Below are 144,179 nucleotides of genomic sequence, written 5' to 3' on the forward strand. Positions count from 1 at the left end.
GGCATTCTTGGCAGGGGAAGCTGTATAGGCAATATCAGGAAGGCATGAAAATAACCTAGCATGTTTGGAAAGGGGCAAGTGGTTTGATATGGTTGGGTGTATGGCGGTGAGAAGGTGAGAACGAAGCAGTGAATGAGAAGACTGGATAGGAAGGCAAGGGCCAGGTCATAGAGGATCTTATGTGCTGTGTTAGGGAGCTCAAACTGATCCGGAATGCAACAGGGAACCATCGAAGAGTTTTACATAGGGAAGGGGCTTCATCTTATTTGCTTCTGAAAGATCGCAGTCTGCTCGGTGGAGGATGGAAGGAAGGGCCCCCAGCTGGAGGCAGAAGCACCAGTAGATGACTGTCATCCGCCAGATAAGAAATGATGAGGGCCCGACATGAAGCAGAAGCTGTAGGGATGATGTGAAGACATACAAGGAAAATTTCAGAGGGAGGGCTTCCCAGTTACAGGACTTATGATGATCAGAGGCCGAAGAGGCCTCGTCTGAGGGCAGAAAGGAAAGCTAAGCTGAACATTCCTGAAATTTAATCTTGTGCTACTGTCAAATTACATGGAGATACAACATTTTTTATAGCAATCATCAATATGACTTACCGTGGTCAAGGACTTTGGGTGATTTTCTAATCTTCTGGGCCTGTAGGAGACAGAAGGAGAATGAGGTAAAAAACAAAAAACAAAAAACCAGGTGGTGGCAAGAAGGGCTTAAACAGTGAACCTAGTGAACAAGGACCGCATTATTTGATAAATCCGTGCCCTCACTTTCAAGGAGAAATTGCCACTTAGGCTAGAACTATCAGACCCTAAAAGATGAAGCTTTTCAGTGTATGTCATGTACGGATCAGTCTCATTGCAATTGAATAAACATACTGAGCCACGGTCTTGCTATGTTTTAACATTCTCATGGATTTCTTTAGCATAAGATTATGTATGGCTCCTTGAAAGTGATGAAGAACTAGAGGCAAAAAAAAAAAAAAATCTGAAATTATTAACATGCTGGGCTCGCTCTTATCTCCCTATTTCCCAGTCTTCCACTCCTAAACACAATCAGCACCAGGAGTACGGTAATTCTGAGACCGTGTGGAAGTAGTCTAAAGCGCGTTCCCATAGTTGAATTTCCTGAGACCCATGAGAAGCTTCAAGGATGGTGGCTGAAGGCTTCCGTAAGTCTCCAGTTTTCTAACAAACAGCTTTGATCAGCTGGAAAGGGCCTTGCGAGGTCTTTGGCTCAGCTTCCTCCCCACCCCCATGCTTGCGCTTCAAGGCCAGTCTAAATCTATACAAAAGGGCCTCAAATCCACTTTATAATTGGCTAAGTATCAGTGAACAACTATCTGAACTAGTGAAATGTGTGAATTTATATACTAATTTTCTTATTTTAAAATGATTCTGGGGGAAAAATATGCCACACTTTCTGTCAGCAACTCAGAGAAGACTCATTCTCAGTTTAAATCAGCAATTACTGAGCATCTGTAATATGCCAGGCATCAGATCATGTTCTTTCATCTTAGGGGAAAAAAACCCCTCATAGTTAACCTATCACTTTGCAAACACGAGTATAAATCTGCTAAGGAGTTTTAATTTTCAAAACGTAGTTGTATTGCAAAATAGTATGCTGAACATTCATGACTTGCAACGAAGTCCAAATGCGACTTTAATGTCTGCCTCCTGTTTCTACTTTAGTCTTTCTGCACTCAGGGAAGACTTTCCGCACTCAGGGGAGACTTTCCTTTGCCATCGGCTGAATGTGCAGCAGGCCTAGTGAGGTTTTGCTTACTCTGAGATAAGGTCAGTCTTCCCTGTGAGGCAGGCACACAGTCTCAATTTGGTAAGCAGAATGTCCAAGACTTAAACGTGAATCCTTTAATCATCATTCAAAAGTAGGATTTCTCATCCCCTCCTCTAAGCTAAGCCTTGTAGTTGGTGGACACCATCTGCTATGGGAGGTCAACTTCTGCTCTCTCTAGGTTTTTGACCTTGTCCATTTGCAGGAAGAGGGAGAAGCAGCAAGGTGATAGTTTTATTTGGCTTGGTGGCTTCAGAGTCCCTGGGCCTGGAAAGTAGCTAAGCTGAGTCTTTCTCTGTGCAGCTAGCCAGGGCGAAGGACCTCTGTCCTACAGTTGCCCTTGACTGAGGCTGATGCATCTCTCCTCTGGTGGTCACTTGATACTCCTTCATCAGCCCATAAGAATCTGGTATTCCCTTGCTGCCTCTTGCTGCTGGTGTTCTTCCAGTTGGCGTTGGGCAGAGCCCAAGATAACTCAACTCCCTCCTGCTTGGTTCTTAACAAACTATCACACACATCTTTTGTCCTGGGGACAAGCTCAGAGAGAACAGGTCACCCCACACAGCACCTCTGGGGGGCTTCCATGGCTTGCTTTGTTTTTCTCAGGCAGGGTGTATCACTAATTCCCTGTTCCCCAAATTTTAAGAAATGCAGATCAAAGCTCTCCAGGTGATCTTCTGGAAACCCCCTCACCAGGCTTTCAATAAGAGGTAGAATTACTTGGGGGCGATGGGAGTCCACAACATGACAGATTCAAAGAAATGTTTTTTCTAGTCTTCCCTACTCTCCACAATTTTTATATATAGGATCTGGCCAAGAGATACAAGTCATAAAACAGGTTCTTTGAAATTTCCTTTAGAAACCCTACATACGGGGAAAACTTACTCTCACTTTAAGAACTGGTGACTGGGAGCTCCTGGGTGGCTCAGTTGGTTAAGCGACTGCCTTTGGCTCAGGTCCTGATCCTGGAGTCCCAAGATGGAGTCCCGCATCAGGCTTCCTGCTCAAAAGGGAGTCTGCTTCTCCCTCTGACCCTCCACTTCTCCTGTGCACATGCTCTCTCTCTCAAATAAATAAAATATTAAAAAAAAAAAAACCCAACTTGTGACTATTTTATTAACACCTCAAGGACTAGGCCAGGAAGAATCCCATTTTAATATCCTACTGTGGTCTTAATCAACCCCATACAGTTTGTGCATATCCCTTGCAGCATCAAATCCACAGAAATAATGGGTGGTAAGTTTAACATTAGTATAAGAAAGTCTGGTCATAAAATACAAATGTAAGCTGTTTTGCTGTAGATGAAATCTTAGATCATAATCTTTATGGTATCTTCCTTAGAGGAGATTATAAATTCCATGAGGGTAGGTATTCTGACTTTCCAATTCAAGTCCTACCAAAAACATTTATCAAGCAACTATTTCATGCTAGGTAAAATACCAAGAACTTGCATATAGTTTATCTTAAGAGAAGGAAAAAGGTTTTTTTAATGTATTATCTATGTACTTATTTTTTTATTTTTATTTTTAAAGACTTTTTAAAAATTTATTTGACAGACCAAGATCACAAGTAGGCAGAGAGGCAGGCAGAGAGAGAGAGAGAGAGAGAGAGAGAGAGAGAGGAGGAAGCAGGATCTCCACGGAGCAGAGACCCCAATGTGGGGCTCGATCTCAGGACCCTGGGATCATGACCCAAGCCGAAGGGAGAGGCTTTAACCACTGAGCCACCCAGGGGCCCCTATACTTACGTTTTAAAGTTAAAGACATTGTTATTTAGAAAAAAAGAGAGAAAAAAACTTACCGTGGTTTTCTTGCTTTCTCTCTAGGCCTCCTAATTAAATCTTCCAAATGTTTATTTCTCTTTTCTAAACTGAAGGGAAGAACAATTGAATTTTATGACTAAAATTGACTTTTCCAAAGTAATATTTTGTTGGATGCACTGGAGGATTCGAGATGAATATAAATGGTGAAGGTAGCTTTTTGGCAAAGTCTCTCATCCATCTACTTCAGTATACGACAATCTGGGATTTGTTCCTAGCCACTCCAATGATTTAATCCGTCTCTCCCTTTAGGGGTTCCAGTAGTGAGGAGGGAAAGCAGACCGTGGGAAACCCACAAAGTGACAGTTCGATATCCTATTCATTTATACACACTGTGGGTAGAGAACTGATCCCTGCCAACATAATCCTGGGGGTAACATGTTAAAAGCACAGTCCCTGAATTGTGAACTGCTTGAATGTGGGGAAATACGTAACAGTGTCATAGGAAGGATCACAGCACTCGGGGGCCTGCTGGAGATTTACTTGTGTTCTACTTTAATGCCTTCCAATAAGAGCGATACTAGCAGGTTCCCTTCTTGCCTCTAGGAGGGCAAATTAATTAAAATAGTCTCTTCCCAAACTCGCTTTCCCAGCCAGGGACAGTTTATCACTTTCCTGAGGCTGCTGAACAGATTTCTACAACCCTGGTGACTTGGAACAAAGCACATTTATTCGGGAGGTCAGAAGTCTGAAATCAGATGCGCTGGGCTAAAATCAGGGTGTCAGCAAGGACCTGCTCCCTCCAGAGGCTCCGAAGCTGTATTCTTGGCCTTGCCTTTTCCATCATGTCTGGCTGCCGTCCTAATTCCGTGGTTCCTGGCTCGTCAGCACATTGCCTTTTCGGCCTGTCTGCTTGCTTGCTTGGTCATATGCCTTCCTCCCTCATCAAATTTCTCTCTGCCTCCCTCTTATAACAACAATTGTGACTGTCTTTAGGGCTCCCCTTATAATCCAGGATAATCTTATCATCTCAAGATCCATCATTTAATGATGTCTGCAAAGTCCCTTTTGCCAGATAAGGGCACATTCTCAAGTTCCAGGGAGTGTGGCTATCTTTGGGAAGCCATTACTCAGCCTACCACAGAGATAGGAAATTCTCTTGCTGAAGTCATAACCGCAAATGCAAATGCGTATGGAAGAGTCAGGCAAGTATGTGAAATGAGTGCAGCCAGCTAAGGGAGGATTGGGGAAACCCAGAGAGCATATCCCCCTATTGTAGAGGCCTCTTCTAGACAACAGGTTTGAGCAACAGAAAATTGGTCAAGGCAAAAGGGCCCGAGGCGACCCCAACCCCTGAAATGAATACACACAAGCCTAGGAGGCAATTCACCTCGAAATATCCATAAGCCTTCACTAACCAATGGGCTATTTACAACCAAACACAGTTTCCCAAAAAGGGAAAATTCCAAATGTCCCATACCTCATTCCTTTTTCCTTTAAATACGGCTCCCACCCATGGCAGGCAGGCTCTGCTTTGATGACCTGCCTATTGCTTCTCTGCAGTGTATTCAGTTGGATTTACTGAATAAACTCCTGTCTCCTTTGTTCTGCCACCAGTGAATTCCTTCACAGCCTGAGAGCCCCAGCTTCCGCCATATCAGGTCACCCCATGTTTGGGGGCTCCCATCTGATGGGGAGAGACACCACACCTATTATCTGCCTGAAGGACAGAGTTGCTCCTTGCCTCTTGTCTGATGTTGCCTAGTGGGAATGTTACAGCAACAATGGCAGATCTTACTTTTAAAGAGGGGATGGAAATCGAAATTTTTTATAGGAAATCTTCCTTTTTTTTTTTTTTTTAAGATTATTTATTTATTTATTTGACAGCGAGCAAGAGAGAGAGAGAGAGAGACAGAGAGAGACAGAGAGAGAGGAGGAAGCAGGCTCCCCACGGAGCAGAGAGCCCAATGCGGGGCTCGACCCCAGGACCCTGGGATCATGACCTGAGCCGAAGACAGAGGCTTAGCCCACTGAGCCACCCAGACATCCTGGAAACCTTCCTTTTTAAATATTGGCAATATTTCAAAAACAAGCATTATTTGGGCAAAACAAAGCATATGTCTCAGGATAAGACATGCATGGTGGCGTTTTGAAGCTTCTGTATTACTGTCCAGAGATATCAGGCTTTTGTTTTCCAAGGTTAGAGAGGAGACATTGTCCAATCCAGGGGGAGATGACAATCTTAAATAGGCCTTCTGTTTCCAAACAGCTTGAATCTATCATTTTGTCCTTCTTTCTCAGAGTTCTTTTGACCATTCTATGGTCCTTTGAATTTCCATATGAATTTCAGAATCAGCTCGTCAATTTCTATTTTGAAAGCCTGCTGAATTTTTATTGAAATTCCATTGAATCTGTAGATCAGCGTGAGGAGAAATGAAGGCTTCACAAGAACGATTCTGAAGAGCCATGAAAAGGCGTATCTCTTAATTTAGCCCAGTCTTCTTTATCCTCTCTCTACAGTGTTTTATACTTTGTATAGTCTTTCACATTTTTTGTCAGATTTATCCCTGTGTAATTCATATTTTCAGTGCTTTTAGAAATACTTTTATTTTTTTAATTTAGATTTCTGATTGCCCATTGCTAGTATATAGAAATACTATTGATCTCATGTTTTGCAACTTTGTTAATCTCTTAATAGTCTTTTTTGTAGGTAGGGGCGCCTGGGTGGCTCAGTGGGTTAAGCTTCTGCCTTGAGCTCAGGTCATGATCTCAGGGTTCTGGGATTGAGCCCTGCATCAGGCTATCTGCTCAGCAGTGAACCTGTTTCTCTCTCTCTCTACCTGCCTCTCTGCCTACTGGTGATCTCTCTGTCAAATAAATAATAAAAATAAATAAAAAATAAAAAAATAGTCTTTTTTGTAGATTTCATCAGATTTTCTACACAGATTATCAGGTCATTTTAAAAACAAATTCATGAGGGTTTTGGAGGGGCGGGAGGTGGGGGGTTGGGTGAGCTTGGCGGTGGGTATTATGGAGGGCACATATTTCATGCAGCACTGGGTGTGATGCATAAACAATGAATTCTGGAACACTGAAAAGAAATTAAAAATAATAAAAAATAAAAAAAAAAAACACCACAAATTCATGGGCGCCTGTGTGGCTCAGTCACTGTGTCTGCCTTCAGCTCAGGCCATGATCCTGCGATCAAGCCCTGCATCTGGCTCCCTGCTCTACAGGAAGCCTGCTTTTCCCTCTCCCACTCTCCCTGCTTGTGTTCCCTCTCTCTCTCTATCAAATAAATAAATAAACTATAAAAAAAAAAATTCAGGGGTGGCTGGGTGGCTCAGTGGGTTAAAGCCTCTGCCTTCGCTCAGGTCATGATCTCAGGGTCCTGGGATCGAGCCCCACATCGGGCTCCCTGCTCAGCAGGGAGCCTGCTTCCTCCTGTCTCTCTGCCTACTTGTAATCTCTGCTTGTCAAATAAATAAAAAAAATCTTAAAAAAATAATTATTATTAAAAAAATTCATTTACTTGTTCATTTTTAACTTGAATGCCTTTTATTTCCTTCCGGTTGCATTGGGCAGAACTTCTCAGTACAATATGAATAGAAATCATTTCTGAGCTTGAAAAAGTATTCAGTCTCTCATCCTCAAGTAGGACTTTAATGGTATTTTTTTCTATGGACTCTCTTCATCGTATTGAATGAGTTCCCTTCTGTTCTTAGTTCGTTTGGTGTTTGTATCAGGAGTGGCTCTTGTGAAATGATTTTTCTGTCCGATGATCACATGTTTTTTCCTTTTTAATTTTTCATGTGTTGTCCTATGTTAACTGGATTACTTCACATAGAGCTGACCCCCCCCCCATTTTTGCCCATATAAGGTAGCATTCACAGGTTTAGGGATCAGGATGTTTTTATCTTGTAGGGAGCCATTTCTTCTCTGCCATGATTACTGTTCTGACATTTACTTTTACCTCTTCTTTTTCTCATGCCAACATTTTCTCATTAAAAAAAGAAAAAAGAAGTCAAAGAAATACAATGGAATTGTGATTCTAGAGCAGTGTCAATGCTCTTTTAATATGTACATATATGAATGTGGCTATTTTGTTGGGGTTACAAGTCTTAAAGGTTAACAGTTGTTCACTTTATTCTCTGTGATCAAGATATATAAACCACGGATTTTTAAAAAGATTTTATTTATTTATTTACTTGGAGGGGAGGGGGAGTGGGAGAGGGAGAGAGAGAATCTCAACCAGACTCTATGCTGAGCACGGAACCTGACTCAGGGCTCGATAGCATCACCCTGAGATCATGACCTGAGCCGAAACCGAGAGCCGGATGCTTAACTGACTGAGCCACCCATGGATTTTTAACTGGGTGATGGGCATTTAAAAAAACCTATGGATTTTTAAACGCATGTTCAAGCCAAGAAAATATTATTGATCACACTGTGTTTAGACTATAATGGAATTAGGAAGAAAGGTTATGGATTTACACTCTGGAATTTTCTGTGACTTCTGATTTGGTTTTGCACAGGAAAACATTTCTAGGGACTTCACATGGCTAGAAACCACAGGTGCTGTGAAAGGGCAGGAACTTTTATCTGTGAATGCAGTGTTGTCTATAAGAGACATGCATGGCCTTGGAAGTATGCTTCAAGGATGCAGTAGGTACTCTGGATGATAAACAGTGAATACATTAATGTAAAGGACACTGACAAATGCCTTCAAAGCCTATAGACTACGATGGTCCACGATGGACCACGATGGGCAGATGATAAAAATGGAAGATCACCTAGAATAACAAGGTAGCATGGCTGGAGAATATGGGAGGCCAGGATAGGAAATGAACAGACTTTTTTTTAAATAACCCTCTACCTATTACTCCATGGGTATTATACTGTGTCCCACTAACTTATTCTTTAATCTTCCAATAAGGACGAAAGTTTCTTCCCAAAGTTCATGCATATTTTTTTGTAGGGAACTTTTGTTTGCTATTATAAAGAGAGTTTTAAAAATTGGACTCATTTACAACATGTTGCTCATGTACAGAAATTCAATTGACTTTGGAAGTTTTTCTTGTAATTGTCAATTTTGCTAAAGTCATTTATAAATGTCAGTAATTTATCTGTAGATTGTTTTGGGCTTTCTTTGCAGGCAATTATATATCGTTGGAAAATAATGAGTTTTGTTACTTTCATCCCAACCTTTAGGATTTTTTTTTCTCTCTTCTTATAGCACTGGTGAGGACTGCTAGCATATCGCTAAATAAAATTGGCAACAACTATGGGTTTATCTTGTTGCTGATTTTTAGATGAAATACTTGGGAGTGTATCAATTGATTATTATATTGGCTTTGGTTTTTTTTTTGGATGGAGGGATGGGAATGTAACTTTTTATCAAAAAGTAGAAGATTTCCTTTCTTGTATTTTTGTTATGAGTTCTAAAAAAAAAAAATTCTTATTGTATACTGCTGTAGAATTCCTGAATGTATTGAAATGATATTTTCTCCTTTAATCAGTTAATGCGGTGGACTTTACTAATAGACTTTCTAATACTGAAAGATTTGTTGCGATAAATTCAATTTGCTCAGGATGCACTGTCGGTTTTTCTTTTCATTGCCGGATTCAGTTTATTTATGATTTTTGTTTAGAATTTTTGCATCTATATTTATGATGAAATTAGCTTATCATTTATTTCTCAGGCTGTCCTTGTCTGTTTTAATGTTAAGATTACATTGTTTTTCTTTTTTCTTTAAGGATTTGAAAAAAATTTTTTTTTAACAGAGAGAGACACAGCAAGAGGGAACACAAGCAGGGGGAGTGGGAGACGGAGAACAGGCTTTCTGCAGAGAAGGGAGCCTGATGTGGGGCTTGATCCCAGGATGGTGGGATCATGATCTGAGCCAAAGACAGACCCAGGTGAGTAGAATTTAGTGATTCATCACTTACATATAACACCCAGTGCTCATCACAGAGCCCTCTTTTTTTTTTTTTTAAAAGATTTATTTATTTTAGGGGTGCCTGGGTGGCTCAGTGGGTTAAGCCACTGCCTTCGGCTCAGGTCATGATCTCAGAGTCCTGGGATAGAGTCCCGCATTGGGCTCTCTGCTCAGCAGGGAGCCTGCTTCCCCCACTCACTCTCTGCCTGCCTCTCTGCCTGCTTGTGATTTCTCTCTCTGTCAAATAAAATAAATAAAATTAAAAAAAATTTTTTTTAAAGATTTATTTATTTTATTTGACAGAGATCACAAGTAGGCAGAGGCAGGCAGAGAGAGGAAGGGAAGCGGGCTCCCTGCCATATCTTCAGGATATGGTTTCTGCCTGCTTTTCTCATTGCATCTTGCCTTGCTTTCAGCCACAGTGGAGATGTTATATCTTCTCAAATGTGAGTTAGCCATGTAGAAATTTCATATTTGGGGTATCTTCCTATCTAAGATTAGACCTGTTGCTTAAGCTCTAGTGATAGCTAGCGCAGTCTAAATGAAATTGTGGAAAGGATGAGGAAACAGCTTATGAGAAATGAGAATAAGAAATGAGTGAAAAAATATGCAGAATTTAAAAACACAAATTTTGGAGTACGTTCAAGCTGAATCCCATTCTAGTGAGAGTTTAATTGTTCTTGATCAACATACATGCATGTTTCATTCAGTGTGCATTCAGAAACTTTTTGTGGATAAAGTCTAAGCATTGCAAGGTTATTTTACTTGAATACCAGGGAATAGCTTCTGAAATTTTTGGATATCTCTCACTAAGTCCGTCACCTCCCACCTCCCTGAAATCAAAGGGAGCTCTGAGAAAGAAAGATGAAAATCCAGTGATTCAAGCAGTCAGATGTTACGCATACTATTTCATTGAAGAAATGGTCTTAATGTACAAAAACTGTACATTTTCCCTCCTCCTAGGAGTTTAAGAACAGAAACTTGGCAAGCCAGAGAGCAAACCCAATATGAGTACATGTTTACAAAATTAAAAATTATGCTTTGTCAACTTACTGTGCAATCTGGAAGTGGAATATCGTGAGCCTTTGGTCAGCACATTCGATGATTTCTTCGTAGGATGTAACCTTGAGAAAAGAAGCTAAAAATTATTCTCTGACATAGAGTGTTTACTTTGGGCTTTAAAAAAATCTCTACATACTGACATTCAATTATGTGACTCCCACCAGTAGTTTTACAGTAGGCAAAACAACTTTCCTATAGTTCTGAAATCAGGACTGTGAATAGAAATAGAATTATAAAGTGCCTACTCATCATGAAGGAGTGAAGTGTCAGAAAGCGGATAACTGTTGGGTCAACTATAATCCAGTTGTCTTCCTTACAAGCGGTGGATGTATCCACTAAGGGTCAGAGCTTGTTTGGTTAAATTTAATGCAGCTTTTAGGAGGTAAACTAGAATGTTAAGTTGGCAAGATTTATAATTACCCTCAAAATGAAATCGCAATACTAAGACTTGAAATTGCTGATGGCAGAGGTAAAGATACACAGAATGTTCTTTGCTAGGTTGTCAGCTAAAAGAGCTAATGAGAGGGTTTTATAATGTCATTAAGAAGTAAAAGGAATCAATATAAATATTTCCATCACTCCTCAGATGCTTTGCAGCACCAAAATTCTATTATTTTAGTATTTGGCATATTATTTTAGTATTTTAGCATTTAGTATTTAGTTTTTTAATTTTATTATTTTTAAAAGACTTCATTCATTCATTCATTCATTCATGAATGTCTCTCATTGAGAGACAGAGAGAGGGAGATGCAGAGGGAGAAGGAGGCTCCCTGCAGAATCCTGATGTAGGACTTGATCCCAGGACCCTGGGATCATGACCTGAGCTTAAAGGCAGACACTTAACCAACTGAGCCGGCATAGTTTTTAAAGACCAAGATTTCTATAAGAAAATTTGTACCTTATTTATTAAGTTGCCTAAATGTCTTTTATATTTGTCATTTTCTTCAATGAGTCTGCTGCAACGGTCTTCTTTTGATTCTAGAAGATTTCCCAATTTTGCAATCTAGGAGAAACATCAGTAAAAATACTAACCTAAAAACTGTCATGGAAACCATAGGCTGAGAATATATGAAAACAGTGACCTAATCTTTATTCCAGGACTCTCTTAAACCAAGTTGTGCCGTAAGTGAATCAATAGATGCTAATCCTAGTTAAATTGCATTTAGAACAGATAAGCAGAAATTATAATTTTGTAATTAGTTAAAATTCTCTCCAGTTTAACACTATGAAACAGCTTTGCAAATAATTTAACACTTGTTAGTGAATCCAAATGTCAACCCAAATCTTTACTACCCTACTACCCTCTTTCTTTTTTTTTTAACCTCTTTCCATTTATAACCAATACATAAACACATTTGATTCTGTCTGAAGTGCTGATGTGCTTGAGGATGCATTTTCAGGCTTGATAAATATTCTCAACTTGCATTAATGACAGCAAGTCTTAAAAAAAAACGTTTCAGTTCATATGTCACGTTCTGACCTAAGATCCAATGTTTAGTTGCAAAAATAAATAAATAAAAATAAAAAATTGTATTTCTAAAAGTGACATCTTAGATTGATTATCAAGAAAGGGTATTCACAAGTTCCCTTAGCAGTTATTTTAATTTTCAATTATAGAAGAAAAATGACAAAAATGTCCCCATTAAATACCGATGTTAAGGGGCACCAGGGTGGCTCAGTGGGTTAAGACTCTACCTTCAGCTCGGGTCATGATCTTGGGGTCCTGGGATCGAGCCCTGCATCGAGCTCTCTGCTCAGCGGGGAGCCTGCCCCCCCCACCTACTTATGATCTCTCTCTTTCAAATAATAAATGGAATCTTTTTAAAAAAGAATGGCCATCAATCCTCTAATATTTTAGATATACATATGTGTCTGTAGTGAAATCCCCTAGGAGAAGCAATGGCAAAATAAATTTCCAGCAGAAACAGTAACTTTCTTATTCTTACTTTTTAAAAAATATTTTATTTATTTATTTATTTGACAGAGAGAGCGAGCGCGTGCGTGCACATGTGCATGGGGAGGAACAAAGGGAGAGGGATGAGTAGACTCTGTGTTGAGCAAAGAGCCCAGAGGGTGGCTTGATCTCAGGATTAGCCATCACCACAATCAAGATAATAAACATATCCATCACTGCCTCTCCTCTTGCCTCTTGGTAATTCCTCCCTCCTGCTTGCCTATCTTCCCTAACTCCCACCCTCTATGCGAGCTCCAGGCAAATACCAATTTTGCTTTCTATCACTGTTGATTTGTCTTTTCTAGAATTTTAGGGAATAGAAGCAAACAGTATTTATTGTTGTCTGGCTCTTGTCATTCCACACAATTCTGAGATTCATCTATGTTGCATGTGTATCAGTAGTTCATCCCTTTTTCATGGCTCAGTAGTATTCCACTGTATGGACCTGCTATAGTTGGTTTATCTATTCATCTGTTGGTTAGCATTGGAGTTGCTTTCAGTTTTCGGTTATTATAACCAAAGCTGCTAAGAAACTTCATGTGTAAGTCTTCATATGAACATACGCTTTTTAAAAAAAATTTTTTTGTTGAGGGAAAGAGAGAGAAAATGCAAATGGTAGGGAGGGGGAGAATGAGAGGGAGAAGCAGACTTCCCACTGAGCAGGGAGCTCAACATGGAACTTGATCCCAGGACCCCAGGATCATGATCTGAGCCCAAGGCAGACAATTATTGGACAGTTCCTGAACATATGCTTTCATTTCTCTTGGGTAAATACCCAAGAGTAGACCAATGGTATATATTTCTCTTTTTAAGAAACTGCCAAAATGTTCTTCAAAGTGGCTGTACCATATTACATTCCCATCAACAGCATTCCCATCAGGTGCTCCACATCCTCATCAATCCTTGGCGTGGTCAGTGTTTTAACAGACACTGTAATAGGTATGTAGTGGTATTCATCGTGGTTTTAACGTGCATCTCAATGATGGCGAGTTTCTCTTTCTTTGCTATCCGTGTATCATTTTAGTGAGCTATCTGTTAAAATCTTTTGGCCCACTTTAAAAAAAAAAAAAGATTAGGGCACCTGGGTGGCTCAGTGGGTTAAGCCACTGCCTTCGGCTCAGGTCATGATCTCAGGGTCCTGGGATCGAGTACCACATCGGGCTCTCTGCTCAGCAGGGAGCCTGCTTCCTCCTCTCTCTCTCTCTGCCTGCCTCTATGCCTACTTGTGACCTCTCTCTCTTTCTGAGCAGAAAGCCCAATGCGGGGCTCCATCCCAGAACCTGAGATCATGACCTGAGCCGAAGGCAGAGGCTTAGCCCACTGAGCCACCCAGGTGATCCAGGATTTTATTTATTTATTTGAAAGAGGGAGAAAGAGTACGTACAAGCCAGGAAGCTACAGAGGGAGAGGGAGTAGAAGGCTCCCTGCTGAGTGCTGGAACTGCATCCCAGGATCCTGGGATCATGACCTAAGCTGAAGGCAGATGCTTAACTGACAAGCCACCCAGGTGCCCCTAAAAATTTTTATTTTTATAAAAAGATTACTATTTTACTGAAGATGGGCTTTAGGAGGACCTTGAGGAATCATTATTATTAGTCTAACCTGAACCCTAAACCACAGCACTATTAACTAGACTCTCGTCTGTTCACTCTGACCAAATCCCTGACTTTGGTGTACTTTATCCAAGGCTCCTAGGATCAGGAGACATTTTTGTCCCTGACGGTTAAATACCAGCGGTGTTATTAGAGCCCAGCAGTAGGTGAAGCTGGGCTCAAAGACTGTCTCAAGCTGGAGGAGGTCAGGAGGTGAAAGGAACAGGAAGTTCAGAATTGTGAAGAACCAAAAGCAAGGGGTCAGAAGGGCCACAAGATAAGCACATGACAATAGTAAAGGTACACATAAGCCATCAAATTTCGCTCCAGCAGACCACGTTTTGCTGGCCGGCCTAGAGCTCCTTAGAGAATGAGAAGTGAGCCTTCTGGAGCACGCTTCTGCATTTCAAAAACTCTTTACTTCAGAAAATTCCAAACACATACAAAAGTAGAGCAAATAATGAAGCACTGTGTGTCCATCACTTAACATCAACAATTATCAATATTTTTCCATCGTCTTTTCATCTGTCTCCAACCTCCTGCCTCCCCAATTCTGCCATCCTTTCATTTCCCTGGAGTATTTAAAAGCAAACCTACCCATTCTATAGGAGAAGATACTAGCAAATGACATCAGATAAATAGCTAGTATCTAAAATTTATAAAGAACTTACCAAACTCAACACCCAAAGAACAAATAGCCCAATCACGAAATGGGCAGAAGATATGACCAGACATTTCTTCAAAGAAGACCTACAAATGGCCAACAGACACATGAAAAAATGTTCCGCATCACTTGGCATCAGGGAAATACAAATCAAAATCACAAGGAGATACCATCTCATCCCTGTCAGAATGGCTGAAATGAACAAGTCAGGAAAAGACAGATGCTGGCGAGGATGTGGAGAAAGGGGAGACTTCCTCCCTGTTGGTGAGAATGCAAGCTGGTGCAGCCACTCTGGAAATCAGTAAGGAGGTTCTTCAAAAAGTTGAAAACAGAGCTACACTATGACCCAGCAACTGCACTAATGGGTATTTACCCTAAAGATATGTATGTAGTGAACTGAAGGAGGACATGCACCCCAGTATTTATAGCAGCAATGTCCACAATAGCCAAACTATGGAAAGAGCTCAGATGTCCACTGACAGATGAATGAATAAAGATGATGCGGTATACATTTACAATGGAATACTCATCCATCAAAAAAAATAAAATCTTGCCATTTTTGCAACACTGTGGGTGGAACGAGGGGGTATTATGCTAAGCAAAATAAGTCAATCATAGAAAGACAATTATCACATGGTTTCACTTATACGTGCAGAAGATCATAGGGGAAGGGAGGGAAAAATAAAACAAGACGAAATCAGAGACGTAGAAAAATCGTAAGAGACTCTCAATCATAGGTGATGTATATTAAGGAGGGCATGTGATATAATGAACATTGGGTATTATATGAGAATGATGAGGGATGCCTGGGTGGCTCAGTCAATTGGGTGTCTGCCTTCGGCTCAGGTCATGATCCCAGGGTCTTGGGATCAAATCTTCCATTGAGCTCCCTGCTTGGCTGGGAGCCTGCTTCTCTCTCTGCCTGCCATTCCCCCTGCTTGTGCTTGTGTGCTCTCTCCCTCTCTCTCTTGCTCTGACAAGTGAATCTTAAAAACAAAACAAAACAAAAAAACCAGAACTAAGAAGCTGTACTGGCTGTTACCCTCTTCACTTATACCCAAGCTTTAAAAAAAAAAAGAATCATGAATCACTGAACTCTACCTCTGAAACTTGTAATACATTATATGTTAATTAGTTGAATTTAAATTAAAAGAAAAAAATAAAGCAAAATTAAATATTCTATTAATTCACTCATAAATACTTTTCTGCATGTAACACATAAAGGGTTTTAAAAACACAATGATACTTGGGTGCCTGGCTGGCTCAGTCAGAGAAGTATATAGTTCTTGATTTCAGGGCTGTGAGTTTGAGCCCCGCATTGGGTATTATGATATTATATAAATAAAACTTAAAAAAATTAACTAAAAGCACAATGATATCAATATTAAATTTAATAATGATATTAAAATATTATCTAATACCAGAATGTGTTCCTTTTTCTGCTATCTGACAAATACCTTTTTAGAGTAGATTTGTTCAAATCAGGGCCTACACAGATCACACACTGCATTTGGTTGATGTGTTCGTTGTCTCCACTGTCTACCAACTATACCTTTCCTCTCCCTCTCTTTTCTCATGCCAAGTGTTTACTGATGCAGATCTTCCCCACTCATGGTGTCATCTATATTTATCCATGGTCAAGGTAGTTCGGTCTAGAAGGCTGCTTTTGGATCCAGCTGTTTGGGTGAGAAGACTTCATAGATCTGCTATGCCGGTCCTTTTGCGTCACATCAGGGGGGTGTGCGTGGCTCACCTTTAGCGCCTTGAGATTGATTAACAAGCTCAGGTGCTGGTCAGGTTGACCCATTCATTAAAAGCTCCCCTCAGGGGCGCCTGGCTGGCTCAGTCGGTTAAGCATCCGATTCTTGATTTTGGCTCGGGTCATGAACTCAGGGTGGTGAGACTGAACCTCGCATTGAGCTCTGCATCAGGCTTTGTGCAGGATCTGGAGTCTGCCTGGAATTCTCTCTCTCTCTCCCTCTCCTTCTGCTTCCCCAATACCACCAACACTCTCTCTCAAAAAAAAAAGCATAAAGCTCCCCCTCAGTCTTGAATGTAAGGTTTAGCAGCCATTATAATTGCCCCCAAAAGATCCCTTTTCTTTTCTGCTTTTAGTAGCTTACCTTTTCAGTGAGGAGCTCTCCCTCCCTCATCAATTATTTGGTTTCTCTGAGAGACAGTTTGTACAAGTAGCCTGAGGCACATTCTGGAAACGACATAGTGTGCCTGACCTGCTTCTAGCTGTGTCCTCTTTCTCATTCCAGCCTCCCACTGCTGGGAAGAGGAAGGTCCACTTGTATTAATTTTTATGCCCAAAGCACAGAAACTACTAATGAACAACAGAATAGATTGAGCGCGCTCCTCTCATCTCCCTGTGCTCAGATTTTATTAGTCTTCAAAGTCCAGTTGCCTTCATAAGGTGTTCCATGACTCCCCGACTTGGACAGTATCTGTTCCTCATCTGAGCTTCTCATTAGACAAACACTGCCCCTGTTAGACACTGGTCACTGTGTCACTTTTTAAGGAACTTCCCCTTTATCCCTCCTGAACAGTTATTTATGTATTTTATCTTCTTTTCCAGGTTTCTTAGAAGCAAAGATCATGTTGGATTTGGCTTTCTGCCCCCATAGTGACTAGCATTTTTAGCCTTTTGTGAGAAGTCAATAATTACTTGTTAAATTTAAAAGAATAGTGAATTATGAGAAGCTTTTGAGCGCTCACCACATTGGACTTTTTCTTTTCTCTCAAAGAGGAATGGTTATGCTATGAATTTATTGCGGAATGCCAATTTTTAACAATTTATTAATATGGTAGACTTCTCTAACTGCTATTAAAATAAGTTATATTAATTAATCACCTTTTCTTATGTGAGATCCAGTTGGATTGCAACTCTGTAACTACCTAGATACCAAGATCACATTTTTTAAAATATTTTATTTATTTATTTATTTGACAGAGAGAGAGAGAGAGAGAGATCACAAGTAGGCAAGAGACAGGCAGAGAGAGGGGAAACAGGCTCCCCACTGAGCAGAGAGCCCAAAGTGGGATCCCGAGACCCTGGGATCATGACCTGAGCCGAAGGCAGAGGCATTAACCCACTGAACCACCCCCAGGATCTCAGCCCCCAAGATCACATTTTTCCTTTCTTATAACATATTTTTCCTGTTCCATCTGCCTTTATTTTTTTCCAGCTTTATTGAGATATAACTGACACAGAGTACTGTGTAAGATTAAGGTGTCCAGCATGCTGATTTGATGCACTCTGTACTGCAAAATGATCACCACCACAGCAGTAGCTAACGTTTCCATTAAATCACATAATGACCATTTCTTTTCTGTACTGATGTCTTCAACTTTAGACGGCATCTAAAGTGAACTATTACCCTAAGTACTCCTTAATCATAGTTGTTATAAACAGCTACTGATATTAAGAATGGTGGTGGCTGGCTCACTCGGAAGAGTATGCAATTCTAGATCTGAGGACTGTGAGTTAGAGCCCCATGTTGGGTGTAGAGATTATAAATAAATAAATAAATAAATAAACTTAAATAAAAAGAATGGGGGTAGCATAAATGTGTTTCAATCTCTGTGAAAAACAGCACCCCTTTTTTTGATTTCTGCATTTGGTAAGAAATAAATCTGATTAGTCTAAACAAGAGTCAGGTAGAACAAGATATAAAATTTCAAAACCTGAAAATGCAAACTTTAATTCTATATTTTTATGGTCGAATGATACTGCCACAGTGCCAGTATGTGACTGTTTTAATGAACAGTCTGATATAGTAAGAATGGTGGTGGCTTAAATTTGTTAATAAAATGGTGCTGTGGATAATAATGCCAGCAAATCAACAAAAGGTCTTATCAAGAAATCACGTTCTTCATTCAGACTGTGGTACCTATTCAGTTTGGCTCCCAGTAAGACGGGTATATCTCCAGCACTTGTGGCTTCATCTGAATCAAAACCTGTAAACTGAGATTAAATACATTTGTGCTCACTTCCAATACTTGCACATTCCTTGAGAAATTTGATAATAAATACTTATAAGCTTAACAATCAAAGAGCTCTTCAGTGGCTAGAATAATAGAAATGTAGAACTTGGAGCTAGAAGGACTTTGACAAATATACCAAGAGAACATAAATATTTGAAATCGTATTTTTGCATGTTAAAGACAGTACGTGGGAAATGTTAAACTCACCTCAAAAACCTGATCTTGAAATGCTTTTTCTTTTGCAATTAGCTCTCTAAAAGCTGTGATTTTGTCTTTATGTTCCAATAACTATGGAAAAAAGCATTTTATATTTCACAAAAGGAGAAGAAATAAGACTACATTCGATAACATTGATAATAAAATCATTGAACCATGCCCTGTCCAGTTCCTGGTCTCCAAAGATCTACTGTTTTTATAGTTCTTGTGCAGAAGAAATTTCACACAGCAGATCAGAGACTGACCCCCTCAGGAAGGCCTGCTCGTCGCGCTGCCCCCTGACTGGTATCTGGGAATGTGCATTGCAGGAGGAGTGCCATCCTTCTGTAATCTTTTCTTTTTTTTTAAAGATTTTATTTATTTATTTTTAACAGACAGAGATCACAAGTAGGCAGAGAAGCAGGCAGAGAGAGAGGGAAGAAGCAGGCTTCCTGCTGAGCAGAGAGCCTGATGTGGAGCTCGATCCCAGGACCCTGGGATCATGACCTGAGCTGAAGGCAGAGGCTTAACCCACTGAGCCACCCAGGTGCCCCATCCTTCTGTAATCTGAATGGCTCGTTGTGCCTAACCTATCAGTGCAGAACGTGTCGTTTATACTGAATGCCTCTTTCCTTCTGGAAAGTCCAGTTTGGTACACGCTAGGGGGACATGCCTATGTGAGCAACCCCCAGTAAAAACCCTGGGTGCTGGGTCTCTAATGAGACCCTGGTAAAAATTTCACATGTATTATCACAGCTTATTGCTGGGAAAATGAAGTGCATCTTGTGTGACTCCACTGGGGAGGGGCTCTTGGCAGCTTAAATCTGGCTTCCTCTGGACTGTGCCCCAAGCCCCTTTTCCCTCTGCTGACTTTGCTCTGTAGCTTCTCATGGTGAAACATAGCTGTGACTATCACTGGGTCCTAGCAGATCACGGAACCTGAGGGTGGGCTTGGGATCTCTGGGAGCTTATCCCAATATTCAGGTGTTTTTACAGTTAGGCTATCAGAATTCTTTAAAGGGGGAGAAAAAAACTACCAACTTTTCCTAGATGTAATTTATAATCATTTCTTATTTGTTCATTTGCTCCTTTATGAAAATGACAATAAATTTTAATATTAAGTATTCATATTTCTCCCCAAATCAGTAAGGTAAAGTGTGATGCACAGAATTATTTTTATTATGAACTATTTCTAATATTTATTTTATTTTTTAATTTTTAAAAAGATTTATTTATTTATTTATTTGAGAGAGAGAGGGACAAGCAAACTCCATGCTGAGTGTGGAGCCCTACACAGGGCTTGGGGCTCGATCTCATGAACCTGAGATCACGACCTGAACTGAAATCAAGAGTTGGACATTTAACCGACTGAGCCACCCAGGCACCCCCAAAATTTCCAATATTTAAAAAAAACACAGAAAAGAAATGGAATGAACCTCCATGTAATTATCACCCAGCTTCAACTACTGATGGCTAGTGGACAATTTTGTATCATTTATACCCCCGACCATGCCCTCTTCCCTCCAATCCCCCTTCACGGAGTCAAATTACAGACACTACATCATTTCACCTGGCAATATTTCAGTGAATTTATCAAATCAACACAAATATCTGAAATTGTGTTTCTGTTAACATCATGCTCCAACCCTCAATGGGGCTTATTTTTGAAGGTTGGTTTAAGAAATGGAGGACAATAATTTCTCTGTACCTGTTGTTCCTTCCTCAGGTTAGCTAGGAGACAAAGAGACTCCCCAGGGTACCCATAACAAATTTTCTATCCACTTCAGTTCAGAGAAATAATTTCCTCATGACACTGGACTGAATTTGTTTCTACAATCAAAGATCCCATATTTCACAATGTTTTTATTCCATTAGCTGATAAACTTGCCACTTCTGTATTCCTCTCACATTAAAACTGGTGTAAGTTAACATCCTGCTATTGCCTTTTATTTTAGAGAGAGAGAGTGAGAGAGTGAGAGAAAGAGAGAGAATATGAGCGGGAGGGGCAGAGGGAGAGGGAGAATCTCAAGCAGACCCGGAAGCTGAGCAAGAAGCCTGACATGGGTCTCAATCTCACAACCCTGAGATCATGTCCCAAGTGGAAACCAAGAGTCAGATGCTTAACCAACTGTGCCACCCAAGTGCCCTGCCAAAAACAACTCTTTTTAAAAAAATCCCAAATTTGCAGAATTTCTTTATACTGTGATGTTATCTTTTTCTTTGATTTTTTTTTTCACAAAACATGATACAATTTTTAGAATAAACAAGAAATACAGTACCTCTTTATCTAAACTTTCCTTCTTAAGATGGAAGTGCTTCAATTTTTGTTCAACATCGGGAGTGGTGATGTCCTAAGAGGAACAGTTTGAGAAGCTGTATTAAAAAGTTTTCAGTAAAGCTAAAGGGAGGACAGAAAACACACGCACAAAATTTCCACAATAAGTGACCAAACCAAAAGAGATAAAATATTGAACCCAATTCTTCAGTTACTCGTAAGACATCCAGTAAAGGGTTAGTGTGGAAAGAATTCTTATAGATTCACACTTGTATATAAGCTGTTATTGGGCCAGACTAGTATAATCGCTGGGAAGTCAATACTCATCTGTAATAACAATACATGCTTTCACATTCACACATACATCCCGCTTAGCCTAGCTTGGTCAGTTTATAAAGCCAAACTTCAGCCAAATTGCTCTGACACCAGAGGAGCCAGATATCCTCAACAACACTGAAACTCTAGATATTTCAAGGGTACCCAGAAAGAAGATATTTGTATGTATAATCTCAGGGTCAAAAATGTGTGCATCAGTTGGACTGCCTGAATTTGTGTCTGAGTTCTGCTGTTTCACCCTATGTGAGAGTTTGGATAAGAAACCTGACTGTTCTAAGCCTCAGTTTGTTTTTTCCATGTTTTATTTGATTTTATTCTATGCTATTGTTTTATTTATTTTATTTTTTTTTTTTAAGATTTTTTCTTTATTTATCTGACAGAGATCACAAGTAGGCAGAGAGGCAGGCAGACAGAGAGGAGGAAGCAGGTTCCCTGCAGAGCAGAGAGCCCGATGTGGGGCTTGATCCCAGGACCCTGGGATCATGACCTGAGCCGAAGGCAGAGGCTTAACCCACTGAGCCACCCAGGTGCCCCTTATTTTATTTTGTTTTTATTTTTTCCCTTAAAAAAAAAAAAAGCCTGATGATATAAAGAACGGTATAAGGACTGGAGGAGATAACCCATGAAAAGCAGGGAGCAGTAAACTTGAAAGTCTTCAAGGACAGGTTGAGTGCTGATTAAGGGTTCAACCTGTATTAGGGACAGGGCATACAATGTACCAAGTCTCTGATGTTGAAGGCTTCCATTCTAGTGGGTGTGGGAGACCCAGAACAAGCAAACATAATGTTTGTTTGATGTGGGATGAGACTGACAGGAGGGCTGAGGACACGTTTTTCCTTAAGAGGTATGACTGAGAAGCAGCAGCGTGCAAGTGAGGCAGAAAGAATAGCAGCCTCCAATGATGTAGGTGGGGGGTGGGGAATGAAGGTTTATGGTGAGTAAGCAAATGTTCAAAGGAACAAAGTGGGATGGGAAGGTTTGTAGCTAAGAAGGGTCTGTGCCACATTCAGACTCACACGTGTAAAAACAAAATTTCAGGTGGATATAGTCGGTGGGCCACCACTTTGTAATCTTCTGCATAAAATGCTTGGCTCAGTTTTAGCACTAAATAAATGCACTGTTCAACAAACTTAAGCTGAAACTAAAGTTCCTGTTGGATCAGGAACATCACAGACCATGCCCCCCCCCCCAAATTTGGCTCAGATGACTGCACTTAAGATCAAAGAAATGGTGAACCTGCGTGGCTCAGTAGGTTAAGCATCTGCCTTGGGCTCAGGTCATGATCTCAGGTCCTGGGATGAGTTCCGTTTCAGGTTCCCTGCCATCGGTGAGTCTGCTTCTTCCTCTCCTTTGCCCCTCCCCTTTGCTCATGCTCTCTTTCTTCCTTGCTCTCTCTCAAATAAATGTTTAAAAAAATCAGAGGGGTGCTTGGGTGGCTCAGTGGGTTAAAGCTTCTGCCTTCGGCTCAGGTCATGATCCCAGGGTCCCGGGATCAAGCCCTGCATCGGGCTCTCTGCTCTGCAGTGAGCCTTCCTCTCTCTCTGACCACCTCTCTGCCTACCTGTGATCTCTGTCTGTCAAATAAATAATAAATAAAATCTTTTAAAAAAATCAGAAAGATGGACATTAATATAAGAGGAAGAAAAATAATAGTTCATTTGAGAAGCTAGCATATGCCATGCCCTGTAACATGTTCTCTCGTTAAATGCAGTGCTTGTCACCTCCCAGGGCAGTGGCAAGTATCATTTCTCCTACTTAGGAAAAGGAAGCTGAGGCTGGCCAAGTCACACAGCCAGGAAGTGGTGAAGCAGAATTTGAACTCACCTGACACCAACTTCGTTCTTTATTCCACCAATGTACACAACTCCCTACTGCCCTCCCTCTGCCCCAAAGCTAAATTTTGGATTGGGTGAGCAGCTTGCTGATAGGACCACTTACCAATCACTAGAAGCAGACTGAGCCAGACAAGACTATTGTTCTGATAGACTTTCTAGGACATATAAAAAGTATTAAATGAAGGTTCTTCCAGTTTTTGATCCCATAACTTAACTCTGTGGCTTTAGATTACCTCTTTGGTTTAGTCTGACCTTGATATTTCTCCCTCCCCCAATAAAAAATATGAATTTTTAAAAATTACTTGGGATGTGAGAAATCGTACCATCAGAGTTGGAACACTGTGAATTTTGGAGACCAGCTGAGAAGTCCTTTTCACATCTGGGGGACTCAAGTTTTTTTCACCAGGTGAGCAGTTCAGGAACAAATTAGAATCCTATGTGTACACAATTCAGACATGTCAGGATAAAGATAAAGAATCTGGGTTGCTCTTTAAGTAAAATGCTGAATTAAATACAACTCTTAAAGACTCTGAGCAAGGGTGGTAAACAAGAAAAAATATGCAGCCAAGAATACTTTATCTGGCTAGGATGTCACTGAAAATAGAGAGCTAAAAAGCTTCCAGAACAAACAGAAACTAAAAAAATTTGTGATCACCAAACCAGTCCTACAAGAAATATTAAAAGGGGTCATCTAAGCAAAGGGAGAGCCCAAAACTAACACAGACCAGAAATGAACAGGCAATACAATGGCACTAAATTCACATCTTTCAATAGTTACTCTGAATGTAAATGGGCTAAATGCCCTAATCAAAAGACACAGGGTATCAGATAAAAAAGCAAGACCCATTGATAGGCTAATTACAAGAGGCTCATTTTAGACCCAAAGACACCTTCAGGTTGGAAGGAAGGGGGTGGAAAACGATTTATCATGTTAATGGACATCAAAAGAAAGCTGGATGGAAATCCTTATATCAGAAAAACTAGATTTTAAGTCAAAGACTGTAATAAGAGATGAGGAAGGACACCATATCATAACTGAAGTGTCTTTTCAACATGAAGATCTAATAATTGTAAATATCTATGCCCCTAACATGGGAGCAGCCAATTATGTAGACCAATTAATAACAAAATCAAAGAAACTCATTGACAATAATACAATAATAGTAGGGGATGTTAACACCCCCCTCTCATTGAAATGGACAGATCATCTAAGCAAGAGATCAACAAGGAAATAAAGGTAATAAATGACACACTGGACCAGATGGCCATCACAGATATATTCAGAACATTACATCCCAAAGCAACAGAATACACATTTTTCTCAAGTGCACATGGAACATTCTCCAGAACAGATCGCATCCTGGGTCACAAATCAGGTCTCAACTGGTACCAAAAGACTGGGATCATTCCCTGCATATTTTCAGACCACAATGCTTTGAAACTGGAACTCAATTACAAGAGAAGAGTTGGAAAGAACTTAAATACATGGAGGCTAAAGAGCATCCTACTAAAGAATGAATGCTCAACCAGGAAATAAAAGAATTAAAAAAATTCAGATAAACAAATGAAAATGAAAACACAACTGTTCAAAATCTGTGGGATACAGCAAAGGCTGTCCTAAGAGGGGAGTATATAGCACTACAGGCCTTTCTCAAGAGAAAGGTCTCAAATTGCACAGCATTTGACATCTAAAGGAGCTGGAGAAAGAACAGCAAATGAAGTCTAAACCTAGCAGGAGAAGAGAAATAATAAAGATTAGAGCAGGAATCAATGAAGTAGAAACCCAAAACAAAAACAGTAGAACAGATCAATGAAACTAGGATCTGGTTCTTTGAAAGAATTAATAAGATTGATAAACCCCTGGCCAGACTTATCAAAAAGAAAATAGAAAGGCCCCAAATTAATAAAATCATGAATAAAAGAGGAGATCACAACCAACATTGAAGAAGTACAATTATAATACCATATTATAAGCAACTTTATGCCAACAAATTGGGTAATCTGGAAGAAAGGAATGCATTCCTAGAGACATATAAACTATCAAAACTAAACCAAGACGAAATAGAAAACCTGAACAGACCCATAACCAGCAAGGAAATTGAAGCAGTAATCAAAAATATCCCAACAAATAAGAGCCCAGGGCCAGATGGCTTCCCAGAGGAATTTTACCAAACATTTAAAGAAGAATTAATACCTATTCTTCTGAAGCTGCTTCAAAAAATCAAAATAGAAGGAAAACTTTCAAACTCATTCTATGAGGCCAGCATTACCTTGATCTTAAAGCCAGACAAAGACAACCAAAAAGGAGAATTACAGACCAATGTCCCTGATGAACATGGATGTAAAATTCTCACCAAAATAACTAGCCAAGAGGATCCAACACTACCTTAAGAAGATTATTCACCCTGACCAAGTGGGATTTATTCTTGGGCTGCAAGGTTGGTTCAACAATTGCAAATCAATTAATGTGATACAATACATAAATAAAAGAAAGGACAAGAACCATATGATTCTCTCAACAGATTCATAAAAAGCATTTGACAAAGACAGCATCCTTTCTTGATTAAAACTCTTCACAGTATAGGGATGGAGGGTACAAACTTCAATATCATAATACCCACCTATGAAAAACCCACAGTGAATATCATTCTCAACGGGGAAAAATGGACGGCTTTCCCCTAAGGTCAGTAACACAGCAGGGCTATCCACGGTAACCACTGCTGTTCAACACAGTACTAGAAATCCTAGCCTCAGAAATCAGCAAACAAGAAGAAATAAAAGGCATCTGGATTGGCAAAGAAGAAGTCATACTCTCCCTCTTTGCAGATGACATGATACTCTATGTGGAAAACCCAAAAGACACCACCCCCAAATTTCTAGAACTCATACAGGAATTCAGTAAAGTGACAGGATATAAAATCAATGCACAGAAATCAGTTGCATTTCTATACACCAACAATTAAGCAGAAGAAAGACAAATCAAGGAGTCAGTCCCATTTACAATTGCACCCAAAACCATAAGATACCCAGGAATAAATCCAATCGAAGAGGCAAAGGACCTATACTCAGAAAACAATAGAATACTCATGAAAGAAATTAAGGAAGATGCAAATAAATGGAAAAATGTTCCATGCTCATGAGTTAGAAGAACAAATATTGTGAAAATGTCTATGCAACCTAGAGCAACCTACACATTCAATGCAATTCCTATCAAAATACCATTATCTTTTTTTCACAGAGTTGGAACAAATAATCCTAAAATTTGTATGGAACCAGAAGAGACCCCAAATAGCCATAGGAAAGAGAAAATCAAAGCTAGTGGTGTGACAATTTCAGACTTCAAGCTCTATTACAAAGCTGTAATCATCAAGACAGCATGGTACTGGCACAAAAACAGACACATAGATGCATAGAACAGAACAGAGAACTCTGAAATAGACATTCAACTCTATGGTCAACTAATCATCAACAAAGCAGGAAAGAATATCCAGTGGGGAAAAAAAAAGTCTCTTCAACAAATGGTGTTGGGAAAATTGGATAGCCACATGCAAAAGAATGAAACTAAACCATTTCCTTACACCATATACAAAAATAGAGTCAAAATGAATGGAAGACCTAAATGTGAGAGAGGAATTCATCAAAATTCTTGAGAAGAACTCAGACAGCAACCTCTTTGACCCTGGGCACAGCAACTTCTTGCTAGACACATCTCCAAAGACCAGAGAAACATAGGCATTATTGGAACTTCATCAAGATAAAAAGCTTTTGTGCAGCAAAGGAAAGAGTAAAAAAGAAAAAGAAAAAACCCCAAAGGCAACCAATAGAATGGGTGAAGATATTTGCAAATGACATATCAGATAAAGGGCTAGTATCCAAAAATCTATAAAGAACTTACCAAACTCAACACCCAAAGAATAACCTAATCAAGAAATGGGCAGAAGACATGAACAGACATTTCTTCAAAGAAGACATACAAATGGCCAACAGACACATGAATAATTGTTCAACATCACTTGGCATCAGGGAAATACAATCAAAACCATAGTGAGATACCACTCACACCAGTCAGAATGGCTAAAATTAACAAATCAGGAAATGACAGGTGTTCCTGAGGTTGCAGAGAAAGGGAAGCCCTCCTACACTGTTGGTGGGAATGCAACATGGTACAGCCACTCTGGAAAACAGTATGGAGGTTCCTCAAAAAGTTGAAAATAGAGATACCCTGTCACCCAGCAACTGCACTACTGGATATTTATCCTAAAGATAGGAATGAAGTGATCCAAAGGGGTGTATGCACCCCAATGTTTATAGCAGCAAAGTCCATAATAGCCAAACTATAGAAGGAGCCCTGATGTCCACTGACAGATGGATAAATCAGATGTGGTGTGTACACACACACACACACACACACACACACTGGAATATTACGCAGCTATCAAAAAATGAAATCTTGCCATTTGCAATGACATGGATGGAACTAGAGAGTATTATGCTAAGAGAAATAAGTCAATCAGAGAAAGACAATTATCATATGATCTCACTGATATATGGAATTTAAGAAACAAGGCAGAGGATCATAGGAGAAGAGAGGAAAAAATGAAACAAGACAAAATCAGAGAAGGAGACAAACCATAAGAGACTCTCAATCATAGACGCAAAGGGTTGTTGGAAGGGAATGGGTTGGGGGGATGGGGTAACTGGGTGATGGACATTAAGGAGAACACATGGTGTAATGAGCACTGGGTGTTATATAAGACTGATGAAGCACTGTCCTGTATCCATGAAATAAATAATACATTACATGGTAATTATTGAATTTAAATTTTAAAAAAAACTTAAAAAAATGGGGGAAACCCCAAAACCTCTGAGCAGCCCTAAAAACGTGGCACTCAAATTTAAATTTGTATAGATAAATGTTAAAAAAACAAACAAACTCTGAGCTGTGGTTCTCAAACTTTGGATTCTCAGGACCCCTTTATAGATTCAAAAATTTTAAGAATCCTAAAAGGCTTTTGTTTATGTGGGTCATACCTACCAATATTTATTGTATTAGATATTTCAACTGAGAACATTTAAAAATTTGCTTACTAATCCCTTCAAATAACAATAAATCCCTTGTATAATATAAATAACAATTTTAATATCAAATTACCACATTTTCCAAAAGAAAAAATTCATGAAAAGAGTTTCACTTTTTATATTTTTGTAAATATCTATAATGCTGACTTCATAGAAACAGTAAAATCCTCACATCTGCTTCATACATTGGTCAGACATAAAAGCAATGAATGACATTCAGTTTCTAGAAAATTCCACTGGAAGCACTTTTGAAAATGAGAGTAGCAGGCTCACAAATTCTTCCTATTACTATGAAAATACTTTGACCTCATAGATATACCAGGCCACACTTTTGAGAAAACATACCTAGAGTTCATAAAAGTAAAACGAAAAGCAGAGTAAGGATGATTTGGGGCTATTAAAGAAATTGATTTTGTCAAGATAAAACAAAGAACTTTCTTTTTTTTTAAAGAAAGCGCCAAAAAAATAATGTACTGTGATAAACTTCTATACTGGTGTGCTATTTCATTCAGAGTTAACCAATACTAAATTTATCAGGATTTGGTTAGCAGCTATTTTGGAAGACAAAATACAGACTCTTAAGATGACTTAAGGTCATTTCTGCTTAGGTTGGTGGTTCTCAAAAGTGTGACCCTTGGCCCAGCACACTGGGGAGACTCAGGATCTGTTAGAAACATGCATTCTTGGGATGTCTGGGTGGCTCAGTTGGTTAAGCGGCTGCCTTCGGCTCAGGTTATGATATCAGAGTCTTGGGACTGAGTCCCACATCAGGCTCCTTGGTTGGTGGGGAGCCTGCTTTTCCCTCTGCCTCTGCTGCCACTCTGCCTGCCTGTGCTCTTTCTCTCTGATAAATAAATAAATAAAATCTTAAAAAAAAAAAACCCACAACGAAACATGCATTCTTGGGCCCCATGGCACACCTACTGAATCAGAAACCCTGAGGCAGGCCCCAGAAATCTGCATTTTCACAGGTAAGGCTGATGAATGCTAAAGTTTGAGGAGCATTGGCTTAGATAACCCTAATTTCTCTCTGGAGAAAAGATTACAGAGAATTCTTTAAACAGAAGAGAACAATATTTTCCTGAGAATCATTAAAAAATAACAGAACTATTTACTTGCAAATAGTACTTATACTAATTAAGGATTCCTGAAAAAAAGCCCTCCAAGGACATTCTCAAGGGAACACAATCAGCTGAACTTGTTATTAAGAGTTTTAAAATAAACATACATTTTTCTAGTTAAGATTAGCCCTCTTTCTAAGTAGTCAGAATTAATAAGGTTAAACTGTAAATAATTTAAAACAGGCCTACAAAACTATAATAGTATAAAAACAATAGATGTTCTCTGGCTTGTGAAAAAGATCTCATCTTCCAAAAAAGCCATCTGAACTGCGGAGAATACAATATTATATCCTCTCCAAACCTACTGATATGAGGCTTTCAGGCTGTTTTTTGTTTTTTTTTTTTTAAGATTTTATTTATTTATTTGACAGAGAGAGAAAGATCATGAGTAAGCAGAGAGGCAGGCAGAGAGAGAGAGGGGGAAGCAGGCTCCCAGATGAGCAGAGAGCCCAACATGGGGCTCAATCCCAGGACCCTGAGATCATAACCTGAGCTGAAGGCAGAGGCTTAACCCACTGAGCCACCCAGGCACCCCAACCAGGCTGTTTTTTTAAACATATGTTAACTTGACTTATTGTGGTCATCATTTTGCAACATATACAAATATCAAATCATGCTACACACCTGAAACTAACTTTATATGTCAATTACATCTCAATCACCAAGTTTATAATGTCACAAAATTAACACGTGATATAATATTGGTTTGTTTGACCTTGTAAGCCAACTATGTAATTGCATTATTTAGTTTCATTTTTAGGCAGATGTGGCATGAAAACACCGAGATCCCCACCTAGAAGATCCTTTCTCAAGGGATGCTTCAGATGATTGATCACAGGTACCCAGAAAATTCCCACATTAACTTTCACCTCTACCAAAATAATCACAATAGGCCAGAAATGGCTCTTCTTTATCTGGGTACCCAAGAACCGCAGAAGCTTCTGTACACCTGTGGTACATTTTCCATTCTCTCTTTTTCTCGTTAATAATTCTTTCTACCAACAAATGTGAGTGCAGTGTCTAAATGTGCATCAGCAGACTGCCAGCAACTCATGAAATTCTGCGCTCGAAATTCCGAATCTGTGCTGGTACCTTTTTGATATCGGCCTTGATCGCTTCTCCAGAGTGCTCCGTTAACCAGGCCGTGTCAAACCCAGGGGCATCGTTTGGCTCCTGGCTCCTCACCACCTGCTGCCGAAACCTTGCATTTTCCTGTTTTAGTTCGTTGACCTGCTGCTGGAGTTGGGCGTTCTTTGCCTTCTCGTTTTCAGATATGAACTGCAAATGATGAACTTGAGTGTGCAGTTTTTTGAGTGTTGCTTTCAGTTTCTGTCTTTCTTCCAGGTGTTCCTCCTCATGCTTCTGAAATTCCTCCTGTAAAGACTGGAACTCTTGTTCTTGGGCCTTCTTTTCCCTTCTCAGCAAGTCCAGAGTGGAGGTGGTGGCCTTTTCCAGCTCCCCCTTGAGTTGCTTCAGTTTCTCCACCTCCTCTTCTTTCTCCCTTAGGGTTCTGTCCATCTTTAGGCACTGACTGACGGTTTCATCTTCCTGTTGCATTTCAGTCATGTACCTTTCCTGTAGGTGAATGTAATTGCCCTTGATCTTCTTAAGCTCCAGCTTTAAGGTTTCCTTTTCATGCCCAGCTTCCTGAAGATGCTTTTGGGTTTGAGCTAAGACCTCGTGCAAATTCTTCAGTGTCTTGTCCGTGTCATTCTTCTCTAGCATCACTCTGTATTTGTCTTCAATTAATTCTTCCACCTTGGCCTTCAGCTCATTTATGATGTCCACGAACACCTGCTGTTTGGTAGTCTGCTTCTGTAGTTCTTTGACCTTCTTCTCTAAATACTTGTTGCTACTCTGCAGGTCTTGGATCCGAGTTTGTTGCTGTTTGTTAGTGTGCTGTAATTTCTGTAAGACTTCATTTAAAGCCATATCCTCTTCTGGAAGTTGTAAGCTTTCCAAGCTCTGCTTTGTGTCAGGCATCTTGCCTTCATCTGGAGATGATCCACGACCCCAAGTACTGCTTGCAGGAGACCAAGGTGAGCCCATCCATGGCCTGTCCATTCCCTCCACAGCGACCTCCTTATGGTGACAGACTGGCATCTCAGGAATATCCCCAAAGGTCTGTATTCCTCTCGAAGACACTGAGATCTATAAATTAGAGTAAACGAGTGTGAAAAAGAGTATAAAGATCATGAGTTTTGATATCAAATATAACTGGCTTTGAATCCTAAGCCTCTAGTTTAGTTATAAAAGTTAAAACCTCAGTCATAAAAAAGCAGTGATAATGTCTTCTTCTAATAAAATAACACCTACTTCTTTTTTTCCCCTAAGATTTTATTTATTTATTTGACACAGAGAAATAGTGAGAGAGGGAACAAAAGCAGGGGGAGTGGGAGAGGGAGAAGCAGGCTTCCCCCCAAGCAGGGAGCCCAATGCAGGACTCCATCCCAGAATCCCGGAATCATGACCGGAGCCGAAGGCAGACACTTAACAACTGAGCCACCCAGGCGCCCCCAATAATAATAACTACTTAACAGACATTCTTAAGTAGTAACTGCTACATGCATATGTAGCACCCAAGAGCACAGAAGAGCACAAACAGTAGTTATATGATAGAGGTATGTATCACATTTACTTGTTCGGAAGAAAAACTCAGCTTTGATACCAACTTTTCTGAACACATGTGAGGTACTTTCTTTAACTTCAAATGAATTCAAAGAAATTTATCAATTACCCTAGAGTCTGTGATGCCTCTTTTGAATGAAGACTTCTTTTGCTGCTCATGAAATCATTATCTCATTGCTATGACTCCTGTGAATGTAAGAATGTCAGATGAACATGCCTCGTGATTGATTTTCTCCCACAGTACAGGTTTTGGGGGCTTTTTCAAAGGATAATAAGTGATAGTAAGAAAATGTTCTAATGAGTATGATATTTAAAACCCTGTAAAAGGGGGTGCCTGGGTGGTTCAGTTGGTGAAGCATCTGCCTTCAGCTCAAGTCATGATCCCAAGGTCCTGGGATCAAGCCCCATTTTGGGCTCTCTGCTCAGTGGGGAGTCTGCTTCTCCTTCTCCTTCTGCTGCTCTCCATGCTTATGCTCTCTCTCTCCCTCTCTCTGCCAAATAAATAAAGAAATACATACATACACACATATATAAAATCTTAAAAAATAAAATAAAACCCTGTAAAAGGTATCTCCAGGGGTGGGCTGTGTAACTTTCTAGAATTTAGAGATACTGGATCCCTGTATTTTAATGGTTTACCATTGTTCTGGGATAAAGGTAACTATCCGTACCGAGGCCTACAAGATGCTCATGTCTGGTCTTGATGCCTGACCCCTGCTACCTGTCCATCCTCATCTACTATCTGCCACCTTCGATCCCAAAACACTGGGCTCATGCCAGGTCCAGGGGGTGCCATGCTCCCTGAAGCCACATGTTACTTCTGCATGGAATGCTAATCCTACCCATAGAACTCTTTTAACACCTAACTCATCCTTCAGAGCCAAGTTCAATTACCACTACCTTAGGAACAGTAAGATTCCCATCATTTTATTCATAGCATTTACCACACTTACAGTTTGAAGTTTATATGTAATATTATATAACACACACAAACTTTACATACACTTTATATTACTATTCATAGCACTTACCATAGATGAAAGTTTATATTTACTTTTATGATTAATGTGAGTTTCCTCTAGTAAGCTGTTATGTTATGAGGACAAAACCACATTTTTTTTAAAACAATTAACGAACACATAGCACAGGGCCTAGCACATAATAGATACCTGAAAGAATTTATTGGCTGAAGAAATAACTAAATGCAGCGGAAATAGGAAAGAGCAATCTTGAGAAACACTAATTAAACAGATTTTTAAAATGTCTTTTTCCAGAATCAATACAGGGAAATAAAGTTCTCTTTTACATACTGCTTCCAAATAAATGAACAAAAAAACAGTTCATACTTGCAAATGAAACATAATAGTCATAGCTTTTCTCATCAGACTTAAAATAAAAAGGTACTATTTTTGCTATTCTAGGATTATACCTATTTGCCCATACCAATTCTTAAAATTGTTACTTTTTTTTTTTTAAAGATTTTATTTATTTATTTGACAGAGAGAGACATGGTGAGAGAGGGAACACAAACAGGGGGGTGGGAGAGGGAGAAGCAAGCGTCCCACCGAGCTGGGAGCCTGATGAGAGACTTGATCCCAGGATGCTGGGATCATGACCTGAACTGAAGGCAGCCGATTAATGACTGAGGCACCCAGGTGCCCTTAAAATTGTTACCTTTTAAAAATTTTCAGAGTATGTAGAATTTATACTATTGGCATCTTCAGAGTTCTCAGGACACTACATGTGTGTTGGGAAAGAATAGGTCAAAAAACAAATTAATATTTTCACTTGGGTAGAAAAATTACTATTTTGTGCTTGTCACAGAAATCCCTCATCAGAAAAATTTTAAGGTTTTCTTGTCAAATGACCTAATATCACTCTCCTTCTTTTCAACCTCTTCCTTTCTATAAACTGAATTCCAGTCAATTTGATTCACCAAACATAAAAGCCTATTATATTCAAGGCACTATGTAGATGCTAAGATACAAAAAAGTATGAGCAAGACATACTGATCCTCAAGGAAATTATCATTTGGTAGAGCTAAATTTCCAATATGGACTTGATTTTATTTGCGAAATTTTGTTTCTAAATTGATTAAGATCTCAGAAGACATCTTCCCAGAGAAGCAATGTCCCTTGTGATTAATTATCTAGCAGTACTTCAAGTCTCAGATTATATTGCATAATATGGAAAGCACATATTTTAACACTCTACAAATTATACCACCAAAAATCTTACCTCCTCTGTTGTATAATTAGTTCTCAGATCAAAGAGGTTAAAGCTATTCTCTTGATAAAATGGTTTTTCAACATCTCTGTGCACATTCTCCTCATATAGGAAGCTTTGAGGTTGACTAGACTCCATGTGAGCACTTTTAGGCAGTGACATTTCCCTGAATTTCAGTGTTTCTTCACTGCTGTGGACTAGAGGTGGGCTTCTAGAAGGTTGTCTGACACACTCGTGAGCAAGCTGGTCTTCATTTGTGGAGGTGCTAGTTCCCACTGGATTTTCTTCCTTAAATAAATTTTCCTTCACATTGGTGTCTTTTGCACAATTACACACACAACTTTGCCTTTCTGGTTTCTCTGTGTAAGGTAAGCTTTCTGTTGGATTTTGAGATATTATCATTCCATTATTAAGTGCTTCTCTGAGATGAAATTTGCAAAAGGGTTCAAATTGCCTGAAGGAGGAAATGTCGGCTGGCTGAGTTAGTAGGTTCTGTGAATCATTTCCAATGCTGACATCTCATTAGAAAGAGAAAGATGGAAATAAGAATTAGCTGACTGTAAACTTATATGTTAACAGTTATATTTACATTTATGAAACTGCTGGAATCTATTTAAAATTACATTAATTTCAGCATTTTTTATTGAGTGGATTTCAGCATGATTCTGTGCTAGCAAACAAAACAGAACTACTTTTCCATGGGGGCTGGAAGTTCTCATATGACTGCTACAAAAAAGCTTGTTACAGTGATTCTGGTCAAATACCACTGCAACAAACCCTAAGGTATCTTCAAAATTCTTTTGTTATACTGTAATTTTAAAAAGTTTTGGTTATGTTTCCAAAGAATACACAAGCACAATAGAATGATAACAAACACATATAAACTTGTTTTATCTCACAACAATCCCATGAACTTAGCATCCCTGTTGTACAGATAAGGAAACTGAGACATAAGAGATATTAAGTCACTTCCTTGCCTAACGTCACAGAGTAGATAAGCAGTACAGCCGCAATTCTGGAATACTGTTTCTTTTCTTTTTATTTTCCTAAATTTATTCATTTATTTTTAAAATTTCTTTTCAGTGTTCAAGAATTCATTGTTTGTGCACCACACCCAGTGCTGCATGCAATACGTGCCCTCCATAATACCCACCACCAGGCTCACCCAACTCCCCACTCCCCGCCCCTTCAAAACCCTCAGTTAGTTCCGCAGAGTCCACAGTCTCTCATGAAGTTAGTTAACGTATCGTGTAGTATTAGTTTCAGGGGTAGATTTAGTGATTCATCACTTACACACAGTACCCAGTGCTCGTCCCAACAAGTGCTTTCCTTAGCGCCCATCACCCACACCACCCCTCCAGCAACCCTGTTTTTTCCCCAACTATAGTCTCTTATGGTTTGCCTCCCTCTCTGTTTTTATCTTTTATTTCCTTCCCTTCCCCTATGTTCATGTTTTGTTTCTTAAATTCCGCATATAAGTGAAATCATGTATTTGTCTTCCTCTAACTTAATTCACTTAGCATAATACCCTCTAGCTCCATCCACATTGTTTCAAGGGGCAAGGTTTCATTTTTCTTGATGGCAGAGTAACACTCCAGGGTATTTACATACCACATCTTCTTTACCTATTTATCTGTCGATGGACATCTAGGCTCTTTCCATAATTTGGCTATTGTGGACATTGCTGCTATGAACATTGGGTACATGTGCCCCTTTGAATCAGTACTTTTGTATCCTTTGTATAAATACCTAGAAGTGCAATTTCTGGGTTGTAGGGTAGTTTTATTTTTAACTTTTTGAGGAATCTCCATACCGTTTTCCAGAGTGGCTGCACCAGCTTGCATTCCCACCAACAGTGTAAGAGGGTTCCCCTTTCTCTGCCTCCTTGCCAACATCTGTTTCCTGTGTTGTTGATTTTAGCCATCTAGAATACTATTTCTAAATGCTACGCTATGCTGTTTCTCAATATGATAAATTATCCAGACTTAATAAGTTTTCAAAACTCAGAAGCAAATAAAGTGGAAAGAAATAAAGTGTTACAAAATTAATGATGTCTCCCTTCTATCTTAATTCCCTCCTTCCCCCCTCCCCAGAGACAACTACAGATGAACTTATTTTTCTACTTTCCCATGTTCCTTAAATAATACATATCAACTTCCCAGAATATCTCATTTTGTGACATCTCACTGTCTCAGTAGTTTTTTCACAGCACCAAAAGACCAAAAGAAATACCTAACAGTTCCATTATATTAAGTAGTTAAGCTCAATGTAAGTATTATCCCTGACTAGATACTTGAAAATATACATAAACTGAAAGAAAAACACAATGTATTATACCATTCTTATACAACTGAACTTACTACTTGGATGAACTATTGGATACCACGTCTCAAATCTTGGAATCAAATAGGATGACATCAGCATTCATTTTCTATTCCACATTGATTTTCATATAATACTTGCTTTTTATCGTAGCAACCTCCAAAAACCCAGCTTTACAAATGATATTTTATGGAAAGGGCTGTAGTATGGTTTTACATTGAAAGAATGAACTCAAGGCAGTATTTTGTGGGTCCCACAGATGTCCAATATCACTGTTTCCTAAATATTTCAAAAGATCCTGCAGCACACTGGGTGAACTGTGGCTATATAGTATTACTTCCTGTGTTTTAAATTTTCTGTAATTAGAATCAAATTATATTTCTAACCTATCTATTACATACAAAAATATATATATATATGTATATTCATATAAGGGTATTTATTTCACTTAAAATTTTGCTTTTCAGATTTAGCCATGTAAATACATGTAGATCTCGTTCATTTGACTGAAGGATTACACTTTCTTTCCTTTTTGTTAGACATTCATTTCTATTTGCTACTAAAAACAACCCTTCAGTGAAAATCCCTGTACAAGTTTCAATGTATACTAGGAATTTTTGTTTAGATTCTGGGTGGAATTGCTGGATTATAGAAAATATGTATCTTCAACTTCACAAGACATTGCAAAATTACTCTTCAAAGTGGCCATTCCAATTTATACTTTCACCAATAGCAGAAAAGTTTCTTTGCTCTGCTACATCCTTCAAGGCATGCTAAACGGATATGAATGAAATGGAATTCTGTGGTCTTTTTAATAATCATGCAGGTTTCCTTTTCTGTGATCTGCCTATTGCTAGGCACGTTGTGGCCTGCACTGCATCTCCTCAAAATTATTTTGTTGAAAGCTTACCCCCCAGAACCTTAGGATGTAAATATACTTGGAGGTAGGGCCTTTAAAGAGGTAACTAAGGTTGAATAAAGTTATAAAACTGGGGACCTAATCCATTATGACCAGTGTTCTTTTTTTTTTTTTTAAAGATTTTATTTATTTATTTGACAGAGAGAGATCACAAGTAGGCAGAGAGGCAGGCAGAGAGAGAGAGGAGGAAGCAGGCTCCCTGCTGAGCAGAGAGCCCGATGTGGGGCTCGATCCCAGGACCCTGAGATCATGACCTGAGCCGAGGGCAGCAGCTTAACCCACTGAGCCACCCAGGCACCCCATGACCAGTGTTCTTAAAGGAACAAAAGACACCAGAGAGGCACAGGGAAAGGCCACGTAAAAACACAAGAAGATGGCTATCTGGGAGGTCTAGGGTAAACCAACTCTTTTAACACCTTGATCTTAGACTTCCTGCCTCTAGAACTGTGAGAAAATACATTTCCATTGTTGAAGTCACCTGTGCTGTAGTGATTTGTTTTGGCAGCTCTAGCAAGCTAATATGAATTCTTTGCCTATTTTTCTATTGAGTTATATGTGTCTCTTTCTTTTTGGAGTTTTTGTCTTGAATACTAATCTTGACAATGTACATATTGCAGGTATCTGTCTGAGTCTTGTTTTTTTATTTTATTGATTATCATTTGGTCACATAGAAACTTTAAAAAATTTTAATGGGGTCAAATGTGTTCCTTATGGTTTTTACTTTTCAAGCTACTCTCTGAGCCTCAGGTTTCTCATCTGTAAAATAGAGACAAAACAACCCTTATTCAAAAAGGAAAAAAAAGCCCTATTTTATAGGATTGCTTGTAGATTAAATGTAATTGTGCATTTAAAGCATAATTTAGCACTTGGCTATTACTATTACTATTATTGCTGTTATCACAGGACACATATCAAAATCTTAGTGTCTCTGTTTGCATACTGCCAACAAAGAGATACTCACCGCCTAACCAATCATCTAGTGTGCCATACATTTCTTCGCAAAGTGTGAATTTAGACTCAACTTCCCTTTCAGCATTCTTTGTTTCATTCTGTATTAATAATAAAAAATGCACTAATATTACTATTTCAAATAAATATCATAAGCCTCTTCTGAACATGGATATGTAACTTGTTAGTATTTTTTGTTGCATGGGTAGAATGTACTTTCTGGTACCCTTCCCTACTGTGTATCTGAACTCCTTTTTAGTAAAACCATGCTAATGGGGTTATGATGTTAAATGACATTAAGCAAGTATCTTGCTATTTTAATATCTTGGTTTTTTTGGTAAGTCAAATCATGTTACTATAAATATAGGGATGTTTGATAATGTATATATCTCTTTTCATCCTTTGAAGTTTGCTAAATCTGGTCTAAACAACTTCTAGTATACTTGTTATTCGGGTTTTGATAGTGAAGATACAAGGTTCCAGTAATGAATTGAAATATGATTCCAATTGATAGAAATCTAAAAAATTCTTAGAGGGCTTATTCTCAAAGTTACCTTAATGTTATCTAGCATAAAGGTTTTGTGAAGTAAATTAATAGTATAAGTAGGATAGTAAAGAAAGTCTTATTTTGAACTTTGGAGGAAAGCATTGGTTTAATCATGGATAGTGTATCAAGTATGTGAGACCTGAGGATGCTCTAAAAAAAATTGTATCTCTTACTAACATCAGCTGGTTACAAATCTCTATTCAATCATGCTTTTTATAACATTGTTGCAGTTTCTGAATATACCTCAAGTACAAGAAAAACTGAGTTATATTTTACAACAATTCGTTTTTTAGACTTCTTGCTAATTTAGACCATTCCTGCTAATGAGATTTTTAAAATACCAAGAACAATATACTTGAAAAATAAAATAGCATTATTCACATGTATTGATGTTATATTTACATAATTTCTTGGACCTCCACTACTTGTCAAATTTCAGAGCTCACTTCTAACTCTAGCCTTCTATGATAATACTATTTTTAACTAAAATAGGCCTTTTGTTCTTTTAGTCTGTAAATTTTTTATAAAGAACAAAATACGCAGTGAATTCCAAGAAAAAGAACTTCATTACATAATTTAAGACACTCATTCTTTATAATTTGATATATAATGTTAGACCCTGATTATAATACTATAACCAAATTTTCTTTTAAAATAGAAATATGATAAAATTATCACTATAAAAAAGAATCTTTAACATTATTTTTAAAAATAAAGTAAAAAAAAAAAAAACCACTCAGAATCCCACAACCCAGTGAGAAGCAATGTGATCATTTTTCTATATCAACAAATATACACTTCATCCTTGAACAACATGAGTTTGAACTGGCCAAGTCTACTTATAAAGAGATTTTTTTTGGAGAAACACAGTATAGTGCTGTAAATGTATTTTATCCTAATGATTTTTTAAATTAATTAGTTTATTTGACAGAGAGAGAGAGAGAAAAACAAACAGGGGGGAGGGGCAGACTGAGAGGGAAAGTCTTAAGCAGATGCCATTCTCAAGACCTGAGCTGAAACTGGGTCAGATAATTAACCAACTGTGCCACCCAGGCACCCCCACTCCTCATGATTTTCTTTTTTTTTTTAAGATTTTATTTATTTATTTGATAGACAGAGATGGCAAGTAGGCAGAGAGGCAGGCAGAGAAAGAGAGAGAGGAGGAAGCAGGCTCCCTGCTGAGCAGAGAGCCCGATGTGGGGCTCCATCCCAGGACCCTAGGATCATGACCTGAGCCAAAGGCAGGGGCTTTAACCCACTGAGCCACCCAGGTGCCCCTCCTCATGATTTTCTTAATCACATTTCTTTCCTCTAGCTTACTTTATTGTAAGAATACAGTATATAAATAAATATAACACATGAAATATATGAACTATTTATATTATTGTTAAGGCTTCCATTCAATAGTAGGCTGTCAGTACTTCGGTTTGGGGTGCCTCAAGTTACATGAAGCCTTTCGACTGTGAGGGGAGCTAGTACCCCTAAGTCCTGCATTGTTCAGGGGTTAACTCTATTTGTATTACCATATTTAAGGTTTACACCTTACATATGTAAGGTGTACATCAGTGAAATAATTTAACTAGGCCCCTACTGATAAAAATTTAGGTTGCTTCTGGGGCGCCTGGGTGGCTCAGTGGATTAAGCCGCTGCCTTCGGCTCAGGTCATGATCTCAGTGTCCTGGGATCGAGCCCTGCATTGGGCTCTCTGTTCAGCAGGGAGCCTGCTTCCCCCTCTGTCTCTGCCTGCCTCTCTGCCTACTTGTGATCTCTCTCTCTGTCAAATTAAAAAAAAAAATTAGGTTGCTTCTAATGTTCATTTATTTTTTATTTTAAATGATTAGTGATCTCTACACCCAACCTGGTGCTTGAACTTAACGACCCCGAGATCAAGAGTCACACGCTCTTCTGACTGAGCCAATCAGGCACCCTTAATGTTTATTGATTAAGGGTAATTCTGAATGTATCTCATTTGCATACTTCCTTGAGGTAGAATGAAAAATAACACGTGTTTTCTTATCACTAAATAGCCCTTTAGACAGGTTATGCCAATTTATGGGTTAGCCCACATGAAATTGCTAATATTTGTCCATTTTAGAACTATAAAAAGTCAATTACATATGGCACAACTTAATTCACTCCTATTATTTACATACTTGCTAATAATTGTGGAACATTTAGAACAACATCTAGTTGTTCTAAATACTGATACTAAATACTGATTTGGGAAAGTCTAACCTTTTATTTTGTGAGAAAGGGCACTTGTAATTTTCATTAAGATAGAAAATCATTGACATGTAGCGTCTTGTCAATGCCATTAGGAATGACATTTGAATCATTTGCATGCTGATGTGTTAGAACACCCTCTAGACCAGATGTCCGGTCCCTTGGACTCTTTTTTTGCCCCTGTCACTAGTTGTCATGGCCATGTCCCCTGGTTGCACACTTAAGACTTCACATGGAGGTTTGAAAGGATCAGTTTTAACATTATTTGTACAATTCTCTCTTTCTTTGTACACTAAGGGAACTGGGAAAACCAAACCCTGTATTCTCCTCCTCTGAGCCTCCACTGGAAATTCTTTTATTGTTCCCCATATTTTTTTAAAGATTTTATTTATTTATTTGACAGACAGAGATCACAAGTAGGCAGAGAGGCAGGCAGAGAAAGAGGAGGAAGCAGGCTCCCCACCGAGCAGAGAGCCTGATGCGGGGCTCCATCCCAGGACTCTGGGATCATGACCTGAGCCAAAGGCAGAGGCTTTAACCCACTGAGCCACCCAGGTACCCCTCCCCATATTTTTGAGGAAATTTTCATATGGAAAAAATGTGAAAGCTGCATACATCTGTACCTCCTAGAACTTATAAGCAATGCACACCTGAGGCAAGTCTGAAGTGGTACTGTTGGTTTCCATATAGATGGGAGAATGTGAGTGGGTTAAGTCTTGAGAAAGACTGCTGATATTGATGGCCTCTGCTTCTGACACGCTTTCTAATTTTTCATGAGAAACATCCGTTTCAAAATGCACAGGATCTGAAGATGACGACCAAACTTTTTGATAGTCCTTGTTCCTAACTGTTGAATGATGGAAGGCTTCTTTAAAAAAAAACAACACATAATTTTAATGTTTATTAGAATATGCAAACTAAGGATTCCACCCCCATCCCTCCTTGCATTAAGGAAGCAGCAATACCCCTTTTCCTAAAATTTTAAATGTCCATTGTCAGCTTATTAGAAAAATAAAAATGTTCAGTTTGAGTATACCATGGTCACTTCGTGTGGTAGTAAATACTGATTTGAACAAAAACACGTCAATACACATGTGGCTACTATCCAATAATTTCCTAAAAGACCTAGGAGGATAAAGGGCCCCCTCAATTACTTAAAACATATTTTCAAAATAATATCCGAGGACTCTCGGGTTCCATTATACTACTAATCTGATACTACTATGTCATTATTAAATCAAATCCAACATTGTAAATCAGTTTTCTCCCACTTTCCCGACCGACACTATTCTCTCAGGCACTTGGATTGGAGAACTTGGGAGACACCTTTGGTATCCTTCTACCTCATCATCTGGGCTATCCAGTTACCAAGCCGTATCCATCTCTCCTTTAACAGTGTTTTTTCTAACCCATGCTTTCTTTCCACCTCTTACATCACCACTTCCGATTACAGTTTTAGAACTTTGTTCATATGGCACCATCTGTCAGCTGACATTTTAAGTTAAGCTTTCCACTTTCATTCTGTCCTTACCAGATTTATGCCACACTTTAAAAATATTTATTCAGATATTTGGATAGATATTCCGGGACAGTCTAACGCTGTTTTAAGATGGGTGTTTAAAAAAAGTCATTGGGAGTTACCGCTCCAAATTCTAGTTTTGTTTTAAAATTTTTTCAGTCGCATCACAAACTTTTAAAGTCACTTATCCTATTTTCCCCTCAAAACAATGCACCAAACTCCTTAAGTCTAAAAAGCGTGCTCACTTCCAGGGTCCATGGCTTCTGGATCCGCAGTAACGGTTTCGTTCTTCCTCCCTCCGCGTACGGTTTTGCGCGAGGAAGACCGACACTTGAAGGGTTCTCCCACCGAAGAGATGGGAGATGCTCTTTAACTGTATTCAGCGTTTTAAAAACCTAGCAGAAGACAGGCAGGCGGGCTGGAACGACCCTGTGTGACGTCAGTCCGCTGCGCCAGCCAATCTCCGCGGGGAACTCAGCCGCCCGGGCTCCCACGCCCTCGTCCCCGCCTCTCGCCCTCCGGCGCGGGGCTGTAGAGGGCGGGACTTCCGGCAGGACTGAGACATCCGGTTGAGCGGGAGTTTCCGGTCGGGGAGATCCTGTTTCCTGCCGTAGCAGGTGTATCTCCTTTTTAGCACGTGGCGCTCGCTTTTAGCTTCGGAGCTTCTGAGTGGTTTGCTAGGCGGGCATCTGCCGAAAGGCGGTTTGATGGGCGGCAGGTAGGACTGTCCCTGTGGGGTTCCCGTTCCAACGCTGCGCGGACGGCCTCCCCGGGCGTCGAGGCTTTGCGCGCTTCCGTCATGGACTACCGGCGGCTGCTGATGAGTCGGGTGGTCCCGGGGCAGTTCGACGACGCGGATGCCTCCGACAGGTGGGCGCGGGTTGGACACTGACTCCGCTGGGATTCTGCTTTCTTCTCCGCCAACCGCCCGCTTGGGCTTTTGAGGGAGACCAGTAGTTGTTCCGCTTCTTTCTCCATCCCAGCCAGGTCTTTTATAACCTGCTTTGCGGCAGAATTAGCGTCGCGGGCACGCACAGTCGGGATAGCGGTTAGGAAACACAGATTTTTGCTCTTTAACTCTATTCAGCCTTCAGAAATATTTGAGCACCTACTGTGTGCCGGGTTCTGTCTTTAGCGTTGGAGATGGTGATGAACAAGACTTAAGTCCCTGCTGTCAGTGAATTTTACCTTGTACTTGGGAGGGACTGACAGTTGAGTACCTAGAGATATTAAAAAAAAAAAAAGACACTATGTAAATAATTAAAATCAGTTGGTAGACTAACGACAATGTCAGGAGGGAGTTAAGTCAAGATTTGAACGACGAAAAGGAACTAATCTCAAGCAGAGCAGAAGGAACAGACGTTCAGCAAAAGACAACAGTGCAGAGGCTTAACGTTGGTATCTCTCTTGGCTGTGAAGGGGAGATTTAGAAACCATTGTACCTAGAGCACAGCAGAAGTGATTGAGAAGATGGCTAGGTACGATGTAGAAGTGAGAAGGGGCCAGATGGTGTAGAGCTTTATAAGTGTTGAGGAGTTGGGATATTTAAGTATTAATAGAAAGCCATATGAGAGATTTTAGCAGGGGAATGACATAATATAACTTATGATTTAAAGGAATTGCTCTGTTATGGAGAGGGTGGTTTTGGAAGGCATGGATGGAAGCAGTTCAAAATTAATACAGTAGGGGTGCCTGGGTGACTCAGTTAAGCATCTGACTCTTGATTTCAGCTCAGGTCATGATCTGAGGGTTAGGAGTCCCGCTCAGGCTCCACACTGGGCATGGACCCTGCTTAAGAGTCTCTCCCTCTCCCTCTGCAACCCCCCACCCCAACTCATTTACGCTCTCTCTCTTAAAAAAAAAAAAATTGACAAAAGTAATTCAGTTCATACTTGATGGGAGCTAGATATAGGGTAACAGGATTATGTTTTAGGTAGAAGTGATAAGATTTGGTGTATTGAATGTGGGCTACCCTGTGAGGCAAAAGGAATTAAGGATAATTCCTACATGAAACATAGAGAGTTCCTTTGGAATTCCAAGAGTACCGATTTTACTTTGTGTTTACAGTAAGGATTCTTTACATATACATTTTATTAATCAGTTGGGGATTTTTTTCAGTAAATATATGTTGATCATTTTCTGTGTGTCAGATCTAACATTTGTGGGTAGGGATGCATTGATAAACACCACCCTGATTGACACAGGGCTTTCATGGTAGGAGGGGAAACATTAAAGGATTAGACAATTGATATTTGTATTAGAATCGGGTAACTAGTAAAGAGGAAAAACGGATGAGGATTAAGGAAGACTTCCGTGAGCAAATTATCATTACTGGGAGGTTACATTGGATTTAGCCAGAAAAATAAGATTTTATTTCAAATTAATTGCAGATTTTTGTTGCCAGACAAACATGTATAAGGCTTTAGGGAAGAAGTAGAAAGGTGAAACCCAGCCCAGTGTTGCTGGTGAATAGTTGACGGTAATGAGTGTGCACTGGCTTACCAACCATGGCTGGATATTGTGAGGATAAACCAGTGGATTTTAAACATCCTACGAGACACAGAACGACCTTCCAGAATGAAAAAATTGTCCAGCCAAGGTTGAGAAGTTCTGGTACAAATGAAGTGTAACTTAGACATGCCACTCTAGGTTACTGGCAATTAAAGGATCAAATTAAGGATTGTATTTACAGAATCATAGTAACTATAGATAGCAGGTATGTAATGATTATTTTCTTCCCATCCATATTTATGGAGATTTGGAGCCCTGTAAGCTGTGACTAATTAATAATCAGGATTGATCATCTGAATTTACTAAACTCTCATCTGACTTTTTTAAGCTAGTAGTTCACATTATCAGCTGTTCTATGTGGTTCTGTCTTGTTCTCTACATGAGAGGTCAAAACTGGTAGTTCCTCTAATGACTATGACCTGCGGACACATATTTTGTTTGGTATGCAATGTTTTGTTAAAATTAAATGTACTAGTTAAGTAGGATTTGACGCAAAAATCCACACTTCTGGCTTCTCTTGAATAACTAAGAAGATACAGTAGCACTTGGTCTGAATTTTCCCATGGCAAGAAAACACCCCATTGGTTGTGCTCCCTTTTTACTCTGGACCTGTTCTCTGGTTTCAAGACTCACCACTTCTCATACTGAATTACACGCATACTCCCAGTCTCATTTGTGGTGCTTGTGTTGTTCATTCCTTCCCTTCACGAACAAGGGTGTTCTTTGTGTGACCCAGATCTTGATACAGCTCCTTTTGTCCGAGTGGCACTAAGCTCAAGGTAAGGCTGCTTTAGACTTATTCTCAAATTTTGTCAAAAAGCCTTTTTCCCTCCTCTTAAGGCATATCTGCGAATGGTTTTCCTAGAGGCGGGTCTGGTGTATTGGTCAGAGTCCATTTGTTCTGCAGAGAAAGTGACAGCGTAAATCCTAACTTCAAAGTGGGTTTCATACTGGGTGTATTTCTTCTTTAGTAGGACCAGGAGAAGAAGCAAACAATGGGAATGGCACTGTGAAAAACAACTTGGTGTTGAGTTTATGGGGAAGTACTTTGGAAGGAAAACTTTTACATCTATTGGTATAGATTTAGTCTGTTGTATCGCAAATAATTACATGTGTAGATCCTACTAGAGGTCTGTGTAAACATGCTGAAACATTGTTATTTCTAGTGAAAGCATTGACTTGAAGACCAGCAGAGAACAAGATGGTGTTCTGTTTGAAGACCTGCACAATGTGTCTGAGAAGACGGGGGACGGTGAGATGGAGGAGGAGGAGGAAGAGGAGGAGGAGTCCGATGATGATGACGACTGGGACTGGGATGATGGAGTTGGGAGGCTCACCAAGAATTGCATCTCAAATGCAAGGAGTAACTCCCAGGTATTTTATGAATGATTTTATGCATCTGTTACTGCTTACGTTATCTTTTTTTCAAAGAACTTTTTGTCATTCTCAGATTGACTAACTGAAAGATTTCCATCAGGTTATGTTGCCCTGTAGCCCCAGGTTTTAACCATTTTCATTCTTCATCCTTTTCGTATTTCTGGTAATTTCCTGGATGTAGATTCCTTTCATAATGAGTACATTTAAAAAGGGTCATTTAAATTATGATGACGAGCTTTAAAATGTGCACAGGAAAGGATGTAAACAGGCAGTTTACTACAAATGGTTAGGAAGCATGGAGAAAAAAGTTCAACTTGCTTAATAATTAGAGAAGTGCAGATTAAATACGCAGAGATGCCATTTTTTTTCCCTATGAAACTGACCAAGACCCAAAATTATAATTGCTGATTGAGTAAATAAGCACAGTTATTTGGAGGATAAACTGGTATATGAGAAAAAGTATTTAAAACATAAAATAAGTGCTTTGACTCAGCAGTTCTTCTAGGATTGGGCCAAAAATAATGTTAAAAGAATGATCCTCCAGTATTGCTTATACAGAAGCATTGGAAGTAAACTTGATTAATTACTGAGGGACTGATTTCCCTCATAGGATCCCTGATGGGATGTTATGAGACTTTAAGATACGTTGCAGTGGAAAGCTATATTAATGACATGTTTATGATCTACCGTCTCTGCTATGTACAAAATGTGAGTTACCAGACTACATAAAGTCTTCATCTCAACTGGAAGTACTTAATGTTTTAGGAGTTTGCAGAGTCCTAGGATTAGCTGGTACATCTTCCTGGAACATACCAGTTTCTGAAAGAGATGGAGGGGGGAGAAAGCCAAAAATATTTCTTTGACTGTTGAGGCTATTTTGTGGACTAGAATGCTAGCAATTAAAAATAACCAGATGAATTTCACACTTGTGGTCTTGTTTTGGTAACTCCTTCATTGATTTGTTGGTGAGACACTGAGTTATTTCAACTTTGAAATAGTGTAACCCCTTTGAGCAAAGCTAGTAATACAAGTAATTATACGTCTTTAAATGTTAACTGTTGTCTTAGGTGTTGGGAATTATACATGATTAAAATTTTACCTTTGATTTCTACTGTGAACCTGTATTTAGAAATGTTTTAAAAATTGTATTTAGTAGAAAACTTTAAAGAGGTCTGTGCAAACAAGAAACAAGTCAGCTTCACACTTCCAAGTTGAGATAACAGGATTAAGTCAGCAGTTATTATGGGCGCTTTTTATCTGTACTATATTCTCTTATTTATGGGTTTTTTCTTCTCTTTTTGCTATTACTTAAGTTTGTGCATAGTGCCAGAAAGTCTCATACCTAATCTTTCCCTTTCTTGAGATAGTAGACCCAAACTGAGATTCTTAGAACCAGTTTCATGTTGGTCTAAGCTCTTTGTTATACACTTCGGGTATAAATGAGCATTTTCAAATTTTGAATCTATAAAGCAAACAAAAAAATACATTTAATTTTAATTTGTTACTTCTAATAATGAGGAATACATTGTAGAGAGGTTAAAAAGAGTCAGATGGTACACACTCCTTTAACCACTAATTTTGTCCTATTTCAGATGTCTTTAAAAATTTCTTACACAAATGTGATTGATTCTTAACCTTTTATTGGGGTGCTCATTCAAGTATTGATGCTTTAATAGTTAACTGTGAGCTAAGGAAAACGGGATGTGATAAAGAACCCCGAGGTCTTTATTTAAAACTAGTGCTTTCAACTCCGAAACTCATTTCTTCTAGGCAAATCGACAGACTTCCAACTGCAATTCAGCCAAAATGTCTACTCCAGCAGACAAGGTCTTACGGAAATTTGAGAATAAAATTAATCTAGGTGAGTTCGTAAAATACATTTGGGCTCTGAGGAAGTTCTTCAGAAGCCATAGTGTTATTAAAATGTTGTTAAATCAAGAAATGAGAGTATTCAGTGTTGCTGACTGATAACGTTTACAGAAGATAAAAACTCAGTGACTTAAAAGCCTGGCTTCAGGAAGAGACTTTAGCTTGGATTTTTTTTAGTTCTGTTTTTTTCTCTGTTGTAGAATTATAAAGTTACAGGTGCCTGTTCAAGTTTTTGTCTGTTTTGTATTAGATTTTATGGTAAGATTATCCAATAGTAGGATCTTGAAAATATACTGACCCTGGAATGTGTAAGTTGGGATGCTGTCTCCATACAGTTGAAAATCCATGTATAACTTTTGACTCCTCCCAAAAACTTCACTACTAACAGCCCACTGGTGACGGGAAGCCTCACTGATAACACAAATAGTGGATAGACGCATAGTTTGTATGTTATATGTATTATATACTTCATTCTTACAATAAAGGAAACTAGAGAAAAGAAAATGTTAAATCATAAGGAAGAGGAAATACATGTGCAGGCCTTTGCTGTGAAAATTGTGCATGTGAGTGGGCCTGGGCAATTGAAATGCATGTTGTTCAAGAGTCAGCTGTGCTAGAATACAGAACCTAAGTACATTTGGCTTTACTAGACACTCAGTGTGTAGGTGTCAGTCATTTAGTGAGCTGTTGAATGCTGATTTGAAACACCAGCTCTTGAAAAATGCAGGGTCATCTTTGTCTCACAGACACTGATAACTCATTGTAAACCTAGCACATCTCTCAAAGCCCATGATTGAGCTATAATTTAAAATGAAACTTGAAGTTTTTAGAATTAGACTTGGAATTCAAGCAGTTATGTTGTCTGTATTAGTCATGTAAAGTATGAACAAGTGTCTGAAATACAGCATATGCAGGTGAAGTATTTTGGGGGGGATCCCTGGGTCCGAGTTTCTGTGGCTCAGAAATCGGAGCCGTGGTGATGACAGTGATAACGCTTGTCACTTGTTACACAAATGTGATTGATTCTTAACCTTTTATTGGGGTACTCAGAGACACAGCATCGTGCTTGTCACTACAGAGACACAGCATCGTGCTCCTCTCTGAAAACATGAACATTTTTTTAGTATTCAAAGATACTCTATACAACAAAATATTTAGAAAATAAGGAAGAGGGAGGAAGTATTCTATTCAGACTGTTGTCTTTTTGTCTTCAATGTTGTTTACATTGTGTATTTTTTAATTTTCAGATAAGCTAAATGTTACTGATTCTGTCATAAATAAAGTCACTGAAAAGTCTAGACAAAAGGAAGCAGATATGTAAGTAATATTTTAGCTATAAAACATGGCTGATGGGGACTAATTTGAGACAAATAAAGTAGCATCTTGGTTATAAATCTTCTGGAAAGGATATTTCTTTGTATACTTAAGCCATTTTTTTCATTTTTTTTTTAAGTGAGGGTATCCTTTCCTTTATAAGTTGAAAATACTGAGTCTTAAGATATGTATGGTCAAACTATAATTTTGTGAAATTCACAAGTATACTCTCAAGAGGGTAATGGTTTTAAACTAAAATCTAGATTCTAGATTAAAGTAAAATGTTAGAGCATAAAAATATTCCCTTTTAAGAATTTATTAAAATTTATTCCTTTCCATGAAATATTTTTAAAAATTCAAGGGAAGATTTCAAAAAAACTGAATAGTGATATATCTAAGAACAGTTTTTATTTATTCTTCTCAAAATCAGTTGTTTAAGATCTGGCTAACTTCTCCATCGTAGTAGCTCTAAGGCATTGACAATATATTGTAAAAAGTGATTTTAAGGTTATACAGCTAGTAGTGTTGGAACCAAATTTAAGGAGCACTTGGGTGACTCAGTTAAGTGTCCGACTCTTAATTTTGGCACAGGTTGTGATGTCAGGGTCTTGAGATTGAGCCCTTCATTGGGTTCAGTGGGAGTCTGGTTGCGGAGTCTCTCCCCTGCCCCTCCCCCTGCTTGGCTGTGCATGTACATGTGCACTTTCTCCCTCTAAAATAAATCTTTTTTAAAAAAAAGAACTGAACTTAAAAATCAGTTTTATTCTTCTGGTTTATTGCTATGCTGAGCTATATTGCTATACCTAAGAGATAATCAGCTTTTCTTTTCTTTTTGTAAAAATTTATTTTGAGAGAGAGTGCGTGCGCACCCACTGGAGTGGAGGGAGGGGGAGAGGGAGAGGGAGAGAGAGAATCTCAAGCAGACTCCCAGCCGAGTGCAGAGGGGGGGGAGGGGGGGGGGAGGGGGAAGTTCGATCTCAGAACCCTGAAATCATGACCTGAGCTGAAACCAGGAGTCCGACACTCAACTGACTAAGCCACCGAAGCGCCCCAAGATACAGACTTTTTGAGAACTGCCATAATCACTTGTTATTTCATGAAGTGTTTGTTTGGATCTTTGTGAGTTTAGATGAGTGCTAATAGAGTCACTAAGTGTATGAGCTGAAACCAACCAGAGTTTGCATTTTAATGTAGAACCCAGGAAATATCTTAAGATGATAAAACCTTGTGTCTTTGTAGAAAGGAACTCTAAAGAGAAGGCAGTATCAATGACTTTAATCTGTATTAATAGAATCATTAAAGATTTAAGGGCAATTATTAATAGACTTGGTGTTTTCTCTTTTGCAGTGTAGTTCACTTTATCCCAGCTGTTCTTTTTATCTAACCCTTCTGAAATATGGACAGAAATATGAATGAAATAGGCAGATGTGCTCCTTTTGCTGTAGGGAACTGAATTGATGATTAAGGGGACATGAAGGAATCATCATTGAGCAATGAAACTACAATGAGATTATGAAATCTGTTATTAAAGAAACTACCCATATAGGAATTTCAAGGAATGATACATTTGGAAACTTTATTTTGGCTTCTAAATTTTGAATGTCACATATACATTTTTGGTTTTGCTTAGGTATCGCATCAAAGATAAGGCGGACAGAGCAACTGTGGAACAGGTAAAATTTCAATGTGCTGCAAGCTCTCTATTTTATTTTATTCACTTTCATTTCATTTCATTTCATTTCCTTTCCTTTTCTTTTCTTTTCTGATTGTATTTATTTGAGAGAGAGACAGAGAATGAGCTGGGCAGAGGCAGAGGGAGAAGCAGATTGCCATGCTAGTCAGGGAGCCCAATGTGGGGCTCCATCCTAGGACCCTGAGATAACGACCTGAGCAGAAGCAGACACTTAACTGACTGAGCCACGCAAATGCCCTGCAGGCTCTCATTTTAAATGAGCATTACTTTTCTCTTGGGTTATAGTTTGCATTCATCCTTCTTGCTTAATGCTGATGTTATCTAAAACTACTCCTTCCTGTACTTTTGAGTTTAGAAATCTACATTTTGCTTTATTTATAATAGGACTGTTAACAGATAAATTAGAGTCATGTCCCGCTCTGGCCATCATGCAGTGCTTCCCTCTTCTGTGGGGAAGCAGAATTCATTGTAAGATCGGAATCTCTTGTCTTGTCTTAAGGTCAGCAGGAATTTTTCTGAGCTTTCACAAAGGATAGGTATCTGCCACAAAGTGGGGGTGTGTGTGTGTGTGTGTGTAATTTTCAATTAGAAATTCATTACTTGGTTTAGAAATTACACTTGTTTTTATTCTTTCTATTCAAGAGTGGAGAAGAATTTTCTTTGTTTTCCCATATGTAGACATTGTGATTGGATGTTAGCATTTGCCCAGATTTTTGATGTGAAAATGTGATAGAAAGGGTCAGAACATTGCTGCAGCCGCCTCAAGACTGATTGCGCTGACTTCAAAGGGGACCCTTTCCCTGATTTACTCATCTGTAGCAGAGGTGTGCAGACTCCTTCTTTAAAGGGTTAAATAAATACTTTAAGCATTATGGCTCACAATTTTTTTTTTTTTCCTTAAACAGCTATTTTAAAATGTAAGGGCCATTCCTAGCTTCAGGCTATAGAAAAACAGGCTGTGGCCTGCATTTGACTCATGAGCTGTAGGGTGCTGACCCCTGATTTCTTTTTTTTCTTAATTTTTAAAAATTAAAAAAAATTTTTGTAAACATATAATGAATTTTTATCCCCAGGGGTACAGGCCAGGTTTACACACTTCACAGCACTCACCATAGCACATACCCTCCCCAATGTCCAAAACCCCACCCCCCTTTCCCAACCCCCCTTACCCCAGCAACCCTCAGTTTGTTTTGTGAGATTAAGAGTCACTTACGGTTTGTCTCCCTCCCAGTCCCATTGCTGACCCCTGATTTAAAATTGCATGTCTGGGACAGTGGCCACTGAGCACTTGAGATGTAGCTAGTCTGAAGTGAGACGTGCCATCCATGTCAACACACTGGACTGTGAAGGCTTGGTGTAAAAAATGCAGTGTTAAATCTCTCGCTGGTAACTTCTTATATCAATTGCATGTTGAAATTGATAGTGTTTTAGATATATTGGATTAAATAAAATAAAACAAATTTTACCTGCTATTTTTTACTCCTTATAATGTTACTAGAAAATGTAAACCTAGCTATGTGACTTGTATTATATTCTCTTAGCTAATGTCAGTCTACGGTCAATTCCGCTTCCTTTTGACTTGGTTGGTAGACTTTAATTTCTGTGACTGAACTTGTTGGTTCATCTCTTGTCTCTCTGGCTCTTATGTCGCATTTTATTTACTAAAATTCTGAGTGAATAAAAACACCACAGTTGATATTCATTGAGTCAGCCAGGATGGCCTAGTACTTAAGCTCTTCAGATTATTAATGGTCACCTGTTTGAGTGAGAAATATTTGGTACTGTCTCTCTGAACTTTTCTTTTTTTTCCAATGTTTTAGGTGTTGGATCCTAGAACACGAATGATATTATTCAAGATGTTGACTAGAGGAATCATATCTGAGATAAATGGCTGCATAAGCACAGGAAAAGAAGTGAGCTTTTCTTTGGATGCCTGAGTGTTTTCATGTTAGTTTTCTTACTTCAGATTCCAAAAGGAACTAAGGCACTTGGTACATAAATGGTGCCTTTAAAAAGTAAAGGAAAGGAAAAAAAAACACACAAGTCAGAATAGCTTACTCTTTCCAGAAACAGCTTTATTAATATTTATGGGTGGGGAGGAAGTTGGGCACACAACTGTGCCTTTTCACCTCCGTCACAATACTGGATCACTGGGTCCAGGGGTGCCAGGGTCAGTGCAGATGGTCTGATTCCTGCTGGCCCGAGTCCTTATTGCATAGTTACTAATGGGGGCAGGGGCTTAATCTGGTTTCTGTGAGTCAGCCAATCTCTTTCCCATTTTTCCTTTGCACTTGGATATGGAGAAAGACACAGCATTTTTAAATTAGCAACTCATCCTATGGGAAGCACTTCTCAGTAAAACTCAATTTATAAATGAGATGTAAGAGTGTCTTAAAATATTTTTCACCTACTTGAGATACAAAAATGTTTGGAATGGCTTCTTGTACATAAATTGGATCTTACTATATACGTAAATTAGAGCCCTACTTACTGTACCGTTTGGTGACGATGTTTTAGAAGATGGTGTTTCTCATATGTGTTACTTCAGTTCGCTTGACTTTTTTTTTTCTAACTTTTGAGAATAGAATCAAATAGAGTGAAAAATTGAAATGCCATGTGTAGCTATTTAACACAAATGTCCTTTTGTTTTTGATGCAAAATAGGCGAATGTGTACCACGCTAGCACAGCAAACGGAGAGAGCAGAGCAATCAAAATTTACAAAACTTCTATTTTAGTGTTCAAAGATCGGGATAAGTATGTAAGTGGGGAATTCAGGTAAGCTCCAATTCTTTTTCTAGTTGGCCTAATTTCTCCATCCTAGAATACAGACCGGAATAATGGAATGATTGGAATAACAAATATTTTTCTCGTTCAAGATTTCGTCATGGCTATTGTAAAGGAAACCCCAGAAAAATGGTGAAAACCTGGGCAGAAAAAGAAATGAGGAACTTAATCAGGTGACTGTCAGGGAGGGGGGCGGGGGGGAGGTGTGTGGCTGTGCTGCGGCAACCATACTGGCCCTCTCTCCTTCCTGCTGGCAAATCCCAGGGTGGTTCTGTCCAAAAGTGGGTACTTGGAGTGCTGTTCATTTCTGTTAGATCCAGCACATTCCTGGACAAATAAGAACTACCTTGTCTTCTCTGTTTTGGGAACCCATTACTTTCCCACTCTGTTTTGGGAAAAATTTACATTTATTTAGCAAGGCTGGGTCATTCCAAGCTCCTTGGAAGCCATGTGAAAGCATTTAAAATTTATACTGAGGATGATAGGGGCTGTTGCAAGATTTTAAATAGGGAAATGCACAGTCGGGTTTTGAGACTGATGTGTCATTTTTTATAGGCATTGGAGTTTTAGACAGTTTTGTTAAGACCTCAACTCTGTCATGGTTTTCTTTTTCTGGTTTCAGTCCAGTCTTGGACATATTTATCCATTCTTTGTGCTGACACTTTTATATCAGGTGAGGGCAACTTATCGAGCTGAGACTAAGTTTTCTCAAAAAATTGAAGTTTTGGGGTGCCTGGGTGGCTCCGTTGTTTGCTGTCTGCCTGTGACTCAGGTCGTGATCCCAGCGTCCTGGGATGGAGCCCCATATTGAACTCCTTGCTCGGCAGGAAGTCTGCTTCTCCCTCACCAGCTCCCCTGTGCTGGTGTCCTTCTCTTGCTGTGTCTCTCCGTCATAAATAAATAAAATCTTAAAAAATATTTTTTGAAGTTTTTTTCCCCTCTTTCAAATACCTTTTTGGCGTTTTATCTGCAGTGCATTAATGACATACATTGGATATGTTAGTATTAAATACTTGTTTTGAAAGTACTTTTGAAATCTTCCTGTGTTCAGCTAGCTATTATGTATGAATCCAACTGTTTTGTTTTGTTTTGTAAGTAAACTACACCCACCGTGGGTGGGGCTCTAACTCACTACCCCAGGATCAAGAGTCTCGTGTTCACTCTATCATCTGAGCCAGCCAGGTGCCCTGAATCCAAGTGTTTTTTTTAATCATTGTTGAGGCTAATCAACTCAGAAGACAGATCTGCTGTAGTTAACCAATTCCAGGATGCACAATTCACAGTTTCACATCTCTGGAATTGGGCTGAGCCTTAGAGGTTATGAGATGTAGGTTAATTCCCAGTGTTTTGTCATTCTTGGTTGTGCATCATGGTGCTACCCAAAATCTCTGGGATCTTCGAGTTTCTGAAATGCAGTAACACCGTTGAGACATGTTGATGCTGTTTCCTAACAGCTGTATTAATCTTGTGTGCTATAGCTGCTGTCATTTGTTTTGGATACTGGGTCACCTTTTCCCTTGTCCTTTTGTCTTTGAATACCACAGGCTGAACACAGCGCAGATCCCATGCCCAGAACCTATCCTGCTGAGAAGTCATGTTCTTGTCATGGGCTTCATTGGTAAAGATGACATGTGAGTACGTAGAAGGCTAAGAATTACATGCTCAGAGGTGTATTTTTTTTAAAAAAATTTTTTCAGAAGTATATTTTTAAGTGCTTTGAATTATCCAATATAGGACTCTTTCCCATTGAAATAGCTCCTTTCATCTTGGAATTTTTTTTTTTTTTGTGAATCTTTTCCACTGTACTCGTGCAGAGAGTTATTCATTTATTCTACCTTTTTAAGTCTCAGAATACTTCAGAATAACAAATTTGAGGAATGTTTTCCACAGTAAGCTGGGAGAACACCTGTTTCTCGACAGCTTTTTGGATTGGTACATCTGTAGTGATATAGTTGTTCAGTGATGAGTTGTTGAAAAGAAGTCCATGTAGCCATGTGTGGTACAAAGCAAGAAAACTCGTTCTGGGGCATTTTATCTTAGTTTGTTTTATTTGTATTCAAGGCCAGCGCCACTGTTGAAAAATGTCCAGTTATCAGAATCCAAGGCTCGGGAGTTATATCTACAGCTCATCCAGTATATGAGAAGAATGTATCAAGATGCCAGACTCGTCCACGCAGATCTCAGTGAATTTAACATGCTGTGAGTGTGTTTTGTCCCCTAGGAACCTCCTGTACAGCACTTCATGGCCTTCAAGAAAATAAAGTCCAAAGCAAGGAGTCATTTTTATTTTATTTTTCGATTTTTTCATTTGAGAGAGAAACAGAGACAGGAAGAACACGAACAGGGAGGAGAGGGAGAAGCAGACACCCACCTGAGCAGGGAGCCCAACCCGGCCCTCCATCCCAGGACCCTGGGATCATGACTTGAGCCAAAGGCGGACACTTAATGGCTGAGCCACGCAGGCGCCCCCAACAAGTCATTTTTAAATTCTAGAGTTTTCAAGTTGGCTTTCACATGGTCATAGTGTAGGATGTGTTCTGTGCCCTACAGTGGCCTTAGTCACAGAACTGACCGTCTGATCCTTAACAGATTTACAGGACTTTGGAAGTTGTTTCAGTTTTCATCTCCTGCTAGTCAGAGTGGCCTCTTACCCTTACCCACCTTGTTCGTTCTATTGACTATTTCCTTTGCTCTTAAGATAGAATTTTTTTGAACAAAAAAATGCAGGAAAGTAGTCGATCCCAAGTCCCTGTGTGTCTGGCCCATAGGTACCATAGCGGAGGTGTGTACATCATTGATGTTTCTCAGTCCGTAGAGCATGACCACCCACATGCCTTGGAGTTCTTAAGAAAGGACTGTGCCAACGTCAACGGTGAGTGGAAATTGGAGTTTCCTACCAAGTTGTTTGTGTCTGTTGGTTCTGCTGATACCAAATCATGGCACTGAATCATTTCATGTAGTGGTACGTCTACCATTTGCTGGGAGATGGTATATATACATACATATATTTTAACTTTTTTAAAATTTATTTTTTATTTATTTTTAGCATAACAGTATTCATTATTTTTGCACCATACCCAGTGCTCCATACAGTCCGTGCCCTATATAATACCCACCACCTGGTACCCCAACCTCCCACCCCCCGCCCCTTCAAAACCCTCAGATTATTTTTCAGAGTCCATAGTCTCTCATGGTTCACCTCCCCTTCCAATTTCCCCCAACTCCCTTCTCCTCTCTAACTCCCCATGTCCTCCATGCTATTTGTTATGTTCCACAAATAAGTGAAACCATATGATAATTGACTCTCTCTCTGCTTGACTTACTTCACTCAGCATAATCTCTTCCAGTCCCGTCCATGTTGCTACAAAAGTTGGGTATTCATCCTTTCTGATGGAGGCATAATACTCCATAGTGTATATGGACCACATCTTCCTTATCCATTCGTCCGTTGAAGGGCATCTTGGTTCTTTCCACAGTTTGGCGACCGTGGCCATTGCTGCTATAAACATTGGGGTACAGATGGCCCTTCATTTCACTCCATCTGTATCTTTGGGGTAAATACCCAGGAGTGCAATTGCAGGGTCATGATTTTTAATTTCTTGAGGAATCTCCACACTGTTCCCCAAAGAGGCTGCACCAACTTGCATTCCCACCAACAGTGTAAGAGGGTTCCCCTTTCTCCACATCCCCTCCAACACATGTTGTTTCCTGTCTTGTTAATTTTGGCCATCCTAACTGGTGTAAGGTGATATCTCAATGTGGTTTTAATTTGAATCTCCCTGAGGGCTAGTGATGATGAACATTTTTTCATGTGTCTGATAGTATGTCTTTTGTATGTCTTTTTTTTTGTATTTGTATGTCTTCATTGGAGAAGTGTCTGTTCATATCTTCTGCCCACTTTTGGATAGATTGTCTATTTTGTGTGTGTTGAGTTTGAGGAGTTTTCTATAGATCCTGGATATCAACCTTTTGTCTGTACTGTCATTTGCAAATATCTTCTCCCATTTTGTGGGTCGCCTCTTTGTTTTCTTGACTTTTTCCTTTGCTGTGCAGAAGCTTTTGATTTTGATGAAGTCCCAAAAGTTCATTTTCGCTTTTGTTTCCTTTGCCTTTGGAGACATATCTTGAAAGAAGTTGCTGTGGCTGATATCGAAGAGATTACTGCCTATGTTCTCCTTTAGGATTCTGATGGATTCCTGTCTCACACTGAGGTCTTTATCCATTTTGAGTTTATCTTTGTGTACGGTGTAAGAGAATGGTCGAGTTTCATTCTTCTACATATAGCTGCCCAGTTTTCCCAGCACCATTTATTGAAGAGACTATCTTTTTTCCACTGTATATTTTTTCCTGTTTTGTCGAAGATTATTTGCCCATAGAGTTGAGGGTCCATATGTGGGCTCTCTACTCTGTTCAACTGGTCTATGTGTCTTCTTTTATGCCAGTACCATGCTGTCTTGGTGATCACAGCTTTGTAGTAAAGCTTGAAATCAGGTAGCGTGATGCCCCCTGTTTTATTTTTGTTTTTCAACATTTCCTTAGCGATTCGGGGTCTCTTCTGATTCCATACAAATTTTTGGATTATTTGCTCCAGCTCTTTGAAGAATACTGGTGGAATTTTGATCGGAATGGCATTAAAAGTATAGATTGCTCTAGGCAGTATAGACATTTTAACAATGTTTATTCTTCCGATCCAAGAGCATGGAATGGTCTTTCATCTTTTTGTGTCTTCTTCAATTTCTTTCATGAGTGTTCTGTAGTTCCTCAAGTACAGATCCTTTACCTCTTTGGTTAGGTTTATTCCCAGGTATCTTATGGTTCTTGGTGCTATAGTAAATGGAATCAATTCTCTAATTTCCCTTTCTGTATTTTCATTGTTAGTGTATAAGAAAGCCACTGATTTCTGTACATTGACTTTGTATTCTGCCACGTTGCTGAATTGCTGTATGAGTTCTAGTAGTTTGGGGGTGGAGTCTTTTGGGTTTTCCATATAAAGCATCATGTCATCTGCGAAGAGAGAGAGTTTGACTTCTTCATTGCCAATTTGGATACCTTATATTTCTCTTTGTTGTCTGATTGCTGTTGCTACGACTTCTAATACTATGTCGAACAAGAGTGGTGAGAGTGGGCATCCTTGTCGTGTTCCTGATCTCAACGGGAAGGCTGCAAGCTTTTTCCCATTGAGGATAATATTTGCTGTGGGTCTTCCATAGATAGATTTGATGAAGTTCAGGAATGTTCCCTCTATCCCTATACTTTGATGCGTTTTAATCAGGAACGGATGCTGGATTTTGTCAAATGCTTTTTTTGCATCAATTGAGAGGACCATGTGGTTCTTTTCTCTTCTCTTATTAATTTGTTCTATCACATTGATTGATTTGCGAATGTTGAACCATCCTTGTAGCCCAGGGATGAATCCCACCTGGTCATGGTGGATAATCTTTTTAATGTGCTGTTGGATCCTGTTTGCTAGGATCATGTTGAGAATCTTAGCATCCATATTCATCAGTGATATTGGTCTGAAATTCTCCTTTTTGGTAGGGTCTTTGCCTGGTTTGGGGATCAGAGTATTGCTGGCTTCATAGAAAGAGTCTGGAAGTTTTCCTTCTGCTTCAATTTTTTGAAACAGCTTCAGGAGAATAGGTGTTATTTCTTCTTTGAAAGTTTGGTAGAATTCCCCAGGGAATCTGTCAGGTCCTGGGCTCTTGTTTTTTGGGAGGTTTTTGATCACTGCTTCAATCTCGTTACTAGATATTGGTCTATTCAGGTTGTCAATTTCTTCCTGGTTCAATTTTGGGAATGCATCCATTTCATCTAGGTTGCGTAGCTTATTGGCATATAACTGTTGATAATAACTTGATGATTGTTTCTACTTCCTTGGTGTTAGTTGTGATCGGGAGATGGTATATTTTTATTCCTCTCTTTGTTTCTCCATAAAGTAGTTGGAATAATAATCTTTCCCCTCCTAAGGCTGTACTGTATTTTCCTTCCAACAGATTTCTTTCTGAAGCACGGTGTTGCCGTGATGACGGTGCGGGAACTCTTTGAATTTGTCACAGATCCGTCCATCACACATGAGAACATGGATGCTTACCTCTCAAAGGTGAGATGGGGCGAGGAAAGGAAAGAACAGGAAATAGTAATTTGTGCTCACGTGGCACTTCCAGGGACTCCCAACTGCTCAGCGTATGTTCGTTTCAACAGCTTCTTGAGACCTTCTTTTGATTTCACACATAGGGAATGAGAAGTACAGTGAAGAGCCAGTGGGAAAGCCAGGTTTCTTGACTTGAAGCGTTGGGCAAGGTCACATAGACCACCAAAGGTCATGAACCTTTAGTGAGAAACTTGTTTGGCTTCTGGTCTTTCCCTTGTTTCTCAGAGGCCTTTTTGAATCCTAGAACTTCTGCAAGTGTGGCGAAATGCACATAGTGTAAAACATACCATTGTAACCACGTGTAAGTGTATGGTCCTATGGCATCATGTACATTCACACTCTTGTGCCACCATCATCACTGTCCATCCTGAGAACTTCTCCATCTTGTAAAATACAAACTCCGTACCCAGTCAACGTTAACTCCCCGTTTCTCCCTGCCCCCAGCCCCTTCTACTTTCCGCCTGTGAGGTTGTCTACTCTAAGTACCTCCCGTAAGTGGAATCATGCTGTTTTGTTTCCTTTTTCTGGTTCCTTGTTTCCCTTAGCATAGTGTCCTCAAGATTCATTCATGGTGAACAGCCACACCTGTGCACCCATCCGTCCGAGTGGACACTGGGGGTGCTTCTGAAACCCCTTGCGTGTTGCAAATAATGCAGCTGTGAACATGGGTGCACCAGTCTCTCTTCAAGACCGTGCTTTCAGTTCCTTTGGGTGATACCCAGAAGTGCAGGTGCTGCATTAGCTAGTAATTCTGTTCTACTTTTTTTGAGAAACTGCCATTCTGTCTTCCTTAGCAGTGAAACCATTTTACATTCCAGCCCAACACTGTGCAGATGGTTCCAGTTTCTTCACATACATCCTCACCGTGTTCTGGTTTTGTTTTTGTGTTGCTCTTTCTTTTTTCTTTTAATTTTTTTTTTTTTTTTTTTTTTTTTTTTGACAGAGAGAGGGATCACAAGTAGGCAGAGAGGCAGGCAGAGAGAGAGAAGGGGGGGAAGTAGCTCCCCACTGAGCAGAGAGTCCAATGCAGGGCTCGATCCCAGGACCCTGAGACCATGACCCGAGCTGAAAGCAGAGGCTTAACCCACTGAGCCACCCAGGTGCCCTGTGTTGCCCTGTGTTGAGCTGTCCTCACGGGTGAGAAGTGTGGAGTATCATAGCTTTGATTTGCATTTCCTTGGTGATGAGTGACGTTGAGCATCTTTTCACCTGCTTGTTGGCCACATTAGAGCTCTATTCACAGAACTTTTTCAGGGAGAAATCAGGCAGAAATCATTGTTTCTACAGGTGTATTTCCCAGATCTTGTGAGCCTATAGTAGAAGTGGTCAAACTGCCTCACTTGTCATTAAGTAGTAGAAGTGGTCAAACTGCCTCACTTGTCATTAAGTTATCTTTTTTCCACTTTTTTTTTCTGTTTTTTATGTAGGCTCCCCACTGCGTGGGGTTGAACTCACAACCCTGAGATTAGACATGAGCTGAGATCAAGAGTCAGACACTTAACAGACTGAGTCACCTGGCACTCTTGTTATTAAGTTCTTTTTAATGTTGTCACCCTCTGCTAGACTGCGAGCCCATAAGGGGCAGCAGGCTGATTCCTGTATTACCCAGTACCAAATCTGTACCTTGCACTCACTAAGCAATTATGTGTGTTAATTGAATAAATACATACTGTTTTTATTCCTAAAATTTTTAGCACTAATTTTAGTGTCTGAATGAAAAAACCAAAAACCCTAGTACAATTCTTTTTTTCTATGTATTCCAAGTAGAGAACAAATCTCCAGTTTTCCAAGACCAGAGACTCTCATAGAATCTTTGTCACCTTAGCTGCAGCCACTGCTCAAAGAGATTCCTCTGGCATTTTATTTTTCTGCAGCGTTAGACACACATGCTCGAAACTAGAGGACAGTCCACTTTTCCTCTTTGATTCCCTTCATTGACTACTACAGAATTAAAGGGTGGTTCTTCCATTCTTTGGGTCTCAGCTGTTTTTTAGTAAATATTTTTGCTAATCATTTAAAAATTAGGAAAAGTAGGGTCTTGAATTCAACCCCCTGCACGGGGTGTGGAGACTTCTTTAAAAAAAAAAAAAAAATTAGGAGCGCCTGGGTGGCTCAGTCAGTTGAGCATCTCCGTTTGGCTGAGGTGTCGGTCCCGGGGTCCCTGCCCAGCAGGGCATCTGCATCTGCATCTCCCCTTTCCTTTGCCCCTCCCCCTGCACTCTCTCTCAAATAAATAAAATCTTGAAAAAGAAAATTAGGCAGTTTCACTCTTGAGGAAAGGGGTAGGGATTCCCCAGGGCTAAATAGTTTGGTTTACGCTGTTACCTCCGAGCTGAGAGCAGCCTGTTTGGTGAGGTCTGACAGAGAGAGCCATTCCCAGGCCTCGGAGTCCTTTTTCTCAGAAGTGAGAGGTGAAACTGAGAAAGATGAGAGCAGGTTTATCCTAAAACGCAGAAATGGATGCATCTTCTGTAGGTCTAATATAAAGGAATGTAACTTTTGATTTCTTTCCAAGGCCATGGAAATAGCATCTCAAAGGACCAAGGAAGAACGGTCCAGCCAAGAGCATGTGGATGAAGAGGTAAGGTGGATTATCTATCCACAGTCGCAGGAAATGCTTTTGAGTTTTTGTTTTTGAAGGACATGCTAGGTCATGAACTTGATTTTTAAGAGAGAAGCAGTTTTCAGATGATGAGACTATTTCCTTGTACATAATTGAACTGAACCAAATTGGATAAATTACATTTCATTACATCATTCCACTCAGCAGCCTATTAGCACATTGTCCTAGACGGAGACCTTTACTTACTTGTTTGAAGAATAGTTCACGCACGGTATTGTATCACTTTCAGATGTGCAGCACGGTGATTCGGCGTTTCTGTACATTACTGAGTAGTCTAGTTACCAGCTGTCACCATATATATTATTATAATGTTACTGACTATATTCCCTGTGCTGTTTTAAATACCTGTGATTTATTTATCTTAAACCTAGAGGTTTATACTCTTTTTTTTTATTAAATTGTATTTTTTATAAAACAAAACATAAGGACAATCATATGTTTACACATTTGTATAAAAAGTAGTGATCAGTTTAAAGTAAAATAGTTAAAATAGAGTAACTGTAACTCAGAGACTGAAAATTCACAAGTCATATATACTAAATAGCACAGTTGTTGCTCTTGCTTCCAAGGGAAGATGGCTAGAGACGATCTGTCACTCTTGGTGATTTCATCTCTGTCCCAGGACATAGAAGTTTCTACTCTTGACCTCCTTCTCATTCCTCCGTCCTCTCCCCGTCTGGCACCCACCAGTTCTCTTTTTCTGAGCCTGTTTCTGTTTTGTTTGTTCATTTGTTTTTTTTTTTAAAGAGTCCACATATAAGTGAAATCACATGATATTTGTCTTTCTTGGTCTTATTTCACTAAACATAATAACCTTGAGGTCCATCCATGTTGTCACAAATGGCAAGATTTCACTCATCTTTAAGACTGAGTAATGTTTTTGTGTGTGTGTGTGTGTATACACACATTTTCTTTATTAATGGGCTCTTCGTTACTTTGGCTATTGTAAATAATACTGCACTGAACATAGGGGTGCATGTATCTCTTCGAATTAGTGTTTTTGTTTTCTCTGGATAAACACCCAGAAATAGAATTGCTGAATATTGTGGTAGTTGTATTTTTAATATTTTGAGGAACCTCTGTAAGGTTTCCCATAGTGGCTATACCATTTTGCATTCCCTCCAGCAGTGAGTGGGCGTTCTCTTTTCTCTACATTTTTGCCAGCACTTACTTCTTTTTGATAATAGCCATTCTGACTGGTGCGAGGTGATCTCTCATTGTGCTTTAGATCTGTATCTCTACAGTGAGGCTGAGCATGTTTTCATGGGTGTGTTGGCCATCTGTATGTCTCTGGGAAAATCTCTGTTTGGGTCCTCTGCCCATTTTTATATCATTTATTTATCAATTTATTTTTTTGGTGGTGAGTTTTTTGAGTTCCTTATATCTTTTAGATATTAACTCCCTATCAGATACATCATTTGCAAATTATCTTCTCCCACTTGGTAGTTTGTCTTTTCATTTTGTGGATGGTTTGATTTGCTGTGAAAAGGTTTTTAGTTTGATGTAGCCCTGTTTGCTTATTTTTGCTTTTGTTGCCCTTGTCTGAGGAGAAAGGTCCAAAAAAATACTACTAAGACTGTGTTTAAATTTACTTTCTTTGTTTTCTTTTAGAAATTTTAAAGTCTTAGATCTTACATTTAGGTTTTTGCTCTTTTGTGAGTTTATTTTTGTTTGTAAGATAGTCGTCCAGTTTCATTCTTTTGCACGTGGCAGTCCAGTTTTCCCAATACCATTTACTGAAGAGACTGTCCTTTCCCGTTACATGTTCGTATCCCCTTGTTGTAAATTTATTGACCATATATGCATGGGCTTATTTCTGGGCTCTTTATTCTGTTCCATTGATCTACATGTCTGTTTTTGTGCTAGTGCTATGTGCTGTTTCAATTATTACAACTTTTAAAAAAATATATTTTATTTATTTATTTACCAGAGAGCCAGCAGATTACCAAATAGTGAGCAAGAGAGAGGGGGAGAGAGAGAGAGAGAGAGCACAAGAGTACCAGCAGGGGAGTTGGAAGGGGCGACAGGCAGAGGGAGAAGCAGGCTCCTTGCTGAGCAGGGGTCCCGATGGGGGACTTGACCCCAGGACCCTGGGATCACAACCGAAGCTGAAGGCAGACGTTTGACTGACTGCGCCACCCAGGTATCCCTTATTATAGCTTTGCAGTGTAGTTTGAAATTAGGGCATATCACGCTTCAGATAGAGAACATTTTTAAAGAACCCATTGAAACATGATTCAAGAAGGAAAAGCCCATTTCCATACACAAATGTGAATTTTTAAATGATTTAAATGTTGATTTTGGTACCATTGTAGACTTTAAATATTTATGTGTGGTGAAAAAGAAAATTATTTTAATCTTGGGGATCAGGGTATTTTTTAGAAATTTATTTATTTGTTTGAGAGAGGGAGAGAACAATTGGGAGGGGCAAGGGAGAGGGAGACAGAACATCAAGCAGACTGCACACTAAGCACAGAGCCCGACATGGGGCTCGATCTCAGCACACCTTATCTGAAGCCAGGAGTCCATCTTTCAACCAACTGTGCCACCCAGGTGCCCCTATAGTGGACTTTTTATCAAAAGTTCTCAGACTGTTAGTGTGATGGATGAATATAAGGTACCCTGTATTTATCAGCACTTGTGAATTTTCACTATAGTAGGTGAGATTTCCACGTAAGAATATGTTCCTTTGTAAGGCATGGCCAGGGCAGTACTTGCTAACTGCAGCTCCATTCCTTTCTTTCCCACTCAAAAGCTTTTGGGAATGCACACGAGGGGAAAGAGGGCACTTCAAATCATTTCATTTCAGTTTCATTATTAGTAACAAAGTCTTTTTGGGATGCCACACAGCAACGCCCCTGTGTGCAGAGAGCCTGGCTGAGAATCAGTGCTATAGATGGTGACGGACTGCTCTGACGGGGTGGGGATGGGATGCTCAGGGAATGAGAGAGGCGTGTAAATAACCATTTTGATTTTCCTTTTCTCTGTTAGGTGTTTAAGCGAGCATATATTCCTAGAACCTTGAATGAAGTAAAGAATTATGAAAGGGATATGGATATCATGATGAAATTGAAGGAGGAGGACATGGCCATGAATGCCCAACAAGACAATGTGAGTAGCTTGGTTTGTACGTAGATTTATCTTTAAGCAGATTTATAGAGGAAGTTCCTGTCCCACACCTGCCATCTTGAATCTTGGCTTCTGGTCTACTGAGATGGCTGTTTCCCTTTGCATTAATAGATCCTCTGTGCACATTGGATGTAAAGGGAATTCACTGGTATTTGTGAAAGAAAATGGCACATTTGAGTCCAACAGACTATATTTGCAGAAAATGGAAGATCTGTGTAAAGTCTGGGCTGTAAATAATTATTACACTAGGTCCATTAACATACATATTTTAAGGTTTGCAAAATTTCTTCCTGTGGAAAGGCCAGATAGTAAATATTTTAGACTTTGCAGGCTAAGAAGCAAAATTGAGGCTATTATATAGGTCATTATAAGATAAGAAAAAAATTTTCTCCAAAAATTGTTGAAATTAAAAGTCCTTTAATAATAATTGAATACAGCTTTTCATGATTCCGAATACTGAGAGAAGAATGGAGTTATTTGGGGGAGGAGAATACATTCATTCCGTTTAATTGAGAATCAAAGTTAGAATTTTCTATTATAAAATTGGTTGCAGACGTTCATTTGTAAAAACCGTCAGGCTGTGTGTGGGCTGTGGGCCGTTGCTCATGCCTATATGCTTGGTGGGCAAGAATGATACACCACACTGTGAACTTGCTGTGTTAGCCAGGGGATAAATTTAAGCACCTTTTAATAATCACAGAAGATTATGAGCCCAGAGTGTTCACTTGTAATATTGCAATGTGTGTTTTTCACTGTCTAGCTTTATGTTGATTCTTCTTTTTGTCTTTCCTGTTTTAAGATTCTGTACCAGACGGTTACAGGATTGAAGAAAGATCTGTCTGGAGTTCAGAAGGTATAAGAACTTGTGTTGCTCCTCATTTACACAAATACTCTCTGGAAGCATATAAAAGCTACTGCATGCTAGAATTAAACTAACAATAGTATTACTATTATAGATACTTTCGAAGTTATGGGCATTTTCAGAAATGCTGTATTTGTGTTCACTTTTTTTTTTTTTTAAGATTTTATTTATTTATTTGACAGAGAGAGAAATCACAAGTAGGCAGAGAGGCAGGCAGATGGGGAGGGGGAAGCAGGCTCCCTGCTGAGCAGAGAGCCCAATGCGGGCCTCGATACCAGGACCTTGAGATTATGACCTGAGCCGAAGGCAGAGCCTTAACCCACTGAGCCGCCCAGGTGCCCTGTGTTCACTTTTTTTCTTAACTATAAAAGTGAATTATAGGAACTTGTGGTTTATTTCTGTCTCCCAATTGTTCTGTTTTTGTTGCTGAGGCATTGATACTTTTTATATCCTGGTCTTTATTTATGGAATGTTTAATGATAACCAGGTGTTTCTTGAGGTTTTCACAGTTAACAACAACAAGGAAATCTGGTCTCCTACTAGTATAAAACCTGTTGCAGACCATTCTCACGGGTTTAGCAGTCTTACAGTTCTGGATTCCTGTAGTGTTTTTTCTTGAAACAATCTTGTTTTTCTTTACATTTTTAGAATTATGTGGATTAACTAATATAAGCAAAAATAAAGGCACTTTTTGCTTATTTTAATGTTTTGTTTTGTTTTTAAATAGGCTCCATGTGGGGCGCCTGGGTGGTTCAGTTGGTTAAGCATCTGCCTTCGGCTCAAGTCATGATCCTAGGGTCCTGGAATCAAGTCCTAAGTTGAGTTCCCTGCTCAGCAGGGAGCCAGCTTCTCCCTCTGCCTCTGCCCCTCCCTTCACCCTTCCTCTGCTTATACTCATTCTCTCTCTCTCTCCCCCTCACTGTCTCACTCTCTCTCTCCCAAGTAAATAAATAAAATCTTTTAAAGAAAGTCTCCATACCCAACATGGAGCCCATTGTGGGGCTCGAACTCATCTGAGATCAAAACCTGAGCTGCGATCAAGAGGCAGACATTGAACTGACTCAGCCACCCAGGCGAACCTATTTTAATATTCTTTTTTTGTTTTTAAGATTTTATTTATTTATTTCACAGAGAGAGATCACAAGTAGGCAGAGAAGCAGGCAAAGGGGGAGGGAGAAGCAGGCTCCCTGTGGAGCAGAGAGCCCGATGTGGGGCTTGATCCTAGGATCCTGGGATCATGACCTGAGCCAAAGGCAGAGGCTTTAACCCACTGAGCCACCCAGGCGCCCCCTATTTTAATATTCTTAATTAAAGGCTTAAATATGAAGGATCATAGTTTGCTTTTCAAAAATTTACTGTGTCTTTGTTTTTGGAAGAATTGAATTAGGAAAACTCAAACGTTTGGTATGTGTTACATCTAGTAAGTGCTATGGGGTGGTCCTGCCTTGAATTCCAGCCCATGAAGGTTTTGTGAAAACTGACTAGAAAACCTTTCTGTACAATTGCCTTTTAAAGATCATTTTTTCTTATAAAAGGAAAATCTGTTTTTTAAAAAATGGTTCCTGCTCGTTTAAAAACTGCTAAACTTCCTCGGGGAGAAAAAGCACAAATTTCTCTTATTTAAATATTGTTTTCCTTCTCGATTAGATTAATAGTAAGTGTTGCTTGAAATTCAGTTCATAGGAAAACAGCTGTGAAGTTATCCAAATAAATCTTTATTTCTTCACTTCTATCTGTATTTTTCATCCTTCCAAACCGCAGCTCAGTTCTGTCGGTGATCTGGGTCACCCCGTGAAGCCCCGGTTCCTTCATCTGGGTGTGTTCTGGAGCCTCACTCGATGTGCCGCTTCCTTGCTTCCTCTCTGATGTCGAGTCTGTTGTTCTCGATGTTTCAGTACAGGTTGTGGTTGTTCACCGTATAACTGGAAGGCTGAAAAATCTGAATTTTAGCATTAACGCTTTGGACAATAGTGGTTTAGAGTAACGTGGTTTTGTAATATTTTCAAGGTCCCTGCCCTTCTAGACAATCAGGCTAAGGGAGAGGCTTGTTCTGATTCAGAAGATGCTAGAAGCTCTGAGTGTTCTGACACAGAGGCTGAAGAGCAGGAAGACCAGGCCTGCTCCAGGAAACCCAATGTTGACACCGAAGTTGATAAAAAGGTGAGCCGAGGATGGAATTTCTCTTGTTTTTCAGCATAGCAGCAAAGCCAGTTTCATATATCTGTGCTCAAGATTAGATGATTAGATTAGTAGATTGTAAGGGCTGGAAACATTATTGATCAGTAAGTACTTGTAGTTGTAGTGCTAGTTTCTACGTGTGAGCTTTGCCTTTGGAGGTCACATCGTGTGGAGATTGGGCTTCTGTTAGGAGCTCCCCGGGCACTGCCTGGAGAGAGGACACACTGAATTCATTGATTAGGAATGATTGTCATTCACTTGAAACACAACTGATGTTGGAGTTGTCTCGTAGTGAAATACTGAACGGCTGTTTCGCAGGGGATTTGCAACTAAGCCGGTATTTCCAGAATCTAAAAGATTGATTCCACTCTTAAGTCATTGGCATGAGACGAATGATACGTGATTGCTGTCTAAATGTTCCTGTTCATTCTTAGCTTAAGTCTTTAAACCCTACAGTGTTCTGGTCCCTAAAACTTCTGAGAGACATACCCAAGTTAATGCTCACATTTTCTCTCTATGTCTATTGCAAATACTTTGTCTCTTTCCAACCTTTATTTCTATTAGAATATGAAGCTTGTGAAGAAACAGCTGCAAACTTTAATAGTCCTCCCAGATATTTCTGTTGGGCACTCTTCAAATTTCTATTAAGAAACGCTAGAGACAAATCTGGAACCAAACTGTACCGCCCCATCCTAATTATTTTCATCTTTCCTGTTATACTCACTTTTATCCTTTCACATGTATCTTCTTACTTAGTTGTAATAGTAAAATGAATACTCTTGAGTGAAATCTGCAGGTTCCTTTCTTTTTTTATTTTGTTTTGTTTTACAGGAGAGAAAAAAGATGGTCAAGGAAGCCCAGAGAGAGAAAAGAAAAAACAAAATTCCAAAGCATGTGAAAAAAAGAAAGGAGAAGACAGCTAAGATGAAAAAGGGCAAATAGAACGAGAACTCGAGACATAGAATAATCTTCCACAGTCGCTTTTCCCGCCCGCGCGATGAGCTGCGTCTGGAAGGGGTTCTCACGGCGGTGTCGTGAAGACGGGGTCACGTGTTCTCATGTAATCACGTAACAAGCTCTAAGCTCTCCTCTCTAGAGCCTCTCACTGCCTCCGGGTGGTACTGACAGAGGATTTATTTAAACTACTATTTTAATGAAGAGCTTTTTATAATTTTATTTTTATATGTATTTTTTTCTCCTGCAATATGTTTTTGGAAGCCTCATGAATGTTTGAATGTGACCAGCATCTGTAGTCTAAATGTAAAATTCAAGGCACTCTGGACAGACTTGGGCAGATCGTTTTCGCTTTGCTCGTACCTACCAGGGACCCATCTGAAATCCCCTGATCCCAGGGCTACAGTTTCTGTAGAAGAGAGTTTCGCCTGTAAGAGGATTCAGTTGGCTCTTGATGTCATCATCCGCTGGGACTCTGTGCCCTTGCTCGTTTGGGATGCCCTTACTCATCGCCTTTATTACTCTCTTGAGTGAAGACATCGCAGTCTATGAGCTATTTCACATCGGCTCTTTGGCCTGTTTGCTCATTCATTGAATATTTGAGTGTTTTAGGAGCTAGGGATATAGCAGGAAACAAGACTGAAAAATTACCACCTTCAGGTACTTTACATTTTGAAAGCAAGACATTCAACAGATAAGTAAAAAAAACCAATATCAGTAGGGGGTAAATTCTGTGGTGAGAAATAAAGCTGAACAGAGCGAATGCTGGGGAGGTGGGAGTTTGCAGTTGAAAAACAGGCCGCACCGAGCAGCTACATTCGAGCAAATACTTGGAGAATGTGAGTCATGTGCGTGTCAGGAGAGAGGATTGTTCCGGGCAAAGCAAACAGCAAGTGTGAAGCCCCCGAGGCAGAAGTGTGCCTGAAATGTTCCAGAAACAAGAGGTTCCCGTAACTGAGAAAGAGATCAGGTGGTGCGAGGCTCTTAGAGGGTTTCGAGCAGAGGAATGATATGCTCTGACTTGTGTTTTGGAAGGCTCTTGCTCTCTCTGGCCTTGGTGGGGGCCTGAGTCAGAAGCGAGGGTGGGAGACGGGTCGGTTACTATAGTAACGCACGTGCGAGCTGGCGATGGCTCCATTCTCAGGGTAGCAGCGGACTTGACAGTGGCGTGATTCTAGGTTTAACAGAGTGGAGCGAACTGGATGCGCTAAGGGAATATGGGAGGCGTATGACTGAGGGACGGTGTCAGGGTTTATGACCCAAGCGACTGCGAGACTACCGCAGTTGTCACTTCCGGTGCTGGGAAGCTATGTGGCTGGGGCAGCAGAGCACGGAAGTCCAAAGAAATGATCAACTTTTAATTTTTCTTACCGTATATTTTCTATTGGAAATGCCTACTTGAGCCTTTGCATCGGAAACAATTGCTACAAATAAATTGAGTTTCCCTGAAACTGAAGCTTGCACCTGGTGGTTTTATGGTTGGTGGGCTACTAGGGGAGGGCGGGGCACGATCAGCTGAGCTGATTTTAGGTCGTCTCCTCCCCTCCTGACTTTAAAAAAGTTCAAAATCCAAAATGTAAATTTGGGGCTACAACAGTAGCCCCTCTGAAATAGCCTACAGTTAGCCAGAGAGAAACTGACTTAGCAATCCTCTACGTGTTCTGGGTTTTATCTTCAGGATCTTCCCTTTCTCGCACGTGTTTGATCTTACTCTCGGACACGGTGTGTTTGGGGGGTCTTGGGGGGGTCAAGCTCCTCAGTGCTCTCTTTTTCTGAATCTAATACAGTTATAGAATTTGGAATCCATGTCTCCTGGGCAGAAGTAGTGTTAGCAAGATAACAGGAACAATACATTCTCATTGGCATTGCTGCGGGGAGGAAGTGGCTTGTAAGACCCCAAAATTTGGGACTGTTGGGGGATTCTAATCTGAGGAACATTCTTCTGGTAACTGTCTTGCTGATAGTCCATTTCCTTGTTTGGATTCAGGGCCGCAGGCTGTACTGACCAGTAACCACTGCTGATATTCCTGGCAAACTTGTTTGAAACCGTGTTTCCCCATTCCTGTCTTTCTCACCTGAAGGCTTGGAAGAAGGAGCCTCTTCTTAAGCAAACTTAGAGGGCTACTTGCTGACTTTGACTGCAGTTGAATTTTGAGTGCTTGACAGGTTTGAAGTGCCCATGGATTCATTATTTTCATTATTGGTACAGTTACCTTCCATCTGGGGAGGTGGGGTTTGGGTCTTGACTCAAAGGCTAGGGCATAACTTTGTAGCTTGTCAATGTGTCTGATTTCCTGTCCTATTTTGTTGATATTTAATCCTTCCACATAATGTGTTTCTGTTTACTGTGAGAAATTGGGGCCATTTCTTTAAAGCACAAAATCACAGCTTTCACCTGTGCCACTCCAGTTGTCCTTCTTCCTTTGCTAAAGCAGTTTGGGCACAGAACTTCTACCGCCCCAGCATCTGAGCGTGGCCTTGCAGCGAAGAGACATGGACTGTGGCAGCTTTTTGCCTCAGTCTGACCAAATGGGGACCCAGGGTTCTGGGCTGCTGTCAGGTTTCCTTCTGCTTTATCTCTGCTCAATGGAGATGGACTCAAGAGGTTGGAAAACTCTATGGTTTGGTACTAAGTTGTTTGAGACCATCTCTTCTTCTCATGAATGTTCCATTGAATTCAGTGCAAGAAGCTTGCTGTTTCTTGGTAGCAGGCCCATCCCGTTTTGTGGCTATGATTTCATTAATCTTTTGGCTCAGAAAATGAAGAGTTGAAAAAAAATTATTCTAAAAGCTGGTAAAAGTTCAGTTTCAGGATAACTCCAATGTCATGACTCCAAATGAGGACATTAAAATCCTTTCATTTTCAAAAGCTTGACAGGTTCTCTAACTTTTCATTGTTTGTACATAGTAAGTAGAGACTATGCCCATTCAGAACTCTGCCTTGATTTCTGGGGGTTACTTTTTGATGATGAAAGAGTTGCATGGATCAGCAGCTTCTCCAAGTTTAGTTTCCTAGAAAGATGTTTGGCGACCACATCAGATGGACACAGTTTTCAGCCGTGGGCGATCAGGAAGCAGGAGCTCTTTATGTTTTGTCTCCAATCAGATTGAGTTATCACATTCCCTACATTTTGCTTGCAGTTTTTAACTTCCATAGCCTTTGAGTTTATGTTGCCTTGGATAAAAAGGCTTTTATAAATGTCCCAGGGAGGGACGCCCGGGTAGCTCAGTTGGTTAAGCATCTGCCTTTGGCTCAGATCTTAATCCCAGGTTCCTGAGATGGAATCCCACATTGGGCTTGGAGCCTGCTTCTCCCTCTGCCTGCCACTCCCTCTGCTTGTGCGCTCCCTCTCTCTCTCTTCTCTTTCTGACAGATAAATAAATAACATTTAAAAAAAAATTGTCCCAGGGAAAATTGTAGTTCAGGCTATCAAATCATTTAAGCTAGTTTCCAAAGGAGAAGATGCCTTTCTTGCATCTGTGTCCTCCAGAGATCTCAGTCCCCGTTGACAGTGGTGTGGAAACCTCTGGACTTGAATGTGGGGAACCAAAACTTGAACTGATGGAATTCTTGACTGGTTTTGGCTTTCCTTTCCTTCATTTTCTGCATCACTCCACATCCTGCTTTGAGTGCTGGCAGGCCGTGATTATGAATGAGCAGGTGGCTTTCCTATGGGTAGTCTAATCACACAGCCTTGTCCTTGTCCTCAGGGGTTCCCCCCTCCCCCAGAATAGTAAGGGGGTCATTTAATGTGCAAGCAGAGCTATCTCTAGCTCTCTAGAGAGGTTTTCATGTCTCATTAGTGCTACTTAGTAATTTTGTTCAAAGGCTGACCAACTTCATCTACTTCGGGTGAAATTTCAGCCTTTACAAATCCTGTATGTGAATGTCATGGGGTTCTAGATTTGTCGTTGAAAAAGATCCTTGAGGCCAAAGAATTGTTGGAATCAGGATGCTGGAGTGCAGAAGCTGGAAAGAGAGGAGGTGAGAGATACTGAAGGTCATGCTCGTGGAGGGTTGCCCTTGGCGTAGTATCTGTTGGTGGCCGCAGGAAGGGAGCAGACAAGAGCACTGAAGACTGGAAGGTCAAGGACCTGAGGCCAGGGCTTGGGCAGGACCATCTGTGTTAGGACAGGCCTCGCTTTAGAGCATCAGTAAGGGCCCTACTTGAATCCTCAGAGCAAGAAGGGAAGTGGGCCAGGAGTGGGTGGCATTGATGCTTGCCCCGGGAGGTGAGTGGTGTCTGATGACCTCAGATTCAGGGTGGCAGGGCAAGCAGTGCCCTCGGGAGAGCCAGAGTATAAATAGGACAAGGAAGAGGGGACCCGCAGAGAAGATGCCGAAGACACGGGGCTCTTTGCTGGTGTCTGACCAGGAGTTCCAAAAGGCCCTGTGGGAGTATTTCAGGACTTAGAAAGGTGTGAAGGGGCCTCTGAGCTCAGGTGCAGGCCCCTTGGTGGTGTTGGTGGCTTCAGATTCGCAGAACCTGCTCCATTAAGTAGGCACATGCCGTGACTGTGGTGGGGACAGTAGCTGTGCCCACCTCACAGAGTTGGTGTGAGGGACGCTGAGGAGAGCTGCAGGCAGCTTGTGGAGGCCGGGACCCCCGCCTCAGTCACTGGAAAGGGAGCAGCCAGGCCCATGGGGGCTTCTGTTGCCATGTAGGGAGAAGCACACATGACCACGTGAACTCCCTTGCCTCCTGCAGAAGCCACCGAACCCGAATCCAGGGAGCTTCCTGATGTCATCAGCAGTGACAGGAAATGCACTGCTCACCGGGACGGGATAACTGATGCTGGGAGCAATCGGTCCGCCAAACCCAAGTCAGAAGGTCTGTCTCGGAAAAGGAAGAGCTAGTGCAAAACGTGAAGGCAGTCGAAGAGACCTGCATCCCAGTGCTGGGGACTTCGTTTGGATCCCAATTAGACCAAACCAGTTGTAAAAAGATGGATTTTTTTGGACACCCGGGTGGCTCAGTTGGTAAGCACCTGCCTTTGGCTCAGGTCATGATCTCGGGGTCCTGGGATCGAGCCCCTCATCAGGCTAGCTGCTCAGCGGGAAGTCTGCTTCTCCCTCTGCCTGCCTCTTTCTATTCTCTCTCTCTGACAAATAAAATCTTTTTTAAAAATGGACTTGTTTTGTTCATTAGACAAAAAATTTTAAATGGAGTAGGTATTAGATGATAGGATGGGATTGTAATTTTATTAGATATGATAGTAGTAGTAGTGTTCCATTTTAAAAATTGTGCCTCCTATAGACTGAAGTCTTTATGCATCCAACAAATATGTCTGGGATTGCTCGAAAATACTCCATCTTTTTTTTTCATTTTTTTAGTTAACATATAATGTATTTGCCCAAGGGGTACAGGTCTGTGAATCATCAGGCTTACACACTTCACGGCACTCGCCATAGCGAATACCCTCCCCAATGTCCATAACCCAACCACCTCCCTACCCCTCTCCCCCCAGCAACCCTCAGTTTGTTTTGTGAGACTAAGAGTCTCTTATGGTTTGTCTCCCTCCCGATCCCGTCTTGTTTCAGAAAATACTTTCATCTTTATCCCTATTCTTAGAGTAGACAAGACAAGATCAACAGGACATTAATAATTGCTAAAGCTGAGTAATCAGTGTATAGGGAGTCATTGTATTCTATTTTGATGTATTAAAGTTTCCATAAGAAAAGGTTTCTTTTTTATAGGAGTTAAAGTATGTCACACACAAGGTTTTTCACGTAATAGTAGTGTCTATATATGAATCGTAATGCCTTCCTGATGCTTCCCTTGCTTGGTGTCACTTGAGATGACCTTTTGGCTCTGAAATCCAGATGCTACTCGTAGGATGCAGTTCGGGAACTTGTATATTGAACAAAGACTAATGGAAGTTTTAGCTTTGTCAAGCCTGATCCTTGTTTTAAAATCTGATTCCATCTTCAGAGGGCCTGTCCTGATCACTCGGTTTGGAATTGCAGTCTGCCCCCTTCCCAGCGGCCCCTACACACCTGTACTGCCTTTTCTCCACATTATTTTCCTAGGGCTCCTCTAACAAACTTACGTACTGAATTTACAGATATATGTATCATGTGTCTTCGCTCACCTCCCAAACTCCAACTAGAATGTAAGCTTCATGAGGGTAAAGATTTTTACCTTTGTTCAATTTTGTATCCCAGCACCTAGCATGCTCTCTGGAACAGAATAAATGCTCAGTAAATATGTAAGTGATTAGTAGGTTGTGTTTCTTTAAAAAAAAAAAAAAAAAAAAAAAGAGGGTATTACATCAATATGCACCCTGCATGTTTGTAACAGTGAAAAGCAGGAGTTGATGTGGACTGATTTGTACCACTCTAGCCCTACACTGACCAGTGGTGTCCATTTTAAGGTGGTTGACCTAAGCTTTGTCTGTGGGCCCCCTTGGCACTCAAGCCGATGGAAATGATGGGTTTTAAACTAGATCATTATTTTGATTTTGAAGGTGTGAGACCGTTTGACCATTATCCAAAATGCTCAGCCAAAATTCGACTGACTAATGAAATATTCAATTCTAAATCACCGCAATAAATGACAGTGGAAGTCTTTGAAACTAAGGCTTAGAATTTATACAGTTTGCCATCTTTTCCCAAATAAAGACCGAGAGTTTTTAAGATAAATTTATCTTATTAAAGATTTTTATTTATTCATTTTTGTGTAAGAGAGAAAGAACATGAGCATGAATGGTGGACAGAGGGAGAAGCAGGCCCCCTGCTGAGCAGGAACACCACGGAGGGACTCGATCCCAGGATCCCGGGATCATGACCTGAGCCAAAGGCAGACGGCTAACTGACTGAACCACCCAGGGGCCCGATAAATTTATCTTAAAAGGTGGTTGTGAGTGTAAACAAGACCTCTGCTTGCTTGACAGGCTGACAACTACCCCAGGGAAGCACCGTCCTGATCCTTTTCTTCAATAGGGCATAAAATAGTTTTCCAGCTGCAAGACACTGGTGTGATTGTTATTTTTTGGTCCTGCCCCACCTAGTTCATCATAAAATGATACCAGTACTGGCAGGAGTCTCCTACTTGGGAGCTTGTCTCCTGTTGCCCCACCACGTGAACATTGTCAAGGCTTGCTTGAGGGGAACCCTCTCTTGGCTGGGGAAAGGGTGAGTCACTTTCCTTTGGAAGGAAATTTTTAATCTGTAGACTGAGAGACCACATAGTCATAAGACTTTTTATTTACAATTCCATTATATATAAAAGTGTAGCAGATCAATGATTTAGAAAAGAACTTTCAAAGCCAAGGGACCAAGCTAGAATGGCATCTCTTAAAAGAGTTTGTTTATTAAAGGTACAGTCAGTGGGTTTAAGGGGCCAGTGACCCCACAAGGCAGGTTTGCTTTTTATATGAAGCATGATGTCAAGGCCCCATTTTCTTACTGTGTGCCATGCGAATTTCCGGATAGAGTTCTGTTCCTTGTCCCTGCAATAACGTTTGCACCTCTAGAGGGAGCTGTGCTCTTGCGTTCTAATTATTAACCCGTCCTGTAAGCTGCATGAAAGGCCTTTAGGCTGCTGATTGCCAGGACTTTCAGACTGCCCAGGGTGCACAGGACCAGGACCGGTCAAGATCATCTCTTTATGTACCCCTTCAAGAAGGATTAAATGAACCCATCTTGTTAACAGCAGGTGCATGTTTGGCGGCTGAGTTTTGAGTCCGTTCTCTTAAAGAACTGAGGAGTTAGCATTTTTTCCAGAAGTGGTAGCTCCTTTAATGAGGAGTTGCTTTTCTTTAAACAGCACACAGGCTTGGAGAAAAGAGTAACAATCACACAAACACAGACTCCTGAAGAGCCTTAGACTGGGAGTCTGGCATGCTGTGAACTTGCTAGGGACTCACTTTCTCTTTCTGGGCCTCAGCTTTCCCATCTATGAAGGGAAGGTATCGGACTGATGAGGACTCCGGAGTCCTAGAGCTGCGTCTGCGGTCACCACTGGTCACGGGAGACTGTTGAGCCCTTGCATGTGGCTGGGCGGGCTTGTAAGTACAAAATACACGCTGAATCTTGAAGACTCAGTATGGAAAAAGAAGAATGTAAGTGACATTCTAGAGGAATGTAAAGTGAATGTAAAGTAACTTTTTAATATTGATTACACGTTGAAATGCTAATCTTTTGCATGCAGTAGCCACCCCCCACCCCCAGCCCATACCTGTGGTTCCAGTTACCTGTGGTCAACCGCAGCCCAGAAGCAGGTGGTCCTCCTTCCCACGCATGCTAGGAAGGTCAGTAGTGGCTTAGCACTGGGTCACCATGCCTGAGTCACTCACCCCCCCCCTCTCCTCACATGACATTTTATCATCAAACATTATTATTAACATCAAACATTATCCCAATAAGAAGGGTGATATAGTACAATAAGATATTAGAGGGAGAGAAACCACATTCAAATAACTTCTGTTACAGCATTATTATTGTTAATCCCTTACTGTGTCTAATTCATAATTTATAAATTAACCTATTATATGCACACATGCCTAGGAAAAGAGGATACGTACAGGGTTTGGTACTATCCGTGGTTTCAGGTATCCACTGGGGGTCTTGGAATGTCTTCCCTGTGGATACAGGCCAGGGGGACTGCAGTATATTGGGTCAAAGAAAATAGATTAAAATTAAATTCACCTATATTTTGTGGGGTAGAAAATTTTAAATTGTATACATGAATATGTGGTGTGTAGGACAGAGCAGCCTACAAAGGAAGGAATGAGCAAGGGACTCCCCCCAAATCTGTCAAAATCAATCTTCTAGAAGATATTTTTAAAATTCCATATTCAGGAATATTTATTATTTCTGAAGAAAAAATTGCCATTCCACTTGGTTTAAATACAGATAATATATATAATGCATGGGGGGAAAATGGGACTTCTCAATAAATGAATATAAGGGGGCATTAAATACTTGTTTTTTCCCCACAGTATTTTGTTAGCTTTTTAGTGTGCTCCCAACACTTTCCTCCGGCAGGTACTCCCTGGGACAGAAGAACATGACCCCACGCTGCTTTCCACACCGCCACCAGACACGACATTTTCAAATCTCGTTTTATCTTAAAAAAAAAAAAAAAATCCATGTGAATTTTATATTCTATTTCATACTAAATTCCTGTTAAAAACTTTCTTAAAAGTTTAAAATGACAATCAATTAACATGAATGCTCCAGGAAGTTGTGACCTGAGTTTAACTTGAGGTTCCCCTGTGGACCATCATAATCGTATTTGAAAGTCCGTTGCTAGTGAGAACAGTGTGGCAGGATCTTTGTTTGAAAATTGTAGGATAATAGTATCCATTATATTGAAGTAAGGGTTAAATGAGATAAAATGCAGATAGGTCCTTTAGCACACAATAAATGTTTAATAAGAAAAAGTAAGTATTGGTTATTTTTCTCTTGTGGTTCCTAAAAGGTGCCCATTCCATATAAAATGAAGGAGTAGAGGCTATAGGATTTCTCTTGGGAATTGTAAGCCATACTGGGAGAGCATACATGAAGTTATAGCACTGTATCCAGACTCCTCATGTGTAGGAAACCTGCTTCCCTCTTTGTTTTGTTCATGTTTTACAGGTGTCGGTAGACGGCCACGTGGTGTAACTGAGAAAGTCCCAGATTTGAATTAAGAAACTGAATTCTAGGGGCGCCTGGGTGGCTCAGTGGGTTAAAACCTCTGCCTTCGGCTCAGGTCATGATCCCAAGGTCCTGGGATCGAGCCCCGCATCCGGCTCTCTGTTCAGCAGGGAACCTGCTTCCTCCTCTCTCTCTGCCTGCCTCTCTGCCTACTTGTGATCTCTGTCTGTCAAATAAATAAATAAAATCTTAAAAAGAAAAGAAACTGAATTCTAGGCTGGGACATAATATTCCTCCTTATTTTATTTAGACTTTATACCCCATCTATGAAGAATTTCAAAATGGTTTCAGTAAGGAGCATATGCAGTCCTAGCAATAAAAAGGGCAAAGCCATTTGGAGGAAGGGAGAGGTCGTCACAGCAAAAACCTATGGGCAGATAGATACTTGTTGCCCGGCTGAATTTCCAGAGCTTTTGGGCAAAAGGATCAGTGAGCTTGGGGAAGTCATTTGCTGTAAGCTCTTGTCTTGCTCAGCTCCAGAATGGGGAGGACCAGTGGACCAGGTGGTTGCTAAGGCTTTCGCATTTCCAGGCACAGCACTTGCAAAGTTAGACAAATCCTGATGGGTTCAAGTGCCACCTCCAGTGTTCATCAGAGGATGAACAAACCGAACTTTCTGAACTTGTTCCTTCACCTGAAAGGAAGATGGTATGAAAATCAAATGTGGTGTCGGGGAAAAGTCCAATGCTTGACTCTTAGGAAGGGGTCGCTGCTGGTTTCCCAGAGGAATTCTAGGAAGTTCGAATGCAAGTTGACTGACAGCGCCACAGTTTTGCTCTGGTGCCATTTTCCAAAATAAATATTTAATTTTACACACAGGATAAGTTGGACCTTCAAAGTCAAGATCTCCAGAGCCAGTGGTCATGGCGGCCGTGGCACAGCCCTTGAAGGAAGGGGGATCTCGGAGGAAATGACCTATACCGCCAACACTGCTTCTGAGATTGTGTTTTTAAGAGCAGGTGAGGGATTTTATTTCAATTCAAGACCAATTCTCACCCAACTGTAAAAGGCTAATTTCTGTTGAGCAGATTTTAATGAGGTGGAGGGCATTGGGGTGTGGTAGGAAGTGGGAAATGTGCAGAGCAGGGAGGGTGGGGAAGTCCAAGAGCCAAACTTACTGACTTCACAGTTTTACTTGGGGTCGGCCCTGCCCTCCCTTAAAACAGTGGGAGGAGTCAGTTAACTTTGGGGACCTGCTCATCCTGTTAGGAAACCGCTCCCAATTTGGAGCATGGGATGGCAGCCTGCGCTCCTGGGTAAGGTGGAGCTGCTTCAGGAAGCCCACGCCCAGCAGCTGGCTGGGAGAAGCTGGCCTTCCCAGCCAGGTGCCCGAGCGCGTGCTCACCCCAGAGGGTTGGCTGTGTGGCGGAGGCGGGGAAATCAGCTGCGCAGAGGGCGTCCCTCCACCTCGGCACCCCCACACCCCGGTCTGGCCCTCTTCTCCCCTCCACCCCCAGCCCCCCACGCCAGTCCTTCTGGGCATGCGGGCCAGGCTGTAACGGGGATTCTTCAGTAGAGCTGTGGGTTGGGTTCTTTGCTTGGTTTTCGTTTTTGCTTTTTGGCTGTTTGGTTTCGGTCATGGCTGTTCTATAGCTTAGTGGGAGGTAGAAAGCCAGTAGCTCTCCCTTTGGCTGGATAGCCCGGTTCTGGTTAGGATTCCACCTTCCATCCTGCTTCTCCAATTCCAGAGTGAGTACGCATGGTGGGTGCTGCTTAAATTTAGCCTGCGCCTGCCAGGGAAGAAAGCGTCTCCACGGAAAAGGCAGTGAGCCGACCTGGGCGTCGGTTGGATTCACTCTCCCAGAGCTCTCTGAGATACTTTATACCTTGGGGAGTGGGTCTGAGTCCCCGGGGTGGGCCAGAGTGGGCTTAAATGTTCCTGCCTCTGAAGTCCAGGGTTGGGCCACAAAGAGCAGATTCTCAGGGGACAGCTCTCCAGAGGGAAGCCCCTTCTCAAGGTGTCCCAGAGATGGACATCCAGATCTCTGACTAGACGCGCTTGCTGCCAACAAGGCAGTCTGGAGGAAGAGGGGGAAAAAATCCAACAACCTTAACAATGGGAAAACATTTTGGTAACAAAGAAAGGGCAAGTCTCTACAAGAAGGCAAGTGCAGAAAAGGAATGGTTGTATTTGGGGTTTGGGATTTCAGCTCCATGTATCTTCAAGCCCGAGGAGGCCCCGCCCAGCCTCCGCGGGCACTGTCTGGTCCAGCCGCGTCCCCGGGAGCCCTGGGCTCCTCACCGTGGCTGCTGCGCCAGCATCAGCAGCCCAGCAAGCGCAGGAGTCTGTTTTCCAGAACCAGGTGTTTTGAGGGGGGTGGGAATCAGAGCAGATGTCTCCGGGGCGCTTGGGCTGCTGCAACTGAAGGCTGGGCGCTGCCGGGGCGCATGCTGTGGTCATGTGGAGGCGGCGCGCACGCACGACTGTGCACCACGGGGACCCACGTGTCCCCAGACAAGACAGCAGAGAAGGCCCGCCGGTGTTTGTGAATGGGTGGGGCTGGATGCGTCGGGACTCCTTGGCATTTAGGAACATGCCCAGCCAGTGCTCCCGGACGCCCGCAGGAGTCGAAAGTGCACAAAGCTTGGCAGCCTGTGGTGGTCTGGCCCCGCAGCTCCCTCTTGGTATTCGTGCTCCTCACTATCACGTCACCTCCCTGAAGCAGGCCAGGAAGGTCCAGAGATCTAGGCCCTTGAGAGAGCCTTGAAGCACCTCCTGGCCATGGCTGTTGTCCCCAGCTCAGGGGAGGCGGGTCACAGGGTCTATGCCCCAGCTGTGGAAAGGGGGTCCACTTTCCAGTGGCCTGTTGGAGGCTTCTTGAAGGGATTTGAGATGCTCTCTGTCACTCACAATTCCAGGAAGGCCAGCGGAAAGTGGAAAGTTGTAGATGTGATTGCCAGCACTCCGCTCTAGTTCTGAGGGCAACAGCTGTTGTGGCCTGACTATCCCCCTATCCCCAGCCCCGCCCCAAGGATGGCCAGGCTGCCCGGTGGCTGGTTCCCTCGCTCCCTGACAAGCCTCTTAGGCCCCCTGAGTCTGTTCTGGGTTCTGTGGTGGTGGGTTTTTTGAAGTAGAAGATGTGGACAGCAGAAAGATATGCCATCCAGAGCCTTCCTGGGGCTCTGGTTTATGTATCGTTCATGTCCCATTCTTAGAGTGGCTTTGGCCACGTGAAGTGTGCTCTGAGGTCACAAGGGACGTTGGAGAGCTTGGAGTCCATTTTTACCACAAACATTTACTTGCATACTTTAGATTTATTTTTCCAACACCAATTCCCCGACCAAAAAACAAGCAAACAAACAAATAAAAACAAATCCCCCTAGAAACAAATAGAAAGTTAATGAAAATCAACAGTAGCTGTATTACTCATTTGCTCATTGTGTGTGTGTGTGTGTGTGTGTGTGTGTGCGCGCGCGCGCACGTGTGTGTGTTTCTGAACTGAATAGCATTCTAAGCCTGCAGATGATATGCTACTGGGGGATAGACCAGGGTTATACCTCTGCTCCTGCCCTTAATATCACTGTTTCCTTATGGAATAAGACACACGTGCTGAGAAGGAGCCCTGATGCATTATCTCCCATGTGTGTTTAGAGGCAGGCCCATTCTGGATGCTTCCCTTGGCCATCCAAAGTCTTCATCCAGGACCTGGTTCTTCATGGTATTCTCATCCTGCTATCAGCAGTGTATTGCATGTTCACTACAATACCCAGAGGTAGAAAGGACTTTTTCCCCATCATTCTTTTATCAGCTAAGAATACCTTCACCAGAGGTCTTGCAGATTTCCATGTGAATTGCATTTCACTGCCAGTCCCTGGCTCAGGAGATGGCTAGGACTAATGGTGGTTCTCTCCTTGGGATTAGGGCTGGGTCACTTTTCCGAATCCCATGGCCACCCCCTCCCCACCCAGAGGAAGATGTGTTACTCGATGCACTTGGGGTTCTTTCAAGGGGAAAGAGGAAATGGCGCTGGGTCGGCAGTCAACAGGGTGTGCCTAGTGAGGTTACATGAAGTAAGAGGGACTCAGGTTACAGAAGGCCTTCTCTGAGTGCAGAAACATGGTCTTAATCAGCAAAGCCATCAGAGTCATGTTGGCGACCAGTCAGTGAGCACTGACTAGGTGTGCCGCTCAAAGACGTCAAGTGCATTACCATGCCGAATTCACCAGGAGGTTACACACCCCGCACCAGTTACACAGGCAAATGGTGAGAGTGATAGAGCAGGCCAGTTAATGGAAGTGACATTTGGGTTCAGCGTTGCATGGAAACTTTAGGTAGGGAGAGAGGTTGATGGCACAGGTACCAGTTAGAGAGCTCTGGGAAGAATGTGCAGATATGCTGAGGGTAGGCACCGCTGTGAAATGAAATCGTGAGCACCTGTTAAATGTGATGCACTCCACCAGGCAGCGTATGTTGTTTAATTACTTCATTCTCACAAGGATCCCATGGGATAACTTTTCATTGTGGTGAAAAAACCCCTGACATGAAATTTATCATCTTATCTATCTTTGAGTGCTATTCAGTAGTGTTAAGTATATTTACGTTGTTGTGCAACAGATCTCCAGAATGTTTTCATCTTGTAAAACTGAAACTCTATACTCACTAAACACTAATGCCCCTTTTCCCTTTCCCCAGCCCTAGGCAACCACCTTTTAACCTTTTGTTTCTGTGCTCTTGAGTACTTTAGATATTTCATAGGAGTAGAATAATACGGCGTTTGTCCTTTCGCTTCTGGCTTGTTTTGTTTAGCATAGTGTCCTCAAGTTCTATTATATGCCAGGATTTCCTTTAAAATGCCTGCATAAGGGGCGCCTGGGTGGCTCAGTCAGTTAAGTGTCTGACTCTTGATTTCGGCTCAGGTCATGATCTCAGGGTCGTGAGATCGATCCCTGCATCAGGCTCTGTGCTCAGCAGGGAATGTGCTTGAGATTCTCTCCCTCTGCACTGCCCCCCTCACTTGCATCATGTGAGTGTGCACTCTCTCAAATAAAAATAAATGAATCTCTAAATAAATAAATAGAATGTCAGCATAAGTTCCATTGTGTATGCATACCACATATTCTTTATCCATTCTTCTGTGGATGGGTGCTGGAATTGCTTCTGCCTCTTGATTATTGCAAAGAGTGCTGTTGTCAACATGGAGGGCGGGACATATCTCCTTGAAATCTTGTGTTCAGTTCTTAAAGATATATATCCAGAAGAAGTGGGACTTCTGGATCATACAGCAATTACAGTCTTAATTTTTTGAGGACCCTCCATACGGTCTTCTGTAATGGCCGTACTATTTTACTTTCCCACCAGCCGTACACGAAGGATGCCAGCTTCGCCAACATTTGTTAGTCTATTCTTTTGATAGTAGCCATCCTAATGTGTCTGAGGTATGATCTCTCTGTGGTTTCAGTTTGCACTTCTCTCATCATTAGTCATGTTGAATATCTTTTCATATGTGTGCTAGCCATCTGTGTGTCCTCTTTGGAGAAGACATGCTTCTTTGTTCAAATCTTTTGCCTATTTTAAAATCACATTGTTTATATTTTCATGGTTGTGTTACATTCCTTATATATTGTGGCTATTAACTCCTTATCAGAGATATTTGCAAATATTTTCTACCATTCTGTTGGCTTTCTTTTCACTTCCTGATTGTTTCTTAGTGTAAGATTTTTTAATCCTCGGGCGCCTGGGTGGCTCAGTGGGTTAAGCCGCTGCCTTCGGCTCAGGTCATGATCTCAGGGTCCTGGGATCGAGTCCCACATCGGGCTCTCTGCTCAGCGGGGAGCCTGCTTCCCTCTCTCTCTCTCTGCCTGCCTCTTTGTCTACTATGATCTCTCTCTGTCAAATAAATAAATAAAATATTAAAAAAAAAGATTTTTTAATCCTCATTACTGCAATTGAATAGATTGATGATTGAATAAATACTTCATGTGGCTCTCTCCTCAAGTACGCAGTGTGATACTTCAGAGACTTTGTCTCGCCTTTAAATCCCTAGTGTCTAACAAATGCCTGACCATGAATGAGAGAATATACAGAGTCTCACAGGTTACATGACTTTCTCAAAGTTGCACCACTACCAAGAGGCAGCATCGGAATAGGAAGTCAGGTTTTTGGATCCGACATAGATTTCCTTTTGCTATACCAATGATTGTTAGTTCACTTTCAGATATCTTCCTAATCCCAAAACTTGAATCCATTCTTTGATTTCATGAGCAAATGATGTACAATTCTCAATATTTTCTATTGTTTAGTATGGTAAAGGCCACTCACTATAACCTGCTAAGGGAGTTAGCAAATGTCACTAAAACATGTTATTCATAAACCAACATTAATGCATCACTTGAGAGTCCTGCAGACTCAACATCCGTATTTCTCTGAAGAAGTCTGGCTGCCACTTGGGGCTTGGAGAAGTTGCCATTTTTCTTCTGCACATACATGAATAGATAGCCAGACCGGGAGCTTTGGAAACTGTTTGGCATTATCTAGAAGAGTCAAAGTTGCCATACTGATGACTCACCAATTCCAGTGTTATGTACAGCCTTCGACTTGTGCTGCCTGATGTGGTTACCTTTAGGCTCTGGGTGACTATTTAAATTTAAATTAAGTAAAATTAAATAAATAAAAATTAAGCTCTTTGGTTGCATTGGCCATATGTCAAATACCCCATAGCCACATGTGGCTGGTGGCCACTGAGTTGGCCAACACAGATATAGAAATTTCCATCATTGCAGAAAGTTTGACCAGATAGCACTGCCCTTAGAGAAACTTGTGCACGTGTGTCCCTGGAGCCGTATACAGGAATGTTCCTGGCCCTGTTGCTCGAACTAACCCCAGACTAGAAGTAGCTTACTATCTACCAGCAGTAGAATGGGGAAAGCAGCTCATTCCCAAAATATTGGGAATTGTATAATGAAATATGATGCAAATGAAAATGAATAAAGAGAGGTGTATACAGCACACAAAAAGATTAAGTAAAAGAAATAAGACATGGAGATACACACAGATGGATCCTCAGACAGTACAGTCATATGAAGTTTAAAATGATGCAGTACACTATGGTAAAATAAAGGAAAGCAAGTGGTGAGTGCTGTGAAGTGTGTAAACCTGGCAATTCCCAGACCTGTACCCCTGAAGCTAATAATACATTATATGTTAATTAAAAAAACAAAAAAATTTTAAAAAAGGAAAGCAAGATCATTATCCTAAATATTGGTGCAATGTTAGGATAGTGGTTCTTTCCTATCTGGTCTTCACAGAGAGCTATGCCAGTGGTTTGGTGAAGGAAATGTTTCTATTCTCTTGGACTACTGAGAGGAAGAGAGTAAGGCAGTGAGTATTTCAGTTAGTTAATCAATCCTGTAAGAATCGTTTAAGAAAGTGCTATAGAGGGCTGCCCGGGTGGCTCAGTAGGTTAAGCGTCTGACTCTTCATTTCGGCTCAGGTCATGAACTCAGGATCCTCAGATCAAGCCCTGAGTTGGACTCCATGCTCAGCATGGAGTCTGATTGTCCCTCTCACTCTGCTCCTCCCTCCTCTCTCTCTCTCTCTCTCAAATGAATAAATAAATAAAAACAAACTTAAAAAAAAAAAAAAAAAGAAAGTGCTGTAAACTAAATGTTTGAGTCTCTCGAAGTCATATGTTGAAACCTAACCCCCAGTTGAGGGTATTCCAAGGTGGGGGCTTTAGGAGGTGATCAGGTCACAGAGCCCTCATGAATGGGGTTAGTGCCTTCACAAAAGAGAGCTTCCTGGTCCCTTCCACCATGTGAGGACACAGTGAGAACACAGTGTGACCATGTTCTGTGACCAAGGAGCAGGTCCTCAGTAGACACTGAATCTTTCGGTACCTCGATCTTGGAGTTCCTAGACTCCAGAACTGTGAGAAATACATTTCTTTTGCCTATAAGCCACACGCTGTCTATGGTATTCTGTTATAGCAGCCTGCACAGACTAAGACAGGTAGCTATTAGGGTTGGGAACTATTTGACTTATTCTTTTAAAGCGAGGGTCATATAATTTACCATTTCCTCCTGGATGGGATGACTTTAAAAGTTTACAGGTATCATAACCATTTTATATTCCATTAAAAATAAAATCCCGTTTATGCCTACACTAAAAGTTTTGCCTCAATTCCTACTGCTAGTCACTTGGGGCAGGATGAGGGGGAAGGGTAGGAAGTGAGTGTAAGGTTCCAACAGAGTTTTTGATGGATGAGCAATGCTAATGGATGGATGCTAATGGATGACCGTCAGTGCTTGAAACCATTGGGCACTGTCGTCAGCTCTGCACATATTTATGGGGGCATCAGTGTGCTGCTCTGCCCTCTGGAGGGGTTCCTGTCCCGGGCCAGGAGCCACCTGGAGACATGGCTCTGGGGCATCAGGCTTGGTGAGGGGAGCAAGCCTTGGTGGTGGGGTGCTCCCAAATTTGCAGACAACCCAGTTCAGCCCAGCAGGATTTGAGGATGGAGGATTTTGTTGTTCTGTTAGTGTTCAGTTTCTAGATATAATCACTTCCATGCTTTTGTCAAATGGCCTTATCTGTGACTCTTACTTAGACCAAAATGTTGGTCAGTGTGTGACTTGGTCCTTTCAGGAAGAAATAGCTGTGGGTTGCCTTTAGGAACACACTTGGCTCACATGGCTAAGAAACCTTTAAGTCACACTTGGCTCACATGGCTAAGAAACCTTTAAGTCAGTGCAATCGAGCAGGGGATTCTACTTCACCGCATCCCCTTTGAGTTCTCGCAGCTGCTTTGGTTTGGCGGAGTCACGATTAAACCTCTCCAGTACACAGCAGAAACCAGGCAGGCCCTGCGGGCTGGCTCAGAGGGCAGCCACCTTACCCTCATCTTCACTCCCACCTCTCAGCCAGGAAGAAACGCATTTCCAAGACCCCGGTGTGTTTGGACTAAGCGTAACCTCTGTCTCTCCCCTCTGTCTTCCACGTGGTCTCCAGTCTCTTCCAAAGGGCAAACTCCCCAAGAATCAAACAGTATTTTTGGTAGTTTTCCCCATGCTGTGGCCATCACTTCTTCAAACATTTCCCTAAGAATGAACCACTTCCATAGGCACGTAGGGAACATGGATCTTATTGCCAAATTATGAAACTTCCCTGAAAACGCAAGAACGCTAGGTTCTTGGGTTCCCACACGGAATGCTGGTGTTTAGAGACTAAAGTAGCCTTCTGAATTTGTGGAGGGGGCTTTAAGTCTTAAAAAATGAGGAAGTTGGGGCACCTGGGTGGCTCATTCGGTTAAGCGTCTACCTTCACCTCAGGTCATGATCCTGGGGTCATGGAATTGAGTTCCTCATCAGGCTCCTTGCTCAGTGGGGAGTCTGCTTTTCCTTCTCCCTTTGCTCCCCTTCCCCACTCCCCTCTCTCTCTCTCTCTCTGTTTCTCTCTCAAAGACATAAAATTTTTAAAATATAAAAAAAGAAATAAATTAAAAAGTTATCAGGTCTGGATATGCAGAAGCAGATGAACCCCAGAACTGTCACTGTGTTCTTAGAGTTCTGGAGGTAGCCTTGGGTTTAAGGGAGAAGGAAGGAGATCATCCTACAGAGTTTCTCAAACTTGCTCTGTGAGTAACTGGTCTGAGAAATAGTCCCAGGTGCCAGGTGTGTGTTTGTGGGATGTGGGGGTGGGGAGCCGCATGGGGAAGGAAGGAGAGAGGTCATTCAGAGGGAGAGTGAGCTCCGAGTATGGAAAGGACAGGGAGTAACAATATGGCTGGGTGGGGGAGATTTGACCACATCTCTGAACTAAGAGGAACGGATGCAGGGTGTGAGGCGGGAAGACCAATCCAAAACCCAGTTTAACATGTGAGTCTTGAGAATTACTTGATCCGAAGGTAAGAAAGAAAAGCTTTAGTTCCATCTGCCTTGTGGCATGGCTGGTAAACCATGCTTGCTGTGAGGTTCTTCAGAGAAAGCTTGGTCAAAGACACAATATCCCAAATCCTGGCTGGGAGACTCATAGCTCAAAGAGTCTGGCCCTTCTAACTCTTGAAGTTTGAAAGTCAATTTTTACCTCAACTGGGACAAGAGATTTGGGGAGAGTTTTCTTTCAAGGTTGAAAACTCCTAAGGACTATCCTATTTTATGTATATACTGAAATATGGAAAATTGGCCTTTTCAAAAATTGGACTTTACAAAGCCTTTTAGTTCTGTAAAATCATTAGTAGAAAGTATGCTTCCTTAAGCATGAATTGCATTTTCTACAGATAGTTTATGTAATTTTTACCATTCTTTCAAAAATGTGAATTTCTTACAATTGAATAATTCCAGGGGTGCCTGGGTGGCTCAGTCAGTTAAGTGCCTGACTCTTGACTTCAGCTTAGGTCATGATCTTGGGGTCGTGAGACACAGCCCCATAGTTAGTCTGTTGGTTGGTTGTTTGAGTTCCTCACTCAGCAGAGAATCTGTTTCTCTCAGTCTCTCCGCGCCCCTCCCCCTCTGTGAAAGAAAGAAAGAAATCTTTTAAAAAAAGAAAAGAATGAATAATTCAACCTGGTTAAGGTGAGGAGTTTGACTCACTTTGGTGTTAGCCAGAGGATTCTTTCTTTACTTAAAAAAAGTCTAAACTTTATTTTAATCAGTTGCTTTAGTTTAAACATATTTTCCTCTAATAAACCTGTTGTACCTTTTGTCAAGTGTATGTAGTATTTATTTTAAAAAGTTAGGTAAATCATCATGTTACACAGAAAACAGTCGTAGCTCACTTGCCCTATGCTTTCCCCCTCCCCTATTATTCCTCCCTTGGTATTTGCTTATGTTTTTTAAGTCGGTTCTTGGGTATTTGCCCCCATTTCTCCAGTTACCAAGCTTGTATTTCTATTGCTTTATTTTCAGATCCAGGCATTCGTTATTGTCCTTCTTCTATAAGAGATGAGAATTAGGTCTTGTTGCTCCCTCAGCCCACACACTTACACTTCCTTTCTTCTCCCCATCTCCAGTAAAGTTCTCGTTCATATGAGTTCTGATATGTGTGCTAGGGGGGCTATCTGCTGTTCAGAGCAGAGCCTGAACCATATTTCTTTCCCTTCCAGCTATTAGTTCTTCCCTCAGCTAATGCACAGGAGCAAAATTGGCCACCCCCTAATGTGTCTCTTTGGCATGTGGATCATTTTCGGCTTATTATTTTTAAGAAACAGAAGGCTCGGGAAGAACCTTTGGCCTTTCTCCTAACTGCGTGGAAGTATTTAGTCAGAGGACCTGCTCCAGGAAGGGAAGTGTCAACACTGACGACTACAATGTAAGATAAAGTAGGTGTAGGAGACAGGAAGGAGCTTAGCAAAGTCTGTTTGTTAAAATTCCTCCCCACTTCCCAATGTTTCTGAGTGGCGGCAGCAAACATGTGTTTACCAAACATTTATTCTTTTTCATCTTCCTGTGAATTGTCTTCCCTGTCTTTGAAGTTCCAGACCCCTCCCCCCTTCTCCTTGTTCAGGATGATCTATACCTCATTTTGCCTGACAGTCTTTGGAACCTTCTCTGTTTATATGGATTCTCTTTGCATGTGTAATTACATTTGGCCTCATGCCAATTTAACTCTTAGGCCAGCCAAAAGAATCTTAAAGGGTGTAGGAAATTTTTCCTCCCCAATATTAACAGCTATCTTTAAAAAAAAATTTTTTTTTGCTTACTTGTCTCCTTGGCTATGACTAATTCCATCCCAAATTCTCTACAATTGTCTAGGTCCCTTCCCCCAAATATTTCTTTTCATCAAATATCCTGTCAATTTCATCTTCACGAAAGTTCTTTGGCCTGGTTGCCCCTGTGCAGGTGCACACCTGTCATCCTGGGGTCTCTTCGTTGTCTCCTGGGGTTCCCCTCACTTCTTTCCTACCTTGGAACTCTAGTTCCATCTTATTTTTCATCTCTCTGCCTTTTTTGTTCTGGGAGGTTTCCAATCTTAAATTGAGTTTTCATTTTTAAAACATCCTGATTTCTAATAGCTTTTGAAAAATTCTCTCACCACAGCTTTTCATATGATCTTGTTCTTTCATGAATATACTTTTTTTCCCCCATATCTCTGCAATATAGTTTACAAAAAGATGCTGTCTTGACAAATGATATCTTGATCTCCCCTTAGGACAGTCCAGCATCCTGCTTGGTGGTAAGAACCTGGCTCCCAGCATCTGGAAGCCTTGCACCTTTAATTGTTTCATTATCAGTGTGTAAACATTCACACCATCTTCCCCCTTCGGTAGAGTGTCCTTACCCCTAACTGTGGCTGGTGTCCCCCAGTCCAGAGAACTTTTTTTTGCCTTCCCCTGAATTCCCACATTTTGCTGTGGTGATGGTGGTAGGGAGGGGGAGAGTTGGAGAGCGGGAAAGGGGAATCCATGGATTTAACCACTTCCTAAACAGCTTTCACCTAGTTGTCCCTCAGATGGAAGTTATACCTCCTTCACCCCTAATTTCTGAGATACCTGGTGCTGCCATTTCTGGAGTGTTTTAGGATTCTTGAGGTGTAAATCAGGTTGTGCTCAGCATTTCCCATTTGTTCAGTGTTCAGCTTTTCAGGTCAGCTAAGTCACTTGCCAGTGGTCCATTTCCAGCTTCCAAAGTTCTAGTTTGTCTCCCCTCTCTGTCTCCTTGTTCCTGTGCAGGTTTTGTTTGCTTTGTTTTTAATGTTTCAGGAGGGAACAAAATAAGATGTGTGTGTGTGTGTGTGTGTGTGTGTGTGTGTGCCCGCGCGCTTATCACAATCTTTACCCAGAACTACCTTGCAAATTCTAACAGAGTTGTTTAGTTAGAGAGATACAAACACTGCAGAAATGGCCTAGAAATCTTTTATTTCATTGGTATGAGCCCCTGAGGAAAGGAAATAAAAAATATTATATTTGAATGAGTGCCTAATTCTTTCATCTTCATGATCTCTCAAGAATCTTTTCAAGCAGGCCAAGGAAGGCAAAGGAGAGGTAACACCGAGAAGTCAGTCAACAGCTTTTTCTGGTCACTCTCTTTTTAATTGAGAAAGCTTTAAAGATCATACATATCTTCACCTATGATGGTAGGGGGAAAAAAAAAAAGAATCACAAGAAGACAGGAAAACTGGCAAGAAGCAATTAGAGAGATGGAAGGAAAACGAAGGGCATCATCTCCTTCAAACTCATATCGATTAGACTTGCCAGCACAGGGAAGTTTGCAGTAACTGCAGAAATTGTCCACAACTCTTCATATTTTTCTATCTCTATAAAATTCTCCATGTGGAAAGGAAGGGTCTCCTCCTATTCATCTCCATGGAGTCATGCCTTTAATACATGTTTATTGAGAACCAGTGATGTGCCAACCCTGTACTGGGAGCCGAGGGACGCAAAGCTAGTTAAGACTTTCATCAGGGAGTTAGTCTGCAGTGTAACTGGAAAGAGAAACATCTTTTTAAAACTCAATATGGGCTGGCGGCATGCCTGGGTGGCTCAGCGGGTTAAGCATCGCCTTCAGCTCAGGTCATGATCTCAGGGTCCTGGGATAGAGCCCCGCATCCCACTCCCTGCTCAGCGGGGAGTCTGCTCCTCCCCCTTCCTCCGCCTGAGCCGTCCTCCCAGCTTGTGCTCCCACTTTCTCAAATAAACAAAATCTTTAAAAATCCTTTAAAAATGCAATCTAGGTACAATATGACAAGTGACACAGTAGGGGTTTTCTTGACTACAAGGTCCAGAGGAGGCCCAGGTTCGGATGAAACTGATTTTGTCCTGGGCATAAGGAAGACTTCAGGTGGGGAGGGTGTTTGGAGAGCAGAACAGCAGGGCAGAGCCTGGGGGCACCCGCTGGGGAAATGAAATTGTTAAAGATGCCTGAAGAGTAGGGGCACCTGGGTGGCTCAGTGGGTTAAAGCTTCTGCCTTCGGCTCAGGTCATGATCTCAGGGTCCTGGGATCAAGCCCCACATCGGGCTCTCTGCTCAGCAGGGGAGCCTGCTTCCTCCTCTCTCTCTGCCTGCCTCTCTGACTACATGTGACCTCTCTCTCTCTGTCAAGTGGATAAAGAATATCTTAAAAAAAAAAAAAAAAAAAAAGATGTCTGAAGAGTAGATGACAGCTGGAGCCAAGTCTTTTGAAGGAATTTGAAGTTGATTCTTTGGGCAAGTGATTTTCAGTATCAGCTCCCTGGCAGGGCTCACTGCCTAGGAGTCCCTGGAGATCCTGACTCAGCTTTTCTCAGGTCCTCTCAAGCTCTATCTTTTCAAAAGCTCTCAGGTTTAGAAACAACTGCTTTGGGGTGCCTGGGTGGCTCAGTTGGTTAGGCGACTGCCCTCGGCTCAGGTCGCTATCCTGGAGTCCCGGGATAGAATCCCATACCAGCTCCATGGGGAGTCTGCTTCTCCCTCTGACCTTCTTCCCTCTCATGCTCTCTCTCACTCTCTCTCTCAAATAAAAATAAATTTGAAAAAAAAAAAAAGAAAGAAAGAAACAACTGCTTTAGGCAGTACAATTCCCATGGAAGGAATTGAGGTTGGGTGAGAACATATTGGGATTGGCATTTTAGAAATATCCCTTTGGCCAAAATGTGGAAGTTGGACTGCGGGAGAGATTGCAGATGGAGAAGCCAGTCTGGAGGCTAGTGAGACGGAGAGGAGCACCTGTCCTAGGGCCGTGGCGGTCTGAATGGGAGGGATTAGACTTGGCAGCCTGTGCAGGCTGTGTGGCTCAGAGAAAGGAGAGGAGTGTGTGGGTTTCTGGCTCCCACAGGAGCAAGGTAGACAGTGACCCAACCCATCTTGATGAAATGGAATCAGGTTTGGGGGAAGAGAACCAGATACTCTGGGGGCCCAATGAGCTGGTGCTTTCAGGGGACAAGTGTGCAAACAGATGTTGCCATGTGGGTGGGTATTTGACCCCAGAAATAACTGAGTTGCTCAGAGTGTGAGGGAAACCAGTAACCAAAGAGTTAACAGGGCAGATGAGCAAAGCTGCAACTTTCCCATTTCTGCCTCTTCCCAGAATGCTCTCTGCCTGTAAGAATCCTATTCTTGCTTGAGGCTCCCAATAACCAAGAGTTCATTTAGTGGTTTTGTGGGAAGTCAGGGTTTCATCAAGAAGCCAGCTGGAACCAGTTGGGACCACTCCCCTCCTCTTAGAGACCAAAGAAAGGAGACCAGCCCACATTGATGTAGTAACTTCCCTTATCTGATTTCTCTATATCCCCCTCCTGTGGACCTTGTTCCTCCTGCCTTGAAGAAAATCCTCGACTCTTCCTTTCCAGAGGCGGCTCTGAGCCTCTTGCCCCCCATCCCCTCCTCTGGTGGCCATTTGGATAAACTCGATGGGAGGGACAGTCTGGGGGTTCTGTTACAGGAGGAGTAGACAAGGGAAGAGAATTTTGCTTTCAGCCTTGCTACCAGGTAGGACAGTGAGCATGGGGTGGGAGAAGGTGCGGGAGACTGGCAAACCGCCAAGGAGCTGAGAAATGGGGAAAAGGAAAGGTGTAGAGTCCTCCACACAGGGAGGACAGCCTTAAAGCAAGGTGTGGCCCGCTGAGAGGGTGTCTCCCCAGAAGGCCCCTCCCACTCTGCAAAGGACCCTGGGAGGGGGAGCCACCGCCCCGAGGGTAAGGCGAGGAGCACAGAGTTAGAGACCTCCCTCAATTATTTTTAATCTCTCGCAGATTCGTCAGGGCTCAGCAGCGTTTTCTCTCTGAGACAAAAGCTGGAGGGTGCTTGGGGCCTGGGTGTAGCCCCAGCAGCCTAATTGCTGAGTGACCCAGCCCTGAGGGAGGCGGGCCACCCACTCTTCAGAAAGAGGCCAGTTCTGAGCTGTGCATTGCTGGACCTTTCTCTTGATTTGGGGAGTACGCTCCCAGCACTCAGAAATCCTTCTAGAGGCTGCGAAAGAGAGAGAGGACAGTAAAGAAGAAAATGGAAATTTCCCCTGTATTCTCTGTTCTCCACTTTCTTCGTTTTGAGTTGAAATGCAATGTTATGCTTCATAAAGGAGGGTGATCGAGGCCCCAGTGACATCAATTTTACTTTGTAAGTTTGTTTTTTTTCCCCCAGCCAGGAAGATTTAGTGTTTTTTCACCCGAAGTATCTCAAGTCTCATCAGGGACACCAATGACCTCCATCTATGCCGTCCTCCCTCTGAAGTCGGAAAGAGCAGTTTTCTGTTCTGTAGAGCAATTTTGGGGACAGATGATTCGGGTCGATAACCAGGTGCTATGAGTACCTTCATTCACTTATTCATTCAGAAAGTATTTATTGGCTGCCTACTCTGTGCAAAATAGTGCCCTGCCCACAGGGGCACAGCCAGCTGGGGAGACAAGATACAACATGCACACGAAGTTTTAAAAACACTGCAAAGAACACGGGCCCGTGCCATCGCTTGCCAAGTGAAATGCAGAAGGGAAGAGCTCCTGCTTGCCTGGAGTGGTCCCTTAGCCCTGTCTGATCTGGCGGTGCTGGTGCTGGAGGAGGCCCTCCCTGCCCCTTGCAAGCTCTCACCCTCCTCCTCTCCAGCACGGGGACAACAAGGGGTATCCCACACTTATTGGAAACAGTAAGTAAGGCTGATGTTACTCTTCCCATTCCATTCCATGACGCCCTCACAGGCTTGTACTCTGCCCCCGCCCCCACTCCGGAACCCAGCTCCCCACCCCATCCACTTCTTACACTGTCAGGACAGTCTGACCCCTTCTCTACCACCCTCCCTAGCCACGTCATGGGAAGTCTCCTCTCTTGGCACATAGTGGGGACTTGGTCAACGTGTGTGGAATCGGGGAACAAAGAGCCTTCTGGGACAGAGAGTAGGAGCGTGGTCTGAGCTAAGGCTGGAATGCGCTTGGGTGATTCAGAAGACAGTGAATCAACCTGTTCGGTTGGAGTCGAGGGTGGGTGGGGGAGAAACAGTGAAAGACAGGGATCCAATTGGGGCACATCTTGCGTGTCCATGCAGCAGGCTGAGGCTCAGGGTTTGGTTCTGCTGGGACAGGGAGATGTGGAGGATTTAGACCAGGGGGCTGGCTATCGGGGAAACGTGGGTGGAACTTCAACCTGGGTCACCGTGGGATGATGGGATGGGCAAATATTTACTCAAGACAGGGTGCTGGCCATTCTCAGAGTGGGAATAGAAAGGCAAAGATACAGTAAGAGTGTGTGTGTGTGTCTATATTCCACTAAAGAGCATTTTAGCCACTAATCAGACAATGACATTTATAATTTTAAAACCCAGACAAGTTTCATTCAGGCTATGATAGAATGATCTCAGCCTCTGAGCAAGGATTGATCTGAAACTCTGACCTTTCACTCCTAAGGATGCCAGCCCTGTGAGTGAGGCCAGTTCTCTGCACTTCAATAGGATTCTCTCTGGAGAATGGGTGGATGGGGAAGGGGTGGGGAGTCTGAGCTCCTTCCTATCTTTTGTGCTTACTCTGACTCTCAGGAGACTCCTGGCAAAGAGGTTTTTCTGGAGGGAATATGAGTCTGAGTGTGTGTGCGCGTGCATGCTCACACACACACCCCTACCCCTCGCCACTGCCCAGCGCTTGTGGATGTGACTTCCCTCCTGCTTCTCCAGATCTTATCTAGAGCTAAACACTGTCCAGCTGCAGCTGATCCTAAACTCTGTTGAGAGAGTCTGGAAGTGGCAGCGGGGCGGGGGGTGGGGGGTGCTCTGTAAACCTGGGCTTGAAAAATACCACGAATCCACACTTGTGGGAGAAGAGGGATGGGGCAGGTTTCAACAAACCTCTTGGTCCGCAGGCAAAGAGCTCATGGCAAAAATGACTATTCGAAGAAAGCTCGGTGTGCCAACTTTTAAACTTTTTCCAGGATGAATTAATTTGGCAATGATGATTGCTCATGTTGGCAAACAGAGGGGGAATGGAAAATGCACGGTAAAAGAGGAGGTAGAGGGAGAAGGGTGTGTGGGGAAGGGGGTACGGGGAATGCACAGGGGGGAAGGACAGTTGAGTGGATCAGCAGACAGAGGAGAGAGGACACCAGGAAGGTGGCTGAGAAGTGCATGGGCTGGGAAAGGAAGGATCTACTCTTTCTTGGGCTAATCTGATCTCTCCAATCTCCAACTCCCTTTGGGAGTCTTGTCTAGAATTGCAAGTGGTCCGCTAAGGGCACAAAGGCATCTGGTCTTTGATTACTTCCTTCTGAAAGGTCACTTGTGCTAATTTGAAACAAACAATAACCACTGCTCTCATGTATTGAGGGGTTTCTACCTGGAAGGGCATGGTGCATTTCATGCTCATTTCGGGTCTCTGAGGGATGCGCCATTCTTTCCTCCTCCACTTAGCTCTGAAGCCTGAGCGCTTGGTGGTGAATAAGTGACAAGAGTTCAGAAGTCGAACCCCGATGGGCTGGCTCCAGAGCTCACCAGCTTAGCCAGCATCTAATCTGTCCCCTGTCCACATCTCCCTGGCCCTGTTTGTAGTCTATTAACAAGTCTATTGGGGGTTGTGTACAATAGGCTTTTCTCAGATTTCGAAGGAAAAACACTTTTCGCTACAGCAGAATCCCTAGTACATGCCAGGAACTGGGCTTAATGCTTATTTCCTCAAATACCTCACATCCTTGGATGTAGCCATGACTTTGTCCCTTACAGATTGACATTTTGGAGGAAGAAGTAATTTGCCATAGGTTACAGAGGTAATAGGTCTCAGACCCTGGGATCCAAAACCCAGATCTGTCTGACCTCAGAGCTCTTCCCACTCTTTCCCTCCCACCACTTGTCCACAAGCCCCCTGGGGGCTTTCTCAAACTCAGAGGCATTGCCAGATGGAGGTTGCTCAGGTGACTTCTGGGGCGGAGCAGGTAGGTTTCCTCTTAGGTCCCTTCCCTTCCCCTCCTGCCTGCTCAACATCTCAGTAGTGTGTTCCAGCGTCTTACTACTCGAGGGTTCCCAGAGCAGTAGCATGAGATCACCAGGGAGGGAATTTTCTGGAAAGCAGAGCTTCAAGCCCCACCCACCTACCCAAGCAGCGTCTGCATCACCCCCAGGAGACTCTAGTTCTACCTGAGAACCACAGGTCTAGTCACAACTCCAAACTCTCTGACTCAGGAACTGGCAGTGCAGCTCCTACAAATAACAGTTATTGTATAGTTCCTTTTGGGGGGGGGAGGGGGTGTCTCATTCAATCTGGAGTATGAACCCAGTTTCCAGGGGATCCAGCTTCAGTAGAGGGGGCAGGGATTTTCGATTCATTAACCCTCCAGAGTCTACCATGGACTTCTCCCTTCCAGTTTCAGAAATAAAGCAGATTTAACTTATTCGGTGAATGAGTACTAGTCTTCTATTATAAATTAATGGATTTCCCATTAGCTTCTCTAGCTCGACCAGTTTAAATATGAACTGCTCAGCTCCCCTCAGAGATATTCCTCTTTTTGGATTTCATCGTCCAGTTGGAGCTATCACTGCCCCGCCCTCAACCCAGGCATTCCTTTTGGCTCCACCTTCCTTAGCCATCTTTCCCATCACCTACATGTGAAGGCTGAGCCGTGGCCTTTCTCACTATGCTCCCTTATGCTCCCTTCCATCAGCTCACCTAGACAATGGCGTTAGCCCTCAAACTTTCTTCCGTTACCCTTCAAAATGAAAGTTTTTCACCAGCAAAAACGAGTTTATTCGGAGAGAGAAGAAAATCACAACTTGGGACGCCCTAGCCACTGGAAAAGGTGGGGTGAGGTTGGGAGTTATTATAAACTAAAAGCCCATTGGAGTAAGTTCCCAGTGTGATGGCTTCTCACTGGCTGAGTCGTGACAGCCTCCCATTGGCTGGGCTGTTGCTGGGGAAGAAGGAAAGCTTTCTTCCTCGTGCTAGGGCAGTAAAGTCCTATCCTTGCCAGGTACTCGCTCCTTGTTGGGGGTCTGCGGTGGAGCGTGGTTGTGTGTGAGAGCACTCTCTGCTGGCCACTGACTCAGTTTTAGTGAGGTTTCACCCTCCCCAACCTCTGTACTCCATATAGCACAGAGCAGGAGGCGGCGGGCTTTCTCTGTCTTTTGTATGACTTTAGATCACTCCTTTTCCCATTTAAACACCATTAGTGGCTCCCTTTGGCCTGTAGAGCAAAATCAAGATGTTTTCTGATTTGATTCTCTGCTACTTTTAAAAATTTCCTTCTGGTAGATACATTTTTTTTTTCTTTTTAAAGATTTTATTTATTAGTTTGAGAAAGATAGAGTGAAAAAGAACACAAGCAGGGGGAGCGGCAGAGGGAGAGGGAGAAGCAGCCTCCCCACTGAGCAGGGAGCCCAACCAGGGACTCTATCCCAGGACCCTGGGACCATGACCCGAGCCACAGGCAGCTGCTTAAGTGACTGAGCCACCAGGCACCCTTGGTAGATACTTTTAAATTGAACCTTTCCAATTCCAACCAGGTAGAAGCACCTGCTATACCTGAACTTCCTTGGAGCTTTCTTACCTCGGAGCTTTGGCTCAGGCATTCATTGGCCTGGAGTACTCTTCTCCTGCCTTCACACGTCCCTGTGGCTGCATCCCTGATTTCTGTCCCTCTCCCCACCCTGCCACTAGAAGTGGTCATCTTCCCTCCCACCCCCCAGACACCTTTGTCCCTTTTCTGTACCTCAAATATGACACTTTTCATGATCTTCCTCAGACCTTGTATTTCTTCTACAGGAAAGCAAACTCTTTCAATAAAAGCCACCTGTGTACTTATTTAAAAATTTTTAAAAAAACTTTTTACCACTATGACTTTTTAATTTAATTGAACTCTTCCTGTGGTAAAATATACAAAACTTAAAACTCCCGCTGAACAGGTAGCCCAATGCAGGGCTCCATCTCAGGACCCTGGGATCGTGACTTGAGCCAAAGGCAGATGCTTAATGACTGAGCCACCCAGGTGCCCCAAAACTTACTATTTTAAACATGTGTAAGTGTACAGTCATCAAAGCTAAACACAGCTGGGCATTTTTATTCACAGATCTTATTCACTAATGATTGTGGTTAGAGAAACAGCTGAGCCTCCCTCCCAATTTGCCAGGGATGACCCAGGATTTTATTTTATTTTATTTTATTTTATTTTATTTATTTATTTTTTGACCCAGGATTTTAAAGAGAGAGTCAGGAGTACACTTATCTTGATGAGCACTGAGAAATATGCTGAATTGTTGAACCACTATATTGTCCACCTGAAACTAATAACTCCGTATTGTAGCTATGCTGGAATTAAAATAAAATAAAAATAAAAATAAAAATAAAGGGAGAATGAAGGAGTGGGGAAGGGAAGCCAGCAGAGAATCATGCAGGGGCCGGGAAGTGAAATGTTACAAAAAGCTGGTAAGAATATTTTTCAATGAACTTGGAGTTAGGCCAGCTGTGTCTTTGAATCACATTTATTGGAGGCTTCTACTTCTCTAAAGACTGGAAACCAGGGGGCGCCTGGGTGGCTCAGTGGGTTAAGCCGCTGCCTTCGGCTCAGGTCATGATCTCAGGGTCCTGGGATCGAGTCCCGCATCGGGCTCTCTGCTCAGCAGGGAGCCTGCTTCCCCCTCTCTCTCTGCCTGCCTCTCCATCTACTTGTGATTTCTCTCTGTCAAATAAATAAAATCTTTAAAAAAAAAAAAAAAAAAAAGACTGGAAACCAGAGGCCCTATCCTTCTTGATGATGACATTTAAAAAAATGGCTTTTGGGTGCCTACATGGCTCAGTCAGTTAAGTGTCTGACTTTAATTCAGGTCATGATCTCAGGGTTCTGGGATCGAGCCCCATTTGCTGTCTCCTTGCTTAGTGGGGAGAATGCTTCTCCCTCAACCTCTGCCCCTCCCCCCTGCTCATGTTCTTCCTGTCTCCCTCTCAAATAAATAAAATCTTAAAATAAATAAATAAAAGCCATTAGGTCCTAGAGAAGGAGACTCCCGGGTTGTAGCAGAAACATACATCTCAACATCTCAACGGAGGAAAGATTTACAATTTGAAGCTTTTTTTTTTGGTACATACTCTAAGAAAGGGAGGTATTAATTAGGTGTTAGCTGAAACTGAGGGCGAATTCTTTTGACAACCTTGAGTTTTTCCAGACAGGATCTCAAGGGGAGGGCTGGGTTGGCCCAGAGATGAGGGCCTTGGCTGCCAGAAGCCCTGTCAGGGTTTGGTCAAGTCTCTTGGTGCAGGTGTTTGAATGGTGTCTCTCCTGCAGAGAGTTGATGGGAGTCCTTACGGGTCAGTGGCATGGAGTACACCCATCCCCACCATCCCTCTCCAGAGCTTTTTTCATTTTGCAAAACAGATTCTGTACCCATGAAACACTAATCCCCCCCATTCCTTCCTCCCCTCAGCCCCTGGCAACCACCCATCCACTTTCTGTCGTTATGAATTTGATGACTCCAGGTACAAGTGGAATCATACAGTGTCTTTTTGTGACCGGTTCAATTCACAGAGCATAATGTTCTCCAAGGTTCATCCATAATGTAGCTTGTGTCAGAATTTCCTTCCTTATTAAGGCTGAATAACAGTTCATCTCCTTGTATGTATAGACCACATTTTGTTTACCTCTTCATCCACGGATGGACACTTTGTTTCCACCATTTTGTTTTTGTGACTAGTGCTGCTATGAACATAAAAATTTACAAATACTGCTTCAAGACCCTGCTCTCAATTATTTTGCTTATTTACTTTTGCATCTTCAGGGCTGGTCCTCTTTTAGCTCCTCAATAAATGCTTGTTAAAAAAATTTTATTGAGTGACTTCCTTGGCAGTGGGAATGGCCATAGTAAGTTGGCTGAGGCCCACCATGGAGAGATTCCCAGAGGTCCAAGGGGACCACACAGTCAGTGTCCTGGGCGTAACAGAGCTGGTCGTTGAGCTGAGGGGCCCAGCTGGAGAGGTAGGATCCCTTCACTGAGGCTCAGTTCCGGGCAGTGGCCTGTTGATCCCTCGCTGGCCTCATTCACAAGCTCCTTCTGCAACACTCTCACTTCCTTTATATCTGAGATCTCTTATCTCCTCCTCCATGAGGCCTTCCCCGATGACCACGGCAGCCCCCTGGCCACCTCACTCTGTAGTGTAACACTTTGTTCCTAACCTTTAGAGCCTTATTGTAGGTTGGAATTGTTTCATTCGTTCCCATGTTTATTTACTGTCTGCTCTCCATTTATGGTCTGGTCTCTGTAAGCACCATGGGGATAGAGGGCTTGTCCGTCTGTATCCAAGCAGTGCTTGGTGCATAGTAGGTGGTAAAAAAAAAAAAAAAAGACCAGAGGGAGTAATGATCTGTTTGTTTACACAAGGAATGTCCGCACATCTGGCTGTAATCTAAACAGTGCTGGGGAAGAGGCATTGACCCCAACTGGTCTTCTGAGACGTCAGTGGCTTGAGGAGGGCCTTGCAAAAGATCCCTAAAACAAGCAGCTGGAGAAAGTTGTGGCAGGCGACTAGGACTCAGGCAACAGGATGATCTGAGTGGGAAGCTGGTGGTCCAGGCAGAGGACACAACAAGGACCTGGACCCCGAAACTGAGTTCAGGCACAAGGCTCCATTCTTTAGAAGAGCCGATGAGCGTGCACAGGACTTAAGCAGGATGAATCAGAGAAGAGGCTGGGGCCCCTGGACTGGGGCTGGGCCCACAGAGTGCTGACAGGAGGCCTAGGGCAGAAGGCAAGCTCTCCGTCTGTCCTGATTTGGGCAGGCTGACCCGGAGCCTGAGGTGGAGATAAACAGCTTCAGCATTGTGATTACAGAGCAATGGGAGCCAGAAACCAGGCTGGCCATTATAGCAAGCAAGCTGTATATACACATGCCATGCTTATTTACACACACACACACACGCCATGGTTATTTATACAAACACACATGGCATGCTTATTTATACATATATAAATTATAATATTTAATATTTTCATTTACATACTATTCATATATTATATTATTATAATTTTTATATAATATAAATTATATGATTTATATATTTTATATATTTAAATATATAAAATGGTATGTATATATATAGGGTGTGTGTATAAATATATATGTGTATATGTATGTATACACATATATATTATAACAATTTTCTTTAAGTAATCTCTACACCCAACCTGGGTCTCAAACCCACGACCCCAAGATCAAGAGTTGCACGCTCTTCCAACTGAGCCAGCCAGGCACCCCAAGCATGGTGTATTTTTTAAATGGTGTTTCATGGAATATAGAAAACACAGACCCTACTGGAAAGGGTGAAAAGAAATGTGTTAAAACTTCAGTTTCATTTTCATCAAAAGAAGGCATAAGCAAGTGGAGAATCAGATAAGCGCACACCCATGTCCATAGCAACGTTATTCCCACTAGCCAAAAGGTGGAAGCATCTGAAGTATCCACTCACAGATGAATGGCTCAAGAAATATGTTATGGTTAAAGAGAGGTTATAATATTATTCTGCCACAAAACAGGAGTGAGCTGGAGGGGAGAGGGGATGGGGCTTAAGTACCCTTAAATGATGGCGACAGAGTTTCAGATTTGCAAGATGAAAAGCGTTCTGGGAGCGGATGGTGGTGATGGTCGCACAACAGTGTGAATCCACTTCGTTCCACTCAGCCATGCATTTAAAAATGGGTAAGGGGCTCAAGTTCATGTTCTTTGCACCTTACAATTAAAAGACATGGAAGGAAATTCAGACGCAGGCTACAGCATAGATGTGACTTAAAGACCTTACGCTCAGTGACCTAAGCCACTCACAAAGAGACAAATACTCTTAAGATTCCACTGGCAAGAGTTTCCTAGAATGGTCAGAGTCAGAGGGACAGAAAGTAGATGGTGGTTTCCAGGCACTGGAGGGAGAGGAGATGGGGAGGTAGTGTTTCATGTGTATAGAGTTCCAGTTTGGGAAGATGAAAACTTTTGGGAAATGGATAGCGTCGGTAGTTGCCTAACGCTGTGAATTTATCATGTCATTGAATGAATTAATTGTACACTAAACATGGCCAAAATGATGAATTTAATGTATGTATATTTTACCACAGTGAAAAAAAAAGAATATAGCCTACACAAAGGGAAAAGGCCAGGAGGAGATATCTGTTAAGTTATTCTATCTGCAGATGTTTATTTATACTGGCTGGAAACATCAAGTTTCTGGATCTGAGAACGGACTGATGATTTGTTCACATATTGGTCTCGGTGCCAATTCCCAACAGACAATGCAGTGAGGGCCAGATGCACCCTGCATGTACCGGGGCTTGAAACGCAGTGAGGAACTCGAATATGATGGATCTCAGACACATCTGTTCCTCCCACCCTGGAGGTGGAAGGAGAGACCTTTGCTCTCCAATGTCAACAAATCCACTCTGGGGAGAGGCAAGGAAGGTCTCTGGGTTTTTACAACCATCCAGAATGTAAACAGTGGCTCAGGGTTTATCACCTTTGGAAAATGATGAGAAAATGGGTCTGGGGAGAAAGAGAGCAGTCTCTGTCTTTGTAGCATGTCAATATCTGAGTCTCAGAAAGATCTGGGCAGCGCAGGAACACTGAGACATCCAGGGAGAATTGCCTACCAGCAATATCCATAACCTATGTAACCAAAAAAGGATTCATATACAGAATATTTAACTCCTACAAATAAGCAAGGAGAAGACAAACAATCCTATGGATGAAAGAAGGGAAGATGCTAATTTCCAGAAGAGGAATTCTAGTTGGCCAATAAACATATGAAAACCTCACGAGACTTAACTAATAATTAGGGAAATTCAAATTAAGATGGGCACCAAACACATACTGAAATATTTCAGAATTAAAAGACATGAGGCAAAGTGCTATGTTGTCAGGTTATAGGAACCTGTGAAAAGAATGAAAGTGTGACTCGTATGAAATGTCCAGAAAGGCAAATCTAGAGGGACAGAAAGTAGATCAGTGTTTGTTCAGGGCGAGGGAGACAGGGAGGGGTTTAAAAATGGGGGGTGATGGCTAAACGGAGCCAAAGCTCCTTCTGGGGTAATGAAAATATTCTAGAAGTGATTGTGGTGATGGATAGGCAACTCTGAATATACTTCTAAAAGACATTGACTTATACACTTCATTATTTTCTCAAGACTATTTGACAGAGAGAGTACAAGCGTGGGAAGTGGGGGCAGAGGGAGAGGGAAAAGCATACTCCTGCTGAGCAGGGAGCCGGTCATGGGGTTCGATCTCAGGACCCTGAGATCATAACCCGAGCTGAAGGCAAATGCTTAACCAACTGAGCCACCCAGGTGCCCTGAATTACACACTTTAAATGAGTGAATTGTCCGGTATACCAATTGTATCTCAATAAGGCTGTTTTAAAGGGGAATGGGGAGCATTTCCTTCCGACAAGAAAGTAAACTCTGACTATTTCGTGTGTTGAGGAAGATGTGCAGGGAGAGATAGGAGCTTGCCCCATGGCTTTGGGACATGTCCGCTGGGATACTTTGGAAGAGCACACTGGCTGCTTTTAGTAAAGTTAAAGGCACACCTATTCTGTGTCCCAACAACTGCATTCCTAGGTAAAGAATCTGGGACATGCACCCAAGGAGCCTTTGCAAGAATGATCATGGTGAAAGACCTGCGGATCCCCTTACCCAAGAATTCAACTCTGCCACAGGATCCAAACAGCAAGAGGTTCTTTATTGTATCGCAGGCGCCTGCAGGTGGTCAGCGCGCGTGGTCAGCAGCTCCTGCTAGCTGAGCACACCAGGCTGGGGTGGTGCAGGATTTCACACCCTAAAAGCCAAGCGGTTACAGAAAGGCAAAAGAGCAGTTAATTAGTTAACAACTGGGGGGAAGGGTCTTTCAATGGCAACCTTATCTGTAAGAGTGAACATTTTAAGGGACTTCAATGCCCACAAACAGAAGAACAGATAAATACAATTCAATCCATGTTGCGGAATACTATACACCAACTTAATATGAATCAGCTACACGTACCTCCATGAAAACCTGTCCCAAACATAATGTTGGGTGAAAAAAACACATTTTCAAGATGATGACTTCAGTGGGATGCCATGGATAGAAAGCCACGCAAAACCAGTGACAGACGTTCATCGTCATGCAGCATGTCGAGTGAGGGGATAAAGAACACGGGACATGACAAATTGCAAAGTCACGATGATGATCAGCTCTGGAAAGAGGAGGACCAAGAGGACCAGGAAGGAGCACACGGCCAACATTTTAACTGTACCTGTACATGGATTTCTTTCAAAATTTAATGGCGATATTTGAGAAAGCTGGCATATACATTTTGCAATATGATCTGCCCTTTTCAGGACTTGTGAAATATTTGCCAGGCTGAGAGGGAAAGATGGAGAATCTGTAGGGCGGGAGCTAGAGCTGGAGGGGCTGCTCCCTCCATCCCCCAACCCCCTTCCCCGGCGGGGGGGCGGACACCGGATGGACCGCCCCGCGGGCTGTAGACGTTGCCAGAGGCACACTCTGCTCTGATCCTTGATGTCTGGTCAGCAGAAACCCGGGTAAGGCTCCTCCGGCAGCGGCTGCCTCCCGCGCGTCTCTGACCATGGTGGGTTGAACTCTGCGGTGTCTGCGAAGAATGGAGACTTTGCCATACACCTTATCATTTAGAAATTGTGCCCCGGGGCCTCAACTGCCTCTTCGTCTACAGGCTGGGAGACCCAAACACGGAGACTGCTCGCAGGACTCCCACATTCCGGAGGCGTGGAGAAGCCTCACCGGGTTATCAGCGTTACCATGACAACAGTGGGGGCCAGGAATAACACTGCAGAGGCGAAAGGTCAAGTCAAACACTGATAAGTATCCCCAGCTCAGCTTCTCCTGTGTCTGGACTATGTACCTGAGACACCCCGGATGGCTGGTTGGAGAGTAATTTTTCTTTTCACCCCCAAGTGACCTCCTATTAATGTTTCTCCTTTTTTCGGAGTGTTGCCTTGGAATGCTCTTAGCACACAATTATATGTGGTCCCACGCTTTTAAAGGATGGTGTCTGTTAACTAAGGTTAAGTATGATCAGAGACGATGCGTCTCTCTAGTTTGTTTAAGCTTTAAACAACCACCACTCTCTCACCTCCCTCCAGTGCCTCGATGTGCCAACCTTGGCATGGTTTGCAAATTAGGCTCGAAAGAGTGGGAATAATTAAACTCAGAATGATTAAAGACTCAGAATAATTAAGCGCCCAGAAAGCTGGTGCTGAGGGGTGTGTGTGTTGCGGGGGAATGGATAGGCTCCAAGTGTTCGTTTTCAAGAAGGGCATTGTCTGAGAGCAGCTTGCCCTGTCTAGCTCCTTGCTACTCAAAGTGTGGTCCTTGGATCAAGAATCTGAGGCCCCACCCAGACTATTGGATTGGATTCTGCATTTTAATAGATCCCCCACATGACTCTTCTGTACAGTGCGCGGTTTGGGGAAATACTCAGTTTTACAGCCTGGGGTGACTGCCTTCCAAAAGAGCCCTGGCATCCTGAGAAATAAGGTTTTCCAAAAGGGGAGACACTCCCAGGGACGTTCAGGCAGAAAAGCTTAAGCAACACAAACAGGGATTCTCTGAGATGTCCTAAATCACTGCGTTATTTGCAGATTACGTTTTGTACAAAGTTGTTATTCCTTTTCTTCTCACCCATTAGAATATGTGAGTTCGATTCCAAAAAAATTAAAAAAAAAAAAAAGGCAGGAGGGAGGGTAGTGGTTAAAAATAACATGGAAGTCCTGAGTTCTCGTTGGACCATGATCTTGTGCTGATACCCAGTGCGACCGTGGCCCCCATTGTGCCTTAGTTTCTCTGACTTGGAAATAGCCCAGATCATTTCCCAGGGCCTGCACCAGGATTCACCAGCTTATGCTCTTGAGGACTTTGAGGTCCTCGGATGAAAGGCACGGTCTAGGCGTTATTGGGGCCATGCTGCAAGGGCTGGGCCCGCTCCTGATCCAGCAGCCTTCTTGCACTAGGAGTCCAGCACGTTCACTTTTATCTCAGTCCCTGGCTGCTCCGGAGGAAAGGATGGGGAAGGCAGGTAGGTGGGGCAAGGGAGATAAAGCAGCTTCATTTACCCGATGAGTCAGAGGAAGCTTCATTTGTGGCCAGCGGAGCCATTATTCACCCAACCCAGCATTCCCACCGCAGGCTGAGAGGAGCAGGAATTTCTCACTTCACTTCTGTCTTGTGTGTGGGGGTGGGGGAGGGTCGTGTATCCATGTCCCCTCATCTCCCTGTGGTGGCGGCAATGACAGAATGATGTTAGTAAGCTGCCCTTTGTGTAGCACTGGAAGTGAGTGAATGGCCATGACTCTCAAAGTAATTCTTTAGAGAAAAGTATGAAATCAAATGTTGGTATATGAATGGCTCTCACAGAATCTTCTTGGAGAAGTGACTGCAGACAGGCTGCTCGCAGAGCAAAACATCTCAGGGGTGACTGACTTTAGGTTTACACATAAACCTGAATTCCCAAAACAGCTTAGGAGGAAAAGCTGTGATTCCTCACGTTACACAGGATACTTTGGTTTTACAAAGGGACTCATTCAGGGGCACCTGGGTGGCTCAGTCAGTTTAGTGTCTGATGTTGATTTGGGCTCAGGTCATGAGCTCAAGGACATGGTGGGATTGAAACCTGCATTGGGCTCTGAGCTCAGCAGAAAGTCTGCTTGGGATTCTCTCTCTCTCACTTCCTCATCTCCCTCCCTCTCTCTCAAATAATAAAGAAACAAACAAATACATAAATCTTTAATAAAACAAAATAAAATAAATCTTTTAAAAAAACCCAAAAAGCAAAAAAAACCCCAAAAACAAAAAACAAAGGGACTCATTCAGGGCTCCTTTTTTTTTTTTTTTTTTTTTTTTTTTTACCATCTGTCTCCAGAACTTGACCTTACAGAACAGGAGCCCTGCACCTGTTAAAAACAACCACCTCCCGGGGTGCCTGGGTGGCTCAGTGGGTTAAGCCTCTGCCTTCAGCTTGGGTCATGATCTCAGGGTCCTGGGATGGAGCCCCGCATCGGGCTCTCTGCTCAGCAGGGAGCCTGCTTCCCTTCCTCTCTCTCTGCCTGCTTCTCTGCCTACTTGTGATCTCTGTCAAATAAATAAATAAAATCTTTAAAAAAAATAATAACCATCTCCCAGCACACGCCATTTTACTTTCCCGTCTCTATGAATGACTACTCTAGAGACCTTGTGTGTCGGTTTCCTCCTCCCTCTTCCCCTCTCCTCCCCCTCCTCCTCTCCCCCTTCCTCTCCTTCTCCTCCTCTGCCTTCTTCTTCTTCTTCTTCTAGAATTTTTTTTCTTTTTAAGACTACATAATATTATACTCCATTTTATTTATCCATTCATTTGTGGATGGACATGTTGGTTATTTCCATCCTTTTGGGCATTGAGAATAATGCAGCTACGAACATGGGTGCAGAAATACCTCTTTGAGTCCTTCTTTTCAATTCTTTTTGGGTAAATGTCCAGCAGCGGAACTCTAGTATCCGGAAGTAATACTATGTTTCATTTTTGAGAAACCACTATAATGTTTTGGTTCTAGTTTCTCCATATCCTCACCAACATGTTCTTTTCTCTCTTTCTCTTTTTCTTTCTTTCTCTCTCTCTCTCTCTCTCTCTTTCTTTCTTTCTTTCTTTCTTAACCAGGTCACTTTAATGGGTGTGAGATGTCTGGGTTCTTTCAAGCAGCAATATTTAAAAATGTGATTCTGTTTATCAAAAAGCAATTTGGGCCCCAAATTTAAATAACTGGATGAATCAAAAGATGTAATAAAATCTCTAGGGTCTCTCGGTGATACTTTAAAGGTGGGATGAAGCTTAGGTGCGGAAGGTGAAGTTATTTGCCCAAGTTTGTGGTCAGTCTCATTTTGAGTCTTGCAAGGCCCCTCTTGTGTTTCTCCCCTTCCCCATCCCTGTCCCCTTCGCAGCTCTGTCCTCTCCAACCACAGACGATGTGATGCAGCCACTGAGTTATTTTTGTTGTTGTTGTTTTTTAGTATTTAGGAAAAAAATTTTTTTTAAATAGAGTCCATGCCTAATGTGGGGCTTGATCTCACAGCCATGAGATGGAGAATCGAATGCTCTATTGAATGAGCCAACCAGATGCCCCATGACTACTGAGTTACCAACATAGGTAACTCATCAGAGGTCACAATTGTCCTAAAAATTTTTGAAAATAGCTTTCTGTTAATGACCTCACTGTTCACCTGTCCTTTTCTCACTGTATGAGGGTGGAAAGGCTTTGCTCTTAGCTCTCTTGAAGCAGGTGGAATAGCGTGGCAGACACCTACAGGCTGATGAAGACTGTCGCTGAAGGCTAATTGAAGGCAATGGGAACCACATTAGGGTACCTCATTCTACTTGCCAGGGAACTCAGTCCATATGAGGAGGTGGGAGGTAGGGAGGGGGGAAGCAGCAGGCATGAAGGTGGCAGGAGGAGGAGGAGGCCAGTGGCCAAGAAAGGGAGACCCTGCCTGGAGGAACGGAGAAGTTTAAGTGATTAAAGCTCAGTGATTCTGGCTGATAAAGGATGCAGAGACACTGACCACAGTCATTACTGTTGCTTTGATTATATTTCCTCAGACAGGAAGCAAGAGTTCAATGTCATTTAAGCATTCAGTGGTCATTTATTGAGCACTTGCTATGGGGCATGTGCTGGAGTTATAAATGAGCGTGGTGCCTGCTCTCTAGCATGTCATGTCTTTGGAAATGCCTGCTTTTAAAAAAGGCTAAGTAAGAGACACCTGGGTAGCTCAGATGGTTAACCATCTTCAGGTCAAGATCTCAGGTCATGATCTCCAGGTGCTGGTATAAAGGCTCCCGTTGGGCTCCCTACTCAGTGGGGAGTCTACTTCTCTCTCTGCCTCTGCCTCTCCACCTGCTTGTACTCTTTCTCTCTCTTTCCCTTTCAAATAAATGAATAAAATCTTTAAAAAAGAAAAGGCAAAGTAAAACTCTAAGTTAGTTTCAGAAGCGGCAAAAATAATAAAGAATGTAGATTTTCATGAAGTCTTACTTGATTTTTGTTATATCGGGTACAGAGATACATGAAGTTTTTGCCTTGAGAATTCACGTTCCCAAAGGCCCATGGGGTCAAACAGCATTGAAGTCAAATAGTCAAAACTCAAACCTGGAATCCAGTGTAAGTGGGGCCCCAGCTGAGGAACTCAGGGTCAGGGTGGATGGAGAAACAGAACACAAGGCAGGGACCCAAATATCAGGGCTGGAGACAGTGTGGGACAAACTCAAGACCAAACGTAAGTGGTCTTATGCCAAATGGATATGGATTAAGAATGGGAAAATTGCCTCAGATTTATTTGCTATGTAATTTTTTTTTGGGGGGGGAGGAGTCATAACTAAAAATACAAAAGGGAAATACACCAAAAATATTAACAAGAGTAACCCTTGGTGGAGGGATTATGGTTAACCTGATTTTCTTTTCTTTTTTTTTTAATTTATTTTTTATTTATTTTCAGCATAAAAGTTTTCATTATTTTTTCACCACACCCAGTGCTCCATGCAATCTGTGCCCTCTATAATACCCACCACTTGGTACCCCAACCTCCCACCCCCCTGCCACTTCAAACCCCTCAGATTATTTTTCAGAGTCCATAGTCTCTCATGGTTTACCTCCCCTTCCAATTTCCCCCAACTCCCTTCTCCTGTCTAACTCCCCATGTCCTCCATGCTATTTGTTATGCTCCACAAATAAGTGAAACCATATGATAATTGACTCTCTCTGCTTGTCTTATTTCACTCAGCATAATCTCTTCCAGTCCTGTCCATGTTGCTACAAAAGTTGGGTATTCATCCTTTCTGATGGAGACATAATACTCCATAGTGTATATGGACCACATCTTCCTTATCCATTCCTCTGTTGAAGGGCATCTTGGTTCTTTCCACAGTTTGGCGACTGTGGCCATTGCTGCTATAAACATTGGAGTATACAGATGGCCCTTCTTTTCACAACATCTGTATCTTTGGGGTAAATACCCAGTAGTGCAATGGCAGGGTCATAGGGAAGCTCTATTTTAATTTCTTGAGGAATCTCCACACTGTTCTCCAAAGAGGTTGCACCAACTTGCATTCCCACCAACAGTGTAAAAGGGTTCCCCTTTCTCCACATCCCCTCCAACACATGTTGTTTCCTGTCTTGATAATTTTGGCCATTCGAACTGCTGTAAGGTGATATCTCAATGTGGTTTTAATTTGAATCTCCCCGATGGCTAGTGATGATGAACATTTTTTCATGTGTCTGATAGCCCTATGTATGTCTTCATTGGAGAAGTGTCTGTTCACATCTTCTGCCCATTTTTTGATATGATTGTCTGTTTTGTGTGTATTGAGTTTGAGGAGTTCTTTATAGATGCTGGATATCAACCTTTTGTCTGTACTGTCATTTGCAAATATCTTCTCCCATTCCGTGGGTTGCCTCTTTGTTTTCTTGACTGTTTCCTTTGCTGTGCAGAAGCTTTTGATTTTGATGAAGTCCCAAAAGTTTATTTTCGCTTTTGTTTCCTTTGCCTTTGGAGACATATCTTGAAAGAAGTTGCTGTGGCTGATATCGAAGAGATTACTGCCTATGTTCTCCTCTAGGATTCTGATGGATTCCTGTCTCACGTTGAGGTCTTTTATCCATTTTGAGTTTATCTTTGTATATGGTGTAAGAGAATGGTTGCGTTTCATTCTTCTACATATAGCTGCCCAGTTTTCCCAGCACCATTTATTGAAGAGACTATCTTTTTTCCATTGTATATTTTTTCCTGCTTTGTCAAAGATTATTTGCCCATAGAGTTGAGGGTCCATATCTGGGCTCTCTACTCTGTTCCACTGGTCTATGTGTCTGTTTTTAGGCCAGTACCATGCTGTCTTGGTGATCACAGCTTTGTAGTAAAGCTTGAAATCAGGTAGCATGATGCCCCCAGTTTTATTTTTGTTTTTCAACATTTCCTTTGCGATTCAGGGTCTCTTCTGGTTCCATACAAATTTTTGGATTATTTGCTCCAGCTCTTTGAAGAATACTGGTGGAATTTTGATCGGAATGGCATTAAAAGTATAGATTGCTCTAGGCAGTATAGACATTTTAACAATGTTTATTCTTCTGATCCAAGAGCATGTGATGGTCTTCCATCTTTTTGTGTCTTCTTCAATTTCTTTCTTGAGTGTTCTGTAGTTCCTTGAATACAGATCCTTTACCTCTTTGGTTAGGTTTATTCCCAGGTATCTTATGGTTCTTGGTGCTATAGTAAATGGAATCTATTCTCTAATTTCCCTTTCTGTATTTTCATTGTTAGTGTATAAGAAAGCCACTGATTTCTGTACATTGACTTTGTATCCCCCATTGCTGAATTGCTGTATGAGTTCTAGTAGTTTGGGGTTGGAGTCTTTTGGGTTTTCCATATAAAGCATCAGGTCATCTGTGAAGAGAGAGAGTTTGACTTCTTCATTGCCAATTTGGATACCTTTTATTTCTCTTCGTTGTCTGATTGCTGTTGCTAGTACTTCTAATACTATGTTGAACAAAAGTGGTGAGAGTGGGCATCCTTGTTGTGTTCCTGATCTCAGTGGGAAGGCTGTGAACTTTCTCCCATTGAGGATGATATTTGCTGTGGGTCTTTCATAGATTTTATAAAGTTCAGGAGTGTTCCCTCTATCCCTATACTTTGAAGCTTTTCAATCAGGAATGGATGCTGGATTTTGTCAAATGCTTTTTCTGCATCGATTGAGAGGACCATGTGGTTCTTCTCTCTTCTCATATTAATTTGTTCTATCACATTGATTGATTTGCGAATGTTGAACCATCCTTGTAGCCCAGGGATGAATCCCACCTGGTCATGGTGGATAATCCTTTTAATGTGCTGTTGGATCCTGTTTGCTAGGATCTGGTTGAGAATCTTAGCATCCATATTCATCAGTGATATTGGTCTGAAATTCTCCTTTTTGGTAGGGTCTTTGCCTGGTTTGGGGATCAGGGTAATACTGGCTTCATAGAAAGAGTCCGGAAGTTTTCATTCTGCTTCAATTTTTTGAAACAGCTTCAGGAGAATAGGTGTTATAACCTGATTTTCTTCTTCATAACTTTTCATATTTTAAAATTTTATAACAAACAGTATTAATTTTATAATCTGAAAAAATGCTATTTTAAAAAAGATTTTATTTTATTTATTGGACAGAGAGAGAGAGATAGCGAGAGAGGGAACATAAGCAGCAGGAGAGGGAGAGGGTGAAGCAGGCTTCCCGCTGAGCAGGGAGCCCGATGAAGGGCTCAATCCCAGGACTCTGGGATCACGGCCTAAGCCCAAGGCAGATGCTTAACAACTGAGCCACCCAGGCACCCCAAAAATGCTAGTTTTATTTTTATTTTTAAAAATTTTTAAATTTTTAATTAATATATAATGTATTATTTGCCCCAGGGGTACAGGTCTGTGAATCACCAGGTTTATACACTTCACAGCACTCACCATAGCACATACCCTCCCCAATGTCCATAACCCAACCACCCTCTCCCTACCCACTTTCCCCTGGCAACCCTCAGTTTGTTTTGTGAGATTAAGAGTCTCTTATGGTTTGTCTCCCTCCTGACCCCATCTTGTTTCACTTATTCTTTTCCTACCACCCCCATACCCCCCATGTTGCATCTCCACTTCCTCGTATCAGGGAGATCATATGATAGTTGTCTTTCTCCAATTGACTTATTTCACTCAGCATAATACCCTCTAGTTCCATCCACATTGTCACAAATGGCAAGATTTCATTTCTTTTGATGGCTGCATAGTATTCCATTGCTTATATATATACCACATCTTCTTTATCCATTCATCTGTTGGTGGACATCTAGATTTTTTGCATAGTTTGGCTATTCTGGACCTTGCTGCTATAAACATTTGGGTGCATGTGCCCCTTCAGATCACTACATTTGTATCTTTAGGGTAAATACCCAGTAGTGCAATTGCTGGATCGTAGGGTAGCTCTATTTTCAGCTTTCAAAAATGCTATTTTTAAAACATGAAAGGAAATATGAGAAAAGGGCAGGATGATGAGAATAATGTTGTATTTTTTTTTTAAATGGTAGGAAACTGAATATTGGTAGGAGAAATATCCAGAAATAACACTGGATAAGCAGGGATCATACGCCAAGCTTAACTTTGTCACAAACTGGGAATAATCCTGTCATTTTCTCCAAACTATTTATCATATAATTGAGGAATAGATCTGAGAGAGACAGGTGTGTGTGTGTGTCTGTGTGTGCACGCGTGCGCACACATACCATACTGGAAAATGACTTCTTTAATGTAATAGATAATTTCATCTTGAAATTATAGCGTGAGGACAAACAAATATTAAGAGTTCTAAATCTTAGTTGTGACTTAAAAAAAAAACCCGATTTATTTATTTATTTATTTGAGAGAGAGAGAGAACACAAGTAGGAGGGAGAGAGAATCTCAAGCAGACTCCACGCAGAGTGGGGAGCCCTACTTGGGGCTCTATCTCACAGCCTTAAGATCACCCAATCTGAAACCAAGAGTCGGACACTTAACTGACTGCCCCGCCCAGCACCCCTTAATTCTGACATCTTTATTCATGAAAAGAAGAAGATTTGATGTCTCTGATGAGAGAATGACATATTCTAAAAAGAAGAAAGGTCACTAGTAACCCGAATAGAGTTTTTAAGTTTAATTTGCTAAGAGGGGAGTTTAATCCTTTAAAGACATGCATGGCTAATCTTAAAATTTAGTTTTAATGAGTGTTTGTGGGTTGGTAGGGAGATAGAGGGAAATCGTATTTGGGGCACAGATCCTTGTTTTAAATACAAATTCCCTCTTACTAGGCTCCTGGGAAGGGGACCTGCTTTGCTTCACACCAAATCTCCAAACAAAAGAAACAAGGTGTTGGTCTTACAGGTGGCTGCCTGTGTCGGCAAGCAAACGCACATCCTGTCACTGGTGGAGAAGAGGGCCTTGCTGTTTTCCACACCCATTCCAGACTTGCAAGAAAGAAAGTCTCCTCAGAAACTGGAAGGGATCCAGAAGACATGGGCAAACCTGCAGGTCTTTCTTGAGAGAGAACTGTGTTCTTTCATTTCTCAGATCTATTGAAGCCTTGAGAAGATTAATTGAGGGACTGCTTGCCTCGGAGGCATTTCAGGGAGGCAGGCTCAGTCCTGGATCAGCAATGTTCCAGGCTCTTTGGAGAGACATACATTATACCCACCTGGGAACCTCGTGGGTAAAATCCCCCCAACCACAGCTGCTGACCTGGGGCTTTGTGGATCCTCTCAACACTTTTGGGCCTAAGAAACACAGTAACCAAAGCTCTGGGTAAACCCTTCCTTTCCTGTGATGTCTTCGTAATAAACTCGGGTGAATGATTACAGCTACGTTTGAGCATTTATTGGTGTAACTCTTAATTAAATTCTCTCGATGGAAAACAACTTATTCTTCTATAACACAAAATCTGAGTTTAGAACCCATCTAGGATTTTTCAGTATCTCAGGGTCAACATAACAATCCCACTGACTTTCTTTTCAATGCAGCTGTCTGTCAGGGTGCTGGGATGGGGTTTTCCTGCCAAGGGACTCAGCTCGACAAATCTGGCCACAGAAACAACAATATTGGTAAACGTGTTAAAAATAATAGACAATGCCGTGCAAGATACTTGGCCCATCTTTAGCCTCCTTCATTTGCCTGAGTGAAATAAAGCAAAGAGCAGTAAGTCAGGATTTTTTTTTTTTTTTTTTTAGATTCTGGCATTTTTTAAAAAAGACTTTATTTATTTATCTGACGAGAGAGAGCTCACAAGTAAGCAGAGAGGCAGGCAGAGAGAGAGCAGGAAGCAGGTTCCCCACTGAGCAGAGAGCCCGATGTAGGACTCAATCGCAGGACCCTGAGATCATGACCTGAGCCAAAGGCAAAGGCTTAACCCACTGAGCCACCCAGGTGTCCTGATTTTGGCATCTTTATAGATAATATTTAGTTCATAAATTTTAAGTCTATTAATGAAATTTTGTGTATGCTGTGATTTAAGGGTGCATATACATATATTATACACATATATAATATATATAAATAAGAAAATATATAATAAAAATAAAATAAAATATATAAATATATATATCCTTCACATCTTTGTTCTTTTTTATATATATAACCAAATATAAGATATATATATGTTCTTATATATGTGTATATATATTATATATATGTGTGTGTGCATATGTTATATATGTGTGTGTATATATATTTTCTAAACTGTGTATGTGTATATATTATGTGTATATATATATGTGCATATATATACACATATATAATATATATGAATATATATGAAGGATATATATATATATACTTCACATCTTTGTTCATATATATATATTTTTGTTCATATATATATTTATATTTATGAACAAAGATGTGAAGGACATATATATCCTTCACCTCTTTGTTGAAAATCAATTGATCATAAAGGTAAGGGTTTATTTCTGGATATTCTGTTCTGTTCTATTGACCCATCTGTCTGTACTTACACCAATACAAGACTGTCTTAATGTCTATGGCTTTATAGCAAGTTTTGAAATCAGGTAGTGTAAGTTCTCCAACTTTGTTCTTTTTCAAAATGGTTTGGCTTTTCTAGGTTTTTTACATTTCTTTTTTTTAAAGATTTATTTGTTTATTTTAGAGATAGAGAGGGGAATGCAGAGGGAGAGGGAGAGAATCCTTCAGCAGGCTCCCTGCTGAGCACAGAGCCTGATATGGGGCTCAATCCCAGGATCCTGAGATCATGACCTGAGCGGAAATCAAGAGTCAGAGACTTAACTGACTGAACCACCCAGGTGACTGTTTTTTTTGTTTTTTTTTTTTTTTGCATTTTGTATAACTTTTGGGGTCATGTCATCCAGTTCTATGAAAAAATGCTGGGATTTTGATAGGGATTTCATGTAATTTCTAGATCAGTTTAGGAAGGATCACCCATTTAACAATATTGAGCTTTCTAATCTATGTACATAGTACATCTCTCCATTTATTCAGATCTTTAGATAGATATCTTGGCAATGTTTTATGGTTTTAGTGCATAGTTCTTCCACTTGTTTTGTAACTTTATTCCCAAGTATTTAATTTTTTTTGATGCTATTGTGAATGCAATTGTTTTATAATTTTAGTTTTGGATTATTTATTGTTAGTATATTGAAATACAATTAGTTTTATGTATTGGCCTTTTTATCCTAGACTTGATGTGGTTTACTAATTCTAGTGGGTTTTGGGGAAACTCCATGGAATTTTCTACATACAGGATCATGTTGTCTGTGAACAAAGACAGTTATACTTCTTTCCTTTCCAATCTGTATACCCTTCTGTTTGTTTTTTCTTGAGTATTTCACTTGCTAGAGATTGGTGTCTAGTTGAATAAAGGTGGCAACAGAAAATATCCTTCCCCATTTCCAGTCTCAGCGGGAAAACATTAATTTTTTTCAGTCGTATTTACTTATTTTTATTTTTTCACTTGTGGTGAAACAGAAAAGTCATAAAATAAAATGAATCATTTTAACTGTTTTTAAGTGGACAGTTCAGCAACATTAATATCTTCACATTGTACGACTGTCACAACGTGATGTACAATATACACATCAACTGTACAATGTCGCATGTTTTCCAACACGTCATTGCCATCCATCTCCAGAATTCTTACTACTCTCCCTGCACTGGAACTCTGTGCTCATTAAACACTAACTCCCCATCTCCCTGTCTTTCCAGCCCTGGACAACCACCATTCTACCCTCTGCCTCAACAAATTACACTATTCTAGGTGCTTTGTATCAGCAGAATCATACTGCATTTGTGGTTTTTTGTGAGTGGCTTATTTCACTGAGCGTAATGTCCTCAAGTTTCCTCCATGCTGTAGCATGTGTCAGAAGTTCCTTCCTTTTAAGGTTGAATCGTATTTCATGGCTATATTCAGTCTTTACTAATAAGTATAGTGATAACTGTCAAGTGTTCATAGATGCCCTGTAGCATATTGAGGAAGCCTCCTTTGAGTCCTAGTTTATTAAGAGGTTATATCATGAATATAATTGGATTTTGAGCAATGATTTTTCCATAGGTATTGAGGACCATGTGTTTGTTTGTTTGTTTGTTTGTCCTTTATCCTATTAATATAGTGAGTTTTGTTCTTGGATTTCTGGATGTTAAAACAACATTGCATTCCTGGGATAGATCCTACTTGGTCATGGTATAGAATCCTGTGCTATTTTCTAAGAGTTACATAGATCAAGCTCTTACCTGAAGGTCTTTGATCCATTTTGAATTCCTTTTTCTATATGATGGAAGGAAGAGGGTTCAGAATCGTTACTTTGCATGTGGATATCCAGTTGTCCCAATGCCATTTGTTGAAAAGACTCTTTTTCCCCATTGAAAGATCTTGGCATCCTAATTGAAAATCCATTGGCTATAAAGTAGGGTTTATTTCTGGACTCTCAACTCTTAATCCATTGTTCTATATTTCGATCCTTATGCCATACACTAACTTGATCCCGTAACTTTGCCATAAGTTTTGCAATCAGGAAATACGAGTCTGTTCGTTTTCACTGTTGTTTTCGGTCACCTGGATCTGGCCTTTCTTAAAGTCCTTTTAACTTCACTTCACCTGGGAGAAACTGCCTTCGCTGAGTTGTGAGTTAGGGTTATGCACAATGCCGGTGGTTCTTAAGCTTCGCAGTCCAAGAATCACCTAGGGAGCTGCCAGTGAAGAGCTCCATCCAACACCAGTGAAGTGAGAACCTCCGTAGTATGAGGCTTGAGGACACTTAGAAGACTGCCCAGCTAAGCTCAACCCAGTTTGCTGACTCTGAGAAGAATGAGCACATAAAATGGTGGTGGTTCTGACCTTTGGGCTGATTTGTTACACAGCAGTATATAATGGATATGCAATGTGTTTTAGAAGGTCTAACCTTTTCTAGAGAGTTTTACTTTAATGCTTCACTTTTGCTATAAGAATGTATGATAGGGGTGGTGTGTACTCTATCATGAGTTGGGGAGGGTAGACGTGACTATGAAATTACACATAAGGTATATATTTTAAATCTAAATTTTTAGAAAAGCTAAGCTTCCCTTGAGAAAGTTTCTTTTCTTCTTTAACAATCAGAACTATGTAACTGACCAGGTTTCCCTTTTCCGTTTGACCGGTAGTAAACAAAAAAGTAAAAATTCAGGCTTAATCACAGTAACTATATAATTCCTTATAGTCTGCAATTTATGATTTTTCTGTTCCTTGTCTGTTATTAACTTTTATTTTACTTATATTTATTTTATCTATGATGCTATTATTTTATTCTTATTTATACTCAGTCATGTTATTGTAGCTATCTTTGTGGCAAATCACTTTATTTATTTATTTATTCATTCTAAGCAGGCACCTCACCCAACATGGGGCTCGAACTCACAACCCTGAGATCTAGAGTGGCATGCTTTAACTGACTGAGCCAGCCAAGTGCTCCTCTTTGTGGTACATCACTTAAAACCCCTTGTGGGTAGAAGTGGGCCATTAATAAATGCATGTAAGACTTTGACTTTTCCTTTAGAGAGCCAAAGATAGTAGGAAGAACTTTCTGTTCTCCATTAATATATGTTTTGAGTGCTGAGATGAGACATGATAACTGGCTTGGGATGAGAGCACAGGGCAGGAAAAGTGAGGTAAACCTTGGTCAACTCAGTCAGGACTACTCCACGGGACAAGGATCCCGTGGAGTACTACCATTTATCAGTCATCTCCTGTGCTGGAGACCTGCCTAAGCCACTGTATTAAAAAACTGGACTGCGTTGCCTTCGGCTCAGGTCATGATCTCAGGGTCCTGGGATCGAGTCCCGCATCGGGCTCTCTGCTCAGCAGGGAGCCTGCTTCCCTTGCTCTCTCTCTCTGCCTGCTTCTCCATCTACTTGTGATTTCTCTCTGTCAAATAAATAAATAAAATCTTTAAAAAAAAAAAAAAACTGGACTGGGTAAGGATGGCTGCTGGAGTTTGTGGACTTGGTGATTGTTTTCGTATCTGTAAAATGGGTTGATCGAGCCTCATTCACAGGAACTTTGAGAAGATTAAACGAGATAATATGTTGAGAGTACCCACCAAAGTGTAACACAGGCAGGTTTGTAAATACTATCTCCTTTCCTCATCCCTTTCTTCAATTAGATGCTATGATAACTTCCTAAAGCTATGTTTGTTATACAAAAAGAATGGACTTTGTTGAATGTGCAAATGAACTTTGCCCTGCCTGGTCAGAGAGAATTTCTAATCTTTTTTTGGTAGGAAGTAGCGGGGGTAGATGGGGGACAGGGAATGAGAAGCAGGAAACCCCTTGTGGCTCAGGTTAGACACTAGAAGCTTTGTGTGGAATCGTCATTCTGAGACCTTGACTAGCAGAAACATTCTTGATTTTGAGAGGGGAGACAGGCTGAGGGAGAAAGAGAGTATCTCCGACAGACTCCTTGCTGAGACTGGAGCCCATGACCCTAAGATCATGACCTGAGCCAGAATCAAGAGTTGGCCCCTCAACCAATTGGGTCACCCAGGCACCCAGAAACATGTTTGTGCTGGAAGACATTAGAAGAGAAAATAGATCCATAGCAGGGGAAGCAATGAGGTGTGGAATGAGAACTGCCAGCAGCAGCCTTTCTTGCAGAAGAGCCAATAGGCAACAGAGAAGAGAACTCTATTGCCTAAAAACCGTCCCTTCTCCAGATTGCATTTCCTTGTGCTTCACATCTACCTGCCCGCACCCCTTATTCTCCCACACCTTCTCAGTCTTGACCCCGGACACCAGCTGCCAATAGCAGCGTCTCTCGGCCCGTTAGGAATTGCCCCAATATCCTCCACTTCTGATTGTCCTTGTTCTGCCAGGCTTGCCTGTAATAAACGGACAATTTTTTAATAAGATTTTATGTATTTATTTAAGAGAGGGAGAGTGTGTATGTGTGTGTGTGGGTGCGTGCCTCGGGTGTGCCCATGCACCATAAAGAGAGAGAGAAAGACAGCTAGCATGAGCAGGTGGAAGGAACAGAGGGAGAGGGAGAAACAGACCCTGTGCTGAGCAGGGAGCCCAACTCTGGGCTCCATCCCAGGACTCCGGGATCATGACCTGAGCTGAAGGCAGATGCTTAACCGACTGAGCCACCTAGGCACTCCTAAACTGACAAAATGTTTAAAAAATGGAGATGGGGGTTGGTAAGGCAAGAGACATTCTTCTTTTGAGGTTACTGATTCTCAGAAGAGTATAGCTGAGCTTGAAGATTTTTTGGTTCGGTTGTTCCTAGGACTGCTCATTCTACCTCGATCACTTTTTACAATCCAATAACCCAATTTATGTTTGTATTTTAAGATGAAGATGAATTGCCTGGGTGGTGACATCTTTTATTAAGTAATGAGGAAAAATCCTAGGCTTTACCTCAAGTTTTCCATTTTTATTTTCACCTCCCTCTCATCGCAACCTAGATCTCTAGGGAGTTCTCCCAAACCCGCCACTCTGTTCATGTCTTGGCACACACTGCTCACTCTTCTGGAACAATGTCCCGACTTCTGTATGCCATGAAAATGTCTACCCAGTGTTCAATATTCCCATTCCATTTTCTCAGGAAGGCTATCACCACCCTCCAACCCCTGTCCACTTCTGCTCTCTGTGCCTTTGTCAGACTTTGTTTTAATGGTTTACTCATAGGCCAATACCCCATGATTTATCTTGAGTTCCCTGAATACAAAATCTCTGGATTATTCAAATTTGTATATCATTGAATCACTTGAATACAAATGATTCAAATCTGTATATGTATTTGCTCAAATACAGATTTGAATATATTTGAATATAAATGCTGTCCCTTGTACAAGTGGGCGTGATAGGCATTTATGCAATTTTATGGTAAAAGAGAAAAAAAAACTCATGAGGGAAATTTCTGAACGAAGGTACTTCCACAAGTCAACCTCAAGAGTGGAGTTACTCCATCTCAGTGGTTGGTTCAAATGAAAATGACACCCTTTGGGGGACACTCCCGAAAAAGCTAGTAAATGTTCTCAAAGTTTTTTGTTTATCTGTAGGATGGCATGATGCCGTAAAATATATAATTATACATGGGAAGTTTGTAATATGCCGGGTCATTAAAGATGTGATGCTAATTGAATCCATCTCCCCGCAAGAGTGTCTCTTAGCAATTAGTATTTAGGACCTGCTGTGGGGTGTAGGCACAGTACAATTTAAATCAGAAGAGAGCAATGAACACACAAGAAAAGTCAGCAAACCAGCCATCACATCAAACTTACCCAAATGTCACTTGCACAGACGTATATATCTTTTTCTAAGTCTCTCTCAATTTTTCATCATAATGGCTCGATTCATTACTTCTTATTTATGCTTCCCAGGTGGATTATTTCATTTGGTTTTTTTTTTTTTTTTAAGTTTGCTTTTTTATTTATTAGTAATCTCTACACCCAGTTTGGGGCTCGAACTCACGACCCAGAGATCAAGTCCCATGCTTTCCCCACAGAGCCAGCTGAGCGCCCTGCAGGTGTCCTATTTCATTTAGGACGTTTAAACATTTAAGGGCATGGGCGATTTGCAGGCAGCTCTCTCCTCAGTTCTACGGTGGATACCCTTGAAGATCGGTTCCCGATCCAACTGAAGGTCTAAAATCATTCAGATGAAAGGGCAGATGTATTCAAAGAAGCTTGAAGCAAATGAAGGGTCACGTGTGCTCTCTTTTAAACACGTGTCCCGTCTTAAAATTGAGCTTAGACTTCATTAGTATTCTGCGGAGGTCACTTTTTCTCCTCCCAATCTCCTCCTCCTGCTTCTTTCCCCAGCTCAGAGGGGCTGAGATTGTTTGTATTCCATGGACATATTTTGATTCTGGATGGTGTGTGCCAAGCGCTGCAGAGGACTTTATCTCGATGCTCATGGCATCCTAGAGTCGGGTTGCAACACTGAGGTGCTGGGAGCCAGTGCCAGGAGTGGAGGGAGGAGTAGAGCAGCGCTATCCTGATAAAGCTGGGGAACCCCTGAAATCCCTCAGGGGAGGACTTAAAGTCACATCCCATCATGAAGGGAGCATGCCTCTGTGTCACTGTCTCTCATGATAGCAGAGTTTGTAATGCTGTAGAATAGAAAGCAGACGTGTTTTGACTTAAAACGTAAATTTTAAAAAGTATGCAAGACATCTGCCTCTTTCTTTTTTCCTTTTTTTTTTTTTTTTGTGCACAAGAGAGGCTGGAAGAGTAAATATGTATTTTTAAAATTTTATTTATTTGACAGAGAGAGAGAGAGCACAAGCAGGCAGAGTGGCAGGCAGAGGAAGAGGTAGAAGCAGGTTCCCTGCTGAGCAGAGAGCCCTACATGGGGATTGATCCTGGACCCTGGGATCATGATCTGAGCTGAAGGCAGATGCTTAAGAGACTGAACCACCCAGACACCTCGGAGAGGCTGGGAAAATAAACATTTTTGAGCTAAGCACGTTTTCAGGCACCTGTTAGCTGAGACTTTTTTTAAAGTAATACTCCCATATTTGATAGGGGACTTTAGCTTCAGCATGAGAGAGGAAATAAGTGCTACCAGAATGATAAAACTTGGGATAGAAAGTGACCTTAGAGTCATTATCTTGGCATCTTGGTGTGGCCCAGAGAGCCCATGGGTCAGTCTCATAGCTTCAAGGGTCAATGTTCTCCCACATTGGCTGGAGCAAGTCTTCTCTGCCTATTTTATTTTAGTTTTTTTGTATGTAGTGCCTAGCATAAAGTATCTTTGAACCAAAAGGCTGGCCATCACCATACACTGTCCCAGTAACTACCATTTGAAGAGCACCATATCCACGTTGCATTTCTCTTTCCTCCTTGCATCTGCCGACTCTTGTTTCATTTCACTTTATACGTTTTTTTTTATTGTGGTGAAATAGAGGTAAATAACAGAATTCACCATTTGCCATCTTACCCTCTTCTCGGTGTACAATTCAATGACATTCAGCACATCCACAATGTTGTAGAAGGATCACCGTTATTGACTCCCAAAACTTTTCCACCATCCAAACAGAAACTCTATAAGCATTAAGCCATAACTCCCCATTCCCCCACTCCCATCCCCTGGAAACCCCGATTATCCTTTCCGCGTCTCTCAATTTTCCTATTCTAGATGTTTCCTATAGGTGGAACCGTACAATACTTGACCTTCTGTGTTTGGCTTATTTCCTTTTACATAACGTTTTCAAGGTTCCTCCATGTTGGATCAGAACTTCATTCCTTTTTTTAGGACCAAATAATATTTCATTGTATATATACACAATGTTTTGTTTATCTATTCATTTGTGGCTAATTACTTGGGTTGTTTCTACTTTTTGGCTACTGAATAATGCTGCAGTAAACCCTGGTGGACAAGTATCTGTTTGAACACTTGTTTTCAGTTCTTTGGGGTCTATACCTATGAGTGCAATTGCTGGGTCATATGGTAATTCTGTGCTTAGTTTTTTGAGAGAAACACCAGTTTTTCACAGTGGTAGCACCATTTTACATTCTCATTCCAATTTCTCTACATATTCACCAACATTTGTTGTTTTCTAAATTTTTTTATTTGTTCATTTTTTATAATGGCCATCGTAATGGATGGGAGATGGTAATTCACTGTGGTTTTGATTTACATTTCCCTAATGATTAATGATGGTGAGCCTTTTTTTATGTGCTTGATGGTCATTTGTGTATCTTCTTTGGAGAATTGTCTAAGTCCTTTACCCATTCCTTAAATTTGGTGGTTTGTCTTGTTGAGTGTTGGGAGTTCTTTATATAATCTAGATAGCAAACCTTTATCAGATATTCGATCTGAAAATATTTTCTTCCATTCTATAGCTTGTCTTTTTGTTTTCTTGATAATGTCTCTGGTGCACAAAATTTTTTAATTTTTTAATGGCTAGATCTGATTTATCTATTTTTTCCTTTTGTTGCCTGTGCTTTTGATGTCATACTTAAGAATCCATTGCCAAATCCAAAGCCGTAAAAATTTACTCCTGTGTTTTTTTCCTAAGAATTTTATGGTTTTAGACCTTCTAATTTAGGTCATTGATCTGTCCGAGTTAATTTTTGTGTATGGTGTATGACAGTGGTCCAACTTCATTTTTTTGCATATGGAAGGAAATCCATTTTCCCCGGCAACATCTGTTGATAGGACTGTTCTTTCCCCTTTGAATGGACTTGGCTTCCTCAATGAAAATTGTTTGACTGTAGACACATGAACTTATCTTTAGACTCCATTCTATTCTGTTGGTTGATCTGTCTGTCCTTATCCCTACACCACACTCAAATGATTACTGTACTTTTGTGATAAGTTTTGAAGTTTTGTGATAAGCTCTTCTTTCTCACGTTTCTTTTCATTATTCATGGCTCCTTGCAACTCCATATGCACTTGAGAATCAACTTTTACATTTTTCCAAAAAACCCTTGCTGATTTTCCTTTGTTCTCTTCCCTTGAGGAGCACTTGAACAACTGCCTTCCTCCCCGAGGGCCACCCTGGTGCCAGCTCCCCTCAGGCATGATCCTTATCACAGGTTCTAGTCCCACTTGCTTCCCAGGACAGGTTAATCATCTCCTTGGATGCAGACTGCCAAGAGTCTGGTTCCCTCAACCCTTTTATCAACATTATACACATGAGGATGAGGCAACTTTGAGTTCCCACCCATGAAGCTCTTTTTGGAGATTTAAGAATCTCTTCTGACTTGGGGCTAATGCTTTTTTGAGCAGTATTCAGGAAGTGCAGAGCAAACTGGTGGGATTGGGACTTAGAGACCATGTCTATGAATTGAAATGAATATGCTTATATTCTATCTCTTATTTTCATCCACTAACTCCATTTACATGGACCTTTGGGGTGTTGGCTATTGTCTCAGCATGAATTTGTTGAGCACTTAATATGCACTAGGTTTTGTAGTATAACAAATACATAAGAAGTTCCAAATTCATAACTTCAAGGAGTTTATAATCTCATAGGGGAGTTTGCATGGCATATAAATGTTCCAAACAACTCAAACATGAGCATGATACTTTATTTAATATCATACACATCTTGTAGTATAAATACATGTGATTAGGGCTCAGCCAAGAGTGCCCCAGGAGCTGTAGCACCACCGAGAGTTGTGTGAACAAGTAAGTATATGAATTAGGTCTTGAAAGCCAGGTAGAATTTCCAAAAGTATGGAAGAAGGGAGGGGAGCTCCTTGTAGGTACAAGAGGTATGATTAGGGGAGATAACCACAAAATCCAAGACATGGTGGGAGTGAATTTAATGCCTCTGCCAACTAATAGGAATCTGTCTTAGTGCAGCCCACTCATATTCAAGTGCAGAGTAGACCAAGTTGCAGGGTGGGGACAAATTAAGAGGGCCCTGAATCAGAAGGAATTGTTTGGAGTCATTGTTGTCCCAGGACCTATGAAATCATCTTATGCAGGTTTTGGTAGCCAGTTTCCAGAGGGCTCATTGTTCTCAAGGCAGCATATGGCCCTCATGGCCACATCAACTGGGTGCAGGTGCTTGAAACAATCCCCCATCTGTCTCCAGCTTTTATTCTGTGGTCACCCCCCTAGTCAAGACTCTTGTCACCCCACACCCGGAATGACTGAGATGGTCTTTTACCTGCTCTGTCTGGCCCCAGGCTCACCTCTGCTCCAAACCACACGGCAGAACATTGCTATTGAATGTGCTTACAATGACATCAACATCATGGTGTTCCTTTGCTCAAGAGTGTCTTAGAGGTTGGATCTCCATGACCTTTCTCACTTTATGTGTCCTGCAAACTTCCTGCTGGACCATAAACACGCCATTAAAATGTGTTACATTTCTTCAGCTTTTCACCCATTTCCTGGCCATCTGGTACACCTTAGGCACAGACAGTGTGATTGGCTGAATTGTGTGCCCTCAAAATTCATACATCAAAGTCCTATCCCCCAGGACCTCAGAATGCGACTGTATTTGGAGACAGGATCTTTGAAGAGGCAATTAAATTAAAATGAATTCAGTAGGGTAGACTCTAATCCAATCTGACTGGTGTTCTTATGAGAGGAGGAAGTTAGGACACAGATAGACACAGAGAGAAGACCAAGTGAGGATCTGGAGAGCAGAAGGCATCTGCAAAGCCAGGGAGAGAGGCTCCAGGAGAAACCAGTCCTGCCAACACCTGGATCCTGGACTCCCAGCCTCCAGAATGGAGAAAATAAATGTGTGTTGTTTAAATGCCCCCCAATCTGTGGTACTCTGTTGTGGCAGCCCGAGAGGCTGGACACAGGCATGTTGCCAGTTGTCCCTCAGTAGTGGCACCTCTCCCTTCACATGCCACACTCATTCCCTCCACTTCCCTCACATGTCTGCTCCTCTGCCTGCTTTCATCTAGACCAACTTCCTCCTCAAGCCCAGCTCAACCCCTCAGGCCTCTTCTCTGACCACCCCAACCAGCAGGGCTCTCTCTCCTTCAGTCATAACATCCATCCCAATTTATTCTCACATTCTCTTTTGTGCATTGTCTTCTCCCTCAAGCTCATAAAACTTCCCAAGGTCAATGTTCGTGTGACTTTCCCCTTACCTCCTTCAAAGAGAGAGAGCAAAGTTGTGAAGGAAGGAAAGGAATCAAGAGTGACTGATTTCTGCATGTTTGCCTTGAGCTGCTGTGTGGACTGTGGTGCACAGTGAGATAGTAAAGAATGAGTGAGGAAAAGATTTGGGTACTTATATGTGTACACACTATTTTCTTATAAAAATTGTATCATGCTATACAGTAGTCCCTCCTTATCCATGAACATATCTTGGAGATATGTTCCAAGAAACCCAGTGGATGCCTGAAGCCACACCCAACTGTATATATACTATGTTTTTTTCTATACATGCATACCTATGATGAAATTTAATTTATAAATTAGACATGGTAAGAGACTAATAATAACTAATAATAATAAAACAATTATGGGAATATACCGTAACAGAAGTTAGGTGAATGTGGTCTCTCAAAATATCTTACTGTACTCATCCTGCCTCCTCTTGTGATGGTGTGACATGATCAAATATGTATGCGAGGAGATAAAGTTAGGTGAGGAATGTCGGCATTGTGATGTAGCGTTAGGCTCCTACCAGCCTTCTGCCAACATATCAGAAGGAGGATCAAATGCTTCTGGACTGAGGTTGACTGTGGGAAGCTGAAACTGCAGATAAGGGGGGGACTACAGTCCATATTGTTTTGTAACTCAGTTTTCTAACCTAGCGATACTCATATGACATCTTCCAAGTAGTATTTACAAATCTACCACATTCTTCTTTTTACCAGTTTCAATTCACTTTATGTGAATTATGTGGGGGCAATAGCCAAAATATGGAAATAACCCAGATGTCCACTGACAGATTAATGGATAAAGAAGATATGGATAAATATCTATGTGTGTATGTGTGTGTGTGTGTGTCACACATAGATATATGTAATGGAATATTACTCAGCCATCAAAAAAGATGAAGCTTTGCCATTTCAATGACATGGATAGAACTAGAAGGTACTATGCTAAGTGAAATCAATCAGAGAGAGACAATTATCATGTATGACTTCACTCATATGTGGAATGTAAGAGATAAAACAGACGAACATAGGGGAAGGGAAGGAACAATAAGATGAAAACCAAGAAGGAGATAAACCGGAAGAGGCTCTTAACTCTAGGGAACAATTGGAGGGTTGCTGGAGGGGAGGTGGGTGGGGGATAGGGTAATTGGGTGATGGGCATTAAGAAAGGCACTTGAAGTAATGAGCACTGGGTGTTGCATGCAGCTGATAAATCACTAAATTCTAGGGGTGCCTGTGTGGCTCGGTTGGTTGAGTGGCTGCCTTCAGCTTGGTTCATGATCCCAGGGTCCTGGGAGGGATAGAGCTCCATGTCAGGGTCTCTGCTCAGTGGGGAGTCTGCTTCTCCCTCTCCCTCTGCCCCTCGCACCCATTTGTGTGCTCTCTTTCCCTCAAATAAATAAATAAAAGCTTTTAAAAAATCACTAAATTCTACCTCTGAAACTAATAAGAACAGTCTATGCTAATTACATTGAATTTAAATAGAAAATTTAATTAAAAAAAAAAAACAAAAAAAAACTGTGGGTGGCCACAGCTGGAGCCTGGGGCCTCTATGTGAAGACTGGTGTGGGTCTTTACAAGATGGTCAGTGAGTCCCTAATAGAGAGACTTGGTAAACACGGTCTCTTTCCAGACGCCAGGGGTGGGATAGCTGTAGGTCTTGGAAAGGTGTCAGAAGTGGCTTTGACAAAGTTGCCCAGGGTGGCAGTGCAGTCCCTGGCCGAGGGGGAGCAGTCATCTATACTGGCCATCATCAGTAGCTTCTTGGGCACAGGGATTGAGACAATGCTAGTGCCTCTGGTGGCAGGGGTGGGAGGCGCCCTGGCACAGCCACAGCAGCTGGTCACCTTGCTTGGGACAGTGTGGAGCTTGCCGATCTTGTTCCTCCGGTAACCTCGCCGCGTGTAGATGATGGAGCTCTTGACCAGGGTGATGGCCCCATGGATGGTAGTGGCCACCTCTTTGGAGCACTTAACACCCAGACCAACATGTCCATTGTAAAATCTAATGACGGCAAATGCCTTGAACCTGGTTGCCTGGCCAGCATGGGTCTGCTTGACACAGGCATACTCTCCAAAATCAGAAAGAAAAAGGCAATGATCTCAAAGTCCTTGATGAGCCAGGAGAAGAGACAGATCTCCACAGACTTGATCTTCATGTCCTTGACCAGGTGACCCAGATTGGTGATGGTCCTTGGCCTTGTCCTCTGTGTTGCCTCTGCGACCTCTTGTTCCAGACCTCCTTCGTGCAGCACTGGCATCATCCACCACTCCGTATTTTCTTGGACAAGAAGCCACCACATTCTCTTTAATATGCATAGTATTCCATGTATTTTTAGCAGGAAAAACATCAGTGGCATTAATTTTACTAAAACTCTTAAAATCTATGACGTGGGTGAATATACATTTTATTCCAAGACTGGTCTAAGTTGCCTTCAGAAAGCAAGGATGAGGTAGAGCTCAAACTCTCTAATGGGAAGGACCACAGAAGCCACCCCTGGAGCTCCCATGCTTTAGACACACAGAAACAGAGACCTGGGTGGGCTTTACTGACTTTTCTAAGGTCATTGCAGTGGTAACTGCTCAAACCGGTGAAGAATCCAAACCTCCCGTGTCGTGCCCACTCTATCCCGGTGCTGCTGAAACAGAGACCAGAGGTCCCTTTCCTGGGACTGCTGTGCTGGGTTCTATTCCTTTAGCCTAAGAGTCATTTTTATTAACAAGAAATCATAAAACATAGAACTAAACGTGACCCTGGAGGTCAGCTGGTCTAACATCATCTTATAGATGAGCACACTGAGCGTTTCCTGGGGAGGGTTCTGAACATGATAAATACGTCACACGATGAAATTGTGTAGCATGTGGCCTTACTGTAAAATCATAAATCTGGGGGCACCTGGGTGGCTCAGTCGGTTGAGGGTCCGACTCTCAGTTTCGGCTCAGGTCGTGATCTCAGTGTTGTGAGATCGAGCCCCCCCACATGGGACTCACACTCAGACTAAATGTGGGATGATTGGAATCCAGAGAAGAGCTCCCTACAGGCTTCAACCCTACAAGGCAGGTGACGGCTGGGCTGTGTCTTGAAGAACACAAGGAGGTGATGCAGAAAGCGTCAGGGAGCGAAGTGGAGGTGGATCAGGGTGATTAGAGGCCTGGAGAACAGCTGGTGCAAGGCTTGGATCTGTGCAACGGCTTGCCACACTTGGCGGACTGCTTGCTTTTCTCTTGGGGGGCTCCTCAGAGCAGTAAGAGAAAAAGCTGTGCCACGGCATGCGCGGCCTTACAGTCTAAGCAAAACCCCACCCCCCAAAACAAAACAAAACAAAACAAAACCCGAAACTGAAAAAAAACAAAAATAACAAAAAACCCCACAAGCAATAACAAAATTTTATTCTGTGGTGGGATCACACCGGTTTTTATCAAGCTCATGGGGGCTGTTGAGAGCACTGGACTTTATTCTTGTGTCCTGCAGCCAGGGGCCAGGCAGGAAATTGCTTTATTAATTCAATCCAAAAAAATTCATAAACATTTAATTTTTTAATCTTTTGCAGGTGAGAAAACTGATGCTCAGAGAAGCTGAAGCAACCTCCCCAGAGGTACGCAGGTAGCAAGCAGGGCAGAGACGGCAGGCTGCCTGCCTCAGGGCAGCTCCCTGGATGGGGGTGTCCAGAGCTAACATAGAGCAAGGGAGGATGACCAGTGAGGACAGATGCGAGGGCTACCTCGGAGGCAGATTTTTGAGGACCCAGGTGCTTGGTGAAAAAGACGAAAACATCTGGAATTGTCCAAAGTTTCTGGCCTGGACTGTGAGAGGTGGTGGCATTTGCTGTGGTGGGGAAAGGAAGAAGGAGCTGGAGAAAGGAAGGGAGCACAGGCTGTGTGCTGATACAGGGCAGAAAAGGGTCGATGACATGGGGAGCCCAAAGCCCCCAGCAGGTGTGCAAGAGTGAGGCAGGGCATCTGGTGAAGGGTATTGGGGAAAAGGTCCAACCAAGCAGGCCAGGTCAATGTAGATGAGGATAAAAGCAATTTGGGCAGGTGACATTGCAAGGGAGAACATTCTAGAGAGAAGAAACAGACAGGCATGCAGGAGGTTATACTGAGGTAGAGACAGCGGTAGATTTTGGTGAAGGTGTGCTCACCCTCTGTGACCTTGAATGGCAGCCAGAGTAAGGCTCTTTGGGCTGAGGAGTAGAAATCCTTGGCTGGGCTTGGGGAAGGGAAATCTGTCAGGGTTGATCTAGGTTGATCTGGGATGGGTAGAGAATGGACCCGAGGAGACCAGCTAGGAGGTTTGCAATGGTGCATTGGGAAAGGAGGCGGGAGGCTGGATTGGGTGGGGACATGGATGTGGGACAGAAGAAGGCAGTGTGAGAGATCCGTGCACATGAGGTTGATGTGCTTTCAGAACCAGATGTGAGACTCAAGATGAGGAGGTCATCCAAGATCATTTTGAAAGTTTTTTTTTTAATTTATTTTTTATTTTCAGCATAACAGTATTCATTATTTTTGCACCACACCCAGTGCTCCATGCAGTCCGTGCCCTCTCTAATACCCACCACCTGGTACCCTGACCTCCCACCCCCCCCACTTCAAACCCCTCAGATTGTTTTTCAGAGTCCATAGTCTCTCATGGTTTACCTCCCCTTCCAATTTCCCCCAACTCCCTTCTCCTCTCTAACTCCCCATGTCCTCCATGCAATTTGTTATGCTCCACAAATAAGTGAAAACATATGATAATTGACTCTCTCTGCTTGACTTATTTCAACAGCATAATCTCTTCCAGTCACGTCCATGTGGCTACAAAAGTTGGGTATTCATCCTTTCTGATGGAGGCATAATACTCCATAATGTATATGGACCACATCTTCCTTATCTATTCGTCCGTTGAAGGGCATCTTGGTTCTTTCCACAGTTTGGCGACCGTGGCCATTTCTGCTATAAACATTGGGATACAGATGGCCCTTCTTTTCACGACATCTGTATCTTTGGGGTAAATACCCAGGAGTGCAATGGCAGGGTCATAGGGATGCTCTATTTTTAATTTCTTGAGGAATCACCACACTGCAAGAGGCTGCACCAACTTGCATTCCCATCAACAGTGTAAAAGGGTTCCCCTTTCTCCACATCCCCTCCAACACATTTTGAAAGTTTTGAGCTCAGGTTGAAAGAATTCAGTCTGGTTTTGGCAATGCTGACTTATGACAGCAATCACCTCTCCAGGCAGTGTGGCCCAGAGGAAGGTAGAAAGTTAGTCCAGAGAAAGTTCAAGACCAGAGATAAAGTCTTGGGGTCGTCCCCCTGGTGGTCATAACTGAAGTCTTGCCAAGGGCTCGCATTGTTGAGGGCAGAGTGGACAGACACAGAGCAAAGGGCTAGAAACAGCCTTGTGGCGCAGCCCATGGATAGAGGAGGTGGAGGAGGGGAGAACTGGGGCAGAATTTATTCTGCTAATAAAATCAGGTATGGGGCGCCTGGGTGGCTCAGTGGGTTAAGCCTCTGCCTTTGGCTCAGTCATGATCTCAGGGTCCTGGGATTAAGTCCCGCATCGGGCTCTCTGCTCAGCAGGAAGCTTGCTTCCTGCCCCCACCCCACCCCACTTCGCTGCCTACGTAAACTTTGTCAAATAAAGTCTTTAAAAAAAAAAATCAGGTATAACTCCAAGGGGAGACATGGGAGAAGACCCCAGCTGGGTCTATAACGGATTGTACATGAGACGGCACATGTATTTTTGCTGCACGAATGTTATGGACTCCTATTCTATACTTTGTAAAGGTCATAGCTACTGAACAACAAACATGTGTTTGTTTGTTTGTTTTTTCTTCAGGGAAATGATTTTTCTATTATTCTGCTTCTGCACCAGTAGTTTCGTATATATGTGAAACCCATTGTTTGGGGGGGAAAAAAAGACTTTTCCAAGTACTAACAGAGACCAAAAAGAATATGGCAAACAGCAGATTTGCAAGGTATTAGGTTCTGACCCAGCACACCCAGGTTGTTCCGAGGGCCTGATAGGTTTCCTCCCAAAGGGCAGTAGGGCTCTCCACAGCAGGGCTTCAACGGTGGGATAGCTTCTTCGGGTCTCTGTGTGCGCTTCTCTCTTCCAAGGATTGGCCTGGCTATTTCCACTTGACTGGCTTCCTTCTGCCCGCCTCACACAGGAGTCCCTTCTCTGGCTTTTGGCATCTGGAATCTGGACAGGAAGGCTGCCCACCCCAGGCCCGTGTCCTCTCCTCCATTGCTCATCATGAGTGATGTCTCACCTTGATCAGTGACCTTAGGAATCACGTCGGTCTTCCGATGAGACCTTGACTCTACTCGGGGCCAAGTGTACAGTGATGGGTTAAAGAGAGCAAAACCTTAGAAAGGATGAAATAACACGGTGTGGGCTTGGGGTGTCTGAGAGCACAAGGCAGGGCTCTCCCAGAGTCAGATGTAGCAAACATTGTTGCGGTTGAGGAGACCTGGACAGAGAAACGTCCTCTGGAAAATGATAAGGGCACCGGTGGGAAGGAAGGATTGATCAGAACGACCTTAAGGGGTTTCAGAGGGAGTGTGGAGGCAATGGACTGGAAGCATCTGATCTCTCCTCTCCTACCTTGGAAGAACTGTGATTCCTTCTTTCTTCCTCATCCCATACAATGTGGCTCCCAGTCCCTACTCAGTCACTAGTCTGGGTGGGACAGCCAGGCAGAAGGGAGGCCTGCTGTGCCTTCCGGACTCACTGCCCTCTGCCTTTCTGAGCACCAAACAGCTCCTGAGGCCCATTTGGAACGTGCGTCCCGGTCAGGGTTTCCATCTCTCCAACTCTCCCCCCCCTGCGAGCCCTGCTTTCTCTACCTTTGCTGTCCTGTGAAAGGCCTAAACCAGGTCTTCGAATTCAGCTGTGCGAGGACAGGAAAATCACACTGGGGGGAAAAAAGGTGCAAACATAAATGTTCATTCGCTTCTGTTTTGGAACCACTTTTATCACAAGGGACGTAGAGCGAATCAAATAACGTATACCAAGTGATGGATTTTCAGGCTACGGATCTTAACATCTTCTTTCTGAAGCCAGGCTGGTTTCCCCCATCTACCAAACATGCCACTTTTGCTCCCAGAACTACCAAGCCTCTTCTTGGTGAGGACGTTCCAAAGAAGGGACTGTGTCCAGGTTTCCCTGTGGAGTTCCACGGAAGTATGACAAGAAGAGTGTTCATGACTCAGCCTCGTTCCTGCAGGAAGTTTCAGGATGGGTCCCGTAGTGGACAGTCTTTGTCCTCCAAGAACCTATTTTCAAGATAACTATTTGTCTCTTACTTCCTGTGCTTTATTGCTGCGGACATCCTTGTGGCTCTGTTTTTTGGCAGAATGCTGGATCTTGGGTGACAGGGCTACGCCTGAGGTAACCACTCATGGAAATGGGATGCAAAACATTTGGAATCTAGATTCTGATGCTAATGCAAGTTATGACCCTAGGTAAGTCATGTCCCCTCTACGGGGCTCAGTTCTCTCACCCGCAAATGAAAGGCATGGATAAGATTAGCGAGGTGCTGGTAAATCTTCAACAACCAGCTCTTGATGGTGGAAGAGGGGAGAAAAAAGCCCTGACTTGTAGTGTTTGTTAATTTCTGTGGTGTGACTATCCCACCAAAGTCAACAGGCTCATAAATTTCCTAAAAATTTAACAATGGGTTCGGGTAAGACAGTACCAGTCAGTTCCAACTTTGGATAAGATCAATAATACACATATTTTAATCCTAAAATTCTTTTATATTTAGATCTAAAAGTCCCTTTTGGCCTTAAAATGCTACAGACATTGAATGATGTTTTAGAAAAATTGTCAGGTTACATCCAAAACCTAATTCACAGGGCTCACTTGCTGCGTAAGTTCATTGGCATCCTGATTGAACCTGGCTTTGGTCCAGATTCAGAGCTATCCTCTCTCTTGAACAAGCAGCTCTGGTCCAAGGGCTTTGAACTGGAAGAGCTCTGAGGTTATCATGGCCTGGGAGTTGGGACCTTGGATCTTGAAACTGCAGGAGTCATTCTAGAGTGGTTCCTGCCTTCCCTTGAGTGGTCGGATGGGTTATGATTCATCACCATGTGATTTCAGCCACTGTTTCCCAGGATGCCTGGAAGCAAGGAAGGCCTGAGAGCATGGAGCAGACAGAGGAAAAACAGGGAGGAGGAGAAAGGGACATGCCTAGGGTAGGGCCTCCGCTGAGTCGTAAGCAGGTGTGAGTCACTCCCGTCTCCCGTGGTAGCCACACCTTTGGCCCAAGTTCTGAATGCCAGGTGGAGAATTTGCCTACACCGAGCTCCCTTGATCAAGTCAGAACAGGTTTCCCGAGAAAGCATTCCCATTAAATGAATGGAATCAAAATAAGCTGATCTATCTTAAAATGTGGTTTATGTATTTTTTTTATTTTTTTTGTTTTTGTTTGTTTGTTTGTTTGTTTGTTTGTTTTCCTAAGCATTGAGAGAGGACCCTGAAATTGTAGAAGAGAGAAAAGAGGAAGAAGCATACTTTGACATCTGGGAGGCTGGAGGTTGGTGGGGGAGTGGGGGTGTGTGGTGGAGGGGTGGGGTGGGGTGAGGCGGTGGGGTGGGGGTGGGGGTTTATATGACGCATTCCTGCCCTCCCATCCTTCTAACCAGCTTGCTCAAGACGCCAAGCTGAGTGCAGTGAGGAGGGTAATGGGCAGAAATCTTCAAGAGTTACCAGACTATGATCAAAATCTTTCCATTTGTGTGTGTGTGTGTATACATGCATGCATGTGTGTATGCAACTGCTACCGGATTAAGAAGAAAAGGTCTAGGGGAGCCTGCGTGGCTCAGTCGGTTAAGCCTCCAACTCTTGGTTTCACTCAGGTCATGATTTCGTGGGTCATGGGATCGAGCCCCACGTGGATCCCCACGTCAGACTCCGTGTTCAGTGGGGAGTCTGCTTGAAGATTCTCTCCTCTGCCCCTCCCCGCCACTGCCTCTCTAAAATAAATTAAAAATCTTAAAAAAAAAAAAAAAAAAGAAGACAAAGAAAAGGTCTAGAAGGGAAAGACTTGGCATAGGACTAACTTTAAACCCTAGGGGTCACACCTCACTTCTATCAGGGTGCTACGATCAAAAACAAAAACGAGGCTTTGTGAGGATGTGGAGAAAGTGGAACTAGGAAATGTAAAAATAGGGTGCAACCACTGGAGAATTAGTATGATGAGTCCTGAAAATACTAAACATAGACTCACTGCATGACCCAGCAATTCCATTGTAGGACGTAGGTCCAAAAGAATTGAAAACAGGATCTCAAAGAGATATTCATACACCCATGTTCACAGCAACTTTATTCCCAATAGCCAGAAAGCGGAAGCACGCCAGTGTCCGTTGATGGATGAAGAGGTAAACAAAATGTGGTCCATACCTACAATGGAACTTACTTAGCCTTAAAGAGGAAGGAAAGGTTGACACAGGCTAGGACACAGGGGAGACTTGGGGACATTACGCCACTTGAAAGAAGGCAGTCACAAAAAGACAAATGCTGTGTAGTTTGTCAAACACTGTAAGACAAATACTTACAGGGAAGACCTAGGGGACTCAAATTTCACAAAGACAGAGAACAGTGCGGTGGTTGTCAGGGACTGGAGGGGAGGGAGGAATGATGGGAAGTTAGTGCTTAATAGAGTGTGTCAGTTGGGGAAGATGAAAGAATTGCGGTGGCTAGACGGTGGTCACGTTGGCACAGGACTGTGAATGTGCTTCATGCCACTGAGCTATAAGGCTATTTGCCATTTATGGTTAAAATGCAAATGTTATATTATGTGCATGTTACTGCAATTAAGGAGAATTCACACACACACACACACACACACACATACACACACACACACACATCCTGGGTACAACCTATCTGGGTTTGAATCCCTGTTTCATACCTTGCTAGAAATATGAGCTTGGTCGAATTACTTGACCAACCCAAGACTTTGTCATCTGTCTCATGGAGGTGACAGTGACACTGACTTTTCAGGGCTATTGTAAGGTTTCAGTGAGACATCCCAGGTGAGGCACTCAGCCCATGTTTGGTACATAGAGCTCAGTGGTAGCTGCTCCTACCATTGGGTGCTAGGCATCATGCTTGAAGGTCAACTAGAAGCTGGCTGTGGGCAGCCTTGTGTAACTTGTCCTTTTCAACTGGCTCCAAAGCAGGGAACCAGTGATTTCCCACCACATGCATTCGTATTCATAAATATATGCACCATGAGGGCCCACACGCATATGGAAAGATGACCACATCTCCATTCACCGTACTCATTTCGTATAGTCCAATGTGGCCTTTTCTGCTAAAAGATCAGAGTCTGGCTTGGCCCTTAGGCTGATGGCATTTAGGGCAGAGATGTTTTATGTATCAACACCATCCAAGATTAGACATCTGTTTTCTACCAGGAGCTGCTGGAATAATGTCTGAGGTGTTGCCATGCTGTCCATGTAAGCTTTGGAGGAGGGCCCCCAGAGATCAGGCTGGGTCTGTAGTCAGGGCAGCAGGGATGGCAGAGCCCACCTCCATCCCGCTGGAACCACATTTGTGGACCCTCCACGGCCATCTCACTGCTCCCTGCTGCAGCAGCCCGATCACTGCTTTCTGCAGATTGCCTGGGCAGTTCATCTGATGAAGACTCAAGTAGCCAAGGACAAAGAGAAAAGCAGGTAAATACTAGGGAGACCTACTATGGACACTTGAGAGCTTTGAGACAAAACTTAGGGGTGAACCATGGAAAATTTGAATTGTAGTATTGCAAATCCAATGAATATTTTCAGAACAATGGTTCCCAACTGGGGTGGGGGCGAGGATTCGCTCCTCTACTCCTTACCCCCAGAGGGCTCGTAGCAAGTCACAGGCTGGGGAGGGTGCGGCTGTCATCTAGTGGGTAGAGGCCAGGGGTACTGGTAAACATCTTAGGGTACACAGAGGAATCCCCACAATAAAGAATTATCTGGCCTAAAATGCCAATGGTGCCAAGGTTGAGAGATGTAATTTTGAGAACCGGAAGAGATGAAAAGAAATCATCTCCTAGCTGACGCTACGTGTATTACCTTAATCTATCGTCTTTTTTTCCCAATTAACATTTAAAAGTGGATTTGGTTAGGAGGGGAAATTTTCATTATAAACGATCAAGGCTTCTTGAGTTAGCCCTTCACTGTATTAGTCAGAACTTGTTTCTTATCTTGCTCAACTTTCGGAAGGAATTTGTCCAAACATGTAATCCTGTTAAACCTGACAATGCATTACACCTGGGAAACAGCTTTATGGGCCTCAGATTAAAGTGGGAAAAAGGTGTGGAAAAAGGCACTAAATGGTCTGTGGAGAACCACGGCAGAATAAGAGGCTTCCCCATGCCCTGGAACCCGAAACCACATCGTCGTATGTTCCCGATAACCAGCCTCGCAAGAAGAAACAGCGCGGCTCTGAGCAGGCTCTGTATCCCCTGCATTGCAATCCTGTCTTCAGGAGACAAACTGTGTGACCTTGGGCGAGTTTCTGAACTTCTTTGTGCTGCTATTTTCTCGGCCCCCAAATCAGGATAACAGCATCCGGTACCTGGTGGCGTTATTGGGTGGATGAACTGAGATCGTTAAGACAGGGAAAGCACAGTGCTGGGGGGCCTTGTAAACTCTCTAGAAGGGCTACCCATTACAGGGAGGATGGCCAAGCCGAGCCCTGGCATGTTTATAAAGAACAGAATATATTTCCTTTTAAGTATAATCCGCTTTTGTTGGTGTCTCTGGGACTCAGAATAATCTCTGCATTGCTTCAAAACTGGAGGAAGGTAATTTGTTTTCTTTTCCTCTGCTCCGGAAACAACAAGCCCTACTTACACTAGCACCAGAACATGCTTGCAAAATTAGAGACCAGCGTAGCGAGGAAAGAAACCAGAAAAGTGAATTTAGATAATCCAGGGTGAAAGCAAGTTGAAGGACAGGCTTGGTTCTTACACAGATTCTAGGTGTGCGATACACATGTATAGACAAATGAAACCATGAGGTATGTTTAAGATGAGAAGCAATGCAATCTGCAGGGAAGGCTGAGTTGTAAAGAAAGAAATCACTGCGTAGGTGAGGCTCTGGGCTTACAAAATACGTAGGAGTTTGGGGAAGCTTCAGCAAGGACACTCAGAATGGTTCTTCTCTCTGGCTGCACACTGGGGCCACTTTCTTTTTCTTTTTCTTTTCCTTTCTTGTCTTTTCTTTCTTTCTTTCTTTCTTCTTTTTGAGAGAGAGAGAGAGCAAGAAAGTGAGTTGGGGAGGGGCAGAGTGAGAGACTCAAGCAGACTCCACACTTAGTGCAGAGCCTGACACCAGGCTCGATCTCAAGCTCTGAGATCATGACCTCAGCTGAAATCAAGAATTGGATGCTTCTCCGACTAAACCACTCAGGTGCTCCCCCTGGGACCACTTTTAAGAATCCTAATTCCCAGCTCCACCCCAGACGCACTGAATCAGGATCTTGGGGACTGGCGCATCTTCTATTTTTAGAGTCCGCAGATGATTCCTGTGTGCAGTCAAAGTTGAGAGACCAATGTTTCTTAAACTCCAATGTAATAGGAATTGTCTGGGGATTTTGTTAAAACTCAAATTCTGATTTGGTAAAAGGTGGGTAGGGGGAGGGAGGAGAGAGAGGAAGCAGGAGGCTAAGATACTGCATTTGTGAGAAATTCCCAAAACATGTCAATTGCACAATTCTGGGTGATGCCCCCATTTGGAGCTGCAAGTTTCATGTGCTTTCAAAATGGCGGCATATAAATAAACACATGATGTCATTATCAAGTGCTACTGTTGTTGTTTGAAATTCACTTGTTCAACAGATATATAATAACCTACGGTAGTTATGTGCTTTTGGAGGGATACAGATGAGTAAGCAGATTCCTGCCCTTAAGTTGCTTACAATTCAATTTGTAATAGATGGCATTTGGTTAGGCAGAAAATAGAACTTCCTGACTGTAAGATTTCTTGATGGCAATGAAGTGGGGGGTGGGTATCAAGGGGGGATATTTGGGGTGAAGATGTTAAGATAAAGAGTTTCATTTCAGGAAAGTACTGAATGAAGAGTGTCTGTGTGAAGTAACACGGCAGGCTGGAAAATTCTGGAAAGAGGTGGAAGAAATGAACAGGAAAAGGAAACTGAGCATTAGGGTGTTTTTTTTTGTTTGTTTGTTTGTTTTTTTGTTTTTAAAGTAGCCTATAGATGGCTTTTATAATTTAGAGATTTCTGAGGAAGGAGAACCTTGTTTCTTGAAGGTAAGAGGACCTCACTCTGAATTTCAGGTTTTTTTCTTTTTAAGATTTTATTTACTTATTTGACAGAAAGAGCGATCACAAGTAGGCAGACAGGCAAGCAGAGAGAGAGGGGGAAGCAGGCTTCCTGCCAAGCAGAGAGCCCAATGCAGGGCTCCATCCCAGGACCCTGAGACCATGACCTGAGCCGAAGGCAGAGGCTTAACCCACTGAGCCATCCAGGTTCCCCTGAATTTGAGGTTTTCTTCGGGAGCCCCTCACTGGCCCATTTTATTCACTGTGCTTAGCAGATAAACCAAGCACATAAATTCAGCACTCGATTTTCTCTGAAAGGCTCATCCACGTGTCATTTGCATCTTCTGATTTTCAAACCATATGCTATTTGCATCCTGATTTACACATGTTGTGGGCAACTTGGTCAAGTGTTAGTGTCTAGGGATACTGGCCCGGGAATCTTTACAAGCACGGTCTCCTTACATCTCCGAGTTCTTCACATTATCAGTCAAGGGTGGTGATCCCATATGAAAAGTGTCTAGTTCATTGCTATGTTGTCAGAGGTGGCAGCACATGGATAGAGGGCCTGCTTGGTGGCAGCCTCTTCTTCGTCCCTCCCCTGTCTGATACCAGCTTTGCTGAGCCTGGCAAATGCATGGCCAGGATTGCAAAACCTCCAAGTGCTTATGAAAGCACGGCCAGACCTGCTGAATTTTCAGACTGCAGAGCAAACCTGCCCCTCCTCACCAGTGTACCAACAGGTTGAGAAAAGTCTTTGACCATCATTCCCCAAGCTTCAGCACAAGTAAATTCTTGAAACAGGTCTCTGGTCTTTGAAATTCTTAAAAAGATGGGACTTAGGCAGGTGACTTTTAAAGTTGTTCTGAGTGATTCCCATGTGTACCCAGGGTAGGTACCAATGGCATAGAGCAGAGACTGATTTCTTTGTTCTTATTAAAAAGTACTACACACTCTTGATAAAAACTTAGAAAACATAGGACAGGGCACCTGGGTGGCTCAGTGGGTTAAGCCGCTGCCTTCGGCTCAGGTCATGATCTCAGGGTCCTGGGATTGAGTCCCGCATCGGGCTCCTGCTTCCCTCTCTCTCTCTCTGCCTGCCTCTCCGTCTACTTGTGATCTCTCTCTGTCAAATAAATAAATAAAATCTTAAAAAAAAAAAAAAAGAAAGAAAACATAGGACAGTGTAAGGAAGAAAATAGAAGTCACCATAATCCCCTGTATCCAAAGATGAGGTTAATATTTTGATAAATGTTTTTTATTTCTGTTTATTACATGTGCAGGTTTCTGCAGCTCAGAGAGCTTTTTTCTTCCATTAGCACCGATCCTCATTCGGCAACTCTATCAACAAGCATTTATGGGAAGCTTGATAGCACTGGAATTTAAGAATGGCAAAGATCTCCCAAAATCCTCCCTGGGAGATGGATGGCTGGGGAGCCCAGGAGCGATGGTTCTCG

General features: G+C 42.0%; 2 protein-coding genes and 1 pseudogene across 2 annotated transcripts; 1 reads left to right on the forward strand and 2 right to left on the reverse strand.

Annotated features, from left to right (window-relative positions):
* Positions 1-3,596: 3,596 nt before the first annotated feature.
* Positions 3,597-43,426, reverse strand: CAGE1 (cancer antigen 1; the record flags this gene model as incomplete). Its single annotated transcript, XM_059401618.1, has 9 exons — positions 43,170-43,426; positions 42,056-42,273; positions 38,649-38,736; positions 34,459-34,964; positions 30,685-31,743; positions 23,716-23,826; positions 21,226-21,297; positions 10,543-10,613; positions 3,597-3,660 (listed from the first exon to the last, which is right to left on the reverse strand). Coding segments are annotated over exons 1-9 (2,202 nt in total), but the record flags the coding sequence as incomplete, so codon positions are not given.
* Positions 43,427-43,504: 78 nt separating this feature from the next.
* Positions 43,505-70,931, forward strand: RIOK1 (RIO kinase 1). Its single transcript, XM_059399400.1, has 17 exons — positions 43,505-43,794; positions 46,602-46,809; positions 48,583-48,673; positions 49,929-49,998; positions 51,626-51,668; positions 53,509-53,601; positions 54,352-54,464; positions 54,566-54,646; positions 56,018-56,104; positions 56,535-56,672; positions 57,242-57,345; positions 60,467-60,573; positions 63,140-63,205; positions 66,239-66,358; positions 67,176-67,229; positions 69,246-69,398; positions 70,248-70,931. Exons 1-17 carry the CDS (start codon positions 43,724-43,726, stop codon positions 70,356-70,358), a joined length of 1,710 nt encoding a protein of 569 aa, XP_059255383.1. The 5' UTR covers positions 43,505-43,723; the 3' UTR covers positions 70,359-70,931.
* Positions 70,932-106,951: 36,020 nt separating this feature from the next.
* On the reverse strand, positions 106,952-131,630 carry LOC132018522 (small ribosomal subunit protein uS5-like; annotated as a pseudogene).
* Positions 131,631-144,179: the final 12,549 nt, after the last annotated feature.

The sequence above is a fragment of the Mustela nigripes genome, chromosome 5 (assembly GCF_022355385.1).
Source record: "Mustela nigripes isolate SB6536 chromosome 5, MUSNIG.SB6536, whole genome shotgun sequence".
Classification (NCBI taxonomy): domain Eukaryota; kingdom Metazoa; phylum Chordata; class Mammalia; order Carnivora; family Mustelidae; genus Mustela; species Mustela nigripes.

Bases quoted from the DNA above. Each gene is read 5' to 3' on its own strand.
- RIOK1 (XM_059399400.1), top strand. From the start codon at position 43,724: ATGGACTACCGGCGGCTGCTGATGAGTCGGGTGGTCCCGGGGCAGTTC. The intron at 49,999-51,625 runs GTAAGTAATATT...GGTTTTGCTTAG, and splicing joins AGACAAAAGGAAGCAGATAT to GTATCGCATCAAAGATAAGG. The intron at 54,647-56,017 runs GTGACTGTCAGG...TGAATACCACAG, and splicing joins GAAATGAGGAACTTAATCAG to GCTGAACACAGCGCAGATCC.